The sequence below is a fragment of the Xenopus laevis genome, chromosome 3L, assembly GCF_017654675.1.
Source record: "Xenopus laevis strain J_2021 chromosome 3L, Xenopus_laevis_v10.1, whole genome shotgun sequence".
Taxonomy (NCBI): Eukaryota; Metazoa; Chordata; class Amphibia; order Anura; family Pipidae; genus Xenopus; species Xenopus laevis.
This window is the reverse complement of record NC_054375.1, coordinates 85011783-85155961: the sequence shown is the minus strand read 5'-3', so window position 1 is coordinate 85155961 and position 144179 is coordinate 85011783. Positions and strand designations below refer to the sequence as shown.

General features: G+C 36.7%; 1 protein-coding gene across 2 annotated transcripts; it reads left to right on the top strand.

The window, feature by feature from the left end:
- The first annotated feature begins 45846 nt into the window (after positions 1–45846).
- Positions 45847–133314, top strand: sema3c.L (semaphorin 3C L homeolog). 2 transcript variants are annotated; one of them, XM_041586545.1, is made up of 19 exons: positions 45847–46121; positions 54847–54890; positions 57842–57975; positions 92306–92466; positions 93701–93763; positions 94852–94971; positions 98732–98822; positions 101451–101570; positions 102210–102352; positions 106815–106929; positions 109082–109151; positions 113498–113642; positions 114235–114457; positions 119743–119831; positions 120813–120854; positions 123359–123516; positions 125427–125494; positions 130112–130242; positions 132665–133314. In XM_041586545.1, exons 3-19 carry the CDS (start codon positions 57879–57881, stop codon positions 133073–133075), a joined length of 2247 nt encoding a protein of 748 aa, XP_041442479.1. In that variant the 5' UTR covers positions 45847–46121; positions 54847–54890; positions 57842–57878; the 3' UTR covers positions 133076–133314. The 2 variants fall into 2 exon arrangements, with proteins under 2 accessions (XP_041442479.1, XP_018108189.1); XM_018252700.2 differs by lacking the exon at positions 45847–46121 and having other exon boundaries at positions 54449–54890.
- The last annotated feature ends 10865 nt before the right edge of the window (positions 133315–144179 follow it).

The following is a 144179-nucleotide window of genomic DNA, read 5'->3' as shown; positions in this document are numbered from 1 at the left end:
GATAGAGCATCTCTGTAGCACTCTCTACAGGGCCAAACGTCACCTCCAGGACTTCAATCAGATCACCCGAAGTAGCATCGGGGTGACCGACCATATAGGACTTAACAACATCCACGGCAGGGCTGCGAAGACTTTCAAGGATCTTCCTTCTCATAGTAGTCTCGGGCCCAGTCCAATCTCTCACGGACACAACAGTGGAGTCTCTCCAACACTCAAAGGACTCTTCACCTGAGGGTACAGGATTGGTACCTGAAAACACTTTAAGTCTCTTAAAATTACCATTCCAGGCTAGCTGTGTCAGTTGGTCAGTAAGTTGTCCCAGCGCGCTCACAATCTCTGGGGTATCCAGCCGGCCACCAGAACTATGGCGACTCCCCTTGGAGACCACGCTCTCACAGGATGGACATCTCTTTATGTGACTCTTTTCAGCTGGCGAATCAAACAACGTCTTGTTCAGTTGCACACTCTCCGGTGCCTTCACTGCATACTGGGTAGTAAGGGCATCACCCTGGGAAGTTAACTCATCTGCGTCATCAGACATATCAGGCAGAACAATCTTCCAGGGCCCTTCACTTTCAGCATCAATATCAGGGGGAACACGGTCACGATCTATCTCTCTGGGGCTGTCTATAAGAACATTCAACAGGACCCCGGCAGAATCCCGCCGTGACGCAGCCACCCTTGGGCGGTAAAAAATCTGTTCCCCATCCAGAACTTGATAAATAAATTCTTCCTTCACTCTGGGCACCATGGGCCCAACAGCGGCAACCTTTCGGGGGTTAAGTCCCAATGCAGTACACCATTGGCGAACACTTTGTGGAGTTTCAAAGGCAGACATATTTTCATCAAACATCCCCAGCTTCCCAGTCGACATCTCAGCAGTGCCTCCAATGTAACGCTATTTTGGTTACTGTCCCTTTAAATAATAGCTTCCTTGGCAATTCAGGGGCCCTGAGTCCCTTTTGCAAGTCGAAAAGTACTGGGAACTAGGAATCACAGCGCAGTGCCTCCACCTAGGGAGCACTGAGGAACTTACCTCAGAGGAATCCCCTAGGAAATAATAAACACACACTTTGCGGATAACAATATTTAACTTTATATAAACTGTAAAGTAGTAACTAATACACAAGTCACGCCTGTATGGGAATATAAGGGACACCACCTAAATCCCTATTAGGTTTTAACTATCTGTTCAAACACAGTTCTTATAGTATCACAGTCCCACTTGTCTGGAAGGGTTAAAAGCACACAGTTCAAATTGCAATGTCCCTTTCCCCAGAGCTCTTATTCCCCTGGTAGCGCTACCTTTCCCCAGAGTACCTTTTCCCTTGGAAAATAGCAGCTTCCCACGTAGCAGGCAAAATTACACAAGGCCTGTCTTCCTGTGGCAAATCCTCTCTTCAAGGGATTTACTCAGCGCTTTCTCTCAGAGGCAGATCACATTGGAATCACAAATAACTCTTCTCCAGAATCACTCTCACCAATGGCACTTTCCTCCTCTGAAGCTTTAGCAGCGTGGCAGGGTCAGACAGCCTCTTTCTGCACTCCTGCACACCTCACAGATCCAGCAGGGCCTACACACACAGCTTCACAGTCTGGCACACCCTCTCCTCCCAGGATGCACTGCGGTGTCCAGCCAATCAGGTCGCTCTCCAGCCTGTTACTGGGCTGAATGATGTCACAAACAGAAAAGCAGGGGAAGGATTTCTCTTCTCCCCTACAGTAAGTATAGCAGGGGTGCCCAGACTTTATTACCTTGGGATCTACTCTCGACACCTGGCCCCCATCAGGAAATCTACCTTGATAAAAATAGTGGGCTGTCTACAGCACAAGAACAAGTATGCCAAGCCCATAACATGGTTATAATTAGTATTAGTAAAAAAAGAAAAAAAAAGAAAATACATGTATCTATGCAATCACATACACACCCCCACCACTTTAATCTGAAACCTATAAGAAATGCCAGGAGGGTCTCACATCAAATAGACTTCAGAATTTCAGTGACCGTAGTGGAGGGCACTTCACCTAGCAGTGAAACTTGTAGGCAATATCAATGACAGCATTCAGAAACCCCAGCACAGAACTCTGCACTTCCTAAAGTGCTCACATCTCCAGCCCCTTTCCACTCATTGAAGTTAACTATGCACTGACACTCATAGTAAATGCACATGGAGCTGGAAAAGAAACTGTGGATCAGGCCCGGACTGGCCATTTGTGAATACGGGCAAATGCCCGTTGGGCCGCTGCCCATGCCGTGTAAATGGGCCGCATTGACAGTGTGCGACTGTGCGATCTCTTGTGCGCAGGGCCCTTGCGCTTGGATGAAGAGAGAAATGTCATTTTGCAGGACCTGCACTAACATTTCCTACCAGTAGAGGGCGCGCAGCAGAAGTGAGCCGGAAACTGAAGAGCTGCACGGGGAAAACTTTGCAGTGCTTTTCAAACGCTCCAATGAAGGGATGAAGGGAAGGATGGAATTTTCTGCTGCTGTTCTGCATTTCCCCCCCTTGCCCCCCCCTCCAACTGTACAGAGAAAGGGCAGGTAAGAACAACTACTACCTGCTACTTAAAGTGATACTGACATGAATAAAAAAAAAAAAAAAATATATATATATATATATATATATATATATATATATATATCTATGTATAATACTGTTCATCTAAAGTTATAGGTCATGTACATTTTGAAATCTGCACTGTGTGTGAGTTAGCTGTCTATTAATCTTATAAATGTTGCCTTATATGTTAGAAAAAAGTGTTTTTAGTTTATTTTTTGGAAAGAATTCTTCATTTGCGCCTGTGTAGTAACAAATTACAAGCAGTCTCGTGTCCTACAGATATATGTGTAGCAATAGCGATATGGAGCACACAGTGGTTAGGAGGAATTAAAACATTCTTTATTAGATATCCTTTAAAATCATCAGTACATTATGTGGATATGACTTCTCCCCCACACTTGACGCGTTTCGTGGCGTTTCGCCACTTCCTCAGATGCTTAGGTCTATGCTTATGCCTGTGCTTCTGAGGAAGTGGCAAGACGCCATGAAACGCGTCAACTCTGTTATGTCATAATACTGATAATATCACTGCACAGTTTAATTATTCACAGCAGTCTTGCCCTGCTTTATGGCAGCTGAGATTCTAACTATCTATGTGCAGTTTTCTATGCAGGACATGGCAGGCTTCGGGCATCTGTTCACAGGTTTTTATCTAATATTCCCCTGTATAATTGTGTCCAAGGAATGGATTAAAAAAACTTGCTCCCAATAAAGACTAATTATATCTTAGTTTGGCTCAAACTACTGTTTTATTATTACAGAGAAAATTAAATCTTTTAAACATTTGGATTGTTTGCATATAATGGAGTCTATGGGAGACGGCCTTTCCTAATTTGGAGCTTTCTGAAAAATGGGTTTCCAGATAACCAATCCAATACCTGAAGTGGGCTGCTTTGATTTTTTTTGCCAGGGCTGCTTTTTTCTCCCAGTCCGGCCCTGCTGTGGATTATAGCTGAACAATCCATGGTAAAAATATGATTGTATTAGCATTTCTTCCTGCCTGTTCTGTACAGCAATCCATAGCAGTAACTTAAATTTTTCCGGCTGTGTCTCTCCAGCAAAATTTTCCATGAGTGTAACACCACAAAGGATATATATCCCACAGTGGTGTAACTAGAGTTTGTGGGGCCCCCCTGCAGAGAATCTTTCACACACACCCCCCGGCGAGGAACATTCGGTGCCGGGGACAAGTTGTGGGGAGAGTAAGAGGGGAAGCAATAGGAGACAGACAGACACAGTACTGGAGCTAAGCAGCCGTCTGACCCTCAGTCTTCACTTCTGTCACCATCGGAGGAACAGATAAAAAGGGACAGGTCTAGCAGTGGCATAAAGAAGGCTCCAGTAGGTCTTTCCAGCTGACGTGAGGTCACCCATTCCAATTACAAGAAAATATATTCGGAAGGGTTTTTTTTTTTACAGTGAGAGCTGTGAAGATGTGGAATTCTCTCCCTGAATCAGTTGTACAGGCTGATACATTAGATAGCTTTAAGAAGAGGTTGGATGGCTTTTTAGCAAGTGAGGGAATACAGGATTAAGGGAAATAGCTCATAGTACAAGTTGATCCAGGAACTAGTACAATTGCCATTTTGGCGTCAGAAAGGAATTTTTCCCCCTCTGAGGCAAATTGGAGAGGTTTCGGATGGGTTTTTTTTGCCTTCCTCTCGATCAACTAGCAGTTAGGCAGGTTAAAAAAAAGAGTCAAAAGGTTGAACTTGATGGACGTGTGTCTTTTTTCAAGCTAACTTACTATGTCACTATGTCACATTACTATGCATTTATTATGCAAAGTACTTTGCAGTTGTTAACCTAATCCAATAGTTACCTAAACTGAAAAAACATAAAATGCATTGTTTTCAAACAACTAAAATATATATATATAGACAATTTACTGCATAAAGTGGGGCCAATTGCAGGCTGTGTCCAATTAAGTGAAGGTTGAATTTTATACATAAAAATGTGAAAATGGTGTTAAAAAACACCAGAATAACTGAGCTATTTTTCACAATAAGCTTAATTTATAAATATATTGCAAGTGCAGTGAAAAAATCCTGATGGGCCCCAGTCCCCTCACAGGCTTATCCAGGGCCGGATTTACATAGTGGGTGCCCCTAGGCCCACTGCTGAAAACCCCTGTCCCCTCCCTTTTATTCACTCAAATTTTCATCTGGACTGGAGCAATGGATATTGACACACAGGGAAATTTAAAAAATGAGCGCATAACCTGTGTTTTCGAACCTATGTGGGTGTGCCTGGGTAGCATATTGCAGTTATACCTAAAAGAAATCCAAGTATCTTCTCTAATTTTAATGCACCTCATCCTGCTTCCTTGGTCTCTACGCACCTGACTTCCATCTCCTTCTCTGTTCTCCCTCACCACTGCTTACATGATTTCCCGCAGTTTATTTGTGCCCATCCTCCCTGCTCCTTTTGCATTCTCTGTAACCTCTCCACCTCCCTTCCTCTTTCCCTCATCCATATTCTATTCATCATATCTTTTGTTTACCTTGACTCTCCCACAACACTTTTTTCCTTTTTGCTCCAAGTGCTTGGCTTCTGAAGGAGTTCCCTGGGAAATGCAGATTAGAGTATCGAGGGTGCTGACATTAGCTAGACATGCTGTTGCATGATTATGAACAGACTTGTTTTATGGATGATTAGCAATCAGCTTGGTTTCATGGTATGCAGTGACTTTCAGAGGATGCTGGAAGTTCAGGACTTCTGGACAGGGGAGAAGTTAATACCATGTGAAACCTGGAACACCTGTGACCCTAAAAATGGCACCCAGTTGTGAAGTAGCACAGGTGACTGTTAAGTGTCAGTAAAGCTCAGCCAGCAAGTGAAAAGTTGCCGAATAATTTTGCCAAACATTATTAAAAATGAATCTCTTAATATTTCCATAAGATGAATACAAAATGAGAAATGTATATATTTAAAACGGTAAATACGGTTTAGCAGACTATTTTAAAATGTGATTTCTCTAACATAATATGTCTATATATCTATTAGAAAAGATGTTTCCACACACTTCAGTATCCAGTTTCAGTTCAGTTATTAACTGATAACAAAGATAAGGATTAACATTATAGACACCAACCAGCATTGCAAATTAGTATTCAGCCCAAATCTTACATAGGCTGGACTTCGGGATGCCCCAAACCACAGATGTGGGCCTCTTGTGCCAGCAGCATAGTCCAAGAACATCCACATCACAGCTTAACAATTTTAATTTCAAGTTCCCAGAACACATTTGTAATGTGCAACATATCACATTTATGGTCACTGTACTTTTATTTTTGGACTTTTTTATTTCAGTTTTGCTCTTCCCTTTGGGAATTTAGTCAAAAAGTTAACATAATAAAAAGATGCATGGGAAATAAGCAAATTCCTGATATCTATCAGTTAACTGAATTAACTGATCAGTTAGAAAACTCTGTTGGCATTCTATTGATAGATATAGTATACAGCTCTGTAATAGCTGGAACTCAATTGCACTACTGTAATGAGATTTCAGTAAAAATATAATACTTAAGACTTTAAAACTAAATTTAAGTTCATGCAATAAAGATGTAGACATCCCTCTGACTTTGCTAGAACTTTTTGTAAGAGAGAGAGAGAGAGAGAGAGAGAGAGAAAGAGAGAATTCTTCTAGCCTGCAAAATATGGGAGCTGATGTCACAGAAAAAAGTTTCACAAATCGGCATCATCTGTTTTGGAATTGTACTTTCAGATTAGTCTATACAGGCATACAATGTGGTACAGTCTACTCTTATTTCTAGGAGCTCAGAATGGGGTGTGGAAGGCCCACTGGCCCAGTCCGACCCTGTGTTCCAGGTTATATTCATATGGTGGTCAGTGAGGTAACTATAGAGGAAGCAGAACCCATTGTCGCAGGGAGCCTGAAAGGGTGCGTTATAGGTAACCCATGATACATACAAAATTGCAGGTAACCTACAATTTTGGGTGGGTGTGGTTTACAGGCAGCCCAGAACAATTAATCTTGCAGGGGGGCAGGCCCACTTAATGCTTAATGTATACAGTCGAATGAACATTGGGGAACCCCTCTTAATTCTTTGGTGTTTTGTTTATCATCGGTTGAGCTTTCAAGTAGCAACTTCCTTTTCATATATAACATGCCTTATGGAAACAGTAGTATTTCAGCAGTGACATAAAGTTTATTGGATAAACACAAAATATGCAATATGCATCATAACAAATAAGTTGCATAAATGTGGGCACCCCAATAGAGATATTACATCAATATGCCTCCTATGACCTTTGATGAGTGTCTGGATTCTGGATGGCAGTATGTATGACCATTTGTCAAATGGTCAGTTCAATTCAGTTAAATTTGATGGCTGCCGAGCATGGACAGCCTGCTTCAAATCATCCCATATATTTTCCATTATATTCAAGTCAGGGTACTGTGACAGCCATTCTAGAATATTGTACTTCTCCCTCTGCATAAATGGCTTTCTAGATTTCCAATTTATTTTTAATTGTTTGATACCATGAACTCACTTTAAAATTATAACTACAGCACTAGCACCTTATTTAATTCATATAAGAACCATGAACTTTTAGATTATTCATCAATTGTGTGTAGATACATTTTGTTGAAGGTCACAGCACCTAATTTATAGCGCTTAAGCACTTTAATCATAATTATTTGTATTAACACAATCGATTGAAATACCATTAATTGTATGTTGGTGCTAAATTGATTGAGAACTAAGCATATGTTTATAATAGCACTAAGCACTGATATAATTAGATCTCAATTCATTTTAGTAAGGTAGTGTGGGGTTTTTACTGCTTTCTCTTGTTTTTAGATTTCCAATTGTGTTTAGGGTCATTGTCTTGTTGGAATGTCCCTGTGTAAATTCAACTTTGTGACTGATGCTTGAACATTATCCTGAAGAATTTGTTGATATTGGGTTGAATTCATCCGACCCTCGACTTTACCAAGGGCCACAGTCCCTGAACTAACCACACAGCCCCACAGCATGATGGAACCTCCACCAAACTTGACAGTAGGTAGCAGGTGTTTTTCTTGGAATGTGGTGTTCTTCTTCCACCATGCAAAGCACTTTTTGTTATGAACACATTTTTGTCTCATCGGCCCAAAGCACTTTGTTCCAAAATGACTGTGGCTTGTCTAAATGATCTTATGCATACAACAAGTGACTTTGTTTGTGTTTGCATGAATGCAGAAAGGGCTTCTTTCTCATCACCCTGCCATACAGATGTTCTTTGTGCAAATTGCACTGAATTGTAGAACAATTTACAGCTACACTATCTGCAGAAAAATGTTCTTGCAGGTCTTTGGAGGTGATCTTTGGGTGATCTTTGGGTTGTCTGTAACCTTTCTCACAATTCTCCGCATATGCCGCTCCTGTATTTTTCTTGGCCTGCCAGACCTGGGTTTTACAGCAACTGTGCCTGTGGCCTTCCATTTCCTGATTAAATTCCTTACAGTTGAAACTAACAGTTTAAACCTCTGAGATAGCTTTTTGTAGCCTTCCCCTAAACCATGCAAATGGCCCCTTTAAATACCTTTTCTCATGATTAAACATGTGCCAGTGAAGTTCAAGTCTTAATGAGCTAACCCAACCAATTTGGTGTTGCCAGTAATCAGTATTGAGCAAATACATGCATTCAAATTAAAAAAATTACAAGGGTCCCCAAATTTTTGCACAGCCAGTTTTTCACATTTGATTTAATTTCATACAGAATACTGCTACTAAAAAATCTTTGTTCAGTAAACACCCGAGTACCCAGATGTTCACGGAAAATGAAAGACCTACCACTGTTATCTTTTTTGTTGAAAGTAGAGTAAATTATTATGCAGGCTGAGAGGGGTTCTTAAACCTTTCCATATGACTGTATATGATTTAAGTACAAACACAGCTTTCCTGACATTTAGATGGCAAGATCACCTGGGTTATTGACTAAAGTGGCAGAAGTAGTAAACCCCCAAATAAAATTTTGGTTAATAAATGCAAATTTAACTCTAAACAAATGAACATTACTTACATATTTTCAAGTTATTTGTAGATGTAATCTCTATTCAAAGCAGAATCTAGTTGTCATTTGCTGATGGTGGTTCTCAGTAGTTGTATTCTAAAACCATTTAGCAGCAGTAAGCTCCCTTCCAGCCATGACCAATTCCCACAATGCCTTACACACTGCTCCATATACACAGCTGTAAACCATTGCAATTTTTAAAAGGAGTCTGCTTGGGGTGGAGATATTTACAGATGTTAGACTTTCCCATACATTACATATTATAATATGTATTAAATAAGTAATAACATGTTAGGAACCACAGATAGGAGAATATACCTATCTTGGGCATTAGCCTCCTTGTACCTTACTGCCTAAGTAATCTGTGTTTATATAGCTGAGTTGCTAAGTAATGAAGGCATAGCTCTATAACTTGGTATAATGTGCTTTGACAATCTGCTGCATGCTTATGAGCTGCTAGTGATAGGATATTATTCTCAGTTGACACTGTTCTTTTATTAAGATAACTAGACAACTCCTGGGCCAAAGTGTTGCTATGCAACCCCTTTATATTATCTCACAAGCTTGCATGCCAGTCATCTAGAACACATGTGTGGACCTGCTATGTCTGGGAATATGTCTAATCCCAGTAGTTTTTGCACTGCTTGCACGGATATTTTTATGCATAATATTGCCTATGGGCGTCATTTCCGTGGCGAAACAAGGCAAAAAAATTCACCCATCCCTATTGGATATCAGATGGCATTTGATCAATGATTTTATACACAGTATGGTATAAGGGCCCCTAGAAATAGCTAAGGCAGGTTGTGATCACATAGCAAAAAACAATGGAGGCCTGTGAAACACCAAGCAAAATCCATTTTAGGGAAGCTTGGGAAAACAAAGCAAGCAGAAAAAAGTAAATATTCAGATTTTAATATTTTCATAAATGTTTCAAATAATCAGCTGCATAGGTAAAATGAAACAAAAAGACAGTGGCATTATAAGGAAACTAATCACAATTTTTTGCAAATATATATATATACAGTATTTATAAATATAAGCAACTTTCAAACATACATTTATATAAAAAAAAATAATGACCTGAATTATTTGTAAATGTAATTGCAACTGAAAGCAGCTTTTATTTATCCTGTTCTGCACTGCTGGCTATGACTTTTGAAACAACATGTTCAAAGCAAGCTCTCCTCTGCCAAGACTCCAATTTCCATCCGTTGGCTTGTGCTATATTGTTTTAAGAAACAGAACCAGCAGATCAGAGAAGAGACAAGTACTGCTTTCAGTAGTAATTAATGCACATTAGAAAGTTGCTTTGAATTACATTTACTTTTATTATGCAAAAAATTGGATGTGTTCCCCTTTAAACTCTTGTCTGCTGCTGTTTTGGTGGGGGTTGTTGTTTTTATTGATATCCAATCTTTCTTGCTGCTGTCAATGCTGTCTACATTTGTGACAACATATTTGTAAACTTACAAAGAAAAACTTTCTTTTGTCACTTTTGCAGCTGTGCTTATTTAGTATGCCCTGCTCAATTATTTCAAAACATTGTTTTCAACACTTTTTTGTATGTTATACTTACTGCTTCTCAGTGTTAAGTACACTTTTCAACAACTGCAAAGCTGGTGTGTAGTTAGAGAAAGTATAACCGGTGAGCCATCTGGTAATATGAATCCCATTTGTAAATGTTTTAATCATTCATTGCTGAACTATGTAATGAGATATGTAATGCATATAAAATATATTTATCAAAGCAATTATCAATTTATTTCTGCAATTATTTTTAGAATATATGATACACTTTTAAAAAGAAAGTGTCACTGGGAATATTTTGGTCCTCAGCACAAATTAGATTCATTTATCTATAATTAAATACAGCTGTACTTTTTTTATTAGGTGCATATCTAGTTCATAGTGGTGAAAGACATTGAAGGGTCTGTGTATGGCAACAATTTGGATCCTCTTGTTCTTTAGCCTATGAGAAAATACCACAAGTGCCATCACATTCAAGCCAATCCTATCTAGATTTGCTGGGCCCAAGTGCAATTGCACTTACGTGTTGCCCTAATAACTGAATATTACACATATGAATACAGAGAGAGGGCAAATAGAACATTTCAAGACAAATTCAATAATACTAGAAGTGTCACTGATCTAGACAAAATCACTGCTCACTCTAAAACGCAAATGATTGATCAGCTGCCATTGCCTAGCCTCATGTTTTAGTAGTATAAGTAGTATATTGTTTGCAAGTACAAACATTTTCAAAAACAGGGTTTATAAATATAGTCATGATCGTATAATGCTTTTATAATGTGTCTTGAAGGTCCACCCCTACAAAGGCACAATGGTGGAGGGTCAGCCTATGGTATAGAACCAGTTGCATGGTAAGGAGATCATGAAAAAACAACCAGGAAAGGAAGAGGCAAATAGTTAGGACCACTCTCTACCATGTTCTTTGCAGCTTAGTGATTTTATAATGACTGTGTTTATGAATAAATACAGTATGCCATTGTAAAACAAATCAATTAATTATTGTTAGAAATTCCCGCTAACATAAGAGGGATAATTTACGGCAAGTGCAGGTTGCAAAGTGCTATTTTGGATGCAAATCGCTATGTTTTTACCCATGGTGCAGCAATCTCCCCCATTTTTCCAGTGTAATTGTGGCCACTCAGGGAGTTGTGCTCACTGCAGTTGGGTCAAAACAAATGTGTAGTAGCAAATCAGGTACAAGTTGAGGCTAAGTGGAGACTGCATCACATCTGCTCCTTGGGACTAAATACAGTGCCAATAAGTACAGTTGTGTGTAACTTAGCAGAAAAGACAGGGCAAAACAGTTTTATATTGCCTTGAAATTATAGAAATCAAGCTCCTTGGTAAATAACAAACATTAAAATTGTTACTGAATTTATTGTAAAAGTGGTAGAATGAAAACATTGTAGATAAAAGATGATAACATTATGGGGTTTATTTACTAAGGATCGATTTGGGGGTTCCACCAAAACGTTTTTGGATTGATTTTCTTCATAATTCAAATTTTTGGGTTAAAAAAAAGTTTTTTTTAAAAAAAAATCAAATTTTTCAAGATTTATTATACCCAACAATGGAAATAGCTAGAATCCGAAAATACACCATCTAAAACCTGTCACAGTCATGTAGGCATCAATGGCAGAGGTCCTGTGAACCATTTGAAGATGTTAATAACTTTCATGATGTTTGAGATTTTTTCTGAGGGTTTTGCCCAAAAACTTGATCAATTCGAGCAATTAGAGTTTTCTGGTTGTTAACCTCGAATTCCCTTATTCAAGCTTTTTGAATTCAAGTTTTTTTTTTAAATTAGAATCCATTCGAGTTTTCATTCTGGAATGCAATATCTACTATATCAAGGATATTTTAGATTTTGCCTTAACGAGACATTCTTCAACATAGTCATGATGATCTAGCATGATCCTACTTGCTTTTCTTTTCACAGCCAAAACACCCATTGAGAATATATTTGTGTTAACATGTGGGCAAACTCTCTAACAAAGTATTGTTTTTAGCTATTTACTTTTGTGTTAATACCGTTCTGCATTATTGTTTCTGTGTTGTTTTTAAACAAATACCTGGTTAATGAGGCATAGTGGCGATGAAATTCAGGGAAGTAGGAAAAAAGTAAAAATAAAAATGGGACATTTAAAGAAAATGTTCTAACAATAAGAAACTAAGATTTAAAAAAGTAATAGTTATGGTATGTTTGGCAAGGGAATAAAAATGTGTTCTAATAAATAATCTGCCATTCTGCCATCTATTACTGATATACCATGACCATTTGTCCACAGAACACTCGTACCTTGCCAAAGGAGGAAAGACTATATCTACTGACTGTCTTGGAGCACTGGAGTCCTTGGCTAGATTCTAACCTGTGCATCTGTAAGGAGTTTTTATGTTCACCGTGTTCCTGTATGGGTTTCCCCTGGGTACTTCCATTTCCTCTCAACATTCTAAAAACAAATAGGCAGGTCAATTGTCTCCTGATAAAACTGACCTGGTGTGTAAATGTGATAGGGAACATAGATTGTAAGCTCCATTGGGACATGGACTAATGTGACTAATGATCAGTCTCTGTAAAGCACTACATAAATGTGTCAGCACTATATAAATATAGGATTATAATAATAAGCAAACATATGAAAATGATTCTTGTTTGTAGGTACATGGTGTAAGTATTAGCCAAGTATGCATTGTCAAAGAGTATAAAGTCAAAAATATGTGCAAAGAGCATGAGTTTCATTTTCATTGTTCCTTAAATGGACCCCTTCTTGGACTCCAGAGACAATTTAAGTATATGGTGAGCTTAGAAAAACTGTCATTGCCTTCACTTTTTTTTCATTGCTGCCAAAACTTTTGTTTGGCTTCATTGGCCCTTCACTGGGGCTATTATAAAGTTAGTATAAAACCTATTTATTTTAGTTTAGTCAGAAGGCTCAAAACAGGGAAATCATTCGATTTTTTCTATTTAGTTATAATTCAAGGTGATGGACAACTAGTGTTGTCATTTTGGAAATATAAATAAAGTTAGATGGTGGAACAAAAATGTGTTTATTTACAATTATTGATTGGTCAAATTTTCTTAAAGAAATAATATTTTAGTTTGTTGATATATATTTAGTACACTCTGTTATTTCAGAGTATAGAATAAGCTAGCACCCAGTGGGGGTTAACTAAAGTTGTGTTAAGATGAATTTGCAGTAAAATATTAGTGTGAACCAGAAAATCCTTAAACTACAACTTTATGATTGCTTGAATGCCACTGTTTACAAGTTTCTAAGTTCGAAAAAGTTATTATAAAAAAGTTAAGTAAAAAAAAAAAATAAGTAAACACTAAAAATAGGAAACAATTATTTTTTGGGGTTTAGATCCCTTTAATATAGAGGTTAGTTAGAAATGATTCCAAATTATACCAACAGAGCAGCCCTTATAGCTCAACTGTCCCCTTATACACCAAAAAAAATATCAGAAAAAAATATTATCTCAGAGCTCTAACCAAAAATTCTTATATCTTTACAGAGTTGTGCATTATGCCTTTGATAACAGTTGCTGGCAGATATGTTTAGATATCTGGGGGATCAATTATTATTATTGTTCACAAGTGCACATAATTGTGCCAATTACCTTGCCAGTCCTTTGCTGAGTAGCTGTGCTATGAAGCACCTTGCATATGGATTGGCCATCTATAGTATACAGAGCATGGCACTTAATATTAGTATTTGTGTATATTTATATGTATTTATTGCAATGTCTGACCTCCCTATTTGTTAATATACAGTAACTGTATTATAAAAATGTACATACAACACTGTTTATACAAGTTAAGACATTACTTAAGATATATGTTTATATTAAAAGTGTAGTCTCCTGACAAAAGCAATGGTCTCACAGACTGATCCTCCCCGCTGTAGTTTTTGTGGGAGAGAGATCTCCAAAACCAAAGCACATTTTCAAGGCATAACACCACCATGTAATTGATATCAATGGATAGCAATATCAGAATGTGCTACAATCAGATATTGGACCAGATTCAATTCTGTGAGACATTATCTCATGGTTTATTACTTGAAAAGTCATGGACGAGATTCAATTAGAGGAGACAAAACTTTTCACCTAATTCAGATCCAGTTTTTTCCCATAGACTTCAACATGTTTTCGCTTGATAAACCGTGAGATAAGTTTTTCTTTATTGAATTGCATCCATAGCTTTTTCTCCCTAAATTGAATCTGGCCCATTGTTGGGGATCATCATTTGGGTAATTCTGAAAATGAGATACAGAAATCAATGCAAAAATAATTTTCTGTAAGCCACATTCCTACAGCATACATAATATGCATAGAATGTTAACTAAATAAAGCTTATAAAGTCACTGTATTGAATTAAAAGAAATGATGGAATATATAAAATATTATTAAAAAACTTTCAAAAAACCTTTAATATGCAATAATGTGAGAGTATTACTGTTATACTTTCTGTCCTGTAGCAATCACTGTTTATTTTATTAGCTCTAGAAAACAGATATGCATACCCAGTCCCACAGTTTACATTTCACTTAAACATTATTTTTTCAGATTATGCCGTTTAAAATTGCTTGCATGTACCGATGAGCTGTAAGAGGAACAACTGCAGCATTAGCTGTTGCAGATCTTTGCCAAAAAAACACTGAAGTTAACAGGTGCTCAGTCTTTAAGATTCTCAGCTGGTTTTGGATTACAGCCATTCTGGCTACTTCTTCTAACTAACCAAAAGCACTCTAGTGATAAGTGCAGAAATCTGTAGTTCCAGAGACTGCATCTGTTTATTTATATAACCAGGATCCTTAACCCCTAAAATTCATTATTAACAGCAATCTGCACTTTATGCTTTTATTATATTGGCTCTTGCATCACTTTGCTTTTTGAAATTTAAAAAAAAAATTAAATTTAAAAAATTAAAATTTATAAAACATTAATTTGCAGAACCTGGCATCCCAAAACATCACAATATTGTTTGTATTTTGTATATTGATGCATACTGATGTGACACAACAGAAGCGATCACTTAACTCCATAGTTAACAGCTTTATGTCTGTACCTGCAACATGGACAAAATTACACATTCGCGTCTATTTATGAAGTGGTTCATTGAATACTGATTACTTTTACGCTGCTTTTTGACATATATTTCCATTCACATATTTATTAAATTATTCAGGAAGGGCAGTTATATAATTCTGGGGTTGAATAACCTTAGACTATGTCTTTCTTTCATGGACACTGCATCATATTTTCTCCATACCAAATACTTAACTAGCACAGAAAGGAAAAAACATTTTAACTTATAAAGGACAAGTTATTGCTTGATCCCTCTTATAGCTCAAGCACAGTGGAATAGCCAGTATGATTTATGTAGTTCATATACTTCCAGGCCTTCTTCATAACTAAGTGAGTGGGGGGGGGGTTGTGCACTTTGAACTCCCTTCCCCCCACTACATGTACAATCAGGTAGCATTATACACCCTATATCACTAGGTTAATAGAAAAAAGGAAAGTTGTGCTCACCACTAAAAACATGCTCAATTATAAATAATTCAAATCTTTTGCTCAAAAACCTATTTAAATGCCCCATTTTATGCAAAACAATGGTGTATAATGGCTTGCTGTGAAGCACTTTGAGCCCCATGGAAGATAAACATTAAGGGGCAGATTTATAAAAGGTCGAGGTGAATTTTCGAATTCAAAAAATTCTAATTTCGAGCTATTTTTTGTGTACTTCGACTAGGGTATAATCCAAATTTGATTTGAATTTGAAACAATTTAGAAAATTCGTATATCCAAATTTATCATCTACAGTCTCTTTAAAAATACGACTTCGACCATTCACCATCTAAAACCTGCCAAATTGCTCTTTTAGCCTATGGGGGACATCCTAGAACCTATTTGGAGTTAACTTGGTGAACTTTTAAAAATCGAAGTTCTTTTTGGGATAAACTTCCATTCAAATTTGATCAAATGCTATATTACTTTGATTCCTACGATTCAAATTCACCCAAATACGGACCTATTCGTTTGAAAACTGACCTATTCAGCAAAAGAAAATTCGAAATTCAACCCCTAATAAATATGCCCAATTAATCCCTTTTTTTTTTAATTCGCTCAAATTTCCTCCAACCGCTTATATCACTAGGTCTGGGATCCAAAAAGTTTTCCTCACTCCCTATTGCTTGGGGATACTTAGCAAATATGTGTAGGCACCCTACTAGAATGTGAAATAAGGACGCACAGATGGGACCCAGGTCATCTATATCCTAAAGGGACTGGAGGGTTCCTAGGCTGTCCCAAAATGTGTATTTAAAAAACATTGTTAACCTGTTAGGAGACACTTTCATCATTATAAGCAAAACCTCTTTTTGCCCCCAAAACAAAATTCTGTAGGCACAGAACAAATAAAAAATCATAAGCTCATTGACTTGTTTGGTGGTGACCCTTAAATGTTTTAGTTGTGTAGGAAGCTACATCTTGTAGCCAAGACCATGGAAGACTGTTCCATGGTGGGTGGCCTTCCTGCTTAGCATATAACAATCCTCCCTTGTAAGCTGATTTTTATCATCAGTTATAAAGAAATTAGTTCCTCATAACTGACAATCATTATTTTCCAAATTCACAGCATGGTTTAATCAACATATCATATTTACTTGACCACAGACTGCTGTGCATCACACAAGGAAACTACTATTCTGTCAAGAATTCCCTGATTTATAACCAGAGAGTCAGGGACCTGGTGCATACTGGCTGCTGCTCCTCCAGGTTGAGCTACAGGTGGTCCCATGACCTCAATTCAGCTGCTGGCAACAGCCTTATTTTAAGGGGCTATTTAAGCCTGCCTCTTCCAACAACCTGTGCTTGATCATTAGTCCTTCTGTTTTGTCCAAGCCATCTGAGTTCCGAGTTCCTGTCGTGTAAGTCAGTTTCTGATGTGCCCTTGTTTCCTTTGGTTCTGATTTCCTGGTTGTGACCTTGGCCTGTTATCTAGATTCCTAATTGTTTGGTGCTTGCCCTGACCCTGTGCCTGTGTTTTGCTTGTTGCCTACCTAGAGTGTGTGCCGGAACCTGGACTTTGCCATTCTGTCTGCTCCTTTACACTTCTTCTAAAATATCCGTGGTTCATTCAAAACCAGTTTGTGTCATGCAAGTGGTTACACAGCACATAAGCTCCTTATAAACAGCGTTTCTGACATATCTACCATAAAGCACAATTGTTTACAGCTTTCCTTTGTATAATGCAATTCCTTTTGTAGGGCACTGCTATGCAGTTCTCAATCAGTTCAAATACAATTTTCAAAATTATAATCAAAACATAAAGAAAGAAAAAGAGGCACATGGTTGTGATGTGTATCTCATGATGAAAGTGGATTCCAAAAATCGTATTTTCAGCTCTAAATGAAGCTACTGGTGTTTTGTGGATACAGAGAGTTTTTAGTTTTACAGTAGTAGCGACGAAGAAATTCAAGAAGCAATGCTGTTGCAACCGGTGTACCCTTAGTACCTCCAAACTTTTTATAGTGCACTATACCACTGAGGAAGGGAGCGTCAGGCTCCTGGAACGTTTGGAGATACTAAGGGTACACCGGTTGTAACAGCATCGCTTCTTCAATTTCTTCGTCTCTACTATTGTTACATCACGCTGGGTCACGTGATTGGAAGAAAGCAGGGCTGCAAGCTGACGAGTTTTTGTAACGTATCGTGAGTGTATTTGAACTTTTTCATATTTTAGTTTTAAAGTGACTTTATGTGGGGAAGAATTTCACATTGATTCGTTTTAAATGATTGAGCAACGTAGAAAGACACAATATTATTTTTTTCCAGTTATTATGTCAAATTACATATATTACTTACATTTAGCTAGGTATCCTTAAGAGTTCTAAATAAAGCATATATAGTTATACTAACTGAATCTTGAAAGATATGTCTGTTTTAAATCAGCATTTCCTGCCGGCAGGATAAATGTGTAGCACTGTATGCTATTCAACTTTTATAAGTGTTCATATACATTAGAAGTTTATATTTAAAACTTGAGCATGGGTGAATGAATAATGTAAATACACAAATGGTTGTAATGCTCAGAAGTATAGTAGTTTAAGTACTTAAATGTGGCACTGTACTATACACACAGTTTATATATTAACTTTGTATTTGTGTTATGCAACAAGAGGAAATATACTGTATATTAACTAAAGCCTACACAAGAGCAGTAATGACGTAGTTTGCTTTTAGTACAAGCTGGATAATAAAATGAGAAGACAGAGAAAAAAGTGCCTGGACAAGATGTATGTGAATATAGATTTAACAATGCTACATTATTCCTATTTAGCTCAGCATATTCCAGTTTATCAGCTTATTAATATTAGTATTGCTATTCATATTGTCTTTGTAAGTAATTATATATATATATATATATATATATATATATATATATATATATATATATATATATATATATATATATATATATATATATATATATATATATATATATATACTTTTATAGTATAGATTTGAAGTTGTTAGGATTATAGCAGTATCATAGAATACCAAAATGTAACACCATGATACTGGCCTGAGAATCCCTTATGAACCCCTATTGTTAAGGAAGGATCTTGGGGCCAATGTAATGGTGGGACATTTAAAGATATGTTGGAAGGGGGTGTGCCAGGTGGGGGTGGGGGGCAGAGCAGTGAAATATGCAATAGTCAAAATATTTGAATTCTACCATGTGAGCAATTGGCCTTACATGTAAGCCTGAGGTAAAGACAACAGTTGGGGACTTGAGGCACTTGGTATTATCTTTAACCTACTGCCTTATTTTAGGGTAAAATGTGAAACTAGAATCATAAGCCTTTTGTAACGGAAAACAGAGAAAATGTTAATTTGCAAACTAAGAGAGGCAGAAACGCCCATTTATTTGGTTTATGCTGAACACTGTATATTGACCCTTTCAATCAAATGTTTTACTCATATTAGAACTACAAGTGTCAAATTAAGATACACATGCTGTACTACTAAAAGCCAGTCACTTCTACAGACACATTAATAAACTCAATTGACCAGGGTGGGTTTTCCAAAAGTAGCATTGTGCTTTTTACCCTAACTCCCAATCCTCTTGCTTGATACATCTTGATCCAGTGAGCTTTGTGTGTTTTTTTATATAGTGCACATGCTCTTTGAACTGATCATGATATTGGTCTAACATGGCGTGCTGAATAGTACATCCAATCACAGGCTGGAGGTTTGGCAGGGGTATTGGAAACTGGTTGCACAGATAGATGTGATGACAATAGCACCCATCCCTCATTTTAATTCATTACACACTTGTGCCCTTCAGTTATGGGAAACCATGTGCAGACACTTAGGGGGTTATTTGCTAAAACTCAAATTAATCAAATTTTTTATGAAAACAAAGTGACCAAACTCCCTTCCACAATTGAACTCATTTATCAGAGCAAAAAACGAGCATTAGTTCGTACTGTACAATTGACGCTCCGAAAACTCAACTTCATGAAATTGTTGATGCTAAAACTCAACTTTTTCAGATTATCAGACAAAAACCCTGACTTTGGGCCAGATTAAATTCAATGAGAAAAAGGTTTATCACATGAAAACTCATGGACTATATTAAATTTGAGATGCAATTCAATTCAGAAAAACTTATCTCATGAAAACTCTATTGAAGTTTGTGGGAAAAAACTGGAACTGAATTTAGAGCGTTCACGTGATAAACCATGAGATAACTTTTTCTCACTGAATTGAATCTGCCCATTTATCAGATTATCCAGGGCAGATCACAATGTCAAGAAACAACTTCAGGGACATCTGCCATTAACTTGTTCTACATGACTTTGACAGGTTTGAGATGGAGTATTTTCAGATTCGGATTTTTAGCAGCTTTGGGGTACAATACATTTCTAAAAAATTGAGTTTTCTCTTCAACCAGAACAGTTTGAGTTATAATTAATGGGCCCCATAGTTGTCAAACAACAGTCCTGCAGTGGCGTAAAAAAGCTTTTTTTTTCTTGCCACTACTAACACTCAAAGCCAGAATGGTATGGTTAATAGGGTGTTCTGGATAAGACGAGTTGGACAAAATTTTCTTCATTGCATTTGAAATAACCTGAAATTAGGTTGTGAGGTTATTTGCAAATATTGTATTTCACAAAAAAAAAAAAAAAAAAAATATATATATATATATATATATATATATATACTGTATATATAAATACATATATTCCATGATGATATGGAAGCAGTATACTAGCTGCTTTCATAACATTTTCTGCCTGCAGACGCACAGACAAAGGTTATAGTCTTTAATTTTATTAGCGAAGAAATACGAAGCACATTCTTTTCCAAGGGAATCACCCTTTGTGAGTTTATCATTGCTCAGTATTGTTAGAACTGTAAAGCCTTGTAAGGAGTTTGAACAGCAAACTTAATCTGTGTGCATAAAACCCCTTTCTAGGATTTAATGCTTTCATGGAAACTTCAGGCATCTGGTAACATTACTACTATAATTATATGCCTTAGACCAGGACTGTTCAACTGGCGGATGCACCCCACTACCCCCCCTTGTGTGCCCCCCCCACATGAAAGTCTGCCTGCTGTGACTGCTTACGATGTGTACGTTTTAAAAGGTATCAGTACTGAAATTAACTGGCCCCTGCATTGTTTACATCTCAAATTCAAAGTGTACCCTCCTGCATTGCTCACACCTGTAACACCCAGTAGTGTTCACACCTCAGACCCAGACAGAAATTGCCCACATTATTCACCTGTTCACCCTCAAACTGTTGGAGGGGCACCAGCATTGTGTTACTGTATGTATCATACCTCTGTTACCGCTGCAGAGCGCTGATCACAGCATTCTTGGAGTCTGGTAAGTTAATATCAATGTATCGGCTTTATTTTGCGCTTTTTAAAATTACAAAGGAGCTGATACATTGCGAGACCTGCGGCTTAGCAGGAGCTGGCGTGCATGGGAAGCGCTCCGCCATTGCCACATCACCTTTTCGTTTGTTACTGTATGTAGCACAGAACTAACTGTTCATCTTAAAATGGTCCTGGGTTTCTTGTCTCCTGCTCTGTTCTGCCTTCCCTCTGCTCCCTGTGTGTGCCATACTCTGCCTGTCCTATGCTCTCTGTCTGTGTCATACTGTTCCTGCCCTATCTCTCTGTCTGTGCCATACTCTGCCTGCCCTATGCTTCCTGTGTGTGCCATACTCTGACTGCCATATGCTCCCTGGGTGTGCCATATGCTATCTACCATTTAGACCTGATTATATTACTGTAACCCCTGTTTGTTCTACCAATTTATTGTTCTGTTGTACAGTGCAATGAACATAAGTAGTGCTACAGTATATGAATAAAAATATACATACATAGCAACGAAGATGAAGATGAGATAAAGACATACATCAGTTGAGCTAATACAAAATGTATTTAGAAAGATGTACAACTACATTTTATCCTTATCGCAGAATGTCAATCAGATATTTGGATCCGTAATCTTAGAAGTCTTTGGCAGTTAAAACTTATGTTTCACTATAACATACTGCTGGTAGCAGGTAGGTACCCAGCAGGTAGCATTTACTGTTTGAAAGTAAATCAGAGTATTTGCAGTAGCTTACAACAACTGAAACAAATGTCTCTCTTCTTGCTATATCTACATTGCAAAGGCAAGCCTTATTAGCAGTTGTACACAGTGAGTCTGGAGTTGTATTTGTGGCCAGATTCAGGCCCGGATTTGTGGCGAGTCCACATAGGCCCGGGCCTAGGGCGGCACATTTTTGGGGGTGGCCCAGCCGCTCTGTGGGGAGCCTGTGCTCCCCAGTGCTCCGGCGCTCGCACGCTGGTGCTTTTGCGCTAGGATCGCACATAACGCACGGCCTAGGGGCGCCCGCCCAGCAAATCCGGCGCTGGCCAGATTGTGATAAAAACATGCTCTGCTTCGTTGGTGTCTGTTATCATTCAATAAATAACATTTGAATTTCAGCAATGTGGAAATCAACCTATTCATTTAATTTGCTGTCTCTACTAATTTGGGATGAGATGAGTGTGCTCAAGTGGTTTCAGGAATTTATATTTTGTGTTATACAGAGGGTGATGAGCCTGGTGATATTGCTGTTAGTGGAATAATTAGTAGACTCACTACTGCATAGAGTACATCAGTACTTTTTTAGATTGTAAGCTCTTTTGGACAGGGGCTTCTTTACCTCATTTAATGGTTATTGGTTGTTTTTTGTCCAAGTATTAGGAGAGATAGTGTGCTTTTATGTCTTATGTAGATAAAATAACTAGCTCATTATACCAAGGGGGATGAACAATGGCTAGATATCATCTTTTCCCCCTCAATTGTTTGTAGTTTTTTTTTAGAATTGTAACCTTTAAAATGTATCATTAACATCTGAAAATCAAAATGTCCATTCTTTGCTTTACTGTGTGCTGAGCCCTTAACCATGGGTACAAACACTTTTTCAGTATGTTGCTTTTATTACTATTGTTGTTAATGTAATTTTGAAGTGCCAGCATATTCTGTGTATTGTACAATAGGACAAGAAATACAGGAGATAAGAGGGCCCTTGCTCAGTAGAGCTTACAATCTTCTTTTATGTTTTTCGCTAGAGTTGTGTATTGCAGTATTTGAGCAATGGATAAAAAATGGGCTTGTGTGTAACCATGTATCAGGGAAAATACCCACTGCCGCCAAACATATCTTTGCCCACAGTATATGCTTTACAATTTCTGATATTTGAATAAAGAAAGAACTTGTAGAACTATGTACAGTACATATTTATACAGTTATACAATCAAACTATTGGTGTGAAGTTCTGCAATCCTTAATACAAGTGATTGTGAGATATATAACTTTTAACAAAACATTTTTTTAAAATATAAATGTAAAATGTGTGCATTTATACCATATGTTTGTATTTTCGAGTGTATCATTTATTGAGCCTTTAACTTTACAGGTAGAGAAAGATTCCAATGTAAATCCTACTATTGATAGGTCCAAAAGGTCTGCATTAGAACAAAAGACTTGAGTATTACTTTGTATCAGGCTTAATGCCATGGCAAAAGGCCAAGGATCAAGTATTGCAAAGAATATCACATAAAAATTTCTTACAAAAAAGATAACTTTGTAACAAGGTCCAGAATGCATAACCTTAAACCAGAAAAGACTACGCCATCTGGAGGATTATGGATTACTCATTGTGAAAGAAAATGTGAATGCATAGAAACCCTTTTTAGGCACAGGGACAGTGTAATCACAAGGAAAACTCTTATTAAGTGGGATTCTGCTGCAATGTAAAGGTGAAGGAGACAAGAAACACAAAATCAAATGCTCTTTGTGGCAGCACAGTATTTCTGAGCACCCCTAGCAGATTACCTATACTGTATATACTGAAAACACTTAAAAATACAATTCCAGTACTTTTCAAATAGTGGAACACCATTTTTATCCCAAAAATATAGAAACAGTGATTTTTTTAAGAACTTCTAGATCCTATGGAAGTAATTCAATGTGTTGTGTAAACAAAATAAGCAAGTAGACTATCTACCAACATTTTAGATCATGCTGCCTTTACATTGAAAATGATATGAAGAAGGGGCAACATTTCGTGACCCACTGTGACTTCCAAGAAGTCCTGAATTATATGTGATCCAAATGAAATCAAGTCTGTTAAGCATGAGACAAAACTTCACCAGATTAATGCATGGTGCCCCAATGTATCATAAGTAATACCAGATTATAAGAATTATAGGCAGCAGATATAAGGCAATCAGCAAATGTTCTATGATTATCAATACACTATACAGAAATAGAAGAATATATGTCAATATAACCAGTGTCAGGAAACTCCTCACGTAAACACCATAAGTAATAAAACAAAGCTTACACTGGTCCAAGCTATTATCAATATTTTATGAATTTTAACTGTGAAATATTTAGTGAGTGCTGAGCAGTTAAACTACCACAGTAAAATAAGACACAGTACATACTGGAAGGAGAAAAAAACAAACGCAAAAAAATTCTTAATATGAAATACATTTAGGTGGTTACTAGTAAATGTTGTTCTGCTGATAAAAGCTGGGTACAAAAAGGACATTGCATTAAGAAGCAAAATTGGATTACTATGAACTTTCCCAGTGTTCACTGCTGAGCGATGGCATATCAAAGCAGAGCTGCAGTAATCTTTTGAGGTAGGAGAAAGCAATCAATATTGTCTGAGTTTAGAAAAATGCCTGTGGACGTCCCGTAGTGCTAATTAAATTGCAGGCGATGGGCTAAAACCTCCAACATTTTTTCCAGCCAGTACTCCATACTCACACATATTAATGAAATGGTTGGCTCCTTGGGGCCATCATCACTTTCTATAATGCCTTTTAATGTCAGTTTCACAAAGGTTCACACAATGAATTCAGCCTCACTATTTTAACAAACTCAAACTGTAAGGCTGCTCTTATATAGAGGTCTACAGCAGTGGTGGGAAGGCAGCACAAGCTAGGTTGATATTTGGTCTTCAACACTCTATTTGCTTTTTCTAAGAAATTCTTGGTTTTGGCAGTCAAATACAGCCATGTGTCTTGTTTCACAGGGAAAAGGCACAAATAAAATCTGAAAGAAACATCTAAACCAATCAGATAGGAATCCTCCCTCCCCAGGTCTATCTAAGAAGCTGTCCAGTCAATGTGTTTGGAAGCCTTTTTTCCAACAAGGTAGAGCTATTGCAGAGCTAAAAACAGCTTAACTGAAATCTACTTTTGCCTTGTTTTGCAACATATTTTATAAAATGTCTGCATTTTGCTAATTTTGTGGCAAAACCAGTGGGGCCAGTTTTGCTCATGAATACATGTTTATCCCATATTTTAACATCTTTGTTAGCTGAGGGGTCATTGACCAACTGTTAGACCTCAACTGTGACTGTTAAACTGCTAAATCAAAGGCTAAGCAAGTAAAAGTGGAAGAGATCAAAGGTTGGATGAACTGTTTAACATAATATTATTTGTACTAAAAGAGGAGGTTAAGAAGCTTAAAAAAATTAAATAACATTTTGCATTGCTACTGGTCACTGGGCCAAATCACAGGTAACAAAATCATAAGAAAAAAATCATAACAAAATGGGGGGCATAACCGACATCCTCCCCTTTCCCCCAGTCCAATGACCGAAAGACCCAAAATTAGAAATTAAAAACAATATATATATATAGTAGTTTATATTTTACATTGCAGTTGCATATATAGAGCTTAATTCACTTCTATTCTTTTTTTTAATTATAAGACTGTGACTAACCCTTGCCTGTGCATGTGTGAAAGAAAAACTATTATATGGAGCAAGCTTATAAATGTGTCTAGACAGCCAAACCGTATGTCTAACCAAATACAAGCATTTTGCAATTCTTCGTTATAGTGCCCTTAAACAATCCACATTAAAGGCTCTCTAACCAGACACCTTCAGTCAATGCATTCCTTATGTTTAACCAAGGATCTTGACATTTGGCAAACAAGAAAAGTGTTCACAAAGCAATTTAAACAATTTAAAAATTGCAGAGCTCTATATCATAGACTTGCTCAGGCTGGGGTTTGCAACAGTTTAGGACGGTATTTTTACATCCTGTGTGATTAAGAATGATATATTGAAAGCTTTCCTGTGCTAAATGTGACTTTTAAAAATACAAAGTTATATATTGGGTTCTCTATTTAATTGTAATAGTATAAATTGCAGGCCAATGATCATTTGGAAGGGGAATAATTTGAATATAGCCCCTTTCTCCCTTGGGACATAATGTGCTTACAGCTATTAAAGTAGGAGCACTAAATATGCCAGGACACCAGTTAATCACATATGCACCAACAATTTCATACATAAATGTTTATTTCAAATTGATTTGTATTTAGTTAATATCTTGTGAGATGAGGATCAATTAATGTGGAGAACCAAACTATTGTGTATCTCACTACAGTTGTAGGGTAGGGTTCAGTCAGCACCCCTTTGTACCCTTGTGTCAAAGAGTGGAAGCTGTTGCAAGAATTTAAAAATTACTTTTATTACAGTTGACTGATGATGATGGGATCATCAGAGATGAAAATTGGATGTATGATATAGCCTTTAGAGTATTTATTTAATCTTGTTGAAATGAACCTCAGTGGTTCCCTGAGTTCCCAAAGTCTGAAACAAGTGCTGTTCTATGTTCTAACCAAGTGTTAATTGGGAGTGGCAATGCACTCAATTTTTATTGGTATCCTTAAACCAGTATTAGATATCACAGATGTTAGTTAATTTATACCTTGAATAACTTCCAGGCTGCTACAATAGAGTTTTTCTCAGCTTCTGTGAAAAATAGTAAAAAGTAATAATATAACACTTTATCTTACCCTGTTTATTTATTGTGTTTCCTTTTGTAATACACTGAGCAATGTCTGCTTCATTGTTTATAGTATAACTGAATAGCTCAACAGTCAAACAGATTTTCCGACTTTCTACCACATCCAATACAAACACAACAATAGTATTTATTGTGGAAGACTCAAAAGAAAAAATGATGTTTTACAGACTCAGGAATAGGCATGTGCTAATAAAATAAAACAAACAGCGATCCTGAACTCAATAATCTTTAAGGCTTCTCTAAAATGTTTACTTTCACTTTTTGGGAGATGATTATATTATCCAAATAAAGCTATTAGAAAATATACTTAGCTTGTACATTTTTCAAAGTGCAAATACGTGAATCCCACCCAATTTTATTTTACTGCTTAAGTTAGAGCTACAAAATGTCAGATCAGCATGTGAAATGATACATGTGCCAAAGACACATATTCTCATAGAGAAGATTCTATTAAACCCTGGCTTATAGCATTATAAAAGAACCCTTTGTGTGTGGTCACAGAGTGAACAGAGTGTTTGTTCCAGGAATGGAATTCAGATGTAGAAGATTAGATAATTATGATAGTCAATTTTAGAACAAGTGGTAACTAACAAGACTTTTTGATAATATAATATTTTTTTTGTCTGTGAAAGAAAGAAAAATTGAGTTAACTCCATATATGTTCGTCCCTAAGATTTTTCAGTCACAAAAAGAGGGTGCTTTCTTACATTGCTGTACTTACTGTCTGATCTCTTGCAGGTATAAAGTACAGGTATTGGATCCCTTATGCAGAAAGCTTCAAATTACGGGAAGGCCATCTTGATCCTAACTAAACTGCATTAATTGGTGTTAAAGCAAGCCTACTGTTTTTTGTTTTTTTTTATTATTTCAAAATGTTTTTTAGCAGATGTAAGGTATGGTGATCCAAATTATATAAACATCTCTTGTCCACATACATTCCTTATAATAGATGACTTTTTACTTCTTCACACCTTTGCATGCAGCATCTTGCACAATAATAAGTGCATTAGTGCTAGATGCAAGAAAGCACAGGCTTTATGTGCAGCATTTATGCACATATGCACACAATTTAGGACCTATAATTGTTCCTTGTGAATTGATACAATATTAACTTTATTTTGCTTTGAATGGTTAATGCAACAGTTTCTAACAGTAAAGCCCTAAGCTTTGCCAGCAATTCAGTCATCAGTTTTGTATACAATTTTAAAAAATTGGTTTATGACCTTTGACAAGGAAAATCCTATCTAGTGGTACTGTTAAAATCTAGTCATAGGTTTCATACACTGGCACTTCATTGCTTGTTAATATTATCTTTGGAGAAGCATTTCTCAGCTAATGTATTGGTCCATAAGACTCCACCACCCCCACTGTGTCTTTTTATGAGGATAGATCTGCAAGACCAGAACACAGGCACAGCATAAAACCACCATAAAGGGCTGAGTTTGGGAGTGCTACAAATAAATTCCTATCCATTTTTCTAGGTTTTGTTCTGGTGACTCGTATGAGCAACACTGTAACACAGTACTGTATGTTGCTGCCTTATTCTTCAAGCAAATGTCTGAGCAGAAAACAGTACTTCAGAAGCATTATGATGGACACTGCTAAAATCCCTTTTGGCAACCTACATGCATGATAATATTAGAGACACTATTTCTGAAATAACCTTTGCTGGATACATGAGCCAGTGGTTATAATCTAGCCCCCTCATCCTGTAAAAAAAAAAAAAGAATGCATTGCTCTAGGTGCCCTGGTCAGTGCCAAATGTATATAATTTATACTGTTGCATGCATTTTTATTGCAATAGTTCTATAAATATTTTTTAGTAGTACAAAGTCCCCATTTGTTCAATTCAGTTTTAATCCAGCAAAAGGTACATATAATTGACATTTTTAGATACATACGGTAAATACAATATTTGTTGGCTACATGTTCTTGCTTTTTGTACTGCATTTTACAAAAACTCAGTTCTACATCATGCTCGCTTAATTTATCTTTAAAATAACATTTGTTTTACCTATTAAGCGTCACTGATAATTCAATCTACAGTGCTCACGCAGAAATACCAGGATGCCAAAGCGATAGATTCAATTGAGCCTTGTGGAAAAAAAAGTGATGCCTAGCAATGGATGGTATTGGAAATTTTTGCTGCAGTTGGAAATGAATGTTGTCTAATTATAAACATAACATTGTGTATATACTTTACTTTTGTACATTTTTTTCAAAAATGTTTCATTAGGTGGTCAATATTTGTATTTTTGCAACATATGGAAATTTTATACAATTTTAAACAACAAATCAGTGATAATAAAAATATATCAAACCCTAAAAACATCACATAAAATTAGATTTTTCTTATTTGAGGGCTCAATACACACCTATAACCTTGGACCTTTAAAAAGATAATTCATGCTTTTTGTAAATAGTTTGTATTAGCTGCATGATCTTTTCTTCAATTATAAATAAAAACACTTCCTACATATGGTGTCTATAAAACAATGCTTAAATGCATGTTGTTTGAGTCTATAGTTTAAATAAGATTGTGAAATAAAATAATACATAATAAAAACATATATTCAAAAACAACAAATGTACAAAGGACACAATACTATGAGAAATAATTGCATATATATATTATGTATCAGGCCCTGGGGTTCTCAGATTTATTACGACTGGTTGGACATTGCATCCTGATATATGGCCCTTTTCCCACCCTCAGTTGTAATCTCAGCCTTCCTGATTTGCCATGGGACTCTTTGTCTAAATATAGAGCTGTAAACAATGGTTAACAAAAAAATATATACAGTACTATGCCTGGAGTTTTTTTTAACATTACAGAACTTTTATTCATACTGAGGTGAGTTTATATGACTACTTGATATTCACATTCTTCAGTAGAATTCCTTTCTAATGGAGTTATTCAGATTTGCTATTACTATGTTTTGGAACAGAATGCCATTTTAAGGGCCACAATACCCTAGAATTTATGCTTAATATAATATAATACCAATGCCTATTTCTAGTGTCAAGGTATCTTTAAGTTAGGCAATGAGTAAATTTAGTGGGTTGTAATAGCGAGAACATCTTCACATACCAATCCTGGAAGTTAGTCAATAAAGATACACACAATTGACATATTAATGCAAGCACAAATTACACTAAGGGGCCAATTCATTAACTTCGAGTGAAGGATTCGAAGTAAAAAAACTTTGAATTTCGAAGTGTTTTTTGGGCTACTTCGACCATTGAATGGGCTACTTCGACCTTCGACTACGACTTCGACTCGAAGGATTCAAACTAAAAATCGTTCGACTATTCGACCATTCAATAGTCGAAGTACTGTCTCTTTAAGAAAAAACTTCGACCCCCCTAGTTCGCCACCTAAAAGCTACCAAAGACAATGTTAGCCTATGGGCAAGGTCCCCATAGGCTTGGCTATCTTTTTTTGGTCGAAGGATAATCCTTCGATCATTGGATTAGAATCCTTCGAATCGTTCGATTCGAAGGATTTAATCGCTCGATCGAACGATTATTCCTTCGATCGCAGTTTTTGCGCAAAATCCTTCGACTTCGATATTCGAAGGATTTTCATTCCCAGTTGAATATCGAGGGTTAATTAACCCTCGATATTCGACCCTTGATGCATCTGCCCCTAACTCACTCTATGACTAAAACAGTAACTACAGCCCTAAATATGCTTCCAGAATTGTGGTCGGTACAGGGAAATATCTGTGCTGTGAATTCAACCACAAATGTTTTTTCTCAAAAGAGCAAACAGATTTTTTAATATTTAATTTTGAAATCTGACATGGGGCTAGACATATTGTCAGTTTTCCAGCTGCCGCAAGTCATGTGACTTGTGCTCTGATAAACGTTAGTCACTCTTTATTGCTGTACTGCAAGCTGGAGTGCAATCACCCCCTCCCTCCCCAGCAGCCTAAAAAAAGAACAATGGGAAGGTAAGGTAAGGTAAGGTAGATAGCAGCTCCCTAACACAAGATAACAGCTCCCTGGTAGATCTAAGAACAGCACTCAGTAGTAAAATCCAGGTCCCACTGTGACACATTCAGTTACACTGAGTAGGAGAAACAACAGCCTGCCAGACAGCAGTTCCATCCTAAAGAGGTGGCTCTTTCTGAAAGCACATGACCAGGCAAAATGACCTAAGATACAGACCAATATTACAACAAAAAAAATAATATACTTGGTTGGTTCAGGAATGAGATTTTTTATTGTAGAGTGAATTATTTGCAGTGTAAACAGTGTAATTTAGAAATAAAAACTACACCATAAAAATCAAGACAGTATGCCTTTAAGAAGTTTGTAATCACATTCTTGATTTTATAGTGGGAATAATTTTCTACTTTGCTAATAATTTACAGGAAGTTTCCTGGTAATTTTGAAGTCTAACAAACAAAAAAGCCTCAAATACTTGGTGGAAGGATTAACTGGAAATATTTTTAAGTGGAAAATATACACCCCTTTTTAAATTAACTTAATCAGTTGAGCTTTTGTAGAAAAGGTGCACAAAAACTCTCCAAACTTCCAAAAATATATAGATGTATTTTTACACAGACATACCTGATTTGACAGATTGAAAGGAAGCATGTTACTCATAAGAACCCCTTTCCTTCCTTCCCTTAATCTGACATAAATTGTTCATTGCACCCCCCCATTACCTTGTTCCATTGTGAAGTGATGTATTCCCTGTGTTTTTTATAGTCAGTGTGCTTTTCATAGATTCTGTGTGTGATAGCATTAAATAAAAATTCTATTTTGAGGTGAAATAACTACTGGAACAACATTTATTGGAAGAATACTCTTCTGTTATATACTACTATTGAACTTAATCCCCTCATTCTTCAGATGTGTAACTGTGGCGAAAGAAGGCAATTTTGAAACAGTGGCTTACATAGTCATGGTCAAAGGGATAGAGATCGAACTGACTCTGGAGAGTCAGAAACATCTTGTAAGTCATTTAATATAAAAGTCAAATGATTAATACTGTAATAGGATCCTATTACAGTAACCCAGATGGGTTTATGTCTCGCAACATTTACAAATAGTAAATATTCTGTAATTACATGTTGGTTATGGCTTTTCCTAAACAGTTTGTTTCTTTTTTTTTTTTTCCTTTGTAATCCTTTGGCTTTAGATATAATACTCTGCTGAACCCTCCAACAGTGAGGATTTATGTGGTTAACTAAGGACACTAAATCATTTATCTTTACTTGCAGATGTGCTGTCGTCTATCTTCAAACCAAAAATGAACCCTTTTATTTGCTTCTGCATCATATTCCTTTGTTTGTAGTTTTTTCCTTATATTGTAGAAAACCACATGAGTGTTGTGCATCCTTTGTATGTGTTTTTACTTGTGGAGCTGGTAAATGGTTAGGAGCAGGAGGCCCAGCCATTGTCCTGGCATTCTGGTGGGCCAGTGCTACACTGAACCAGGATCTCAGTACCTTTGTTTTCTAAAGCATGCTCTTCATTTTTAAATAACCCTCTCCTCTTGAGACTATGTTCATACAACAGCTCATATTACATTATCTTCAATGATGGGTTTACTCTATCTTTTTTTTTTGTCAGTCCTGCATGCTGGAATCAGATGATCTTTTTTCTTCCAGTTTTCTGTGATTGTTTCTTAGGTTTAAGACTTCTTAGGTTTAAGACTTAAAGAATCTTAAAGAATCTAAATCATTCTTAAATACAAATCAAGGTATCCTATCAAAGAATGAATCATAGATTTTAGAAGCATAGATGTATATCTTTACCAAGCTCTAGTAAAATTGCTACATCTGTTCGATCTTCAGGAACAGATGGTGATATATTCTCTTTAGGGTGAAAATGTCCCCATCTGTTTAAAAAACCTACTCAGGTAGATTAATTGGTGTTCTTCTAGAAATCAATCTGGAAACATTTTAGTTTAATACACATCTCATTTTAAAAGGGATTTTTACTTATCTAAATGTTAAACATTGAATGGCAATGTTTGGTGTACCCTAATAGTTGCTAAATTCAAATCCCAGTATCCTCCTGTTTTTTTCTATGTATCCCCCACTACCAGGTTGCCTTCATTATGGCTCTACTTGGAGAAAAATGAGGATTGGGAGGTTTTGAAAGCATATCCCATAGGTATCCTCATAAAATAACAAAAGAGATATTATGCAAAATCCTTTATAAAATATACAAATTTGACACTTCATAATCTAAGTGCCAATCTAAAATTGACCTAATAAACATGTGGCAGCGAAAGTAATCCTTGTTGTGTGGTATACATACAGTCACTTGAGCCAAACAGCAATAATTTGCGCCTCCCCAGCTGTTGCTAACAAATATAGAAACAGCTGGAGAAGAAGGGTTGGAGATCACATTAATACAGATAAACTGTCATTCTTTGAAATAAATAATAAACTATAAATTATAGCAACTAAGCGTAAATAATATTCACCTATATTCTTATAGTTCACCTCTTATTTTGATAATTTCACATATTAATTTCTAAATCCCATATTGCATTCTGGGATGGTTTTGATTTTATTTCTCCTCATATTATCTCACAAACTTATACAAAGTAATGCTTTGCCTTAGCAGCAAGCAAGAAATCATGTAACGCTTATTCCCCACAATCACATAGCACATATAGCCTATTGTCATTGTTAAATTCCTGCTGTTGTCTGACTGAACTGGTATTAGGTAAATAAACAATTTTTAAAAATAGTAAACTACTATGTGTAGTAGCTAAGTAAGTCTTTTTGAGCTAATGCTGAATTTCATGGACATGTATAATTTATGCCCAAATTAGTATTAATGTTTTTTGCTACTGTATATAGTTATATAGTTACATAGTTAAATTGGGTTGAAAAAAGACAAAGTCCATCAAGTCCAACCCCTCCAAATGAAAACCCAGCATCCATACACACACCCCTCCCTACTTTTAATTAAATTCTATATACCCATACCTATACTAACTATAGAGCTTAGTATCACAATAGCCTTTGATATTATGTCTGTCCAAAAAATCATCCAAGCCATTCTTAAAGGCATTAACTGAATCAGCCATCACAACATCACCCGGCAGTGCATTCCACAACCTCACTGTCCTGACTGTGAAGAACCCCCTAAGTTGCTTCAAATGAAAGTTCTTTTCTTCTAGTCTAAAGGGGTGGCCTCTGGTACGGTGATCCACTTTATGGGTAAAAAGGTCCCCTGCCATTTGTCTATAATGTCCTCTAATGTACTTGTAAAGTGTAATCATGTCCCCTCGCAAGCGTCTTTTTTCCAGAGAAAACAACCCCAACCTTGACAGTCTACCCTCATAATTTAAGTCTTCCGTCCCTCTAACCAATTTAGTTGCACGTCTCTGCACTCTCTCCAGCTCATTTATATCCCTCTTAAGGACTGGAGTCCAAAACTGAACTGCATACTCCAGATGAGGCCTTACCAGGGACCTATAAAGAGGCAAAATTATGTTTTCATCCCTTGAGTTAATGCCCTTTTTTATGCAAGACAGAACTTTATTTGCTTTAGTAGCCACAGAATGACACTGCCCAGAATTAGACAACTTGTTATCTACAAAGACCCCTAGATCCTTCTCATTTAAGGAAACTCCCAACACACTGCCATTTAGTATATAACTTGCATTTATATTATTTTTGCCAAAGTGCATAACCTTGCATTTATCAACATTGAACCTCATTTTCCAGTTTGCTGCCCAGTTTTCCAGTTTAGACAAATCACTCTGCAAAGTGGCAGCATCCTGCATGGATTCTATAGTTCTGCACAATTTAGTATCATCTGCAAAAATAGAAACAGTACTTTCAATGCCCACCTCCAGGTCATTAATAAACAAGTTGAAAAGCAAGGGACCTAGTACAGAGCCCTGCGGTACTCCACTAACAACACTGGTCCAATTAGAAAATGTTCCATTTACCACCACTCTTTGTAGTCTATCTTTTAGCCAGTTCTCTATCCAGGTACAAATACTAAGTTCCAGGCCAACATTCCTTAATTTAACCAGTAACCTTTTGTGTGGCACTGTATCAAATGCTTTAGCAAAGTCTAAGTAAATCACATCCACTGCCATCCCAGAATCGAGGTCTCTACTTACATTCTCATAAAAAGAAATTAAGTTAGTCTGGCAAGATCTATTACGCATAAAACCATGCTGGCACAAACTCATAGTATTATGATTTGCTATGAAGTCCAGTATCTTATCCTTTATTAACCCTTCGAAAAGCTTTCCTACCACTGACGTCAGACTAACTGGCCTATAGTTGAACATAGTATAACATCAGGCCAATATTAAAAGACTGGCCTATGGATAAGAACCCTGAAATTGACCCTGAACCCTGAATTTTATAATTCCATATGAACAAAAAACTAAATATGCACTGAATAATGTAACACTTTCATACTGCCTTCTGCCACTTGGTGTTATCCCCTTGGCATAGCCAGTAATCAATACAGCCAGCAGTTTCTTTGAGGGGACATCGCTAACCTTCTATTAGTTTTTTGTTTCCGATTCTTTTATTCTGAACTAATTAAATTGTAGTCATTTATGCAGGTTATAATCATGGCACTTTGCACTTTAGTAATTTTTTTTTCTATTGTACATAAATTGGTAAAGATTATGGGGCACATTTACTAAACTCGAGTGAAGGATTAAAATAAAAAATACTTTGAATTTCGAAGTATTTTTTTGCTACTTCGACCATCGAATTGGCTACTTCGACCTTTGACTACGACTTCAAATTGAACGATTCACACTAAAAATCGTTTGACTATTCGACCATTCAATAGCCGAAGTACTGTCTCTTTAAAAAAAACTTTGATCACCTACTTCGCCACCTAAAACCTACTGAGCACCAATGTTAGCCTATGGGGAAGGTCCCCTTAGGCTTTCCTAGCAATTTTTGATAGAAGGAAAATCGTTCGATCGATTAAAATCATTAGAATCGTTCGATTCGAAGGATTTAATTGTTCGATCGAACGATTTTTCCTTCGATCGTTCGATCGAACAAATTGCGGTAAATCCTTCAACTTCGATATTCGAAGTCGAAGGATTTAACTTTGATGGTCGAATATCGAGGGTTAATTAACCCTCGATATTCGACCCATAGTAAATGTGCCCCTACTAGTCACATTAAGGCAACTGACTTAATATATTCAGATACAGAACTTGAATGTAAAGGAGGCACTTGCTCTTCATTTGTTTATTTATTTAAATAAAAGACCTAAGGGGGTTTCTGGTTCTTTTGCTAATACAGCATTATAAATGTAATTCTTTCCTCACTGAATCTCAGGATTTTTAGATTAAAGGAATCAGAGAGTAATCCTTTCCTCCTATTGATATATTTTAAAATCCAAATGATAAATGAATAAGAAATAAATATAAAAAAATGGCTAATAAAAAATACAAGGGTTTATATGTAATGATTACATTCATTTCATTAAAAAATTCACTTTTTAATTGAATTATGTTATTATGTTATTTCTCATTAAGTTTAGTTAACTGCAATGTTGACATCTTTTTCTTTAGCATAACACATTTTCTTTCCTTACTCTGGAGAGGAAATAATTAATTTGTAAAGAAAACTATTTGTCCATTGAAGAAAGGGATTAAGGTGCTCATCACCTTTTGGAAAAACCTTGCTTTGTGTTTCTTGGGAAATACAGAAGAGACAGCATATAAAGGAGGTTGCACTGAATGCCATGCTCATTCACAAAATGAGCAGAATGTCATCAGAGCTTAATCTCATGCTTGGTTGAATATTGGCTCAATAGACAAGTTAGTGTCACATGCACTTACTGCTTTCCACTGATTACATTTCCATGATTAGTACTAAAAGAAATTCTGGCTCTTCATTGCTTTCAGTGAAGAATGTGGTCGAAAGACCTATGAATGAATGCACAGAAAAGTATTGATTTAGCTCTGTAAGTGCCAAAAAGAATAAGCCTTTGTTCTCTGGCATTTCATCAAATGCTGACAGTTTTTCAGGGCTCACATATACTGCAATGCATCTCACAAGTTTTTTCTTAGAAAGAGATGTCATCTGCTGGCTATTTTCCAAAGGACTGTATCTTATCCCTGGCAGTCAGTAAGCCACTCATGAAATAGGCAATACTCCTTTGTGTTCAACAAAAGCTCAGAATATGAGGCCAAATACAGCAAAAAAATAAATAGGTTTCAGGGCTAATGGAATTTAAAACAATATGGGGCCCATTTACTTACCTCGAGTGAAGGAATAGAATAAAAAAAACTTTGAATGTTTTTTTGGCTACTTCGACCATCGAATTGGCTTCTTCGACCTTCGACTACGACTTTGACTTCAAATCGAACAATTCGAACTAAAAATCTTTCGAATATTCGACCATTCGATAGTCGAAGTACTGTCTCTTTAAAAAAAACTTTGCAACCTAAAACCTACGAGGTGCCATGTTAGCCTATGGGGAAGGTCCCCATAGGCTTTCTAACAATTTTTAGGTCGAAGAAAAATCATTCGATCGATGGATTAAAATCCTTTGAATCGAACGATTCAAAGGATTTAATCATTTGATCGAACGATTTTTGGTTCAATCGAACTATTTGCAGTAAATCCTTCGACTTTGATGTCGAAGGATTTACATTCGGCAGTCAAATATCGAGGGTTAATTAACCCTCGATATTCGACCCTATATAAATCTGCCCCTAAATGTTGCATTGTTTAATATTTATATATTTGAACAAAAGTATTTATCAAATTGTTAGTAGGTTTACGTCTTTTGTATCTAATGGAGCTCAGAAGGGGTATTTAAAAGTGAGAGAACTTGCTTTGGATGTAGAATATATAAGATCCTAAGTATAAAATAGCACTGCAACTATTGAGCCACAAGGCGACAAGGGCGAGGAGGACTAGCAAATAGCCAGCCAGAGAACAATATGAACTCTTACAAGGCATATTGAGCCTTAAGGGTAAAAACCTGAGTTTTAATAGTTAAAGGGAGCCTTGCAATGCGCCTAAAGGACCACCCCCTAAACTGAAAGCTGTGGGGCACCATGAGGCAAAAAAGCTGGCCATAGGCATGCAGATATATCCTTATGTCCGATGAACAATTGCATGTTGCAATCTCCCGACCTACCACTAACCATTCAGATTAAATAAAGTAGTAAAAAGAAGAAATCAGATGACTTTCTAACTATTACTTCACAGACAGCAATCACACGAAAGTTATGTTCGACAAATAGTAGCGACAGTCACCTATTGATATCATTGATATCATCAGGCAATACACGCAGAGATATTATCATTAGCCAATATAAATCTTCTAACCTGTCTGATCGGCTAAACTACCGATTGACATGGCACGAAAAATGTTGGGATGATCCACACACAGTAAATCGCACAAAACAAAGATTCGTACAACTTTATCTTTGTATCTATGGCCATCTTAAGTCTTTATCACTTCAGGTGGCAGAATGATTGAGATTATGCCTGTCAGAACCATGCCGTTGGTATATTTGGAAAAATCTTCCTGTTATCAGGGCTTTTGTTGTTCAGTATAACTTTTTGTTTAAAAAACATTTCTGCTTTATATTTGACTTAACAATAGTAGAACAATGATATTTCCCTGACAAGTACATCCTATGCTGGACACACATGTAATAATGGTTAATCATTTGAGTGTGTGTGAACTATTGTCATATAATTTGGCCGAAGTGCAGTTGATCAAGCAAAAGAATAAATTGGGCAGAATATTTCATTAATATGAAAAAGCACAGTTTGCCTGTTGGTTGACTGACTAGATATCCTGTACATTGACTTTGTGTGACCAGCTGGACTCATGCTGCATACTTAAACCATAGGACGTAAAAGAGGTTCATATTAGATATTTATATCCAGCCTTAGGCAGGGTTTTATTATAATTTTACTCTATAAAGTGCTGTAGGGAACAATGGAACTATATAAATAATAATAATATGGATTCATGCAACATTGCTATCATCGAGTACAAGGTCCTGTTTTATTATTTAAAATCATTTTAAAAACAATATTAGATTTGTTTGGACTATATGGGAGCTGGCCTTCTCATAATTTGTAACAGGTTTCCCTATAAGGCAGTGATCCCCAACCAGTAGCTCGTGAGCAACATGTTGCTCTCCAACCCCTTGGATGTTGCTCCCAGTGGCCTCAAAGCAGGTGCTTATTTTTGAATTACAGACTTTGAGGCAAGTTTTGGTTGTATAAAAACCAGGTGCACTGCCAAACAGAGCCTTGGTGTTAGCTGACAATCCACATAGGAGCTACTTAATGGCCAATCACAGCCCTTATTTTGCACCCAGGAACATTTTTCATACTAGTGTTGCTCCCCAACTCCATATACTTCTGAATGTTGCTCACGGGTTCTAAAGGTTGGGGATCCCTGCTATAAGGGATCTTATACTTAAATATCTGTGAGCAACTACAATTGTCAATGCAAAATTGTAAATAAAGCCAATATATCATAGAGAAACTTGGAAAGGGTTACATATGTTTGTGCATGGAAACATAATACCCCCACAGATGCTTAATAACTACTGCATTGATCTAAAAGAGGATTACAGGTTCCTAAAATTGAAAATGGCAACAACACCCACCATTGATTTTCATTAGTAATCTAGTCCAGTTCTAACCACAATGAACCTAACAATACACGTATAACTTTTAAAAGTTGATTTTAACATGTGGCTGTATGTTTTTAATAAAGACTTAAGGACACAATAACACCAAAAAAATTAAACCGCTTTGCATACAATTATAAATACAAATACAAAGATTCTTAATCCTGTATGGGCAGAGAAAGCCAAGATTGACATTTGACCCTGGTTGTCACCACTTAAGAGCTAAATCCATTGTGTTCTAAATTGCTTCATTGCAGTCTTAAAATTAAGCTTTTGGGTTAAGTGGTATAGAGAAGATTCTTATTTTCTGAATATGCTATCTTGAATAAAATTATCACTTTAAGACTGAGTATTTGATACTAAACCAGATTCAAGTCGAAATCTTAATGGAAACAAATATATAGGCTAGGTTACAATTGTAATTTGGTACCTTGTCACAGTGTTTTTTTTACAAATTACATATGAATGTATCAGTGCAGATGCTATGAAAAATTCATAGCATCTGCTCCACCCCGAAGCCAAAGGCGGCTGCTAAAGGCAGAAGAATGGGCCGAGACCTTGGGATTTGTTCTGGGTTTGGATACTCTGCATTACAGATTGTTGGGACAGAACATGGATGCTGAAGGTGCAACCGCTTCTCCTACTACTACAGAAGTGATCCTGGCACTACTTCAGTGCCTTGGGGAGCAAGAATATAAACAGGACCAGATAGTTCAATGTCTGCAAAGACTGTCTGCATGGTTGGACACCATCCAGCAGCAACCAGTGGCTTCTATGTCAGCTCCAACCTCATCGGGCAGACTTCCATTTGAATCCTCTATTAACCCTATAGTGGAGCCCAAACTCCAGTTCCTGGAGAAGTTTGGGGTAACCGAAGAAGATTTTTAGTTTTTGGGAGGCGTGTAAACTCGATTTCAGTTTTCTTCCGCACTTCTTCCCTGCTGAGGAGTCGTGGGTTAATTTTGTGTTAACCTTGTTACAAGGGGAGCCCCAGATTTGGGCCTTTAGTTTGTCCCCTAGTAATCAAGCCCGTCTCTCTTTAGAAGACTTCTTTTAGACAATGGCCATCCCTTTACAATGATCCCGAGCACGCTGCCTCTGCTGATGCATCCATAGGAAATTTAAGGCAAGGCAAGAGGTGGGTTAAGGAGTGTTTTACTGAATTCCGCCGTTGGGCGGTGGAGACGTGCTGGAATGGTACAGCTCTTAGAAGTCAGTTCAGGGTAGATTTGGATGTGGCTATCAAATTTAGTCTTGTTAATTTCCCTATCCCGTTCTCCTTAGACTCGCTTATGCATCTGACTATTCAGATTGATAGGAGACATGTGGAGAGACACCTAGAGGAATTATCCTCGAATGCTCCCGATTAGGCTTTTAACCCTTCACTTTCCCCCTGAGGAGCCAATGCAATCAACCTGTTGTAGGCAGGCTAATGGGTTATGCCTATACTGTGGGGATAAGGGGCATCTCCGTAATACTTGTCTCAAGAGGCCGGAAAATGGCAAAGCCTAAACAGGTCTCGGGAGTCATGTTTGGGTAATGCCATTTCTACTCCCGAACAAGCCTTTGAATGAGCCTTTGAGAGAGCTTTAATTTTGGCTCCAGTGATCGTGCATCCGGATTCCAACCTACCTTTCTTGGTGGAGGTAGATGCCTCTGAGATTGGGGCTGGGTCTTGTCTCAACGCTATCCTGTTACCAGTTCACCCTTGTGCCTTCTTCTTCAAGAAATTTTCTCCTGCTGAGTTGAATATTGGTAACAGGGAATTACTAGCTATTAAGAGGGCTTTAAAAATCCACATAGATTTGTACATAGAATCCGCTAAACGTTGAAATCCTAGACAGGCCGGGTGTTCCCTGTTCTTTACCCGCTTCAATTTTGGTATAAATTACAGGCCTTGTGAAAATAATACTAAAGCGGAAACCTTTTCTAGAAGTTTTGTCTCCAGTCCTAAAAAAGGGTTTGTGCCCAATCCTATTGTGTCTAAGGAGGTGATTGTGGCAGCCCTGAGTCCAGATCTGTTTCTTCCTTGTCTAAAGCCCAGGATAATTCTGCATTTAATGTGCCCTCTGGTAAATTATTTGTTACAGAAAATCTCCTTGAGGCAGTTTTGTGGGAGACTCATGATTCCAAGGTGACTGGATATCCAGGTTGCAGTAAGACCTACTCCCTTCTGTCTCACACATTGTGGTGACTAACTTTGAGACAAGATGTTGATAGATATGTTGATTCTGTAAGGGAAACAACTCACCTACGCCATTCCTTGATGGCCAAGATGGTGGCACCCTGTCCTCCCCTGTCCTGGTCGCAGCACTGACGCCAGCTCCTTTTCGCCAGCCGATTGGAGGCCAGCGCCGGAATGGACACCAGTGTTTGAACGCCAGCGTTTAAAGTGCCAAAGGAGGCCTATTTAAAGGAGCCTAAAGTCTGCAACTTTGCCCAAATATAGGTTTCGCTTTGTGCATTCCTGGGTGTGATTCTAGTATTGTTATATTGATTCGTGTGTACCAACCTTTGCCTGTTTAACCGTTTTGACCCTATTCTGCCTGGATTGACCTCTTTGCCTGGACTCTGACCATTCTATTGCCAAACCCTTTTGTACCTTGAACTTTGTTTGTTGAACTGCCTCCTCCTTGGTCCACACTCCATACTGAGCCTTCGGGCCCTTACATATTCCTGTCCAGTGTGCCAATGTTCTAAACCTTCCAGATACTTACCTCAGGGGCTGCTGCAATCACTTCCTTTTCCTATGAAGCCATGGACTCAGATATACATGGATTTCATAGTGGAATACAGTCATTTGGGTGGTAGTACAGAGTGACTTTTTTACTCTATAAATACTCCACTGATGAAGGGGCGTTACACATTTACACTAAATAAACATGCAGTGGTACATTCTTTTCCATGTATCAATATTATTGGAGGTTGCCAATCCCTTGTTGAGTACTGAGAACAGGGCAGAAGCATAAAGACAGGATAGGGTGTGCAGGTAAGTATTTTGGAAAAAAGCTTTAGACCTATTTTACAAGTATTGTTGATCACAGGGTAAAACATACAATTTAACAAAAACTTAATAGTGCTCATTTACGACAGCAAGTTCAAGTGTGTAAAATGCAATTTCCAATATTTATTTACTCACAGTTTTAAATTTTTTTACACAATTCCACCAATGCATCGGATGGAAATACCATTAATATCAATAGGTAGACATGGGTAAAAAGCAATTATTTCCGTTTATTTCAGATGCCAATTCATATACTGATTTCATTTCAGATAGAGGTGCATCACTCATGTTGCAATAGAAAACTATTTACTTTTAAATGTAAACTTCCTAATACATTGGTTGGCAATCCCTTTGATAGTCCTTAAACAATATTTGCATTTGCCCCTCACAATTGCTTATTGCAGAGTAAAATCATAAATGTCAGGTTTTGTGATTAAATACAGGTTACAGTGGTGCAACTACCTCCATATTTTTTAAGAATGTCTTTCTGTATAATTACAGCAAAAGGAATTTACATTTCTAATTTTGGTCCATTTCAAGGAAATACTCATCCATATTGTGGTATTAACTATAGCATTTTTGTTTGTTTAAATATAATTGTAGTGCATACAGCCGTAACCAGTTTCGGGAATAACGTTTGCTTAAGACTGCTGGTAGTTTAATACTAAAAACATTGCTTTAGCACAGAAGTATTGCTTAGTGTAGACATAACAGAATGCATACAGTTTTCTGAATACACAGTGTTTGAACAGATGGGAAGAACCAAAATATTAAGTTTTAACAGTAATACCTAGGTTGTTTATGTTGGGTTCAATGTACATTTTTGCTTAATATCTCATTTCTTGGTATAACCAAAATACAAGAAGCACATTTTCTAAATTAGTGAGTACCTATCTGATGATCAATATCTGGTAATTCTCTAAATCACCTTTTCCTTGAACAATATGCATACACTTTATATTTTTAATCAACATAAAAATGTCATTAAAATGTCATTATCCTAGTCTTTATTGGTCTAGTATGAGGAAGTAACCACAGCGCACTTAAACAAATTGCCCAGCCAAAAATGAGATGTCTTCATTTATACAAGAAAACACATTTATTAATGATCTATCAAAACTTGTCTTCAATAGAAGTTGCTAGATGGACAAACGTTAAAAGGAAAGAGAAGAAAGAATAATACAGAATAGCCAATGTAATCATATAGGATGTTGAATATAACAAAGTAATTTAGGTAGATCCCTCAAGAAGGCTGTGCTTTTATGGGAGAAAAAAAGAAATAAAGGAAACTTACAGCTGAAATTATATTTAATTATATAACAAAAGCCTGATTTGCAGTTGCACCTTCCTGCATCAAAACAGGTGCCAATCAAAATGTTTAATCCCATAATTGTCCCACCTGTGTCTAAGCAAGGTTACGCCTAAATAATGACCTTTCATTTGCCCTGAGTACTAATACAGTGAGAGAGTGAACACAGTAGAACCTAAACAATATATAAATAATATGGTGCGAGATATACAGTATATATGTAAGGTGCTCGCCATAGTCAGTTCTTTTACCGGGGTGCCTGAGCTGAGAAACAGCAGCTGAAAAACAATGTAAACAATGCTGAAAAATTGTACTCACAGGATAAATCTTCCAATGATTTATTTTGGTTATTGTTACAGTCTCCCACAGAGACCATTGTTGGGAGTCAAACAGTGCAACAATGAGCAAAATATATCTATGTAATACTAATTCTATAGAATTCTGCCATTCTTCTGCATTATTTTTATAATATATATATATATATATATATATATATATATATATATATATATATATATATATATATATATATATACAGTCTGTTGAGTGAGCGCACTCTTACCGGATTTCAAACGAAGTGGGTGCGTTGGTCAAAGTATTCTTGTACACAGTAGTAAAAGGACCCGCACTCCAAGTTTTATGTGAAAACATAAAACTTGGAGTGCGGGTCCTTTTACTACTGTATATATATATACCGGTTTGATAAAGGTCCACAAGGGGTTAGTAAATAGATTAGTGATGGGCGAATTTCGCAAACCGGCAAATTTTTGTGAATTAACTCGCCGACAGCGAATCACGGGAATTCACTGCGTATTCGCGCCTGGCGAATAAATACGCCCATCACTATTTCAGATTAATTATTCTGCCCATTGTATTATCCATTTTGACAGTTCAAACTCTTTTTCATTATATATATATATATATATATATATATATATATATATATATATATATATATATATATATATATATATATATATATACTGTATATATAACTAATGTGTGGGTGTGCATATATATCAGTAACAATATAGAAAAGCAGATGGGAGTACATGGGCAAGCAGACAAAAGCCCATGTACAACACTAAAAATAGAATATGTGCCATTAGCCTAATTTTCTTTAGTGTGAAGTCACTCATGAAAATTTGTGGAGAATTTTGCAAGGTTCCTAAAATATTTAACAGTAAATTGACTTGAGAATTCTTGACAACTCTTGAGTTTCTAAATAAGTAAGTAAAAGATTTACATCAAACATGAGCTGATAGGCCCATTGGTTTGTATGGATCTTGGCAGCTCAGAGCTCTTTTGTCCAAAGAATATGTAAATACATTTGATGAATAAAACTTTAAAAAACATTTTTTTCATTTAGAATGAAATCATTTTTCAGCTCAACCTCAAAAATCAGCCCTAGACAGTTAAAATTGTGCAAGAAACTCTTGCATGTTGAACTTCTAAGTGGACCTAATTTAAATAAGTGGTTGGATTGTCCAGGTGAGTAATGCAGTTGCACAAAGGGGTCTATTTTTTTAACTTCTATAAGAAATAGCTTTAAGTAATTTAATTCTTTCTGTTCATCAGTGTAGTAAATCAGTATCTGTTTTGATTAGGTGTTATCTTCTGATAAACAAAAGACAAGGCATCTTAAGCTCCCCATAGACGCGACAATTCTTCTTAGCGATTTAAGGGAAGCCCGACCAATCCTTCGAAATTATCGTGCGGTTAGTGGGATTCGAACGATCGTACATTTTACGATTTTTCGGCCGACATCTGTCAGGAAATTGTTCGGCCAGGTCAAAAAATCTTTGTCGGTCCCAGTGCAATCTATCTATGTTTGCAGGGCCAAGCAGGCAGCTCCCCTTTGTTTTCCTGGCAAATTGGTCTTTTTAGTTGATGGTAAATTCGTACGATTGTTCTGAGAAGATCGTGGTCTCACAATCAGGATCTGATCTTTTAAAAATCTCAACATCTATGGCCAGCTTTAGTAATACATTTTTCTTTGATATAAGATTTTTCTATTTATTTTCATCTATTTACCATCTCACTAAGATGGAATATAAAATGCAATCTGATTGCTGTGGACCAGAATGATTAATCTTATAGCTACATTTATTATTGGTTTTTTTCATTACATACTGTATGTATTATTCTGGCCCTCATCTGGCTTTATTGGGCTTATCTTCAAGTATTATAATCCAGTATTCCAATCTGATTGCTAGGAATGAGACAATATAACCAGAGAAATTTCGAAATTGAGTGCTAGATGTAAATATAATATAACCATCTCAGAAAAACAAAAAGAAAGCCATTTGAAGTTTGTCCTGGGATATTATTATCTCGTTGGAGAAAGACTGGGTATGGTTTCAGGCGGAGCGGCAGGGCCAGAGCCGCGTGTGTAACTGGAAACCGACGTCTCTTTCTCCCCTGTCACACACTCGCCTACTTTCCATTCACTCCCAAGCTGAGGAGTCGGCGCGGGTTCGGGAAAGAGAGAGAGAAGAGCTGACAGACGCAATAGGAGTTTGTAAGAAAGGATTATTTCCCAAAGTCCCCTAACAGGCGGCACATGGGCTAATAAGAAAAGAGTTTGGGATTAGAAGGCTCTGCTGGAAGCATATAATCTTGGACGTGAAGCGGCAGGTTTTAATGGCTGAGCTTCTTAGCGATTTAAGGGAAGCCCGACCAATCCTTCGAAATTATCGTGCGGTTAGTGGGATTCGAACGATCGTACATTTTTGTCGGTCCCAGTGCAATCTATCTATGTTTGCAGGGCCAAGCAGGCAGCTCCCCTTTGTTTTCCTGGCAAATTGGTCTTTTTAGTTGATGGTAAATTCGTACGATTGTTCTGAGAAGATCGTGGTCTCACAATCAGGATCTGATCTTTTAAAAATCTCAACATCTATGGCCAGCTTTAGTAATACATTTTTCTTTGATATAAGATTTTTCTATTTATTTTCATCTATTTACCATCTCACTAAGATGGAATATAAAATGCAATCTGATTGCTGTGGACCAGAATGATTAATCTTATAGCTACATTTATTATTGGTTTTTTTCATTACATACTGTATGTATTATTCTGGCCCTCATCTGGCTTTATTGGGCTTATCTTCAAGTATTATAATCCAGTATTCCAATCTGATTGCTAGGAATGAGACAATATAACCAGAGAAATTCCGAAATTGAGTGCTAGATGTAAATATAATATAACCATCTCAGAAAAACAAAAAGAAAGCCATTTGAAGTTTGTCCTGGGATATTATTATCTCGTTGGAGAAAGACTGGGTATGAAAGCCATGGTAAATGTGATTTGATAATGAATGCTTGATATTGCTGGTTTAGATATTTTCACATTCTATTCTACTTAATATTTGAGCTGTATATAAATGGACTAAAAGGAATGTCCTAAGCCCTGTTTCTGTCTCTTTGTGACCACAGTCAACAGTGACATTATTATGAATCAGTCCTAACTGACTCTAGAGCTACAAAGAATCATAGATGGTAAAAACATTAAAGGGCTTGTTGAAAAAGAGGGACAAGAACTTGGCACCAATATTTCCCTAGTTTAAATCAAGGTGCTGAGAGAGAGCTGATTCTGTGAAACTTTTCTTACAGGGGAAACCCTGAACGCTCATACCTTTGAAGGAAGTCATAGAACACAGAACAATTGCAGGCCATTTGCAAGTTGCTACTGTTGCATAAAAGATCACTTACCAGGAGATTACTAGAGACATTAATTAATTAATTTGTCCTGCGTAACAAAGACTTTAGTTTTTTGGTCTGCAACAGGAAACTGTTTATACAAGACTGCATTACTAACTATGTTTAAAGGGGATGTTAAGTACACTGTTGTACACTGTAAATATTCTAAAACCATTTTCAATGGTCTTTATACTTATTTTTACAGAGCAAGATGCAGAATATAAAGAAACTGAGACTATGCATTAAGCAGGCTTAAGGTACAGTGATCACTATTAAGGAAACCCCCCTTATCTAGAATAACCGCAAGTAGAAAGCATAGATCCCATACCAGTATTTTGTTTGCTCTCTTTATATTTTATACCACCATCTAGTCATACATACAGTACTTGCAAAGATCCCTATTGGAAGTGTCATCTCTAGAAATATGTACTAATAGGTAACTTAATTGTCTGACACATAAGATGTTTAAGCAGAAGTGGTGTAAATAGAAATTAATGTTCCAAGTAGAAAAACTACCCTATGCTTGCCTCAAACCTTTTAGGATATGTCGGGAACTCTTATGATAGTGAGCATGACTCTGTGTATTCTATTGCTCATGCTACACTGTGACAGAGAGTTATATTGTGTTAGGCAGTGATTATATTATACCTTTTAATGACTATTTTAGTAGATTATAAAATGTGATCTTTCAGGACAACATAGACCCTGCTTCAGGCACGCATATTGTGCATGAAGCAGAGGCCTAATTGAACTGAAAGTTTGCATTTTATAATCTACCCTGTACTTTTCCACTTTGAGCCTGTTTTTGCAGACTTTATATTCCATTTATAAGCTCAAGTTGAATAATTTGTTAACCAACAAGCAGCTGCAATATCTATCTATCTATCTATCTATCTATCTATCTATCTATCTATCTATCTATCTATCTATCTATCTATCTATCTATCTATCTATCTATCTTTAAACCCTGCATAGTTCATACAGTTAAATACATACCCCACCATAAAGGTAGAGGGAATGGTGGTCCTCCATGGAATGCATCTAATGTGTCCCTTAAGGCATCTTCCTACTAGCACCCTGTACAGCAAATTCAGCTTGACTTATTGCATCCCTTGGTGAGTCCTGTGTATGCAGCATAAATCACCTAGCACACTGAAGAATTTCAGCGCTTTCCACTTGAACAATGAATAGAGCTTTGAGCTCACTCAAATGTGATATTTTTCTTCTGGCAGTCACAGGCCTGTGAATACAAGGAATAACCAAATAACCATTTCTGTGTAAATAAATAGGATGACTTTATCTTTTTTGTGAATTTAACATTTTACCCCTGTACATTGCAGATCTCTATAAAATATATCACATAAACATCCATAGGTGAAAAAATATTTTCTATATTTTATTTTATATAAAGCTATTTACAGGTATGGGATCCATTAGCCGGAAACCCGTTATCCAGAAAGCTCGGAATTATGGAAAGGCTGTCTCCTATAGGACTCCATTTTATTCAAATAATGAAATTTTTTTAAAAATGATTTCCTTTTTCTCTGTTATAATAAAACAGTACCTTGTACTTGATCCTAACTAAGATATAATTGATCCTTATTGAAAGCAGAACCAGCCTATAGGGTTTATTTAATGTTTACATGATTTTTAAGATATGAAGATCCAAGTTAAGAAAAGATCCATTATCCGGAAAACCCCAGGTCCCAAGCATTCTGGATAATACGTCCCATACCTGTAGTATGTGCCATTGAAAAATGCAATACAGTTATGCAATCTGTTATACAGAAAGCTCCAAATTCCAGGTAGACCATCTCCCATAAACTCAATTTTAATTAAATAATCCACATTTTTAAAGATGATTTATTTATTTTTCCTCTGTAATAATAAAACAGTACATTGTTCTTAATCCCTAACTAAGATATAATTAATCAGTATTGGATGCAAAACAACCTTATTGGGTTTAACTAATATTTAAATATTTTCTAGTGGACTGAAGATATGGTGATCCAAATTACAGAAAGATCACTTATCTGTAATACCTCCAGTTGCCATGCATTCTGGATAACAGATTCCATGCCTGTTTCTACCACCTAAAAAACAGTTGTTGGAAGTACTAAAGTCCACTTTTTGCACAGTGATCACACACAAACCATGGGCATGGATACATATCAGCAAATAATACACCCACACATCTTTTGTTATAATCAGAACCTGCATTATTTCCTGTGTTCAGTTTGGCATCACACAGAACATTACAAAATGGTGGCTCACGGTAGAATATATAAATAGTCAGTATTTGCTGCTATGTACATGTAGGGACCTATAGGATATTCTATCCCTATAGAGTTAATCCCCTACCGTTTGTATGTAGTTCTCTTTTCCCTTGTTATTGGGCCAAGCCCTTGTAACTGGTAAAGTGTAACACCCACACCTATTGGACAAAGAGTGTAATGACACTCCCCTGCCTCACTGCTATATAGTGTGTGCAGGGAGTGTCCTCTTCCTCTTTGGCTCCTGGTGCTGCTGCTAGGTGAATCTCCATTGAGCCTGGGATCACCATAGGCCCCAGTAAAGCCTTTACCCTAAAGGGACCTGACACCTTTAGTGCTAAGTCGGGGACCAGGTAAACCCCGTGAACGAGGACCAGCTAAAATAGTAAGATACTGTTATAGTTCTCTCTAGGAGAGAAAGACAGAGAGGTGTAGCAGAAAGAGCAGCTGTCGCTCCAACGAGGATTGTAGTAGGGAGTAGCTTCCCACAAGGCCTGTTTGCCTTTAGAGCAGGGAACTCAGTTGTTAGGGCAGTAGGTGAGCAAAGGACTACCTGACCCCTACCTGATTGATCCCGATCCCCTCACTGTGCAACGTCGGTTGAACTGGGATTTGATGTACACCTATCTGCAATATCCTTTGGGAGTCGCATCTGTTTGACTGTGAACCTCTACTGTCCAAAGTGATTCCATCTGCTGTGTCCTCAGAACTGTTGTAAGTAAACCTGTGGTCATTTGCCTTTGGCATAATAAATCTGCTCCTGTTTAACCTTTTTAAGAACCTCCTGGCGTCCATTCTTCTATTTGCACTTATATGCCTGTGAGTTGTAGTTCAACTATAGTTTAAAGGGGAAGCTTCCATTTGGCGAAGGCTCTGCCCTGGGTGAATGATTCGCATTGTAACCCATGCTCACTATCTAGCTGGTCACCCTTAACTCCTAATTGGCAGATTAGGCCAGAAAAGCGTTACATTTTGGCGCCCAACGTGGGGCCCCGCCCCTAAATCCAGGCTATTTTTGTATTTTTGTGATTTAGTGTTTTTGTGCACTGTCGCTTTAAATTTTCGTGACAGGCGGCGGACCTGATTGGCAAAAGGCTGCCTGCACGTCTTTTTCTACTAAATTTGCTAGGTGTTTTTCCCCTGGTATCTCAGGGCCGTGGGTTCGGGCTTGGAGGTTCTATTCCCGATACACGAGCCTGCGCCATAGCTCAAGTCTCGCTAGCGCGAGATTTAGCTGGCGCCAATCTTTTTCCCGCGCAGTAATTGTTGGCGCGCTTTGGGAGTAAGGCGGTCCCTGACGTCACGTCCCGCCGCCATTTTGTACAGGAGTTTCCTAGAAGACGGATGCGTGTGCTACAGCTCCCTTCTACATTGGGATCAAACCTTAGCGGCTGCTACAGGCTTATGCCCTACAACTCCTCTACATCTCAGCGGTACCAGCTACCTTACCGCTTCTCATTTCAGCGAACCGGAGGATTTCTACACCGCTCCTGGTTCAAGGTGCTGCACCATCACGGACCACGGCTGTGGCCCATCCACGTGCAGACCTTCCGGACTTCACTACTGACTGCCCTGCGGCTGCGGGCATAGTGGAGGACTATTCTACATTCTTCATTCCGGTAAAACCCTTTTCAGTTATTATGGCTGACCATTCCTGGGAGGGTTGGGCGGATGCGGAGGAGAACCTATCTGGGGCTCCGCTGTTCTCGGATGAGGACATAGAAGATGTAGACTTTGGCCTTAGATATATTTGGGCCGGGACATATGGAGAAAAACTAAATGTCCACTATAACCGGATAGTTGTTCCCTATTGCGGGCACTGTACCCGTGAACTATCCACAGAGACCTGTAATTTCCACTCATCGTGCCCCCATTGTTTTCACGAGTGCTGGTTAGGTCCCTATGTACTTTATGCTGATCCTAAAAAGGGCATAAAGACAAAATCCATCGCTACAGACACAGATGGATTGTCTTCAGTGTCAGGAGACTCTGCTCCTGCACCTGTTCCCGCATATCCTCTTCACTTCTCCTCAGGGTGTCCACCCAGCAAGCAAAGCCTGATCGTTCCTATAAAAGCTTTGTCTATTTCACATGGAGTAGGCGCTAGTGGGGATGCAGCCACAAAGAGTGAGGAAACACGTGTTCCACCCAGAGGGAGGGGGAGTACTATGCGCAGGAACCCTGATATTGTACCTAGGCCTATCACTCCTAGGCCGGCCACACCCAAGCCTGCCATGCCTAGGCCTGCTACTCCAAAGCCAACCACTGCACCAAAGGATGAGGCTTCATCCACAGTGGTTCCATCAGAGCATTCCAGTTCTCAGCAGCCTGTTGCCTGCTTGTCAACACCCTTGCTTTCTCCAGAGGCACAAGGTTTCTGGGTCGCTCAGGGAAGGGCCGACCCCAAGAAGGCACGCACAGTTTCACGGGTGCAACGCATCATCAATGCCCGTGTGCGTGACCGTTGGGGATATCCAATGCCCTATGCACCTGAGTGGGTTTATGACGAAGTAGAGAAGAATTTGGAAGAATGGCTTTATGGAGAACTTTTAAAGAAAACAGATGTGGGACCCAAGGGATTGTTTCAAAGCGATCCACAGAAGCGGCAGCGTGACATGGTCTTCCTCTGTGACACCCTCAGCGAATGGTGGTATGGGCGTACCATCTTAAAGCACCATGTTAAAAGTTGTGGGAAGTTTCAAGAGGACCGCTTCTTCAGTTTGTCAACCACTCTGCCTAATGGAGGGAAGGTAGATAAGCCTCACCCTTCTTACTATCTATCCTATGAACATACCCTGGAAAAGTATGGGATGATTTCTTAAGCTGTCCACAGTGGATCCGGCTGGACCCTGTGTGTTGTAACTTTTCAGTATGCCTCTAAGAGTGAGAATTCCTCTTAGAGATGATTTGTTTACACTTGAGGACGTCGTTTGATTGCCCCAAGTTTTGGGCCTTCTTCATTGTTCTTCAAGATTGATGCCCCAAGTTTTGGGCCTTCTTCATTGTTTTGTTCACTCATTGTTCCATTTCTGGACTTCTGAACATTGTCTGGAACTTGTAAATAGTTGGGTTCATGAGACAAAGACTGCTGAGCCCCCACCCAAAACTCTTCTACCTCTAACTACTCGCTGAGTAGCACCTTTATTCTTCACCTTACTACTCCCCAAGTGGCTCTCAGTGACTTTGTACACTTGGGTAGGGGGGGGGTGTGATATGGAATAAAGCTTTTGGGTATGGTGGGGTCATGTAACTCAACTGCAATAAAAATGAGTGTTCATGTGTGAAAAGAAATCTATGCTAATTTTTCTTTTCAGCCAAGCCTGTGCCTGGACCTCCTGATACGCTATGGATGGTTCAAGTATCGTAAGTTAAGTGCCTGAGTGTTCCTATAAGGACCTCATGAATGTAATAAAGTTATGCAACTGAAGTTATTTGCACTGAAACTTATCCAATACAGTATTGCACTTTTGCTCTTTACTGTTCTTTTCTCCACAGTACCCATTGTTACCAGGTATTCCTCAGGAGAGGATACCGGAAGAGTGATGTTCAATGGTATTGTTGGTTTGCACTTTTATATTCACTTTGTTACTATTGTGTCTATATCATTTCACCATTGTCGGGACGAAATGGATTTTTCCCCCGGGTGTATGTAGGGACCTATAGGATATTCTATCCCTATAGAGTTAATCCCCTACCGTTTGTATGTAGTTCTCTTTTCCCTTGTTATTGGGCCAAGCCCTTGTAACTGGTAAAGTGTAACACCCACACCTATTGGACAAAGAGTGTAATGACACTCCCCTGCCTCACTGCTATATAGTGTGTGCAGGGAGTGTCCTCTTCCTCTTTGGCTCCTGGTGCTGCTGCTAGGTGAATCTCCATTGAGCCTGGGATCACCATAGGCCCCAGTAAAGCCTTTACCCTAAAGGGACCTGACACCTTTAGTGCTAAGTCGGGGACCAGGTAAACCCCGTGAACGAGGACCAGCTAAAATAGTAAGATACTGTTATAGTTCTCTCTAGGAGAGAAAGACAGAGAGGTGTAGCAGAAAGAGCAGCTGTCGCTCCAACGAGGATTGTAGTAGGGAGTAGCTTCCCACAAGGCCTGTTTGCCTTTAGAGCAGGGAACTCAGTTGTTAGGGCAGTAGGTGAGCAAAGGACTACCTGACCCCTACCTGATTGATCCCGATCCCCTCACTGTGCAACGTCGGTTGAACTGGGATTTGATGTACACCTATCTGCAATATCCTTTGGGAGTCGCATCTGTTTGACTGTGAACCTCTACTGTCCAAAGTGATTCCATCTGCTGTGTCCTCAGAACTGTTGTAAGTAAACCTGTGGTCATTTGCCTTTGGCATAATAAATCTGCTCCTGTTTAACCTTTTTAAGAACCTCCTGGCGTCCATTCTTCTATTTGCACTTATATGCCTGTGAGTTGTAGTTCAACTATAGTTTAAAGGGGAAGCTTCCATTTGGCGAAGGCTCTGCCCTGGGTGAAGATTCGCATTGTAACCCATGCTCACTATCTAGCTGGTCACCCTTAACTCCTAATTGGCAGATTAGGCCAGAAAAGCGTTACATACATGTCAATATTGTTCTGAAGGTATAGTTTTCTTTAAAGAAATAATATTTAAAGGCCACAATTGAGGCGTGACGTACTTGTAGTGGCACTACCATAGCTGAAGTTGCAACTTTAATTGAATAAGTGGGAGTAAATGGCTGCATAAATTCAAAATGAAAGTCAATGTTATAAATCTTTGTACATTGATAGAATAATTACAGGGTTGACATTTCTCCCTCAATCCCTCTAAGCCGCCTGACATTTATTTGCCCCCAAATCAATATTTTGAGGAGTGGAGTGTTCCAGACAACATAGAGAGCGCTTTTATGAGTACATTCCATTGCAAGAGAAGTGTTTTTTCTGTGGGTGAGCTGCAGCTACTGTACTTGGAAGTATTGCCCTTGTTGCTGAGTGTGTGTCAGGGCACTGCTGGCGGCTGGCTGGGTGTGGCTGATACATTATGTAGGAGCTTGAGGCTTGTTTGCTGAGGCTGCTGCTCTGTTCTTGGCTCAGTCTGTGTGTGTCTGTGTGTGTGTGTGAGAGGAGGCTTTTGGTTTCAGGCGGAGCGGCAGGGCCAGAGCCGCGTGTGTAACTGGAAACCGACGTCTCTTTCTCCCCTGTCACACACTCGCCTACTTTCCATTCACTCCCAAGCTGAGGAGTCGGCGCGGGTTCGGGAAAGAGAGAGAGAAGAGCTGACAGACGCAATAGGAGTTTGTAAGAAAGGATTATTTCCCAAAGTCCCCTAACAGGCGGCACATGGGCTAATAAGAAAAGAGTTTGGGATTAGAAGGCTCTGCTGGAAGCATATAATCTTGGACGTGAAGCGGCAGGTTTTAATGGCTGAGCTCTCGTGATTCCTTCCTTCCAAACTTGGGTAAGCTATTTATTTAACAACGTGCATTGTGCAACGCTGACATTTCCAAGGGCACTTTGCCTATTCGGAGTCTTAAAGAAATAGCCAGCGCTTCCAGCACCTCCAGCAATGCAGCTGTTTTGTGTCTGTCTGGGCTCTGCTGACACCTGCATCGCGCTGCACCCACACAGCTACAAAATCGCACAGAGCCGCGGCTCTTGTGTCCAGGGGCGAAGGTTTCCTCTAGGGAGCTCAAAGCACTCATCCTGCGCCCTAACACTAAACACAGTCATTATAGTTTTAATCCACTCCTTTAGTGGCAGGAAAAAGTGCAGAAGAGGAGGTTTAAGACAATATCCAGCACGTGGTTATAGTGCAGATTGGCCACTTTAGATATGTGTAGAATTGGGGAATATATTATAGCACACCAGATGGTGTTCTGGGCAGGGAAAAGCTGTCAGACTATACTGATCCCTTCTGCCATCCAAAGTGATACATTTATTATAATTATTATAGAAAGCTTCATGCACAGCCCACTTCTTTATCAGATTGAAATCCTACTATCTATACACTACACTTGGATGCTGCATGCCAAGGAAAAAAGTAGTGTTATAGTGCAGTTTATTGTCTGAATGTCAGAGGCTAATTCCATACTATGAATCAACTCATTAGATTTGGCTAGAACCAGTGGCGTAACTAGATGTTGCTGGGCCCCACAGCAAATTAATTCTAGGGCCCCAACATATCCAGTGTTTGTCCTGTTTTAACAATATATGTTGAAATTGCTCATCAATGAGAGCCTCATGGGGCCCCCTGTACCTCCTGGGCCCCCCTGCAGCCGCAGGGTCTGCTTCCTCTGTAGTTACGCCCCTGGCTAGAACTCAATAAACCCCCCCCCAACAGACTATAAGTATATAAGTAGTGGACTGTCTTAATTGTGAAAACATCTATGTGTGGGGTGATGCATTATGTGTGAGTTTATATAAGATTATCATTCCATACACCATATTTATGGGCAGCGCTTTGCCAAGATTATCATTCCCTACCCCATTACAGGCTAAGGTTCCCATTTCAGACAAGGGTCAGTTATATTAGGAGTCATTTAACCTGCTTGTATGTTTTGTAAGTGTGGAAAGAAATAAGAGAACCCAGGAGGAAACCCACGCAGATCATTCCCAGGTCAGAACTGAACTTAGGACCCCCAGCACTGCAAGCCAGCAGTGCTAACCAGAGAGCTGGATTGAAGTTATATGCTTGAACTTCCTCACCTATTTAGTGGAGATGGCCCACCAGCAGTTGTAAAAATTAAACTTTCAACTAAAGGGCTGTTTTTACAAGTAGTGCTATGAATAAATATACATTCATGCTAGTAATGTGTAAGTTGACCCGAAACCCAGGTTGAAATTTGGAGTACCATTGCATTTTTGGTTGAGTGAAGGTCAGACTAGGCAACTGCATTCCTTGGTTCCCAAAGATTCCATGTCTTGCAGCCAAAGATGCACACAGAAGAGGCTTATGGAAAGGGAAGCTAGAGGTATGGGTTGGGTGCAGATCCTACAATGGCAATGCTTTGCAAGTTAGGATTTTACGGATTAGGGACAGGTTGGGTTGAGTTCTTCCTGACTCACACACATCACTAAAGCATACATTAATACAACTTCTAGCAGGGTTTGGGGACTTTTACCGTTGCTGTTATAGTGTCACTGATGTAAGGTGTACAGGCTTTAAAGTGGACCTGTCACTCAGACACAAAAAAATCTGTATAATAAAAGTCCTTTTCAAATTAAACATGAAATCCAATTTCTATTTTTTATTAAAGCATTCATAGCTGTTGTAAACTCATTTAAAAATCTCAGCTGTCAATCAAATATTGTCTGCCCCTTCTCTATGCCCTGGGCATAGAGGCGGGGCACCCTAGATGTCACTGCTCTCCCCACATTCCCCCGTTCTCTTTACCATTTAAGTGTGTAGCCAGGGCATGGGGTTGGACATCAGGTCTCCCATTCTGGTGCACAAACAAGATTCTGAGATGATTCAAGGCTTGTCTTAATAACAGTGTCCACAAAATGGCTCCTGCCTGCTTGCTATAATTATGAATTAGCAGACTGAAAGAAACAAGATTCAAATAATTTAAATAGTGTAATTAAAGTTGATTTTGCTTGACTAATGTGATAAAATAGGTTTTTGAATAATTTTTTTTGGGTGACGGGTCCCCTTTAATGCATTAAATGATGGGAAATACAATTTATTCGTTGTAGCGAATACAGTAATGTCTTCAATAAAAACAGTTGCCACTGTATAGTTTACCCTTAGTTTTCCCAGTAGTTTATGGGTAAAAGGGATGGAATGTCTTGTGTTAGTTTTTCTTTCCTTTGCATAGAATGTGATGGTACACCAGGTGAATGTTAATCTTACAGCCTCTAAATCATGTTTGCTCTGAATTGATCTTCAGTTTGTTTAGCTAGCTGCAGCATATTGATGAGAACTAGGCTTATATTCTGTTTGAAGAGAAATCGGCAAGATGTTATCACAGCTGAGACAATTTTGAGGAGAGGCTTCTGCTCAAAGAGGTGCCTTTGCTCTCTGAGATGGAATCATAAACAAGATTGTCTGTGAGCTGTGCCTGTTTATTATTCACTGTTATTCTGTACAAAATAGTAGAGGTAATGCCGGTAATTTCCAATGCCCTGGTGCTTGCCATTTCGTGCTTATGAAATGAAAAATACTGAAAGACTCTCTGTCTGTGCTCTTATCCTCCTTTTGATTTATAGTGGAAGGCAGCCACAAGAGAGTGAGTTAATCATTTACTTAGCATGAACATTTCAAGTCTTGGCTTGTTGCCTAACCATTGCTCTAGATACTCATTCCAGCAGCAGGTGGAGTTGTCATGTGCACCATATAACTAATATACAGTGCCCTACAGGAAACCTGGTGTTTTATAATTGATACCAAAATTATTGTTTTTCCAACAGGTTTCGTCATCTGGATAAATAAAAACATTTCACCAAAATGGCAGTTACAACCATCGAAGTGCTGATTGGCCTGGTATTATGTTCAGCCTGTGTTACAGGAATGCCACAAGCAAGAGTTTTTCTGACATTCAGTGGTAAGAGATTTCCTCCAACAGAGTTCAGTGAACTGGGTACAAACACTTAGCATTCATTATACAGGTATTGAATCTATCAGGAAACCCATTATCCAGAAACCTCTTTATTATGGAAAGGCCATATCCCATAGACTCCATTTTATCCAAATTTTTAAAAATTAATTCCTTTTTCTCTTTACTAATAAAACAGTACCTTGAACTTAACATATAACTAATCCTTATTGACAAAACCAGCCTATTGGGCTTATTTAATGTTTACATGATTTTCAAGTAGACTTAAGGTATGAAGATCCAAATTACAGAAAGATCCATTATCCGGAAAACCCAAGGTCCCTAGCATTCTGGATAACATGTCTCATAACTGCAATAACCCAATACAGAGAAAGTTTAGTTTTGTTTGTTTTGATTACACCTAAATTATGTTATGGATAGCAGTTCAAATGTATTTGTCAACAAACCCTGCTTATATTACAATTCTTGTTATTTAGGGTGATGTTCTACAACATTTTGGATGCAACTTTAAAGTGTCATATATGGATATATACATTTTAATTTCAGCTAATTAAATTCACTAAGGAAAAAAATATTTATAAATGAACTGCCAACTCCATCTGTCATCACACGACATGATTTAGAGTGATATTGAATGTCAAGTATGTACCAATGTTTATGACCAGTCAAAAGTTGGCATAGCAGTGTTTTCTTAAATATTTCTGAGTTATTGTTAAGTCAATGTACATTGTTCTGAAATATTGGAGTGGTTCACAAATTCATATAAGTGGCACTCTAAAATGTTATATAATGTTATGCTAAAAAAATGTACAGAACTCAGAACTGACAAAACTAGAGCTAGGGTATTGTAAATATGTTCTTTTTATGCCCTTTTTTGGCAGTAATCTTCTTTTTTCCAATAACTTATTTTTGAGGCATTGACAGGAATAGCTTCCACCTAGGCTTGGTTAGGCCATGATTATACGTTTAGCTTCTTTTAAGAAAACTGGAAGGCTTGATTGAAAAACATTTTATTGATGGCCCTTGCAGTGTCTCATCTGACAATTATGTGCCTACAGTGCAGGTACCAAAACTACCAATATAATTTCAAACAATATATGTTAATGACAATATGTCAGTATTTTACTGTTTTACTGTTTAGCAGAAAATTGCTTAGAACTACAATTTCTGTCATTAGCCAAAAGATTAGTTTTGAGTTTTATCCCACTTAATCCATAAGGAAGGCAAGGTTTTTTGCCCCACCTAAGGAATATTCATTTGAACTTCTATGTCAAGCTGACAAAAGCCTACCAAAATACAAATTTGTGAGCAAATATATAACCAATGATAATTTTGCAGGTATTTCCATAGCATTGCACATATATATAGCCTCCTACTTTATAGATATAGCCAATAATGCTTGGAAGTTGTGTATATGAAATGGCTAAAAAATTAATTCTTAACAATGCCTCTTATAACTCACTGATAAAAATGCTTGTGCCAGCAAATGTTCTTTCCAGAAACGCATACGTACTCGGTGTAACTGCCAGAATGTGAGTTTTATGGTTTTTACCCTTGTGTATAAGAGCAGGGAACATGTTACTAGCATAATTATGCCCACTGTTATATATCAGTTGTTAAAGTTTCTTATGAAATATGATGTAACTTTTATGAAGTAACATAGAAACTGCACACTACGGAGATTGGATAGGTAGAGAAATACAGACAGGGGTAAGGCAGAATTCATGATTGTGGACTGAGTGGCACACAATGACACCAGCATAAAAATAAGCACCAATGTCACACTGTGACATTAAGACTTGCAGTGGGCATGCATATGCAGGTGGGACCAGGAGCCAGTGGTGTGCATTACAGATATAGATTGAATGTACAGGTATAATCGTCCTATGGATAGCCAGAAAGTGCATCTACTGTGGGCCCACAGCATTAGAGAGGCCCCATCGGGAGAAACAAAGATAAAAGTACATATCAAAATTTGCAACAGTTATTAGATATTATATATACATCATTGATGTTCGATCTTCCACCGAGCTGTTGTGATGGACTCCAAGCATTGGATGTTGGGAGTTGTACATAAATTACAGCTAGAAGACTGCATAATTTACATCCCTGTTTTTTTGTTTTCTTTTGTTTTACCCCTTAGTTGGAGGACCCAAACTTCTTTTGTTTTTGCCCTGTACTTATTAAGTCATAAGAACATTACTGCGTAGCTAAGACTGTACCTTATACTAATGTAATTTGATGTCAATATTTACTGATTAAAATCTACAGACATATGTTATGCCTGTCAAGGCCTATTTATGATTTATATTTTAATACAAACTTTTATCTGATCATCCAGTTATTGCTTAAAGGTCTCTAAGCTACAGTTCGTGTAATTTGTGCGCATTTTAGCCTTCCGAACTCCCTTTGGAGAATACATTTACATTTAGTAGCATTGCCTACTATAACATGAGGAGAAAATAATGGCATTGATTATTATTTGAGGTGCTTGATTAATTACGCCATTTTGTCTGCGAAGCAAGAACAGTCTTAGATTCAGAACAAAAGGCTAGCTAGATAGACAGTAAAAACTAAGGATATGCTACATTCCTTGCTGTGTTATAAAAAATATTTATTTTGGAATGCTTGGCGTATCAGTGCTATGTGGTGTTTCATAAAATAACAATGGACATTTGTATAAAGATATAATGTTGATATGTAACCTAAGAATATTTGTTTTGTGCTAGGTGGCAACATTTTTAGCAAATCTGCCAAAGAATAGACAGGCAATTGTATTATAGTTAAAGAACTTGAACATATTTACTCTTTGAATTATTTTCATTAAACAATCCTTGACCAATGGTGGTTTGTGGCGTTTACACTGCCGTGATTTCTCCATGCTAGAAAGTGTTGCCAGAATGGACAAAATCATTTCCAAGTCCTATGGAGAATCTGATCAAAAAAGATTTTTTGTAGATACATCCGAATTTGTTTAAAATTGCTTTCTATTACAAGCAAAGGAAATTCCTGACCTTATGGGAAATGTGAGTAATTATAGACATTTTAAAGTATATGTTTTAGGCCGGTGGTAAATGAGGTGTTTTGAGTGTCGTGGTGCTTAAGGGAGAAAGAAAGTTTAAAATCACTGGGGGGGTGGGGGATGCCGAATGTTAAGTACACCCCAGTAATTGTAATGTCTTACCTAATATCTCAGAATGGTGCTTCTGTTAGCAGAAAACTGTACTGGTCCCGGCTACTTCAGTATGAGCATTATGGAGCAATCATCCAATTGCAGTCAAAGCTCTCTTACCTGTCTACAGTCTCTTCTTGTTCTTGACAAGAGGAAATACTATGCCTGTGGCTGGTGCTGAGCAATCCCTGTTTGATAATGGGGATTAGGAAACAGATATTGAAACAGTTGTATTTTTGCCTATATAAATTCCCTGCACTTCAGTTTGGTGTTGCAGTTTATAAATATTTTGTAAACCACTGTGTTGGAATTCTATATCATGAAAGCAGAGGATGTGTACCTTAAATCTGTCTTCACTATTGTCCTGCTGTGAAATTGTTGATATACCTTCAGATGCACAGGAGGATGTGTAGTGTACAAAATGATCTGTCATACTTATTTATGCTCTCTTTTTGATCCACTTGTATTGTTGATTGGAAATCCTGAACTCATGAACTGTCTTTGGATCAAGGGGAGAGAATTGAGAGCCCCTGCTCTTTGGGGGTTCAATCTCTTATATTTCCTGTGACTTGGCCCTGGATTTGTTCCACATTCTTATGCACATGAAACTATCTGTGCATCTGCAAGAAGCTAGAAGGGGTGAGAATCTCAGGAGATGTAGGACCTAGCATGTGTCAAGGGTAATTTACCATTAGTTAACATACTTTACTGCTATTATTATATTTTTTATTGAAAATAGCCATTAAGTACCGCATTTAAAATGCTTTTGAAGCAACCCACTAACAATTGTTTTGATGATGTATTATACTCTTTGAATAAGAAACCCAAACCAGACATTAATTATTTATCTCATGGCATCCTGTCAATGTGGGCTTGTGTTTGCATGTGTTTTAATAGACTAGCACAATTAGCAGAATTTAGTATAATGATTTATGCTAATTATACTCTCACAGCACCCCCCTCTGTTTATACGTTAACATTATTTTACCCTGTAAAGTGTGAAAGGAATTTCTTTACACCTGTAAAGTATTTAATGCTAGATTCATAGTTAACTTTGTCTGAATGAGAAAATCTTTACCTGGGAAATCAGGTTAATCTCTAACGATTACACCTATATTTTACCTTATCATCATTTATACATTTATAATAATAATCTGTTTGATGTATGTGTGGCATGCCACCTTTTATGATGTCTTCACTTTATATCTGATTAAAAAGGTAAAAGGTTAAATTTTTTATTTAAATATTTTATAATAGCTTATTTTTTCCTGGGGTTTCCTGTATCTGTTCTTTTTATGACCAGCATGGTATGATCGTAGGTCATTAGGAATGATATATTTACCTTTATTTTGTGTTTGTATTTTTTGAGGTGCTGCACTGGTGTTTTGCTGGTGTCAAAAGAAACAAATTTTGCTTGGCTCATAAAGGTATTCATTTTGGATCAGTCACACTTAGGGGCACATTTACTGTGGGTCGAATATCGAGGATTAATTAACCCTCGATATTCGACCATCGAAGTTAAATCCTTCGTCTTCGAATATCGAAGTCGATGGATTTACCGCAATTAGTTCGATCGAACGATCAAAGGAAAAATAGTTCGATTGAACGATTAAATCCTTCGAATCGAAGGATTTTAATCCATCGATCGAACGTTTTTCCTTCGATCAGAAATTACTTAGAAAGCCTATGGGGAAAGTCCCCATAGGCTAACATTGGTGCTCGGTAGGTTTTAGGTGGCAAGTAGGTGGTCAAAGTTTTTTTTAAAGAGACAGTACTTCGACTATCGAATGGTGGAATAGTCTAACGATTTTTAGTTTGAATCGTTCGATTCAAAGTCGTAGTCTAAGGTCGAAGTAGTCGAAATTCAAAGTATTTTTCATTCTAATCCTTCACTCGAGCTAAGTAAATGTGCCCCTTACTGTACATGTGAGACATATTGAATTACTCAAAATGTATAATGAATATCTGAGTAGACACTGAAACGTATGTCCCTACTTGAGAACCCATTAGCTCTGAGCCTGAAGCCTCTACTTTACAAGCTACATTTATGGTGATTTGAACTGAGGCATAGGTATAAAGTATGGTTTTCTGGACATTTGGTAAAAATTGCATCCCTTTAGTGGTGATCTTTAGTGGTGAGTCTGTGATGTTCATTGCTAATAAAACTGAAGTCAACACCTTATTATAGTACCCTTATTGTAGTAGCACTATAGAATGTTGAAAGAATTAGCATATTTTTTTCCACAACTTGTTTGTCATTGAGTGTTTCCCAGTGTTTAAACTGAGGGTTTGACATTTTTAGGAGAAAACGCATAAAAAAACTTGCTATAATTCAGATATTGACACATTTTTCACTTACTGTGCAACTTCTGTTTGCAAGCTATGTTTATAGAATGCAAGGATGCTTAGTGTTTGTCTTACTTCTAGTAGATAGGGTATGGATTCTGCTTGGGCATGGACAGTTATTTTTTTAAATTTACAAGTTTACACAGTAAATCTCTTTAAATGGTAACCAAACATGAAAGATAAGGCAGAATGTTACTTCAAAAGAGACAGGAACACAGACACAATGGAAAAAGAAAACCAAAGAGAAGCCAGACAGAGAGCACCAGAGAAGTAAAGAAGAGGTCATAAAAAAAGTAGACATGAGAAAGAAACATTATAACTAAATGATTTCAAATGACCAGTAACAAACAATGTAACATACTTTATATACATTTGTAGATCATGCAGCAACATTTTTTTGCAGAAGCAAATTTTTATTCTAGAGGAATATATATATATATATAATCATTTCAGTGTGAAACGATCTATAAATAATTACTTATCTACCACCAATTAAACTGAAGCTAAAGCAAAAAATTAAAATGTTTTAATGCAGGTATAGGCTAATGTCAGCTGTGAAGCTTTCCAGCTTGGTGTATTTCAATTGGCTGGAAAGTACCCTTTATTGCATTTACTCAAATGGCTGAAACATGCTGGGCTAAAAAGATTCTCATCTGAGATTAACTGTTAAATGTACTTAAAGCATGGTGTTTTAGTAATGAGTTGTGCTATGTCATAGCCCTAATGAATTTGGTAATGTAAATAAAATGGCACATGCTTAGATTGTGTGCCTGTGGTTACCTGAACCTCATGTTGCAGCGAGGCCTTTATTGATCTGATGGACATCATGTACTTGAACTTGTCAAACTCCTTGGCTTAGGAATTTAATGTGATACATTCTGTGATCTTTAACCCACAACTGTAAGGAATGGGAATGAAGGGCCCCTGAGAACAAGTTAGGAGTAGAAGAAAGGTAAACCTCTAAAATCTTGATAGTTCATAAAAAGGTCTTTTCAACAGTTGTTTTACAGTATGTTAGGTACTGATGGAGCACTGACTGCCCAACTGATTTCTCAGATTAGCCAGCTCTCCACCTGCAATCTAACAAATGACATCAATTACATATTATTTGTAATTATGACCATTTGTATACAGCATGTTCCAGTATGTTAAATGCACAGAAGAAGTATTATTGTAGATGATTTACAAGGACACACATGTCCTTGCTCCCCCAACATATAGTGCAGTAGAGGGCAAAGCTATGATGCAAAATACTTACTGCTGTTGATACATTGTTTCAGGCTGAACAAAGCCCTTTGGCAATTTTGCATTTTTATATTTATATGTCCTCTCTTTTTTTCTTTAATTTTGTTTGTCCTACTTGTTCTCTCTACTGGATATATAGGACCAACAGAAATGTTCATAGTTTGTAGCATTCTCTGTGAAAACATTGCTTGAATGTACACCATTATTCAACATGAATGATTCCAAATAAATAATACATGGTTAACAATTGGCCGAGCTGATGTAGCTGAGTGGAAAAGAATATACTGTATGTTGCCCACTACGCCTAAATTATACTAGCAGTATGAAAACCTACAGTATTTTGGATTAACAAAATTTTTGTTACTGTTCTGAAGATTAACACATTTTTAATTTTTCTCCAGCACCCAGCTCACTTTATGTTAAAGGACAAGTAAAGTGTAACTATGAAGTAGGCTAGAAATGTTGTACATTATGTTCTGGTCTTCTTTACCAGCCCTAGGCAACCACAGCCCTTTAGCAGTGAAGCTCTGTGCTTCCGCTGATACACCTAGAAGCTCCCTATCTTTTTATAGCTGATTTACTACACATGCTCTGTGCTGCTGTCCGTTAATTGAGCTTAGGGACCAACTTACTGTATACTGTAGTTATAGAATATAAAATTCATGAAACAAGTCTTAATATTATAACTTCAGATTCATATTATATTTTAGCTCAGAAACCAGTGTAATTTGTTTCAAAACATAATAATCAGCCCTGTAGTATCAGCTTTTATGACAGACAAACCTTATTGTCTGCTTTATGATTTGTGAAGACTCCTAAGCTTAGCTTCTCAGCAGCTGCCCTAAGTACACTGAACATGACTGACACTCCTAAGAGAATCTGAAATAGTGCCCCCTCTGTAGGGGTGAATCATTACTGTCATAGAGGTACCTTTAGGCTGGTGCAGTACGTTCAGACTATTAAATATGCTATCCATATTCATTTTTAGAGTATTTCATTCCATGCCTATACACTGTATATACTGAAAATGTGTATCTGTTAGTGAGGGTAGCCAGAAATTGGGATCGCAGCCCTGTAGTCAGTGAGTTATCTGGTTTACACTGGTTAGGTGTAGGATTTGCAAATGCTGATTACATTAACAATGATTTATCAATATATAATCTTGTTGATGGTAGATGGATTCAGGAAAGGGAAAATGTGATACTGAATCACTGTTCAGTGAGTAAGATCTGGGTTGCACTGCCAATACACTACTTTATAAACGTCATCTAGTGAGAGAAAGAGGAAAACACAATTCAAGAATTTAATATGGTTGCTTCCTTCATGACTTTGTCTAGCAAAAAGCATTACATATATAACCAAAATGCAAGCAAGTAGCCCCCTTAATTTTGTTGTCATGGTGTTGGATTTACACTTTCCTTATTCCCTATAATAACAAATAAAAAACAAACATATACAAAAGCATTATAGAAGTGATACCTGTATTGGCTAACAATAAAACTACATTACAAGCTTTTGAAGCACCAAGGCCCCTTCGTCAGGTAAAATACAATGAAAGCTGCAAAGCAGAGTGCCGGAAAACCTTAATATTGCCAGCATTAATTTTATTTTAACGTTTTCCAAAACGTTTTCCAAAATTTTAACTGGTTACAGACACTGGTCCAATTGCCATCTTGTAATACTTAAAGAAGAACTAAATCTTAACTAAAGAAGTAGTCTAGAAATGCTGTACATTATGTTTTGAGCTTCAGTAGTAGCCCAAGGCAACCACAACCTTTAGTAGGAAAGATCTGTGTCTCTGAAGATGCCCCAGTAGCTTTCCATCTTCTTTTTTGCTGATTCACTGCACATTTTCTGTACTGATGTCAGTTATTGAGTTTAGGGACTGAGTCAAAATATACAGTACACATAAAATATAAATGTCACAATATAAGGCTGATTAATAATTGATAGAGATAATAACTACATGGTAGCTCAGAAACCAGTGCAACTAGCATTCTAGCAACTAGAATGTAATAATCAGCCTTGTAGCATCAGCTTATATTACAGGCCAACCTCATTTTCTGCTTGATAATTTGTGACAACCGCTGAGCTTAGTTTATCAACAACTGCTCAGAGCACACTGAGCATGTGACTGTCTCAGCCACTTTCCAAGATGGTCACCCCCCAAGTTTGAAGTCCTGGATCATTGCTGCTATTTGAGAAGCTAAAACTTAATGCTGGTGCAATAAGTTCAGTTTATAAAATATGGCATTTTAGCCATTTTCATTTTTATGGTTTAGTTCTTTAAAGAAAACGTTCCCCTCTCTGAGACAAACTGAAGATGCTTCAGATGGGGTTGTTTGCCTTCCTTTGGATTGGATAGCAGTTAGGCAGGTTTTATATATGTTTGAACTCAATGGACGTGTTTCCAATGAAGGAAGAAAGTCCTTCCTGACCTTAAGAGGTAATAGGACAGTCCCTGGGTCAGCTTTGTACTAAGAAGCCATCCAACCCCTTTTTGAAACTGTATAATGTACAGTATGTGCTAGCACAACTGACTCAGGTAGAGAATTCCGCAGCTTTCCAGCTCTCACTGTAAAAAAACATTTCCGAATATTAAAATGGAACCATCTTTCTTCTAACGCCAGTGCATGCTGGAAAGGCCTTCTAGTAAATAAAGTATTAGAGAGTTTATTATACAGTCCCTTAGATGTTTCCCCTTAAACACCTCTTGTCCAGCATAAACAGCCTCAGCTTGGCAAGTCTTTCTTCATAACCGAGACTTTCCATACCCTTTAACAGCTTAGTTACCCTTCAACAGTTCAGTAATATACCATTTGAGCACAATGTGAACTATTGTTAAAGTAATGTATTTAGTTTAGAAGACTTACATGTCAGGTGCTCAGAACTCCTCCTTGTAAACAGGCATACCTCCGCTCGTGCTGGATCCTCTGCTAGCTGGTCTCCTCTCCAGTCAAATGCAATTAAACTCAAAAGGTAATGTAGTTCAACTTTATTGCATTAAAACTTATTAGGACTTGTTAGCACTGGTATATTTAGGCTGTGGGCTGTTTCTTACTCCTTTTGACATAGATTTTCCTTTAAATTTATGTTAAATATACCACCATGGTCTGAGCCACTGCCTCTCAAGACAAAACAGAATCAAATGCCTTTTATGTAAATGGCACTTTTACTACCTTGGTACTAAAAATGCCTGTGGTTGGATTAACAATAATAGTGACAATGAGGGTTAGTTGAGTCACTGTAATATAAACTATTTAACAAATCAACCTTTAATGTACCAAAAACAAAAAAGATCATAGCACATGGGATATATTCTCTGCTGGCTTCTCTCAGCCTTGAGGGGAAGCATCCATCTCCTGCCAATGATCCGGTAATTAGTTTTAATGGAATCTTTGGTTTTCTGGTAGAAATCTGCCACTTTCTATAGTAATTGAAATAGTTTCCTAGTAAGTAACTGAATGGTATCCTAGTAAACTGCAGGCTCTCCGTGAGATTGTTGAGTAGTTGTATACCCAGCACTTAAATTTGGAGGCCCACTCAGCCCATTCTGTATGATGTGCCGCTTACAGAAAAAATAGATAAGTGGTAGCTGGCAGTGTTCTGACTAAACCAGCTTTCGTCCTGAGAATACAAACACAGATTGTGAACAAGAATGGAAACATCTGTGATGGCAGTAAATGTTTATTAGAAGCAGATTTGTGTCACTGGATGCATCATATTATCTTTAATATAATTAACAGGCTCAGTGAACTTAAAATCATCATATTGCTGCACAGACTATTGTAGATCATATCCCATGTTTCTAATGCTTCTAGGAAATCATAATTGCAGGATTCTTCATTCACTTTCCATACTGAAACCTTGACCAGTGATCAGAAAAGAGTAAAGGATGGTTCATATGAGACAGTCACCAGATGTCCATTTCTTGTGGTCATTGCATTAGCTTTTTTAATATTTTTTTGTTATCGGTCTGTCATCTGTAGTTATAATATAATAATAATTGAATTGCGCTTTATTCTGAAATACCTGTTAACATCCTCTATCCTCACTTCTAGATCTACAATTTGTAATTTATCTTTAATTTATTATTTATATTTTCTTCAAAAAAAAAAAACAACAACCCAGTCTTGCTTTATGGTAGGTTTCTATTTAAACTGTCCTGCAGTCTGACATAGCCCCACTGACATGCATTCTGGTCCCAACCACTTGCTGCTCAATATGGCCAATGAAACTTCTATCCCCCCCCAAAAAAAAACTCATGACATCACTCTAGAACTTTTGTCACTATAAGATAGTGGTGTCACTCTTGGTGCAGATTGAGCAGGAAGAGCAACATTATCATTATATCCATGCATAATTGCACAAAATTATTCACATTGTTGCTTGTTTACACCAGTGTTTTATGTGTGTGTTTTATATGCTGTGAATTTGATTCATATGGAGTATATTGTATTTTCATCTGGGGAGTGTGCCATCATTCAGGTTCTTTTGATAGTTGTATACTGTGTTTATTGTCTTGTATAAGTGGTATATTTATAATAAATAGTGTTATTTAAAGGTGTGTATATTTTTTGCATAGCACTGCCTCTATAAGTGCAAAATAGATTTAAAAAAATAACGTTTGAAAACGTTTGCTTTTGTCAGCTGTTTTTCCTAGATTATTTTTGCAGGTGTCTTAATATTTGTATAATATGATGTTCTTTTGTAGCAATCAATAACACATTCTGTCACAAGAAAAATGCTACAGATTTTCATTAACAGAATAACCGCATTTTTAACATACATTTTAACTTGTTTCTTTGCTTTGCTCAAGCCATCTGCTATATTGTCCGTGTGCCAGCAGTGAAGATTGCCAGCAGGGTGGGACAGAAGCTGATTGCACAAAACATAATGTAATTCCTTGGCTGTTCTCACAGATAATGATACTAGTTGTTTTATTTCCCCTGGTTCACAGGCAAGGAATTCCAAATGTCCTTTCCATTCCAAGGACCTTCCCATCTGCTCAGACTTAACGTTATTGTATATTCACTGAACAACACCAAATTCCTAAGTACTCTACAAACTGCAGTCAAGTTATTTAGGCAAGTTATGTACCACTCCTGACATGTATTTAAGGTCTTCAATTAAGAATATTCTGTTTGATGTATACCATTCTTAGACGGTATAGGCGTAGGACCAAAGTGCATCTGACAAACTTAAATAGGGCTAAAGTTGTAGACCCTGTTATAAAAAATACTCCTTCTTTTAGAAGCTAGACATGTCATGCTTGAGTAAAGATGAATGTGCACAGGAGATATAAGCTAGCGAATTGGCACCTTCAGATCGAGTTGGCAGCTAATCTGCTCATGTATAGGCCCTCCCTGATTGCCTCTTTGACACAGATCTTGCTAAAAATCAAGCAGGTTTGAAAATCTAAAGGGGAGGACAGCATCAGTGCATTAATGCAGTTCTCTCTTGTTATGACCCTCTGTAGTTGCTTGTTATGATCTGATTACTTGATCAAGAGCCAAACAAGCATATGAGCCAAATTTGGCCACTTACTTACATGGTGCTCCTCCTATGGGATTTCTAAACCTGTACCATAGATGTGTGCCCAATTTGCAAGTGCATGTCCCATCCCTGATTGCCTCTCTGTGGGTGAGGACCACATAGGTGTGTTGATGCAGTCCTCTCACGACACGCCTGCATAGGCTCCCATTATGATACGATTGTTGACCTGGGGATCAAATGATTTGGCCCAGCAAGTAGGTGGCCTAATCAGGCAAAAGCCAACTACTGAGAAGGTCTCTGTATAAACAAACCCCTCCCTTCCCCCAACTAAAGCTGTGATGCTTTCTGTTAATTAGAAGCTCATTATAAGGAGGTCCTCTCAAGGGGCTTTTGTGCTCAAAAAGCCAAAAGTAAAATGGAATGCTAAGTTTGATTTCAGATTGCAAAACCCCCCAAAAAAAGATAGGTTTTTAATAATTAAAACAGGCAATAAGTATTTTTAGCCTATTCATTGAACTAATGTTGAAAAAGTATACTGCCTCTTTAAGCCTGACTTACCTACAGTAAATGCATTTTTCCACAATGCCATAAGGAGAGCTGCAGCGTTTATACATTTGCATTTGTTTTGTCACTATTACTTCTTTATATAACAGCCTTTAAACTTACTCAAAGCCTCTGCAGGACATTTACAATGAATAACACCCAAGGCTGGCTGAACATAGACTAACATGTATTTTGCTGTAGATGTGAGTGGAACAGTACACATTATTGTCTATAAACTAGAAGATTCATAATGAGGATGTAGAGAAAGTCTATCTGCAGTGTCCATGTGTATTTCTAGCCATTCACACATCTGGAAAAACAGAGACAACAGTCATATTCATTTCAACTTCTCACTGCAAGTATTTCCTCTTTTCAAAGACCACCTGCAGACCATACGTACTTTCTTGTGCTCAGGACACAAGAGTACTGATATGTAAAGGAAAATCTAGTTGTGACAACAAAATAAATAGCAATGGTCCCTTTGGGTTATGAAGATAATTCTTGTAAAACTCACAGCTATCTGCAGTTGGTTCTCTCAGTTGGTTAGCTTGTCCACAGCTGTGGGAGTGTCTGCTGATGCCACACTGTGCGTGTTTACACATATATACACTAATTCCTTACCTTATTCACAAGAACTTTTATATACTCTTATCATTAAGAGCCATGGCAAATGGGGTGTTTTTACCACTGTTGTAAATAAGCAAAAACTAGTGTTGTTGTTGTTATAGCCTGTTTACACCACATGGCCTGAGGGCCTCTCTCAAAACCACTATTACTTCACTGTTGCAAAAAAATATTATTTGCTGGCATACTGTAGGTGGTGAATGAAGATTTACCAAGTCTTAAACTCCCCAAAAAGAGAAAAATGTATATATTATTTATGTATGGCACTTAATGCAGTGTTTGTTAACTTTCAAAGTGATTTTAATATATTGGGCATTTTGACATTATAACCACAACTAAACATTAATAAATCAGAAGGTATTAGAATTGCTACCTGGCCTGTATGGTACTTGTCTGCCTTGTAAAAATAAAACTGGTTCTGGGACCTCTTATCTAGAATGCTTGGGACCTGGAGTTTTCCATAATTTGCATAACCATACAAAAAAGTCTGATAAAAATCATTTAGCACTTTAATTAAACCCAACAGGATTGTTTTGCTTTCCAATTAATTATATCTTAATTGGGATCAAGTACAAGATACTGTTTTATTATTACAACATAAAAGGATTTTGTTTTTACATTTGATTTATGTTATTAAAATATAATCCATTGGGGGAATGTTAAATGTTGTGCAGTGTATGTAACAAAACTTTGTGATTTCAAATCATATTTTGTGACACAATATTTATCGAAATTCCAGAGCATGTGTTGAGAACCCTAACCTTTGCTTAGCAATGTAATATTTGCCAGCAAATTATTTCACATTGCAAACAGTGCTAAACATCTGCCATTTTAAACATTTCTTGCTATTTTTAATTACATTCCCCCTTATGAGAGACAACCTTCTTGAAATTCAGAACTTTCTGCATAATGAATAGACTAATAATAGATAAATACAGTTAAGCATTTTAATTTGCTTTTCTTAATGGCCACTTATTCATTACCTGGGTAAAGAAATAACAATTTTGCTCAGTATTCTCCTATCATTATAAATGTAAAAATTTGAAGATGATTCAAATGAACAAATAGTAAATGAATATTTACATTTCTATCATCTACACATCCTTCATTTTACTGTCCATAATGGGCCAGGTAAAATTGAATCTTTATTATTATAACTAAATGCAACCTGATTCTATATTAGCCTACAGACCTAAATGATTTCCATTCTTTGATTATAACATTTATGGGTCTATTCTTTTCTCTATTACTTTCTCTGTGTCCTATGCACTTCCTTGCACCATCCTTGCTTGATTACTGTATAAGTCAACTAAAATGATTGCAAACTACAAAAACTTTACAGGGAAAATGTGATAATGCCTTTTGTACTTAATCGGGTTTTGCTTGTTTTGATTTATTGAGTGAGATTTACTATTCCAAGACAGGCTCTGTCAGGCCTGAATGAAATATTTTGTTTTAACTCTCTTAAGTGAAAGTAACAGAAGTTCAGTAAAAGGTTTCCAAGATTTGAAGCCTTTTCATTTACTAAACACTCTTCATCTGCAAAGACCCTTGGAAGGAAAATGTGACTTGGCATACCCAAAGTAGCACAGGCATAGATTAAATGATACAGTGGAGCACATTAAAAGGAGAGTATTCAGATTTCACTACTACTAAGGTGTCACTGGGTGCCTGCCTGACCTAAGCATCCCACATGAGATCATTGAATTCTAACAGTCTGCTGTAAGTGTCTCTGTAAGTAAGAGTGACAGCTCATTTGATGAACTGCTCAACAAGATTTTCCAGAGATGATGAAAAAAAGTACTCTACACGAAAATATGTGTTTGGCAGGTGAAGTGAAAGGAATGTTAACACAAAGATTCATTTAAGTACAGTATCTGTTTTGAGGCTTACCCCCTGGAACCAAGGATTTTTCAATTACTAACTTTAATTCAATGGAAATTGTAGGCATATTGAATGCCTACAACCATTTGTTTTTACACCTTTTATTATTATTTATTAATAACATGTATTTGTAGGGACCTATAGGATATCCTATCCCTATAGAGTTAATCCCCTACCTTTCCTATGTAGTTCTCTTATCTTTTGTTATTGGGCAAAGCCCTTGCAACAGTTTAAGTGTAACCACTTCACCTATTGGACAAAGAGTGTAATGACACTCCCCTGCCACACTGCTATATAGTGCTCTGCAGGGAGTGGCCTCTTCCTCTTTGGCTCCTGGTGCTGCTGCTAGGTGACCGCCATTGAGCCTGAGATCACCATAGGCCCCAGTAAGTAATTTACCCCAAAGGGACCTGACACCTTTGGTGCTTAAGTCGGGGACCAGGTAACCCTGTGAACGAGGAACAGCTAGTATAGTAAGCTCCTGTAATAGACTCTCTAGGAGAGTGAGACAGAGAGGCTTAGCAGAAAGAGCAGTTGTTGCTCCAACAAGGATTGTAGAAGGAAGTAGCTTTCCCACAAGGCCTGTTTGCCTTTAGAGCAGGGAACTCAGTGATAGGCATCTAGGTTAGCAAAGGACTACCTATACCCTACCTGATCAATCCCGATCCCCTCACTGGCAACGTCGGTTAACTGGGAATTGATGAACACCTATCTGCTAATACCTAAAGGAGTCGCTTCTGTCTGACTGTGATCATTACTATGTCCCAAGTGATTTCATCTGCTGTATGCTTGTGAGTAAACCTGATGTCATTTGCCTCTGGCATAATAAATCTGTTCACCTGTTTTACTATCCAAGAACCTCCTGGCGTCCAATTCATCTATTTTTGCACTAATTAGCCTGTGGGTTGTAGTTTTACAACATCTTAAAGGGGAAGCTTCCATTTGGCGAAGGCTCTGCCCTGGGTGTAGATTCGCAATGTAACCCATGCTCGCTTCCTAGCTGGACACCCTTAACTCCTAATTGGCAGTATAGCCCAAGAAAGCGTTACATTTTTACAATATATATATATAGAGAGAGAGAGAGAGAGAGAGAGAGAGAAAGGCACTGGACTGGGCCAAAACGTTAATCCTATGCTGTGTTATTTTCAATAAAACCTTTTTCATATTTTTAAGCCCTGAGAGTGCTGATCTTCTTGGGGTAAGGGTTTGCCAATTAGTATCAGGTAGTATCAGGAAGAGGGTATCTTTATCTGTTAAGAGAAAGTGAGGCATCATGGCAATTTTACCTTTGGATAAAAAGTAAAAAGTTGTGTACGCGGTGTTGATATAATTAAATAAGGAGAGCGTGCTCAGCAGTGTTAATGAGTATGTTATCAGGTGCAATAATAATGGGGGAGCAGAACCAAGTTTAGGTGAAAATGTCATTAGCTTCAATTTGAGATGGTGGTATACTGGTGATTCATCCAGAAAGAGATTGCTAGGAGGCAGTTAAAAATCAGAGTCTGAATTCAGAGATAAGTGAAGGGATGAATACTGTATATATCATGGATATCATTAAAAGACAAGGAAACCCCTAAATCTAAAACCTGACCATCCTGCTAAAGAAAAACATGGAATCGCCACTAGGTGCAGTCTGTTAGTAATTTAGGGGTTCCTATGTGTCAGTGCTTGGACTTGTGTGTAATTTATAAGAGCTGTTGCAATACAGCATGTTGCAAAGAAGCATGTATGGACATAAGTATTTTTCACAGTAGCAATACTGTGCAGTCAGTGTTCCTTGCATTTTCACTTGCACGTGTGCATTTTAATAGATTTTCCGTTTTAGGGAAATTGTTAAATTGCTGTCAGTCTATGAGCTCGAAGATGAGTGGTACATTTACCCCACTGTGCAGGGATGTGTCTAATATTTGTGTTCAGTCTTCTATACACACATTTTTACATTTACTTTAGTGTGATAGCATATGGGTACTTTGCCTCCTGTGGGAAATTTCATCTCCTGCCAAAGACAAATACCTTCATACACTGGAAAGAATGTCGATCTCCACTTGTAGAACATCAATTGCACCAAGTTGCCTTCAGCTAACAAAGGTTGTATTGTCATTAAAGATGTAGTACATGTCTCAAAACAGAAATACAAAAATAAGTTTAGGTTAATAGGGAATAAAATGCATCAATCCTGTTTTCAAGCCATTTCTTCTAATTTGTACAAGACAAGTCTTAGCATCAACATATAATGGTAAATGCTACTAGTTTCATCTTCATAGTGTCACTCATACCCTAAAAGATCCAACCAGCAGGTAAAGGGTTACAAACTACATAGTTAGAAAATGCTAAAAAAAATCCAAGTTTGGCAGACAATCAATGGCAGTGAGGCTGCAAGGATGCTATAAGTGATGGTTTGGTTAATTGTGCTATTCTAAAAAAAATACAAGAAAACTTCAGCATAAAAGAGATGGCAGCTTGGAGAGACCTAGTTATAGGACTTTTGGCGGACTGTGTAGTGTTAGATGGGTGTCTGGCTTTATGAAATGAACCAGAGTTGTAATTGAAAAATATCCATGAAACCTAAGAACAATGTCTGCCTGAATTGTCAATTACTGTAGGTCAGGTTTGATGGACAGAATGCAAATTAGAGATAGATAATTGTGTGAATTTAGTTTCTTGGTGAAAATAAAGTGATAGTCTATTTCTCTTTGAAGCCACATTATATTTCTCAGCGAATATTGAATAAACTGGGAGAATTCTGATATAAAGAAAACTACCATTTTCAGAAATGCCTGACAAAATCTCCCCTTCACATACGACCATATAACACTGAACGACCAGTCATGGAGATGTCAGTATGAAACATAACAACATTTGCACTTTAATCCTCCACCATCTTCTGCCACATCAGATCCTGTTTCTAGCTCCTGGACAGGCATTGCCAACCAAGAGGAGGGGATTTAAAAAAAAAAAAAAAAAATTATATATATATATATATACACACAATACAAACAAAAAATATAATTATATGTTAATATAGTCTGAAAGTAAAAGGGAAATTTAATGCAATTATTAGAAAAATATAGAAAAAGCTTGCAGTTCACAAAATGTATCTACATTTAAATTTTCACACCACAGTACATGGTTACCTGAGCCCTATGGTCAATTAACTCATTATCTAGTTCTGTATAAGTGCTAATGTTTATAGAGGAAAGATGTTTTGTTCCAGATTTTAAAATAGCCATGTTATACAATTGTGTTTTAAAAACCTGTATTTCTTAATATATGTGCATACATATACAAGTGTTAAAACATTAGTTACTGTATATACTGTACTATTAGTTATTAGAAATTGGGTGTGTTTTGGCACATTTCACAAAATCTTATTTGCTGTTTCAGTAACCAAAGGTTGCAACACTGCAGGTGAGCACTTTTCCTTTATATAGTGGCGACAAATACAGAGATCTGTAACTTGACATTAACAGTACAACACTAGGATTTAGTCATTCTGAAAAATTTCCTGGCACCGTTTAAATAAAGAATGACTTTCTTTACACTTGTTCCTTGCTGAGAATTCATCTTATAAAGGCCATAGTAACAATTGCACTCTTAATCTAATAGATCAAAGGCAACAGTCTGAACAGCACAACAATATAAATGCGTTACCCATTTATTAGCTCCTTTTTGAAGCCTTTGTACATTTTGAGCACTGAAACTTTTTAATACGGAATAAACTACAATAAGCATCATTATTAACGAGTCTTAGGGTCATGTCAAAGCAAGGTTGCACTTTCTAGTAATGATGCCCTAACAGCCATTTGAGTGTCCAGCTGTGTAGGAAATCCTTTACTGTCAGCACATTTGTCTTGCAACAGTTTATATTCATCTGTCACTAAAACATTAACCCTTTGACTAATTAGATTTCCAGCTTAATGTTTCCGTGCCCTATAACTTTTTAAATATTGCAATCATAACAAAACCACTGTCGCAATTATCATTCACGGCACATATTTTTCTTGGAGCATTTCTTCCTTAGTATTACAATTGTATTTCAGTGTGTTCATTGTTTAAAAATCCCTGATAGTGGTTCTGCATGGTAAGCCAACCTTGCGGTATAGAATTTCACCTTTGAAACTGAAGTTCAAAGACAGAACAAAATGCCAAGAGAAATTAATCTAATGGTATCAAGCTGGTTTTTAATTAAACTTATAGATATCAGAAGACATAAAGACTGGTTTATTTTAATTTATAAGGTATCAGACATAAAAGGCATTGTGTAAGAACTGAGCTTTGCTGAAAAAAAAAGAAACTTTGAACATTTGTTTGTGGCCTGTCTGTGTTTTTGAGGGCAGGTAAGTACCGGTATATTTACATGACATCAGATATTGATGGGGGAAGGAACACCATTATGTCTAAAATTATATAAATAGTTATGCACTAGAATGGCTTGCTACTTAAATGTTGATATGTTTTCTGTTTAAAGCTAATTTGTGTGAGAAAATTTGTGTTTTTATGATGTAGGTCATACATTGACTCCAGTTCTTTTTGAATCGTCAGATTACTGACCAATGCATACAACCAAAATAGTGGCATTCCTGATGGTATCTACAGTAGTCATAATGGACCATCATGTTGTAGATCAATCACTGGTCCATGGGCTAATTAGCCTACATCTTCCTGTCTATGGCTAACTCAAGGCCTATGGCATGCACTGCATTACTCTGGTGGAAAAATAGTGCTTCACCATCCCAATGCTTCATATATGTGCCCATTGATAGGACTTGAATCCACCAGTCAGAACACAAAGAGAGCTAATTAGAGCTAGAAAATATTGATGTGTTCATTTTGCAATCCTGCCAATGTTATTTTGTTTATTTATATTGATGGAGAAAATGCAATGGGTGCTATTAGCCAAAGTAGTAGGTTAGTGAGGGCACAGTTGTATGTAAGAGTATGTCTGTGAATCTACTCCATGTTTGGTTCTTGCATCTTGCATCTAATTAACTATCTAATTATCTACTTTGTAAGGATCAAACATGGTGAAGATTTAGTTTCCAAGTTTGCCCTGTGAGTTCATGAAATAATAATAATAAAAAAAAAGGGGTAGTTTGCCTTTCTAACTTTAATATGTTATAGCAGGGATCCCCAACCTTTTGAACCCATGAGCAACATTCAGAAGTAAAAGGAGTTAGGGAGCAACACAAGCATGATAAATGTTCTTGGGGTCCCAAATAAGTGCTGTGATTGGCCATTTGGTAGCCCCTATGTGGATTGTCAACCTACATTGAGGCTCTCTTTGGCAGTGCACTTGGTTTTTATACAACTAAAACTTGCCTCCATGCCAGGAATTCAAAAATAAGCAGCTGCTTTGAGGCCACTGGGAGCAACATCCAAGGGATTGGAGAGCAACATGTTGCTCACGAGCTACTGGTTGGGGATCACTGTGTTATAGAATGGCTAATGCTAATTCCTAGCAACCAGATTGTATGTTTAAATGTGATCTTTAATTTAGTCCTTTATAATACAGAGTAACATGTTGTACAGTACATTGCCTGATGGTTTCAAGAGAATTTTTTTTATATGAATAATATAGGTTTAGCAGTTCCATTTACTGTATTATTAGACCTTAAAAGAAACTCTGGGCTCACCCATGAGTTAAAGGAAAATTATACCACCCAACAATGTAGGTCTCTATAAAAATACATTGCATAAAACAGCTTATATGTAAAACCCTGCTTCATGTAAATAAACTACTTTCATAATGATATACTTTTTAGTAGTATGTGCCATTGAGTAATCCAAAATGGAAAATTGCAACAAAAATAAGGGTTGCCCCCTGGGATCCTAGGATCCCTGGTACACACACATAACTAGGTCACATGAGCCAATTAACAGACAAGGTTCTGTGTTTTACTCCCACTTCTTCCTATCATAAAATCGTGGCTAAAGGGAAAATATGTAAAAGGGCAATATTTCTTTAATATGCTGCTTAATATGAATATAAACTATCTGTTGCTCAAGTATTCATTTTGGAGGTAAAGTTTTCCTTTAATGTTGAACACATTTAGATTCCTTAGTTAACAATTAACTGTGATGGCTTTATTTTAGTTTCTGTTGGATTAATACAGGTTGGCAGTTTTTTTTGGCTACTTCGACCATCGAATTGGATACTTCGACCTTCGACTACGACTTCAAATCGAACGATTCAAACTAAAAATCGTTCGTCTATTCGATAGTTTCGAAGTACTGTCTCTTTAAAAAAAACTTTGAGTACCTACTTCGCCACCTAAAACCTACCGAGCACCAATGTTAGCCTATGGGGGACCTTCCCCATAGGCTTTCTAAGTAATTTCTGATCGAAGGATTAAAATCCTTTGAATAGTTTGATTGAAGGACCTAACGATTTTTCCTTCTATCGTTCGATCGAACTAAATGCGGTAAATCCTTCGACTTCGATATTCGAAGTCGAAGGATTTTACTTCGATGGTCGAATATCGAGGGATAATTAACCCTCGATATTCGACCCATAGTAAATGTGCCCCTAATAGTTTCACGTGTAAGAATAAACACCTACAACATAGATCCAAATTACTACAATAACACCTTTTGTTATTTTAAAAGCATTTTGATATCTGTGAGACAATTTTGCTAACTGTATACTTCTATTATATTTTGTGTGAGATCCTCAGGCCAGTTTTAGGGACAATCCATTCTTTGGTTTCAATTACTACCATAGCTTTTAATTTAATTAAAATGTGTTTCAACAATGCATTTATTGCTTGAGGGTGGACAAATTGTTTGCCAATAAAGGATTATTATCTTAGAGTTTTAAGATTCAACAACATTTTTGTAAGTATTTTCACAGATGAATATTAAGGAGAAGAAATCATGTTTTCTTTTTATTTAACTTGCACTTAGATTAGGCAGAGTACTTCATGGCTAGATTTGATGGGAACTGGGCAAATAGTTTGGGCTTTGATGTAGATGCATTGGAATGCCCTTGGGAGCTGGCCAGCTGCCATTACATGCCCTCTTGATTGTGTTGTTAGAATAACTGAAGAGTAAAGTGTAGCTTTCCCAGTGTTATTTAATAAGAAAGATAAACACAATAGAAAAAAATGATCCAAACAACCTTGATTGTACTCACACTTGAACTTATTGAGTATGTTGAGCTTCTATTCATGTGAGTAATAATTTGTGAGACCACTGACTTTTAAAATTGTAAAGATAGATAAATTAGAATTTCAGTACCATGTTAACAGTTCCCTAAAGAGATGGAAGAGAAAGCATTTCCTTCTATTTGCAGTGTGATGGAATAGTAACATTTTTGGTGGTACCTCGAAAGAAAAAATGTCACCAATGACTGGAAAGAACTGTATTTAGAGTTTATCGTCCATTAAATGGTTGTATAATCTTTTTTATGTACTGCCTATAAACATAAATATTTTTTCATAAATATATATTTATATGGAATGCATTTAAAGAAAAGCTAAAACCTTAAAAATTATTAGCCTAGAAATTATATGTGGACAGGTCATAATAGGACCAGCTCTGAAATACAGCATCCCTAGGACAGGAATGTATCCTGGATACTTTTTTTTTTTTTGTTGGTGGCAAGTGTGTTACCTGTGCTCCGAGGACTTGCACATGCTTTTTAACTCTGTGTTTCTGTTTGTGATTACTGGTCTCCATTAAATGAACATTTCTGTATACAGAAATAAATTCATAAGCCATACCACATGTGTATTTTATTTGAAAGCCATAAAGTAACTTTATATTCTGGAGGGCTGATAAATATTTGTGCAATTGGGGATTTATGTTAAAGGGGCAGAATACTTCCATGTTCAAAATACGGTTGAATAAACAAGGCTTGTGCAAAACTTTTTTTTGCCTATTGTTTTTATCACACAAAAATCTATGGTTTTGTTATTTTTTGAGTTAAACAGAACAAATATGGATGTTTATATATGGCCCTTGTGAGGTAGACAACTAAACAGGGCAAACAGGGAACTCCATAGTTGGTCCTTGTGAGGTATATAATAAGATTACCAGGGCACATATAATCTCCCTGTAATGGCTACTGTTAACAAAACAGTCACAACAAAAGAGGAAGGGTTGTAGATTTCTCTAGTATTGCAGTGTCTGATAAGTACACTATTGTTGATATATCCATTGAGTATTTATTATGCTTTATTTATGCATACATATTGCACTGTGCTTTACAGAGATTATAATTCATTCACATCAGTCCAGTGGTGCTTCCATTCACACATTTTATAGTCAATTTTATCAGGAATCAATTAACCTGCCTGTATGTCTTTGGAGTGTGGAATTAAACCATTATTGCAATAGCTGGAATGGAACCTATAACCCCAGCGCTGCAAGGCAGCAAATGCTCCCCACTGTGCCACTATAGTAATAATAAATAACTTCTTTATTTATTAAAGGTGATATCCATTTATATTCACAAATCTTTTTCATTCTCCTGTATCTAATTGTATTTTCATGTGTTCAATAATAGAGAGACTACAGTTTTTGTGAACTGTTGACCCAAAAGAATATGTCTTGGTCATCATTGAGTCACAGCATGTTGGTTGTTCAGTTCTAGACCATTGGTTCTACATCCTACACATCTTTCATTGCTCAGATCTTTCTGTGAACAAATTAACCCCCCTTCGAGGTCAGAAATATCAAATCTGTTTTTGTTGAATACTTATTTTTTTTTTATAAAAGTGCTCTTTTAGCTATGGTAGACCTTGAATAAGGTGATTTTTTCCTTCATTGCAGTCTGTTCAAAGGGTGTTTGTAATGAATTTGTATTGTAATGAATTTGTATTGAATTTGAAATGAACTGTATTGCCAGACTCACGGGACCTTATTTATTTCTCATTTATTAGTAGTTACAGCTTTGATAGTGCAGATTGAAGTGCCCTCATCCACATGAAATGTTCCTTCTGGTAAAAACCTGTGCCATTGTGACCACCTGTGTGATTGCTTTAGCTTTTCTGAGTGTTGGTCCTGGTTGTCATTAATATGTCTTTCTTCGACTGAACATTTTCCATAATTATCACAATGTTTATGTCCAATGTCCTATAATGTTTTATTGCTGTGCTCCCATCTCTGTATTTTCCACTGAATGATGCAAAGTCACTTATCCTACTTGCAAAGCAGCTAGGATTCTGATAATTGGTGTCTCATAAAGAAATGTAATAAAAGTTTATAACTAATGTTTGTGAAATGTCAACTTTTACGTGAACATTATTTATTATGTGTATATTTAAAGTTTTGCCAACCTGTTCTTCCTGTAGAAATATTTAATACTTTGTGCCAGTGCACAATGTATGTAATAAAATATTACATTTCTCCATTAGCATTTTATCAGGAGAAATAACATGCCTTACTTGATTTTACTTGGGTTGGGGCGAGAAGTGTACATTTTCAGTGAGCATTATTTTTTGTTTTATAATAACTAAAAGAATATATCACATTTTGAAATTGAATTTGCTTTCAAGTCTTACATCCAAGCAATATAAAGATTACATATGACTCAGTTGGCAAATGTTTACAGGTACAGACAAGTACAGACAAGTACAAACACTTATGGCTAAATGAAAATGAGACATTATATGCCGGTGGGGGGGGGGGGTGCTGATTTGCTTTATTCTTCTACAAGGTCATTGTGCATTGACGGGCTCAGTATTGGCCTGTGGCTCTCAAACATCAAGTAAACAAGTAAAGTAAACAAGTAAATAATGCCTTCTGATTTGTTGTTTAAGGGTAAGGTCACACTGAGCGTTTTGGTGAGATTTAGTCGCCTGGCGACTAATCACCTCGTCTTTGCGGTGACCAATATCCCCAAACGCCTTCCCTCACTCTGCGCTGGCTAAAATGAAAAATTGCCGGCGCTAATCACATGCGGCAATTCGTTTTCCGAAGTTGCCTCACGAGGAAACTTTGGGCGAGTTCGGAAAATGAATTGTCGCGTGTGATTAGCGCCGGTGATTTTTCATTTTAGCCAGCACAGAGTGAGGGAAGGACAAGACAAGGCGATTAGTCCCCAGGAGACTAAATCTCCCATAAACGCTCCGTGTGACCTTACCCTAAATGAGTAGGAAAGGTACAGAGGCATTTTATTGCCAATAGATTAGCTGCAATAGTGCAAGCTAGAATGCTATATTTACTCTGTACAATGTTTTACCATACCTGAATAAAAAGCTCTAGACGCTCTCTGTTTGTTTAGGATATCAGCTGCAGTATTAGCTTGGTGTGACATCACTTCCTGCCTGAGTCTCTCTCTGCTCACTTATAGCTCTGGGCTCAGATTACAACAGAGAAGGGGGGGGGGGAAGAGACGCAAACTGAGCATGCTCACATCTGGGACAAGGAGGTTTAAGCTGAAGGCAGGAATTCTGATACAGAAGCCCATGTGTACACAATACAAGGAAAGAAATGCAGTGTTTCTTATGACATGACCCAGAGCAGCACTACTTTGAGGGTTTACTGGTATATTAGGTGGACCTGCTTATTGTGAGTAGTGTTGGTTAATACTGTAACTATAATCACATAATTTTAACAATGTTATTTTGTAAGTTTTTGTGTTAGGAACCCAAAGAAAATCCAGTTGCATTTCCCCCCAGCCTATAGTTAACAATCAAATGTTTACTTTTCCACAGATATTAATTAAAGTAGTAAAATAGTGTATTAAAGCTTCTGGTCAATATATTATGTACTATAATCCACCAACAGTTTCTGGATCGACAATTATTGACACTAACTCATTAAAGCAAAAATTAGGAATCTGTCATTGGGTTATTCATATAGCTACAATATATGGGATAATGTAATAAAAGTCACAAAGGGCCTTATGGAATATACCCCATGGTTCTAAAATAACTTATTTTACTGTTACTTACTGTAGGCTCTCTTTTATCTAGTATGACACCTATGGCTTTATGAAGGAAAAATCACCAAACAAATTAAATTGTTTGTATGATAAAGTAGGTAGGAACTTAACAGTGGTTTTGCAGTAGAATACTTGGATTTTGCCAATACTTTTGATATGGCTCAACTGTAACATATATTTTAGCATTCTAAAACTGTATGTTGGTTTTGGTAATGCTTTTTGAAAACTGGCTAAAGGTTTCTGTATAGAGGGGTGGTTGCCAATGGTATAGTCTCTGCTTGGAGTGGAGTTCTTAGTAGGGTGCTGCAGAGATCTGTCTTGGGTCCACCTTTATGTAATTTTACTAAGGGCTGTGCTTTGCAAGTAATGTGCCAGTGTTTGCAGATGACACAAAACTGTCTAGGCCAATTAATTTCTTACAGAACGTGTTATCCTTGCAGAGGGATCAGTACAAACTTAATCTGATGGCAGATGAGATTCAGCGTTGTAAGTATAATGCAAGTTTGCAAAATTATGCAAGCCACTTATACCCATAATAGAACCGAGTTAAACAAATACTTGATGGAGATAGACCTAGAAGTACTTTTGGAGGTCATCAGAGCCAGCAAAGTTTTGTTCTGAATTTAAAGGGGTATAGATTCACAGAAGGAGAGCATAACCCTAGCCTTGTTACAAAGCACAAGATAGACCCTTTTAGAATATGCAAATATGAGGGAAGGTTGGCCAAGTTAGGATTGATATAAACCATCAGAGATGGCATAGGCTTCCACCTCAGGAGTCCAGACACCCACCCCAGCGGCCCTCTCGCCACTGTCGTGAGGTCCTTTATGGACACTGCAACCCCTTCCTCCCTGTGTGTACCTTGTAGTCTCATTGGAACTGTGGTTGGGAGAGGGGGTCAAGGGAGAGCACAGATGGTTCAGGTAGGTCTGGGTCAGCAGGCCCCACAAAGGCAGCCAGGGTTCACTGGGTTTTTTCCTGGTGTCCCGTCGGCCCAGTCTGATCCTACTACTCTACAGTAGTATTTATTTGCAATCATCAATATGAAGATATAGTTTCTTATAAAATTAACTTTGACACCATAGACAACATTATTAGTCACTAAACAATGACAGCTGGGCTAGTATGAGCTGTGAACAGCTGTATCTGCAATGAGGGCATTTCTGCATTTGCAACATATTATTGCTGCCGACTAAGAAAAAGTGAAATGATCTAAGGGCTCTATGAACAGAACAGCTGTTGCGAAGAGACTTTGGCATTCTTATAAATTCATTTTTTAAATATTAGCAATAGATATAAAGAAATTAAACAATGGTAAATTGAAAACATTTTCATTTTTAAGTAAAACAGTTCAGAATAAATATGTCAAGATTTAATGACAGAACAACAATTAATAAGGTTTGAGGCAATGTTTAATAACAGTACAAGCCTGTTTGAACCCCAGAAATTACAGCTACATTCAGGGCGGTGGCTCCAAGTTCCACAGTGTCAGTGTCAGGTAATTTAACTTGCTGGCCAGACAAACACAATGGTGCTAGGTGCAACTATGCAGAACTGCAAGGCATGTGTTTGGTTGCAAGAACCATTAATGAATGGTGTCAGTATGTGCAACATTTGTATTCATTTTAGTACAACCACGATTGCAGATGCATCTATAAATTATAGTTTCATAATAGCCTCTGAAATACATTTAATAGGAGTAGATTGGGCATGAAAATAAACAAGCTTCAGTAAAACATTATTGTAATGGCGTCCACAGGAACATTACAAGTTTGTCACTTCTACTGAAATAGCCTCACGCCATGATCTTCCTCTCACAACAGGGTACTGGTTATGACTTCATCTGTTCCCTATTTAATTTTGGGGGTTTGGGGAGCCTTGTTTATGCACTGGCAATATGTTAGTTTTGTCTCATCAAAAGCTAATTTGCAGAAAAAATTGAATACTCTGTATAGTGATCTAGAGTAGCTGTCATGCCAGGAGGTGCATCAGTCAATACTAGGGATGCACCGAATCCACTATTTTGGATTCAGCTGAATCCCCGAATCCATCTTGGAAGATTCGGCCTAATACTAAACCAATTTGATGTAGTTATTCAATTCTCCATAGTAACTTGCAATAGTTATTATTTATAAGGGTAGTAGCAAATAATAGTACAGACAGAAACATTACATTTGGTCCAAAGGTGTATAGTTTTACTATAAAAAGTATACTAGTCATGAATGTGGCTTTTAAAGTTAGAATGAATTACAGGAAGACATAATGACTGTTTCCTTTCACATCTAATGATATCCTTCTCTTCGCCGTGCCTTATAATTTAGAATCAAGTGGGTGGCAACTAATACCTAAAAACGTTTTTTATTTAAACCTGTTACGGAAATTCAGAATGACAGACTGTCACTTCATATCTGCCAACTGCTAAAGCCTAACTGCTAAAAGAAGAAAACTCTTTTGTGCCAGCTTTATATAAAGGGAGATTTATTTTTCTTGATAGAGATGAATTTGTTGGGGTATTAGCCTAACCACAGAAGCTAGGTTTATTACATATTTATTGGCATAGAGTTGCAATCAGTTATACATGCCTTTAAGGCATGACCTTAAAAATATTATTTGCTTAACTGTGCCTAGTTAAGGCTAGTTATGACATATGTGAAGCTGTCTATCCATCATCCTTTACACCAAGTAATATATTCATTTACACTGATTAATATATACATGAAACATTTTCCCACCTTTAGAAATCGTATCAATTGTTTCAACATTTAATTAAAATATCATAATTTTGCCAATTATTTAAGGATGTAAGTGTGGTGCAACTGATTATGTCATCTAATTAAAAAATATGGTTTGGTTCAAAAGAGTCCCCCACCAAAATCTCTGTGTATTTCATTATCTTATGTAAAGATCAATGTTTCTCAGTTTGTTGTTTTGTTTTGATGTGTTCAGACAAGATATTACCAAATGCAACACATTTCTCAGGGAACTTCCTCTCACCCAAGAAAGGGTTTACAACTATTTTGTGACCCCACTTGCAATGGCACTGTGTATTTTGGTCCCCATGTTATTCATGTGGACACTGAAGGCAACAAATCTTTTCAGGGATCTGATAGAAGGTCACCTAATACTTTTGTCACAAACCATACCCCCCAACATTCAACTCCCTGCCATTCAACAGCACTCTGCAGGGCACAACCAAATGCAAGCACTGAGGTGCAAGGTGCTGAACTTCAATCTGCCAAGTGTTTACCCACAAATCATAGGCATGCCAAATGATCAATGAGAGCACCATTACATACTATCAAATACACAGCAGAGCATTGGAATATATGTGCTGAATGGCAGTCTGCCATCCATTTACCCCAAAATCAGTTATGCCATAAATGGCCAATGAGACTGAGCCATTAACCATTGGGATATAATTTATTGGTTGTCTGAGGACAGTGTGTCTGGTATAGGTTTGGAAAATATTACCCACATAGCTAGCTAAAAATAAAAGTTTAACACTTTTAGTACCATTGAACTTCTATTATGGCAGTATAAAAAGCCATAGTTTATAGACTTCAGCCCAATGTGGGACTGGGCTGGCGGGACACCAGGTAAAAACCTGGTAGGCCCTGCTGACCCAGACTCACACGTTTCTGATACCCAGAGCTGTCCCCTGAACGCCCCCTCGGCCCAATTGTGGCTGAAACTAGAGAACTGGTATGCACATTTTTGAAAAATGTTAAAATATAGAAAGCAACTGAAAAAATCTGGACTATTTAGAAATGGTAAATTTTTCAGAATAACTTTAACTGAACATTTATAGGAAATAAACACAACATTCACATTTTGCATGTTAAAATGTGCTAGTAGGTTATACCTGATGAACACACTAGCAGCATTTAGGAAACTGCTGTTTTGTGTGTAATGCTCAGTTCGTATAGTAAGCATCAAGGAATTGAAAGGACTGTAAAATATTAATACAAACCCAATGAATTATTCCTTAAACAATGTTATCAACCCTCTAATCAAACTAGAAAGGGAAACTGTCCTTTCAAAATAAGTCTGCTTGTTGTTGGTTACAGAAATTATTTGATATTTGCAATTGGACTTAAATCCACGGCTCGGTTTTCTGTTTTGATTTTCTTCTATCTTCGTGTCACTGAGGGTTTATATATATATATATATATATATATATATACATATATATATATATATATATATATATATGTAGAGTAGGAACTGAAGATCGCACTCACAGGTCTTATGTACGAAAAGGATCAATTTATTCAGTGAACAGTCGCTGACGTTTCGGCTGATACGACAGCCTTTCTCAGAGAAAGGCTGTCGTATCAGCCAAAACGTCAGCGACTGTTCACTGAATAAATTGATCCTTTTCGTACATAAGACCTGTGAGTGCGATCTTCAGTTCCTACTCTACATCCACTTTCTACAAGGACTGCACCCAGGCATCATTTATGTCATTTTCGTGAGTGCTGGCTTCTTCTCCTCACTATATATATATATATATATGTGTATATATATATTTTTTTCTTGTATATGTATGTATGTATATTTTTATTTATAAAGCGCTCCTTGAGGGCAAAGCACTGTACAGCAAAACAATAAATTAGTAGTAGCAAACAAGGGGTCATTGGAATAAAAAGTAACAATAAGTGCATTATTAGAAATACAATTCACATAAATATAAAATATAATTACAATACAGATTAAGTGCTCAGTGTCAAGGAAACAAAAGGCTAGAGGACCCTACCCCGTAGGGCTTACAGTCTAAATGGGAGGGTAACATACAGACACAATTCAGAGGGGTATTAAGGTTCTGTGGGTTACAGTTTGTTACACTGTTATATAAGTGCCAGTTCAGGTGTTATCCAGGTGCTCCCAGAGGTAGTCTTTGAGTTTTGTTTTAAAAACATTGAGGGAGGATTCTCTCCTGAGAGATTCAGGAATGGCATTCCAAATATAAGGAGTCGCAAGAGAGAAGGGTTTGATACGGGAAACCGCAGTAGTAGTGGGGGGTACAACCAAGCGGTTGCTCTGAGAGGAGCGGAGGTTTCGGGCAGGAACATATAGAGAGACAAGAGATGAGATGTAGTTAGGTGCAGAGGAATGAAGGGCTTTGAAGGTTATGAGGAGGAGTTTATAAGTTATTCTTTGTTTTATAGGAAGCCATGATAAGAACTTCAGCAGGGGGGGGGGGCTGTACCCTTTTGGATGAGAGGAGGATAATTCTTGCAGCAGTGTTTAATAGAGACTGTAGCGAGGAGAGATGGGAGTTAGGGAGGCCAGTTAGTATATATATTTGTATTCTTTTATCCAGTCTTTACACATGGCATGTTACCAAGGGACACACAGGAATGTGCTGCCACTGAAATACTGGCTCTGTTTGCACTAGATCTATAAATATTTACCTATAGCATGATTAGAAGTAAGATTTAACGCAAAGCTATATAAATATTACATATGGAATGTCATATGCATGTTCTGTAACATACACTTAAAGGAAAAGTGGGTGGAGTGAACTGAAACTGACATATTTTAAGACAATTGCCAGATCTCCACCTTTAAGGGCAATAATTATGACAAACACTGAAATACCAGCTTTAGTTTGCATTTTCTCATTGAAGAAAATGTATTTGTAGCCCTTTTATTCTCTCTCTCTCTCTCTCTCTCTCTCTCTCTCTCTCTCTCTCTCTCTCTCTCTCTCTCTCTCTCTCGACATGTGTGACAAACCGCATGTGCAATATTGGATACTGATGGAGACTCAGGAGTGCAGGAGACTCACCATAATAAAGGAATGGGATAAAGAGGTGCCACATAGGGAATTGTAGGGTTGCTGTCTCTTCAAACGTAGCCATATGGCATAGCCTATAACTAAATTATTTTTTCTTGGAACAGTCCTGGGTTTCCACAAGAAAATCTGGGATTGCAGTTTGTATGACCAAACTGGAAATGTCAATTCATATCTTCTTAAGTGTATATTTTACTCTGCAAGTGTATTAACCAGACTTGACATTACTGACACTTCCCTGAAAAGACTTATGTGTAAATATTTCAATCCCCCTGTTGAAAAGTTTATTAATGATCCTAGAAAGTGAAAACTCAGATCTATGGCCACATCTGGCAGAGAAGCAACAGCAAAACACTAGTAGGGAAGACTTAATCCCTCACAGCTGTTAAGTGGATGCAAATTCAAGACTGTGGTTACTAAATAAATTTAAATGCTGAGCATTACTGGGAACTCCTCACTAGCAAAAGGAAAGAATTAGGCAAAGGAAAGTGAGTGTTTAGCCACAGAAGAGAGTTGGACCATATGTTTAGAAATGTTATCATTATTGTTTGTTTTTGGTTAATAAATTCCATTTTCTTCTATTAAAGGTCACATTATTCAAGACCTAAACTTGTGAGATTTAAACATAATGACCAAATGATTTTTCTCTCTGCATTAGTAACTAAATTGTAACTGCTAATGTATACCTGCCCATGTGGTAAACTGTATTTGCACATTGTTGTTTGGTGTGTTTGTGCATTCCTAATTTTGCAAGTTCATCTGCAGGATCATATAGTCTCAAACTGCTCCAAGAACTGAAATCATAAAGTGTAATCACAATATTTGAATTTGAATGTTATTAAAAAGCATCCTCCTCCCCTAATTGTACTGGGTCACATAAATAAAAAACATTCAGATCCCATACAAAATTTGCACAGGAAATAAAAGTGGTCCTGTCCATTACCATCTAAAAGGAAAAGGGGACATATGGCTGTGGGCAAAGTAGCCAATTATAAATACCTTTTAGATTGCAAGCTGTTGTGAGCTGGGCCATCTGATCCTATATTAATTCTGTAACAATTGTTTGATAAATTACTGTAAGACCCCTGTTTGTTACTTAGGTTAATGGATATCTTTGTGTACCTTGCTGGCGCTATATATTAATAAAGGATGATGGCAATATATTGGGCTGACATTCATAAAAGGCCCTGGTGTTTCAAGTACACAGAGGTTCAAACAGCCCTCCACAATAGTGTCTGTCTATAGCAGTTCCTCTGGAATTTAAGAGAATCTACAGACTGCATGGGAATAAGAAATTTTCTTTATATATTAAATTTAAAATTCTGCACTTGATTCAATATTAAAGTAAATCTTGACTATCCTCCTTCCTCTCAGGGAGCTTTTTAATATAAATTAAATTTAATAAAATTTTTACATGGACACAAATATCAGCCTTCCTATATTATTATTTTCTTCCATATTAATACCATTGGCATAAAGCATATTTTTTTAACATAGCTGGACTGCTTTTTTTTACATGAGTATGTGGTGGCAGTCTGTTTGGAGGTCATATTAATAAGATTTATTAACCTCCTAGCTGGGGCAAGCAGATTCCTGATTCCATCATCATTGGACTGCAGAACTATAATACATATACATATATATACAGCTGGAAAGGGATAGGTTATTCCATATTGTGAGGCCTAACGTGGGCCTATCTTGAAGAGATACCAGCACTATTCATAATCCAACCAAGTCCTCGGTGCTTCCCAATTCATCAAATAACCAAAATACCAGAGGCACTCACGGGCATATTAGCATGTGAATTTATTGAAGCTTAATATATCCCACCATATTAACATGTTTCGGTTCTCCTTGAACCGCTGTCAGGATACTGACGATGGTTCAAGGAGAACCGAAACGCTTTGATGTGGGGGTTATATGAAGCTTCAATAAATGCGCATGCTTATGTCTGTCAGTGCCTCCGCTAATTTTGCCTATATACGTATATATATATATATATATATATATATATATATATATATATATATATATATATATATATATATATATATATATATATATATATATATATATATATATATATATATATACTGTATGCATATATATTATATATATAATATATATATATATATATATATATATATATATATATATATATATATATATATATATATATATATATATATATATATATATATATATATTAAAGCAAAGCCAGTTATGTGCAGTTCAAACGTCCTCATAGTGAAGTCACTAGTTCCAATAATGAGTCCAATCAAGAAAACAAGTAACAAGTAACTAATTTTGTTTGTTTTTTTTACAGAACTTCAAGAAACTAAAACCTCTGAATACTACAGTATATCCCATAGCCCATTGGATTACAGGATTTTATTCATGGATGAGGATCAAGACAGAATCTATGTTGGCAGCAAAGATCATATTTTGTCTTTGAATATTAACAATATAAGCCACGATCCTCTAAGTGTAAGTTTCTATAATTCTCACATAACATATAAATACTGTACATGAAAAATAATAGCAAAAAAACTATGTTTCACCCTACTGATTAAATTTGTGAGAAAGGGATATAGTTATACTTTTATGAAAAGTATAAGAAAGAACTAGTGCATTTGTGGATCTCCTTTTTTAATAAACTATAGTGACAAAGAAGTCCATCTAAATCTCATTTGATTGCTGTATTGCCATATTAACAGGGCAATGTCCATAGAGGCAGCAGACCTCTGGGGCTTTGGAGCACACAACACGCCCAGTGGATTCCTGACTGATATATATAGAATATTATTATATGAGTTTCCAAATCAGGTCTTCATCTGCTATGTTTGTGTGGGCCAAGAATAATTTGCTATGGACCCACTAAATTATAGGTATAGTACTTTATATCTGTAAATGATAAATAAAATGATAAATGTATGTTTGCAGAACATTTATTGCAGGACATGTATTTATTAAAGCTTACACATATTATAATACATGCCATTCTGTTAAAAATGCAATGCACAATGATGGAGAGCTCAACCTAATCCCAAAATTAACACTTAAAGTGCAGGGTGCTTTGAATTGCATTAGGGTCAGTAGAGTAATTGCCAAAAAATCCGGATGCACACCTTTTTGTTAAAGTTGTATCAAAAGTGGTTTATTAAGCCCATATACATCACAAAAGGGCTACGTTTCGGACCCTTCCGGGCCTTTTATCAAGCCTGTTAAAATACAGCACCAAGCCCACAGATGTTCTATTTAATATTTATTGTTGAGAGTCTGCTTCCTATTAGCAAAGTGCTTCCTATTGCTGCTGTGACTGAAGTGTCAGCTTTTCCCATGCTTTTTTGTGACAAATGTATAATTATCATTTCTAACATAAGGAGCAACTTACTGTCAGATTTCAGAAGGAAGGGAAACTTAATCACTAGTGTTAGGCTCTCCCAAGCTTATGAAAGTGTGAAAGAAGCACATATTGTGTAACCTCACAAGGGATGCGTTACAATTGTTTTCCAAGTGCATAATAGTAGCATATGGAATGTGAATCTGTATATTACATGAGCTTGTGAAAAAAAAATAAACCCTCTTCATGGAATAAAAAGCTTTTTCAACATATTTTGTTCATAAAAAGTATACACTTTCTGTAAACTCATATCAATGCATCTGCCGATTTACAAATCTTATAAAAATATTTATATGCGAGTTTTTTATTTTTCTGTAGGTTTTCTGGCCTGCTTCAGCTAGCAAAGTTGAAGAGTGCAAGATGGCTGGCAAAGATCCCACAGTAAGTCAGTGAGGAAAATACTTGTCTTGTGAGTCAGGTTAAAGTCTAAGGAACCAAACGAAAATATGAATTGGAGCTGTTGGCTGCAGAATCATAGCTGCACATTTTAACACACTGTTACAAAAAAACCTGCTTATATGTCTGACCCAGCTCTGACTTTTAGCAACCAAAGACTGCAAATGGATACCCTGGTGTGCTACATAGTTTCACTTTATATCATCGTCATGAAAAGTAAAATCTTCAACCTTCCCTTATTGATTTGCCTTTCCTGCCATAATGTTTGTATTCAGTGATCTGGAGCCCCAAAATGCAGTGTCAAAATGAGTCACGTATTACTATTATTTTTATTAATCTTGGTCATTAGATTAGTCCATTCATGTTTCAGCTTCAATATATATAACTAGTTTATAGGAGTCATATTATGTCAGGCTCATAATTTTTTATAATATCCCCTCTTTCTTTAAATGTATTATGCCCCAGAAAAAAGTAATAATGTTTTACATTAAAAATGTTATTATATCAAAGCTGCAGAGAGATCCTCTGCTCAGTGTCTAAGCTGAAATGAGAGAAGGTGTGTCCTTTTATTTTCACACAAGAAGTAGTCATAGCTGTGAGTGACAAGCAAAACTCTGCTTTGGAAGCTTAGGTCCCTCCTCTTTTTGCTCTCATCCTGATCAAACTGTGCTCCTGTAATTCTCATCCCAGTTTTACTGTTTCCCCAAATCAACTATTAGATCTCATTCCCAGCAATTGTGACTGAGAAAAACAGTCTCTATTAGCAGTAGCTCTTAAAGACTAAGATGGCAATGGTGTTGCCTTCCTGCTACCAGCAACAACTCCCCTCAGCCTTAGATTGAGCAAATTGTCATTTTCTCTCACTTTGAGGGCTGCCGCCTGTATAAAACTGTTGGCATGATGCCATGCTGCCTGTTTTGATAAAAGCAGGATCATGTATAATGAATGGAAATGACTGGCCACACACCATTATTAAAACTAAAAGAAAATGTTTTTACATTTGTATATATATCTATATATAAAATACTAAATATCAGTTGGTTTATTGTTACTTTAATTTTTTTATTTTTTAGCATGGCTGTGGAAACTTTGTGCGTGTAATTCAGAATTTCAACCGAACACATTTGTATGTATGTGGCAGTGGCGCATTCAGCCCTGTTTGTACATATATCAATAGAGGCCGTAGGTCTGAGGTACAGTAAGTGCTGATTTTCATTTTTAAGTACTATTTATATACTGATTTGTATTATTTTTAAATCTTTTCAATCATTTCATACTAAATTATTTTCTTATGGTTTTACACTGAATATTACTGTTTTAGTGATCATCTCTGAGAAAACAGTGATGTCTTTGTAGCTGGTGGTGTACATACGTGCAATTTTATACAAAGATTAACATTGTCCTGGGAAAAACTTGGTGATTTATTTCACTGGGGGGTACTTGATGACTTACAATATCCTTATCTTTTACAATTTTTCATTTTATATAATGGTTTGCATAACAATATCATCATTTAAACAAAGTGATACTGATTGGTTACTGTAAAAATCCATTGATTCGTGTATAACTAGAGTTGCTGTAAAAAAACCTTTCTGGTCCACAAAGCTGCCCCCAGCCCAATGGAACCTGCTTGTCAGGTTGGTTTTCTGTCTGTCATTCTGGACTTGTTTTGCATAATTAAATAGTTAATAAATAAATAAATAAAAATAAATAATGAAAATAATTCTCCATCCTATGAAAGGAAGGCACCACCTCTATCTCCCAGCATGACCGATGCAACTGCAGAGTCTTTAACCATGTTGGAGTGTCAGCTCAGGTTAGTATAGCTGAGCTGGGAGCAGCTTGTTTTGGCCAGAAAGATGTTGGTGCCCCAATCTTGGGTAATACAAAAATGCCCACATACTTTGTATGACACTACCTGATCATTGCTTGCTTTGCTTTTTTTTTTTCACCCTGAAACTTAATTTTTGTTTTGCAGTAAAAGTAAATATAACCATGCTGGCAGGGACAATGGATAATATTATTAAAAGCCATAAACTCATATGATTAGCAAAGAAGAAGCCTTTAGAAGACAGAAATTTGTTTGCTAAGATTTGTGCAGGAATGTTAATTGGAATGGAAGAAAGGTCAGCTTAGCCTTACTCGTTTCGTGTTACATACACTTATTCAGGCCTATCACTAAGTGTGTGTAACATGAAATGCGTAAGGCTACGCTGATTTGATAATAAATATAAATAAATATTTTAATAAATATTTTACTTATTCTACTGCCTGGTGGAAGATTGCATTTTTAAGTTCCTGCTCTACACACACTGTATCTGGTTTGAACCACTGCAGACAATCTCAAACCTTTTATTGTTAAACATTATTCCTGTTGGCAACAGGGTCACAGATATGATATAGCAATATGGCTAAAAATATGATTTGATACAGTCTTTAACTTAAACATACTGTTTTACTGCAATTTAAGTCAGTGGAAGGGGGACATTTGTATTGTATGTTAGCTTTTGGAGTTTATATAACGTGTGCCATATGGTAAAAGGTATAAGCAAAACTAGAACACTTTTGGGAGCAACACATCTGGCAGTCTAGGAAAGCACAATTCATTTTTTTCAGGTGGAAGAAATTTGATTTAAATATTACTGGGGAACTATATTATGTAATTAAGGTACATTTAGCTTAAGGTGTATTGGAATTTTAGATAATATACCTTCAAAGGTTAAATGTTAATCTCATTACTAACATGCAATAATATAGTTTGCCTATACAGGATATCTTCAGGAAATAATAATACAGGATATATACAATTTCCATTTGACTTTAAATCTTCTTTCATAATCATATCAGAATGAGATATATCCAGTAGTACATATTACTTTACAATACAATGAATAAAAGTGGGAGTTCATCTTAAAATTTACTTTAAGTACACCATAGACAGTGGTATTCTTAGACAAACTACAGATACTTTTTTATGTAGTTTTAAGATATTTTTTAGGCAGGTAGTTTTTAACTAGTGTTTTTATTTTGCAATTGCCTTCTTCGCCAAGAGAACTGAGATTGTTTCACTGATTCTGACAGCCAAGCTTAGTTTAAATTATTGACTGAAATATGAAATGGATAGGGCCATAATTGAAAATATGTGAAATTATTATAATAGTGATTTACCTTGGGATAAATCTTCTTCCATGATGGAGCAATAAGATAGAAGCCCACAAAGCGCCCCTGGAACAGGTGAAGCAGAGAGGGGCGTGACTGAGGGACGAGTAAGCCTATGGTGGGAGTTGGTGCTTGGCATTATGGGGATTGTAGGAATGTTGGGCTTAAGCCATAAATAGAATGGGTGAGAGGCGGGAAGCCAGTCTTACCTTGGGAACAGCAGGAGGAGCATCGTTTCCCGCCCGCCCGATAAGGAGGGTTGGGAGTTGAGTCGCAGTGGCGTAGTGGGGCTCCCCTAATGGGTAGCCGAGAGGGCGTTGTAGTGTTAAGCTGAGAGGGACCTGGGGCTAGGCTTGGGCACAGCAGGCATGGAAGGAAGGGATGGAGGTTTAGCCTTAGGTTGGAGAACAGGGTTGGTTAACAGGAATACTGTAAGTTATTACAAGTTATTGTGAAATGTTATATACAGCCTTCGATGGCTATTATTTTACAGATGTCAACACATTATTCATTTGGTTATATGCAGCCTTTAGTGGCTAATGTTTTATGCATGTTAACAGGCTACTCAATGTGGTGATAATAATGAGATTTGTTTGGTGGTTATTTTAATTAAGCTTAAATAAGGTTAAGAAATAAAATAAGCTGCGGCCTTTTTCACCCATAATTATTGTCTGGAGTATTCTTGGGAGTAGGGGTGTTGGGGACCGACATCGAGTCATACGTAAGTCAAGCATTTTTAATTAAAAAAAAAAATCTTAAATCCTAAAATGCAAATTGTATCTCGGCTTAAAAATGCCTAGATCATGTCAAAATTTAATTCTAAGATGAATATCCCTCTCTTCCTGTGTAAAGGGAAAGTAAACCTCTCTCAAATATCTGATTTTAGCCCAAGCACAAAGGCCCCCAGCCTCTTCCCAAGCTGTATCACCCACATGTACCCCACTTAGCTGTTGCCCATTGTGCATCCAGAAATGCAGAGCTGTAGATCACTTCTGTTTCAGCCTTGTCTTTGTCAATAGCAAGCAAAAACGTGCTCACTATGCCAATGCCAAGACCCAAGGCTGGGAATAGAAGTGATGTGACCAAAGATGGAGTGCAGCAACCCACCACACAGTGGTTGAGGAGAGGCTGTGCTGTGGAGCTGAAGGTAGAATCTCCAGGGGGCAAATTTACTTACCTGCAAAAATTCTCCAGCGCTGGCTTCGCGCACATCGCAACACTTCGCCAGGCTTAAATTCGCCTGGACAATGCTAATTCATGAAGATCCGAAGTTGCTCATACGGTACCGAATGTGTGCGAAGTTGCGCTAGCGAAAATATGATCAGCAGTTCGAAGTTACTCTAGTGTTGGCTAATGTGCATACGGCGTGCAGTTAAAGTACAATGGCATTTTTTTGGGACTTAGAAAAAATGTAGACAATTTCACAAACTCCTATCTACTTTATTGCACTTCGCCTGGTCTGAGGTGGTGAAGGCAAGTTTGGCGATAGAGGTAACTTTCAGTAAAAACAAAAACTTTGCGTAGTAACGCTCTTTCGTAGAGCAAAAATACGCCTGGCATTAGAGTGCGAGGTTACGCTAGAGTCTATCTCATTCGCTAGCGTTATTTCGCCAGCACCCGTTAGTAAATCGGGGAAGTGCCGAAATGACGTCACGCCGTTGAATTTTCGCCAACGTTCGCCACTTCGCCCTTTAGTAAATTTGCCCCTAGGAGTTGCTTCCTCTTTTATTAAGCAATATATTTGTTTAAAACTGCTGCATTCTAAATTCTCATAGCATTTGTTCTATCTGATAGGATCGTATTTTTGCAATTGATTACAAGAATGAATCGGGCAAAGGACGCTGCTCTTTTAACCCCAAAGTGAACACCGTTTCAGTTATGATTAGTAAGTATAACATTTAAAAACCATGTTTCTAAATAATTTAATTTGTAAAATGATCAGTCTACATTCAGATAGCTTCCAATTGCATCAGAAACAAACATAATCCATTAACCTTTCTCAGTTTAGGAAACTTCATTTATCTTAATTGCTTATCTTAATTTGATTTTTTTATGAGTGGCATCTAATATACTTATTACTCTGAATTTGTTTCTCTGAAAGATTTGGTGTTTATGAAATTTCATTATAGATTCTACTGCCCTGTAGGGCAAGAGTTCCATTCCATATCAACAATGCATCTCTCATGTAAAGTTGACCAAGCTTAAACCTGAAACACTGTTTTGCTGTTCACCAATCTCTTTAACGTTTCCTAATATGGCCACCCAAATTGTGGGCCAAACCAGGCTGATCTCAGGCCAAACAACTGGATCATTATGAAATATTATTCCTTTGTTCACAACTTTGTGTCCTAATAAGTGTGTGAAGCACCATTTTAAACTCAATTTTGTTTGTGGCTCTTATCTTTCCTTCCTAGTGGAGATTAGGGAAATTAGCTGTGCACACACGAGGAAAGATTTTTATGAATGCTCAAGAGTATGGGTTTCAGCAAAATGATTGCAGAAGCTGTACTGGAACATCATAAATCTGCCTCTGTTAGTGAAGTATTGGCTCATTTATTTAAGAATTATTTAATGTCTTAACATGTTTGCTCATCTCTTTTGACATTGCATTAGAAAAGTGTAGATTAACCAAATTATAGAGCATATTTGCTGTTTTTAAAAAGGGCTCAATTTTCTGTTTTGTTTGATTCAACACTTGAAGACTCAATTATTTTTTGTGTCTGTTTGGACAAGTTATTGTGGTCTCGTCATTTTGGCCTGTACAACACCACCAGCAATGCTTTGTTAGGGTTTGGAAGCCTTCCAAAATAAACCTATACGGAGAAACTGTGTAGCCTCACAATGCTAAATTTTTCTGCAATCCCCTTCCTCAAGAATTTTCATTGCATCATGAGGTAGTGCTTTGGGGCACACCCCTCCCTCAAGCAGAAAAATGCTTGCGGAAGGGGAGTGCCCCAAAATGTTATATCATGATGCCATAAACACACATAAGATGACCATTTTGGACCAAGGTCCAATGACCACATGTTCTGTGCAGGCCTATCTAGAGAGGACTGCATCATAATCTGATATTGGTTCTGGACCCCTGCATGGGCTAATAAGCTGTCAGTCATAGGAAAGAGTGGGCCAGCAGGCAGTACTGTGCATAGATGGCCAGCCTCACACCCATAATGTACAGAACACACTGTACCTGAGTATTCAGATCTGTTCACGTGGATTGGAGCAGTTGATTTTATTTTTCTTTTATAGAATTATGTTCTTCTTCCACATAGAGAGTTAGTTGTCATCTTTATGGCAAAATTAACTTAAAATGCATACATTGCACTGTCCAAAGCAGTTTCGGGGCTCCAAAAAAACCCACCAAAATATCTTGGAGGTTCAAATCGTAACTGAACACAGTCCAGATGTAAATCAGTGACTGGGAAGCCAGGGTTCAGCACAAATGATGGTGCTATTCTGTTGACCATAAAAAATTAAATATAGATAGCAATATATAGACTTCAACTGATATATTCCATAGTCTTGTTCTCATTAAATTAATAAGCTTAATAGATGACATTACTTACTAAGAAAATAGTTTCCATTTAACAGAAGGTCACTTCTTCAATAACAGAGGATAGCAAGCAGTTACATTTAACAAGATTTATATTGATTAAACAAAACTGTTGCAACGGCTTGTCACTTCAAATTCATGTTATTTTATTATGAAAGGAAATCTGACAAACTCCCTTCCATGATTTTAACTCATTTATCAATAATTTTTCTCCGAAAAAATCGGAGTGAAAAATCAACACAACAAAGTCAAGCGTTAATCCAAATCATACGATTGACTCTCTAAATACTTGATTTTATTGAGATTTCGTTGCAAAACCTCAAATGTTTTGGAGTATCCAGTGCAGATCACAATGTCAAAGAACAACTTCAGTGACATCTGCCGTTGACTTCTACACAAAGTATATTTTCGGATGATAAATCTCTAAAATTTGAGGGGTTTTTCTCTACCAAAAATTCGAGTTTTCCCTCTAAAATCAATCCATACTTCTAATTTACAAAGTACCTTAACATGGTAATTTTAAAAGTAGGGTTTCGGCCAGGATTCGGGCTTTTTCAGCAGGATTCGGATTCGGCCGAATCCTTCTGTCCGGCCGAATCCGAATCCTAATTTGTGTATGCAAATTTGTGGCAGAGAGGGAAATTGCGTGACTTTTTGTCACAAAACAAGGAAGTAAAAAATGTTTTCCCCGTCCCACCCCTAATTTGCATATGCAAATCAGGATTCGGTTCGGTATTCGGCTGAATCCTTTGTGAAGGATTCGGGGGTTCGACCGAATCCGAAATAGTGGATTTGGTGCATCCCTATTTAAAAGTATGTTACCATATCTACATTTTAATATAGGAATACAGTGAATAGGGATTGATAGATTAACAAATTGAAATCTTAGTTTATGGCAACGTTTGTCCACAATGTAAAGCAAGTGATGGCTTCAGTCATTTTTCTTCCTCTTTTCAACAGATGAAGAGTTATTTTCTGGAATGTATATAGACTTCATGGGCACTGACTCTGCCATATTCCGAAGTCTCACAAAACGTAATGCAGTCAGAACAGATCAACACAACTCAAAATGGCTGAGTGGTGAGTCTTTCAACATTTCTGCTCATCTTAATAAATGTGATAGTATTCTGTATTGCACTGTAACTGCAGCTTATTTGCAATTCAGCAATAAAATGGCATAATGGCAAAAATTATGTAGGGTTTGTGTAATTTGACTTGATTTTTCAACTCAAGTGTGTATGAGAGGGTAATTTAGATGAAGTGATTTAATTTGCCTGCTGTGAGCAATATAATCAAAATAAGGATGAAATTAATAGAATGGTGCTGGATCAATTTCTGTATCAGTGCCTCTGTAGAGTTTCAGACAATTCTACATCATCAAAAGTCCGATACATAGTTTATTAGATGTGGCTAATATCACAAAGAGTAGATTAAGTTTTGGTTGCTCAGGCAGTTTTGGGTACATGCAGGTCAGGTTTAAAAAAATAGATAAAATCCGAAATATCTCTTTCTCCCTTGCTTGATAATGAATGACATTGAGGAGTAAATTGTTAGTGTTGTTCCCTAAAATGAAATCATTTACATTTCCTGGCAGTGCTTTTTTGAATTTCTGTCTGACAATAGTGATCTGTACTCCTTGTGTGTATGTATTGATATACAGACATTTGTTTAAGATCACTGTAGATTGTAATTAAGGCTGTTCATATTTTATTTAATCAGAGCCAATCTTTGTGGATGCACAGCTACTTCCAGATGGAACAGATCCTAATGACGCAAAGGTTTATTTCTTCTTGAAGGAGCGACTGACTGATAACACTGGGAGCACGAAGCAAATACATTCCATGATAGCAAGAGTCTGCCCTGTAAGATGTCTTTATTCATTTATAACAGACTGTCTATAATCTAATAAAATCTAATAATTATAGTAAGTCTGTTCTGTGTAAGTACATTTCCTGTGCCTGTTGAGTAAGGGAATGGAAGACATAAACTAATAAACAGGTTCCTGACTGCTATGTGTGCATTTCAGATATGAGTCAGATTTATACTCATGTTATTTCTATAAATAAATTCTATTATTATGGTGGTCTATGCTCATTCAATAAACCAGAGGCATGGATAAAAAAAATAGTAACATTATCCTTTTTAGAATATAATGGATTAATGACCTTGTCATGCCAGAGCAGTATTGCGTTAGCATTGTAAAGGGTTAACACCGGAGACATTTGGTTTTGGGTTCACAAAGAGACCCTTAATTAGACATTTCCACGGGGAGGCTATGCAAAGTGTATCTATATCTGCTAAAGTAACAACAATTACTGAGCGAAGATAATTGGCTATATTCAAGGGTGTCGCTACTTCAATTACCATAATATAAAACAAGAAACTCAATAGGACTTCATCCCCCCGAAAGCCAGGTAATAAGAAATTTAATTGGTAGTATTGAATATAATTAAAATGGCGCTGTTTATTAGTCAACCATGCCAACACATACATATTAAAAACACATTAAAACCCTAAGACTCCTGTTAGATGAGGGGCCCCTCACTCCTGTGACACAAGCAATTATATAACAAAGTAATAATGTTATCACAATATTGTAAATAATAAATGCTGTTTGTATTAAACTAAAAGGTCCGCCAAAAATTAGTACAATGTCCACAAAATATTGTCACTCCTATTTGTGAGCTTGATATACTGTATGTATACTGAAAAGATTTCAAGGAGAGATACATCAGCTGCAGACTAATTATGTATGCACCATTGTGATTAAGCTTGCTTCCTCAACGATGAGTCTTCATTATAAGTCACTCAGTATGCGCCTGGGGAGAGACTATTGCTGAAATACTTCTGTTCACAGGATCAGAGAGGGGCCCCTTCTTCCACAGGGGCCTTCACGTCTCAACAGCCGTTTTGCTGTCTCTTGACAAAGCTACGCTGAGAAGCGAAATGGCTGTTGAGAAGTGAAGGCCTCTGTGGAAGAAGGGGCCCCTCTCTGATCCTGTGAACAGAAGTCTCCCAGCAATAGTCTATCAGCAGGCACATATTGAGTGAATCTGAGAGATATGCTGTTCGTTGGATGTAGGTCTTAACGGAAGTTACAGCGGTGTATTGAACAGTTGGCATTTGATATCAAGTTTATCTATATCACATGGTGGATAAATATTGGCATTATGTGTAATGATCTTATTCAACCTACTGTTAAGCATTGAACTATAACTCACACTCTAGAAAATGTTTGCACCTAAGGATACAAGCAACACACTGATCTTACACTGAAGTAATTAGAATATTAATATAAGCGCCATAATGGGATTTTTTTTTAGAAATAGGAGACCAATATTCGTATACAAGACATCTGTGACTTATATTTAACACTCATCCTTGAGGAAGCAAGCTTAATCACAATGGTGCATAAATAATTAGTCTGCAGCTGATGTATGTCTCCTTGAAATCTTTTCAGTATACATTAGTGATGGGCGAATTTATTTGCCAGGCATGGATTCATGGCGAATTTTCGCATTTTGTCACCGGCGAAACTGCTGCGAAAAATTTGTCAAAGTATGTTAGCGTTTGTACATTTTAATGTAGGGGTACAGTGAACAGGGATTGATAGATTAAGAAGTTGAAATCTTAGTAAATGGCAACATTTGTCCACAATGTAAAGCAAGTAATGGTTTCAGTCATTTTTCTTCGTCTTTTCAATAGATGAAGAGTTATTTTCTGGAATGTATATAGACTTCATTGGTACTGACTAGGGCATATTCCGAAGTCTTACAAAACTTGTTATCTACAAAAACCCCAAGATCCTTCTCATTTAAGAAAACTCCCAACACACTTTAGTGTATAACCTGCATTTATATTATTTTTGCCAAAGTGCATAACCTTGCATTTATCAACATTGAACCTCATTTTCCAGTTTGCTGCCCAGTTTTCCAACCTAGACAAATCACTCTGCAAAGTGGCAGCATCCTGCATGGAACCTATAGTTATGCACAATTTAGTATCATCTGCAAAAATAGATATGTATGTGTTGGCATGTTTGACTAATAAAAACATCACCATTTTAATTATATTCAATACTACCAATTTAGTATCTTATTACCTGGCTTTTGGGAGATGAAGTCCTATTGAGTTCGGAGTCACACCATTTGGGCAAGGAAGCCTGTCCAGTCAATTCTTTTGATCAGTTGATCAACAAGGAAGCTGCTGGGGGGAATTTATAAGAAAATGTATTGATTATATGCTCTGTCATAGGATTCACATTTTCATAACTCACATATTGGTTATGAGGAGGTCACATGCTTCCTAATGGTACCAAATAGGGCCAGCCTATACCCACCAGTTAGGAGGGATGGTTCCTGGTGAATGGGAACATCCCAGAACATCCTCATGTTTGGTACCATTCTGATTGCCCACTTATGGATCACCCCATGCTCCTGTTTTCATTATAATATTAGGTGCTGGCAAGTCCCAATATTATATTGCAGAAAACTGGCATAAAACCCACAACCACTTACAGGGGGTCATTAATCCTGCCACTCCTACCTCATGTATAAGGTAATGAGGGAGGGTTGGGGAGATTTAACCATGACAGCTCATACTTTGGGGACTCACCTTTGTGTGAGTATATGCCCTGGTTTCCAACTCTTGTCTCAGGAGGATACAAATAAATTCTAGCATGGCATGTAAATAGGGGTTCTTATTGTTTTATTCCTTTTTATTTTACCTACTGTTTGGGGCTCATTTACTTAGGGTCGAATATCGAGGGTTAATTAACCCTCGATATTCAACCATCAAAGTAAAATCCTTCGACTTCGAATATGGAAGTCGAAGGCTTTACGTATTAACTTCCCCATAGACTAACATTGATGCTTGGTAGGTTTTAGGTCGAATAGTCGACCGATTTTTAGTTCAAATCGTTCAATTCGAAGGCAGAAGTAGCCAATTCGATGGTCGAAGTAGCCAAAAAAATACTTCGAAATTCGAAGTATTTTTTATTCTATTCCTTCACTCGAGCTAAGTAAATGTGCCCCACTGTATTTCTGTATTTTATGTATGTCTTTTTGGTAACAACCTTTCTTTATGAATGCACTGTTTTCTTCTGTAATATTAAATATATATTTTTTGGAAGTTTTGTCCTCGTGCGCTAAAGAACTCATCTCCCATATGAAAGTTTGTGTCTTAGTGTATTAACTCTGTATGTGTGGAAAGGGAAAGTGACTTATTTACTGTATATGCTAAATAACTAGTACGGCTAGCAGGAAAGTGTATTTGAATGTAAACTAACCCTTTGGCTGCTGGAGTGCTTGTTGAACTAGTAGGATCTTACCCTGACTATCTATTGTAGGAGAAAGTGATGCATTGGTGTATATTGAGTTATTACCTGTTATAGAGAGCAGGGGAATAGTCAAATTATCGCCTGTTAATGATAGATGTTGGAAGTGAATGACTTTTCTGGGTGTTGCTATGTTTTGGGTTGTCTGATGTTAGTCTAACCTACATATAAGTTGACTGAGTGTAACCCCTTATAGCCAAACCCAAAAGTGTTGTTTGGCTGAGAGTGTTGTTTTCATGATAACTTTGAAGCATTGAAACATGAACTTTTATCAAATACATTTATAGTAGAAAAATTGCACTGTAGTTGTTTTAACGTTAAATTTAAATTTCCTGTATTGCTTAGCATTTACTAAGGGAGTCATATTACTGCTGTATATCTAGACTATTATTTTACATGAACGCAGTCTTAGTATACTTTATGTATTCTGAAGGAGAAGGCAAAGCAATTAACTTGAACTTTATTCAGAGTATACTGAGTGTGCATACCCAAGCATCTCATGTTACTCATGTGGCAGCTGAATATGGCTTTTAGGCAATTTCTCTTTTAAATAAAATGTTAATAATTTTAATAAAAACTAGACTTCAAATGTTTGCTTTAAAATGGCTCTGCAAGTGGTAAACTGCTGGTGTGCTTCAAACGTAATCAGTCCATTTGATTTGCCTGAAGCTCTCACTAGCACCACAGCTGTTATTCAGTTGCTCAGTAAATGAATACTCTAGGTATTACTTTCACCATCTATTAATGTACTTAAATGATGTGGGCAAAACATAACCTCAATGATAGTAATGTAGAAGATCAATTCAGCTGCGGTGGTCACTTTGTGACCCCTTAATAAAGCTGTTTGGGGAAGCACAGGGATGCAATTTCAACTGCATCTGTTGGTTGGCTTGCTTCTTCTGGAAGCACTACGATAATTTTATCCTCCATAATAACAGTATCTGAAATATTCAGTCTAATATCAGCTATGGGGTTTTCTTTTTTTTCAGAATGATATTGGTGGACAAAGAAGCCTTGTTAACAAGTGGACTACATTTTTGAAGGCTAGACTGGTATGCTCAGTGATGGATGATGATGGAACAGAGACTTATTTTGATGAATTAGGTACGGCCGTTTAACAGGTTAAAGCAAACCAGAATCTCACTAATTCAATTAAATAAGGTTGAGATTGCTATTTCAGATTACATTACTTTGGGATAATCAGTATGTTACCTGATAGCTCCTATTTTCTGTTAAAAATGCACATAGGACCTATAGCTGATGCAATGGAGAACTCACAGAAGAGGTAGTATTTAACATTCTGAAGTGTAGTCTTAAACTAAGTGCACAACCTTGACTACTGTCCCCATAGGAGTCCACAGGTGTTTACATCAGGCTGAAAAACACTGCAATGTTATTCAGTGCTCTGGTGTGTCCCACTGGCTTTATACTTTTCATAGGGTGAAGACACACAGAGCTACAAGTAGCAGATTGTTGTTGCGGCTACAAAAATAGACAATGCTGATAATTTACTTATAATCTTTAAGTAAAGTACTTATAGTCTACATGTATTTTAACAGAGGCAATTCTCAGTATTGTCTATGGCAGGATATTTTCTGGTGTTTTGTAGCAGTGACAAGTTGCTTTTACTAATAGATCTTGGTGTCTTGAACAAGTGAGTAGTTGCTTACTTTTTACATATGGATGCCTCTCCATACCTGTCCAGTTCCACAGCTAACCAAACTGCCCTCAGACTAGTCACCTTAACTCAGTGTGTGAGTTTATAGCAGTAATTCCCTTAGCAATGCCCTGATTGCAGGATTAATCAGTTGCTCTACAGAAAACAGTTTGTGTTGCAGTGGTGTAACTAGATGTTACTGGGCCCCACAGCAAAATAATTTTAGGGACCTCAAATCCAAAGGTTGTCCTGTTTTATCAACATATATTAAAATTGCTCATTAATTTGGGCCTCATGGACTCCCTATACCTCCTGGGCCCCACTGCAGCTGCAGGGGCTGCTTCTTCTGTAATTACACCCCTGCTGTATTGCTTTTGAACTGTTCAGGTGTGCCTGAGGCACTTACATAATGCTGTAAATGCTGAACAGTAATCCATCATGTATTTTAAGTACCTCATGACTGCACCTGTATGTAGTAAACATGCGTAAAATAAATGTTTGTGCACGTTGAATTTGGAATTCAACTTTAACACTCATCCCAGATGTAGTGGTTTCTTCTTCTGTGGTACCAAGTTCTATTGATGCCCAAGGTCCTGCCCCCACCACTGGCAGTTTAGCGTTTTAAGCTTTATAATGTACATGGGGTGTGGGGTGGATTAGGCTCATATGGCATCTTTTAGCTTGCGTTCCTGTCTTATGCAAAAAAAACCCTCTTATGTCTAATAATCATCACCAGATACAGTAGATAACACATTCCCGTATAAGCACTTCTTCTCAAGTCTAAACAATCCACATTTGGTCAACCTTTTATGATAATTGATACCTTTCATAACTTTTTACCAGCTTAGTGACTTTTCTTTACGACTTTCTCTATTGAATTAATATCCCATGTAAGCACTGACGTTTGCTCTTGATATTCTTGATGAGTAATATCCACTTTTCTTTGCTGAGGAGAGAATAATACATAGACTGATCACTGAGGCCTATTCAATAAACATTATATTGTATGGCTCTGACACTAAGGGGGTTATTTATCAAAGCTCGAGTTTTAGAGGTTTGTTAGGTTTTTTATACCTCGAATGAACTCACAACTTGAATTTTTTCTAATTTAAGAAAAAACTAATGGAAAAAATTGGAATCAGTGAATTGAGGGTTAAAAACCAAAACTGTTTTCTGCAGGAAAAAAACAGAATTGCTCAAATTAATCGAGTTTTTGAGTGAAACCCATCAAAAAAAAAACCTGAACATCATGAAGGCCATTAACACCTTCAAATGGTTCAAGGGACCTCTGACATGCCTTTGACAGGTTTTAGCTGAGGAATTTTCAGATTTAAGCTATTTTTCTTACAAAAATCTTTTTTTTTATAACAGAAAATTTGACTTATTTTTTTACTTAAAACTATCCTTAATAAACTAGAATTTTTCAGGAAAACAGAACTCAACCTATGATAAATCTGCCCCTAAAACACGTTTTGAACTAATTTTGTGAACCAGCACTTTCAGCTAAGATCAGCTTGCACTTATTTATATACTCATTTAAATATAAATTGTTGATCTTTTCCTTTTTAAAAATGTTAAACTATATTTTCTGTTATGCAGAGGATGTTTTTCTAATGGAAACAGACAATCCTAGGACTACACTTGTGTATGGAATTTTCACAACATCAAGGTACTCAATATTTTAACAATTTGCATAAATGCATTATATATATATATATATATATATATATATATATATATATATATATATATATATATATATATATATATATATATATATATATATATATATATGGGGCAATCATAAAAAGTAAAAAGTGTCACCAATTTATTGATACATATAGAAATATATATATATATATATATATATATATATATATATCTATATTTGATTGCCACTGAATGTCTTCTGGTTTATCTGGTATAATATACTGTGCCTAAAATTGCCATTTTATTCTTATATAACTGTATATATTTATATACAGTATATAGCTGTATAACATTTAACAATTAGTCAAGCTGTATGCAAGGATTTGAAAATGCTAGTTTCAGGTATGTTTCTGTTGCACACACCACAGTGCTCCTTTTCTTTACATATTTATTTCACAGTTATACAATATATGGATATTACGGTTTCAAATTCAAAACAGTGTGACTAGACAACAGTAAACACTTAAGTGCAGCTAGATCATTTTAAGGATCTGAAGTTCCTTTTCAGGAAAGGCTTTTAGAAGTATTTAAAAGGTGAATAGAATAAAGAATGCAGTGGCAAGTTATGATAGGAAAATGATTGGAAACAATACACAATTATTAGATGCAATTGTTGCATTTAAAAACAAAATAAAAGCACCAGTAAAGGTGGTTTAGAAGTTATTTCTTAAGGAGGGTTTTGCAAGATACTTTTATTCAAAAGGGAAACTCATATGACGCAATACATGGCATTCCCTAAATGGGTGTATCATGGCAATGCAGAAAATATTTTAACTATGTTAAAAATGAAGTAACGATTCTAGAAGATGATATGGGCTGGGCGTAGTTGGCATTTGGAAGCTAATGCAAACACTCTCTGTTGTATTATATTTATATAACACATGTAGATATGTGGTATGTATACATGTGTGTATATTTATATATACAACTTTTTTATTGGAAACACCTTAGACACAGAGGGCATTTCTCATAGGAGCGATATGTTTTTTAATCCTATCTCTATTTTTACATCCATTCAAGAGACTTTTGTCTCTTGAATAAGTTTGGTGGTGACCTTAAAATGTTTTAGTTTTGTAGGAAGCTACATATTGTAAGCCAAGACTGTTCCATGGAAGACTGTTCCATGGTGGGTGGCCTTCCTGCTTAGCATATAGCAGTCCTCCCTTATAAGCTGATTTTTTTTCTAGTTAAGAGATTTATCCCTTTCCAAAAGCTCAGTTTTCTTTGGCAGTTATTATTGCTCTACTGATTTATACATTTCTTAAAACATTATTTTCTTAGAACGTTCATTAGAATGCATTATAATAATTTGGCATCATATTATTATTAATTTTTTTTAAATCATAAAATGTATCCAGTCTGTATAAATGTACATTTTATACACATATTCTACTTGAAAGTCACATTGAGGCTGTCTATTAACATTTTCTTTACTCTATACATTTTTGCTTGAAAAACAGAGTGTGTGTTAGCCAGTATGGTAATAGAGAGGACAATGTCATCTTATTTTCAAATGGACTTGGGTGGAAGGATGCCACAGCAATCCAAAGCAACACATAATAATTCAAAATATTTTTAATTACTACCAAGAGGTATACATAAATCCCCCACCCCAGAGCAGCAATCTAACATGCCTGATTTAAAGAAAACTTCTTGAAAAGGGTAGATAGAATATAGTTCCTACAAGCGTATTTTGCTCTATGGGCTTTATCTGTTGAAGAGAATTATCAGCACCATTTCACAGTTATAAAATTATGTTTATTTGGAGAATAATTGACCAAAGCTTAACAAAGATAAATAGAAAGTCTTTAGTAAAAGAAAAAGACCTGAGTGTTAGGAAGTCTGGACCAGTTGGTAGCCAGTAGGTAGGATTTCCTTTTGCTATGTAAACCTTGGAACATGTGGATTTAATCTTAAGAGATTTGTCTCTGAATGAAACAAGTGAAATGGTGAAAAGTGAACACTTTGAAAATGGGTGACTATTTAGGGTTTTTGTACAGCGGTTGTAATATTGCCAAGAAAAAGTATGGATGAAACAGAAGGTTTAACATTTGAACTAATGTATGAGTTTAATAAAAATAGTCTATATGTTTCTTTGTAGTTAAAATTAATGGTAATAAAGAAGGGTAGCAAATTTAGGCAGTTATAATTTCTTATAGACGTTAATGGGCAATGTAATAAAAGTCTTATTTACCCACATTTAGTTACCTATAGCAACCAATCAGCTGACCGGTGAATGGGACCAAATGGTTGCTATGGATTACTAACAACATTTATTACAGTAACCAATTAGGGGCTTCTTAAACAGGAGAAGATTTAGCAAAACTTGGAAACCCTTCATAAATATCTCTCAGCACATCTTGTGTGCTCATTGCATAGGTTTTTTTCACAGAGTTTTCTCAGGCTTTAATGAAAAATAATTTGAGATTTCTTAGGAACTATTTCATTCTTGTTTTTATTGGAATTATAGAAAGGTTTCCATACAAACACACTGTTTTTGGTTTGAATGTATCTCAACATTTTTGCTCCTGATATTTATTTGTGGAAAAAACCTTTTTTGGAATGATGCAAGAATCAGTATTTGAAAAATCTCAGTGTGAGGGAAAAAAACCTACATTTGCTACATTTTAGCGTCAACCCTAAGGGGCAAATTTATCAAGGTTGAAGTGAAAATCCGAATTTTTTAAATCGAGTTTTCAAGTTTTTTTGAGAAATTCAACTAGGGAATAGTTAAAATCTGATTTGAGTTTTTAAAAATATTCAAATTCGATTTTCGAAATTTATCATGTACGGGCCCTTTAAAAATTGAAATGAAACTATTCGCCACCTTAAAGGACCAGTAACATAATCTTTTTTTTTTTTTTTTTTTTAAATTGTTTCTTTTTATGAAAAAAAAAAACACCAAGGGGCACATTTATCAAGGGTCGAATGTCGAGGGTTAATTAACCCTCAAATTCGACCTTCAAGTTAAATCCTTCAAATTCGAATATCGAATTCGAAGGATTTAGCGCAAATGCTTCGATCGAACGATCAAACGATTCGAACGATTTTAAGCGATCGATCGAAGGATTTTTATTCAATCAAAAAAATGTTAGAAAAGTGCTGGGGAAGGTCCCCAAAGTGAGTGTAATGCCAAATGAGTGTAATGCCACCTTAAATGTAGACTATATAGTAGTGTGTATAGTAGACATTTCCTTGACAAAGCAAAATACCTTGTTTTTTGTCAATTTTATAACACTCAAAATAAAGCTGGACATTTTGTGCTAAAGACATTTTTTTAAATTGAAAGTATTTTATTATTTTTAAAGCTGAGGCACACATTTCAGAAATGTAAATTACAATACTAATAAATGGATGTAAAGTGTTTTTATATTTCAGTGTTGACTGGTGCATTAACAAATACTGTATAAAAAATAGCAGGGGTATTAGAATGAAAAATCATAATATTGGAGTATGATTGTTATGCGCTACGGTTTGCAGGAGTAAAGTGCAGACATAAGAATGCATTACTTAATTTTTCTATCACAAAATTAAAGCAAAGTAAGTACCACAGTCCACAGTACTGTTCAACATTTTCTGGAATTATAAAACACCATGAGACATAAATTATACAGCACCATTAAAGTCTTTGTGGAATGCAGTACATTTAAAAACAAAAAAACTCAAACTTCCCTGAATATTCAGTCTTACAGTGGAGTGGATTGTTTGCTTTCAATAAAAAAAATAGTTTTTCTTGCACCTGAAAACCTGATTTATAATGCTTTAAATTTAGCTACAATCTTCTATATTAAGATAAATATTTGCAACAATTTGCATCTATGTGTTATCTGGTGTAAACTAAGGCCTTATATACATAAACCCATACACCATCTACAGATTAGTCCACCCTATCCTTGTCATACCTCCCAACTGTCCCGTTTTTAGAGGGACAGTCCCTCTTTTGACAGCTCAACCCGCAGTTCCTCGTTTGTACTGGAAAGTCCAGTTTTTCTCTGCAATGAACAGCCAGAAAAAGAAACACAGTTTCTAACTTAATTGGCTTTTTGCAGACAGCCCAGAACAGCCACAGCTACAGATAAGATACTTTTGTAACAATTTCGAGATAAGCAAATAAATAAGTGTAACAATATAAGAAAACAGGTCCTTTGGGAAAAGAAAGAATCACATCTTAAAGGGCAATTCACCTTCATTAGCAAAACTGTAATAACCGAAAAAAAACACAAATATGTTCAAACTTTCATAACCTGCCAAATGTTGCAGTATTTTGATTCAAATGTTCTCTAATATATATTTTTATGTATTCAGTTCTGTATTTAAAGGATCTGCAGTTTGTGTTTACCACATGTCAGATATCCAAACTGTATTTAATGGACCATTTGCACACAAAGAGGGTCCAAATCACCAACTGATTCCATACCAGGGTAGAATTCCATACCCAAGGCCTGGTACGGTAAGTTACAGAAATATTTTTGTGTTTTTGCAAATGTTTAGCAGTGTTTTATGAAGCAGGCTTTAGAATCTCTTGCTCAACAATACAATTAACACAATGCTTACTATTTCTCATCACATTCTGAACTGATTCAGGTTATTAGTAGTGATGGGCGAATTTATTCGGCATGCGTAAATTCGCTGTGAATTCCTGCGATTCGCCGCCGGTGAATAAATTCGCAAAACCGCCGCAAAAATGTGCGCCGGCGTCCAAAATAACGGACACCGTTTCGTGAATTTTTTCGCAATTTCCCAGGAAATTCGCTAATTTTTCACCAAAGCGAAACACCCCAAATTCGCCCATCACTAGTTATTAGAGCTTAGCCTTGCTTGTTAAACCTAACAGTTCTGAGTTCTTAAAATAGTTGTTTCAATAAGTAGAAACTTAAGGTAACCAAAGGTCATTTGCATCATAATGTTAAAATATTATATTTCCTGTTTAGTTTGAAGAAGACCAGTTTAAATTAAATTTAAATTAAATTTTTTTTTTAAAAAAAAAAAGTAAAATTTTAAAAAGTTTAAAATTAAAAATTCTGTTTTTGTGCTTGTTTTAGTGTCCCGGAGGTGCATTCACCCCAAATATGAGATCAACTAAAGAGTTTCCAGATGATGTTGTAACCTTTATAAGGAATCACCCTCTTATGTTTAACTCTATCTATCCAACACTTAAGACGCCGCTTCTTATAAGGACAGGAACTGACTACAAGTTTACTAAAATAGTTGTAGACAGAGTTAATGCAGCAGATGGGAAATACCATGTCTTATTCCTTGGAACAGGTAAGAAGAGAAATAAGGAAGAAATAAGATATGCTGTATTACTATTGTAGGTATATTTCTTGGTATAATTTTTTAAGGAACAACACAGCTATACCAAACAGTTGGGGTTTTCCCATAGGGACTTGAATATGTATATCATTTGTGCAATGAAAATTTACTTTAATTTACTATATGTATATTATATATTTTTGCAGATGAACAGGATTTGTTGGATACAGCAGTTAGTTATAGGCAGAAATTGTATTGTATGTTGTTAATTTGTCTACCATACTTATGACCAGATATTATGACCATATACTTATACAGGTATGGGATCTGTCATCCACAATGCTCGGGACCTGGGGTATTCCGGATAATGGATCTTTCCGTAATTTGGATCCTCATGCCTTAAAGGAGAAGGAAAGCTACCAAGGCAGTTTATTGCCAATAGATTAGCCACAATAGTGCAAACTGTAACACTATATTTATTCTGCAGAACGCTTTACCATAACTGAGTAAACATATCTAGAAGCCCTCTCTGTTTTTTTAGGATAGCAGCTGCCATATTACCCTTGCAGTGACATCACTTCCTGTCACAGTCTCTCCCTGCTCACTCATAGCTCTGGGCTTAGATTACAGCAGGGAGGGGAGGAGGGGAGAGGGAGAGAGGAGCAAACTGAGCATGCTCAAGCCCCAGTCCTGGAGGTTTAAGCTGAAGGCAGGAAGTCTGATACAGAAGCCCATGTGTAAACAATAGAAGAAAATAAATGCTGTGTTTCTTTTGACAGAGGACTCAGAGCAGCATTACTTTGAGGGTTTACTGGTGTATTTATATAGACCTTTCTGATAAAGCTTACTTACTTTTAGCCTGGAGTCTATGGGAGATGGCCTTTTAATAATTCAGAACTTTCTGGATTACAGGTTTCCGAATACAAGATCCTGTGCCAGTTGTATGGTTGTTGGTTGCTTACTGCAGTGCTTACTATTTGTGTTAATTTAGCCATAAAAGTGCAAGTTATATTGTTGAGAAATTATTCCCTGTAATCTATTGGGGCTTCCCTTAACTTTATAATTATTGAGTAATTCTAACATAGGGAAGAAGGGAGGGGAAACAGTGGATACAATGGTATGTCAATATAATATTGCAAAAACAGACATTTGATCAAGGGAAGATTCTATAAAAGCATTCAGAGGTATCATGAAGGTATCAAGACACATTTATACAGACATAGGCAGACAGTATTTAGGTTGTCCAACCTATTAGCCCATAAGAGAAAAAACAAAAAATTAAATACATACATTTATACATTTTACCATCTTTACAGAATTTAGTGATGTGAAATTATCTGCATGAGTCACATGTTTGTCTTATACACATCTGCTAACAGTGTGCAAAATATGAATTCCGTTCCCAAAAATGGATATGTACTTTTTAATACATCAGAGAACTGAAACTTCTGTGAAGTGCTGCCATCTCCTTGATCTTTCTTATACCGCATTGCATTATAATCTGCAAATTATTTTCTGTTTAAATCAGCATATAAACAGCTGTGTGTTTATAATCAAAATACACTGTACTGTTAGAATATAGAATAAAAAAGGCAAAGTAAATACGTTAATCCACATCTATAATAAAAGGCACAATCTTTGGCCAGGTGCAGTAATACATAGCATAATAAGATATATGTTTTAATGTAGGTGACCAGCAAATGCTTATTGGTTGATATAGGCGATTAGACCAGTAGCAGACTTTGCGCATTAAATTATATTTGCCCATTAGGTGGTTATATAATTAAAATTTGCTATTGGCATACCCCTGGTTCCAGCACTGAACACCAGTAGTAACCATACAGTTGGTAGAATTTATTGGTCACCTGTTTAAAGGCAAAAATGTTATTGGTTGTTATGGGTTACTGAGCCTGCGCAAATTTAGCTCCTTTTATTACATATGGAGTTAAATGTTTGAATGGTATCTTATAATTTGAACCAATACATGAGTTCTTTAGCACTGTTCCATAAAAAATAAGCTTTTTTAGACCTTGAACAAATTCATAACTTGAATGGTCTCTAAATTAAGAATCAGTGTGTTCGGGGTTAAGAACCAGAAAAATGGAGTTGATTGAGTTTTTGGCGAAAAAAAACTTGAACTGATCGAGTTTTCAAGCAAAACCCTCCAAAAAATAATTGAACCAAAACAAAATAGATTCTTGACTCAAAAATAACCTCAAAAACTTTTTTTGTGGAAAACACAACTCAAACCTTAATAAATATGCCCCTAAATGTTTTCAATATCTAAAGGTCTCATTACTTTCCAAATTGTTTTGGGTTAATTTCAATTTAAGGATATCGCTCAACCTAACGGGTATTTTAATTATATCATGTAAATGGGGCAATAGATTTTAGGAGAATTTTTTCTGAATAGGGTGCGTTAGTAGTCATTGACATATTTTCTGATTATATTGCACACTTCTAAGCACCCAAGTTTTAACAGTATATAAAACAAAAAAAAAACAATATTTTGTGTGTTAACAATGTTACCTATTATTATAAAAGCAAATAATTTACCTGGAGGTCTGAAATTGTATTATGTCCTATATGAGTACCTTAGTGCTGAATCTGCTGCAGGAGTATGCAGTTTACTGAAGTAATATTTTAGCACAGTGTGTGACCTCTGACTTGTTTGTCAGTCATTAAACCATAGTTTCAAAAATATCTAGGAAATCATATATATTTGCCCAATTATTACTCTACTGTAATATACTCCAAATTATGTTAATGCTGGGCTTTCAGGTGTATCTATAAGAGTAAATGAGAATTCTCCCAAAATCTCACCTTCCTAGTTTGAGAACTACTGCTCTAGAGGCTTTTGCAATGTATTGCAGAGACTAGAGGAATGTTCAGCGACTTGCTAGCACAAGCATGTGTGCAACGTATTGCAGAGCTAAAATGACATAAGATTGTCAAAACCCACTGGCAACTCTTAAAGGAATTGTTCAGTGTAAAAATAAAAACTGGGTAAATAGATAGGCTGTGCAAAATAAAAAATGTTTCTAATATAGTTAGTTAGCCAAAAATGTAATGTATAAAGGCTGGAGTGACTGTGGTGTGTAACATAATAGCCAGAACACTTCCTGCTTTTCAGCTCTCTTGGTTTACACTGACAAGTCACCCTGGTTACCAGGCAGAAACCAATAAGAGACTTGAGGGGGGGGCACATGGGTCATATCTGTTGCTTTTGAATCTGAGCTGAATGCTGAGGCTTAATTGCAAACTCACTGAACAGATATGTACCATGTGGCCCCCCTTCAAGTCACTGACTAGCTCAGAGTTATAGAGCTGAAAAGCAGGAAGTAGTGTTCTGGCTATTATGTTCGACATCCAGTCACTCCAGCCTTGATACATTACATTTTTGGCAAACTAACTATATTAGAAACATTTTTTATTTTGCACAGCCTATCTATTTACACAGTTTTTATTTTCACATTGAACTGTTCCTTTTAGTGCCACTATTACTTAATTTGCCTTTAAAGTCTTCATATGTGGGGTCTTAACCTTGAAAACATGGCAGTTGTTTGGTTGAGGCACGTTGTAATATTTTTGTCTTAATTAGATATGCTCTTTTAATGAGAAGGAAAGTAACTTGCCACTTAGGGGTGTCAAATGTTAGGCACCACCAAGTGATTGTCTTTACTTATCTGACACCCCAGGCTGGTGCTCCTATTAGCAGAAAAATCTGTCCTTTTCCTGCTTCTTCTTTCTTCTCATGGCTGTGCATGTGCAGTAGAACAAAAAAGCCAAACTTCAACTAAAAAGCAGACTTTTGTGTTCTACTGTGCATGCGTCTGCCCCGGTAAATTTGAAGAGTGAAGAAGCAGGAAGCGGATCGCTCGTGGTGCTCGCTGGGAGAACTCCTGGCTGGTGCAGTTTTCTGCTGATAGGAGCACTAGCCTGAGGTGTCCAGAAATTGGCAAATTACTATCCTTCTCCTTTAGTTTAGAGCTTCCACAAAGCTGTTATCAAATACATATACAGATTTTCTCTTAAAATGTTTTTCTTATTTTTCTTAAATAATGAATCTACAGTGCTGGAATACAAAGGATAGTGCAACAGAAGTAGATTCTAGAATACTTGGCACTTTAATAAAGGCTACTACTGTATCTATTTCTATTTCATAAGGAAGCAATGTGTTCTTTTGTGTTTTTTATTTTTTTACAGTGAGTTTTTTTGTATTTAAAGTAACCATTCTGGGGATGCTGTGTTAGAAAGTTATAAATGTGTGCTTAAACTCAGAATCTAGCAGACTGAAACAATTGCTAAATATTATTCTATTACAAGGTATGAGTAATTTCTTCCAGTGGAATTTCTGATAATTGCTTGGAAGGATTCTGTGTACCGGTAGTTGTAGAGGATAGCGTAGAGCTGAACTGGACATCTGGTGCCAATTAGAAATGTCCTTTAATGCAGTAACACTTTCTATAGTTGAGATGTTGCCAGAACTGTCTGTCACTACCTGTGGCCTGTCTAGTACCTAGTGTGGAAAAGTTAATCTTGTGCCAGCTGTACTGCACAGACTTCTATTTTAAACCCTACTTGTTTCAAGGCCAAGATAAAGATATGTTCTTTGCCTCTGTTCTTTAGTAGCTCACATACATTTTTTTAGTATTACATTTGTACTAAAAATGTGTTTTTTTTAATTTACTTGTTGGAAGACAAAATACTTTATTGGCAAATGGGTTTAGCCACGTATTCTTATAGCAGATTAATCACTCTGATGATTATACACATACTGTATAGACAGAATTGTACTTGCATTGTCTGGAGGCCTTTTTTATATACTACAACAGAACAACTATAATGTGCAACTGAACAGCTGCCATTAGCCTCACTTTTATCTGCAAGCAGTTACCCTTAATCTGTTGAGGGAAAATTAGCCTATCGAAGTCCAACCAAAACAAAACAAAATAGCCATTGTACATCAGATAAATCTGTCTTTTTTCTTACATATCCCTATATGACGGTATTCAATAATCAAACAATTATTTACTTTACCTTAAATGTTGTTTTGTGTAGTGCAAATCTAGCCAAGTAATTCACAAACCTAGGTGAGTTACCCACAGACAGCCCGCACGGTCAGGGAATCTGCAACTTTATGCCCAAACATGACCGCTTTGCGGGTAACCAACCCAATGCAGGACTCATGCATTGTACTTGCTGTTATGTCATCTTGTGGCCAATGTGATAAACTTGCTAACAGCAATTAAAATGTGAATTACTGTATCTTTTAAAATCTTACATTTACTTTTTAGACAAAGGAACTGTTCAGAAGGTTGTTGTTGTTCCTGCTAATGGTTCAGCAAGTGGGGAACTCATCCTGGAAGAAATGGAAGTTTTTAAGGTTTGTTATTATTTCCTAATATTAAATGCATGTTTATATAGATCTAACAGGTTGGCTGCTGAGAAAAGAGAGAGCTATGGTTAACTTGTATCTAACACTGAACCTTACAAATAAAAATGCTTCAAAAGTGTGCTGTTTTAAAACAAGCTTCGTGCTCATTTCTCAGGAAGATGTCATGACTGTATTTTACTAAAAGGTAATCTAGTCTAAACTAACAAATATGAGGAAATAGTGGCTGTCTAGTAACATTCCATTAATAAATGTCCCACATACAGTAAGTAATATGGTATTTCTTGACTGGTATGTGGCCGTTCAGCTTGTCTTTCACTAGAGAGTAATCCATCTGACATCAGAATAAAGTGATTCCATTTTAGCAGATAGTAATTAAAATGAATAAACCTGAAAAACGAATATGGCTAGAAATGCCATATTTTCTATTTCTATCCTACTTCTTTGTGAAGCTCTCAATAGACAACTTATGGAATCTGTGTAGAGTTTAGTGTTTTATAGCAACGATTTTAAAAGGTCCAAGCTGTAAGGGACATATTTTGAGTAGAACTAAGATGTACTTTCCTGATAACATGCATGTCCTCTCAAACCTGGCCCACGTGGCCAGTTCAGTGGTAGGCAAGGAATACTGATGACTTCTCATAGGTAAAAATAGATCCTGACAACCAGCTTTCCAACACACAGTACTGTTGGTAACTGTAGTTGCTTTGATGGATGTAATTATTATTTCTTTGCATTTATGAACACAATATGCCACTGACTATGTGATAAATGTCCCAAACAAACTGTCAACGTTTTGTTTATTTAACTTGATCTTAGACTGTCTAAATGGTATAGATTGAATGTCATATCTCCAGTATGCTTTAAATGCAAAGAAGTGAGTTATGTTATTCAACATAAATATTTAATACACAAAGTAAGAAATTGTTTTGAATTTTTAAGGTTTTCATTCAAAGCTCTTTTGAATTTTAGAGTCATGCTCCTATAACCTCTATGAAGATTTCTTCAAAAAAGGTAAATTTAGCTCTTTTTTAGGATGAATGTAAGTAACTGATATATTTATGTTGTATCATTGGTATATTTACATTTTTTTTGAAAAGTGCAAGAATGTGAGGACCTACCTTACAGTGAGAAAGTAATTTGTAATCTACTACTGGCTGCCTTTGTATACCATAAACAAGTGTTGCATATGTTTAATTTTGCAGTTTTCCTTAAAGGAACAGTAACATTAAAAAATGAAGGTGTTTTAAAGTAATATATAATGCAGTGTTGCCCTGCATTGGTAAAACTCTTGAGTTTGCTTCACAAACACTAATATTGTTTATATAAATAAGCTGCTGTGTAACAATGGGGGCAGCCATTGAAAGCAGAAAAAAGCAAAGATCAGTTTTACCAGTGCAGGGCAACAGTACATGATATTTTCATTACTTTAAAACACTTTCATTTTTCGGTGTTAATGTTCCTTTGAATCAACAATGATTTCTCTAACATATTCCTACATTTAATTTCTATCATAAAATACCCCTAGGATATAAATTTTTTCAATATTCTTACTAGTTTATTTTTCCCTGTAGGCTACTGTTTCCCCAGATGTCAGAGGTTTCTCAGATAGAGAAGCCTCTTTCTGTTTGCTGTCAGTGGACTGTATTCAGCTCTGACAGACAGGGGACTTTCCTGTATATGGCTGATGTCACACACAGTGCTTTCTCTACCAACAAATGGCATAGAAATCCTGTTTAAGTTCTCTTGTAAAAAATAAAACCATTGTATTGTACATAGTTTTTGTGTTATCTGCAAAGTAAACATGTGTCTTATATCCCAATTTCAACTTCAGTTGCTGCCTCAATGGCTCCATAATAACATATTATTTCAATGAATACAAATATAATTCACTTGGGGTGCCTATTGTATGGAAAAATTTGTGAAGGATCTCTACAGCACTGGATGATTGTTAAAACATGTATCTTTATTTATCCACATTAAAAGACATGCAGCATGCTCTGACTGACACGTTTCGGGTGTTTCCGCCCTTAATCACAGGCTTGATTGCCTACTATATTGCCCACCCCCACAAATTTGCTTTCCATTGTCCTTTTAGGTAGATGTACACGATTTAGTATGATCTGCCAATTCAGACTTTCATGACCAAAGTGTTCCGTTTTAGACTCTGTATGGGATCCATGAGTGGTCATACTGCACAGAAACTCTGCATGATCCAATTGTTGGTCTGATGACTATGTGGTCATATAAGCAAATTTTGTTCTCATGCTGACCTGGCTAAATAAGTGTATATAATTTGGCCCGGCTTATAAATATGCTCCCTTAAATACTGTATCTTATTAGTCATCTGATGAGCTGTGCTATCTATTTGCATCCAATTAAAGCACAGCTGAGACCTGTTTTAGCACAGCTGCAATTTATTCACGGGTTTTAAAAACTCTATGCTTTCAAAGCATTATTGACCAAGAGCTCATTATACAACAACAATATTGATAGTTTGCATTTTTTTTTTTGTTTGTTTGACATTTCTGGCCTAGACATTTCAGATTCATGATGTTGATTTTTGAGTTCCATTAACCGTTTCATTTCTAGTTTAATTTCCTTCTTTGTGCAGAGACATGCAACTAAACTGGTAAAAGGAATTGAGGATTTAAACTACGAGGGTCGATTTTCATGGTTAGGGAAGTTTTATCTGGGAAAAAACACCCTTGCAAGGAGACATGATTACATGAACATTATACAGCTGTCGGAGACTGACCATGGCATGGGTCCTGTGTAGCTGTTCTTGTTATGTTTCAACTACTATTATTTATTTAGAATGCACATAACATGATGTACACAAAATATCTGTTACTGTTGAAAAAGACAGAGTGAAATATGTGCAGTTTATTAGGTAACTGTGTCACGATTCTCTGCCTACACATGATTCTGTTCTGTCTAGCCATGCTTTAGACTGAATTAAAAGCCCACATTTTATCTCTGAATCAACCATCTCTGCATGTTGGCACTCTCTGAAAATCTTAGCAGTAGATACATTAATACTTTAACTCTTTATGCTAGGAATCATAGAATCTATTTCCTGACATGAGAGTAGCAGTGCTTTTTAGGTTGTGTGCTTCCATGTTTGAATTTGATCTGTGCTGCAAGTCATGTTATCTATCAACACAGAAACTTTGCAGTAGTAATACATTTTATTGTTTTCTAGGGATGTACTAAATATAGGATTTGGGTCCAAATTCATCTCAATCCCAGCATTTAAGCAGGATTCAGATTTAATCACATTTGAATTTGAAGTGTTAATGCAGGTTTAATCTGAAACCATTAAATTGTTCTCAAATTTGATTATATTAGGATTCTGTGTTTGGCTGAATCCAAAAATGATGGATTTGTTGCATACTTATTTTCAGTTGATCCATCATGATTTAAAACAGTTGAAACAAAACCAATTAAAAGATACAAATATTTTTGGTTATAAAATCAATATCTAACAGCTAATCTGTATTGTGTTTGCTTTACAGCAACAACTTTATGTAAGCTCAGAAGAAGGCATTACCCAATTGTCTTTACATCGCTGCCACATTTATGGTACTGCCTGTGCTGACTGTTGCCTTGCCAGGGACCCATATTGTGCCTGGGATGGAAAGTTTTGTTCCAGATTTTATCCATCAGGAAAAAGGTAGGATAATAAATGGTTGTTGGTGTCCACTATAGACAGTAACAGCTTATTATATTATGCATAGTGAATAATAAGAACATAACAATATCACTTTATTATATTGGGGGTTATTTAGTCGAGTGTTAGAGTTTTCTTTACCCTTAATGAACTTGAATTATCTCTGAACTCAAATGGTATCTAATTCAAGAAAAAACTCAAAAGGCAAAAACCTGAATGTGCGAGTTCAAGTCCCCCAACCTGTAGACACGAATTGATTGAATTTTCTGCGAAAAAAACTCAAACATGAAACATCAAGCAGGCTGTTAACCTTTTTAATAAATCTGCCACTAAGTATCATTTAAGGGTATGTTTTGCAGGATATTCATGGCTGTAGAAAAAAGTATGTTTCTGATGTTTACAGGTAAACAAGATAGAACTGCGCCCGACCCCCCAATCTCTGATGTCACAAAGGGGGTTCCATGGGTTTTGGGCTGACTCTCAGATTGCAAACACAAAAATAGGCAATAGGCCCTGGTGCAATGGCACCCCAGCACCCTTGGTAGTAACATTCTCGGGGGCCGTGGGCTGAGCTGAATTTATGTAGCAGAAAAAGGACAAATGTTTTTTCACTGGAGCGGCAAATGTACATGTTCGGATCTACACAGAAAGACTTAGACAGAGGCCTTTTACAAAGACAAATGTAGCCTGGGAAACATGTTTTGGATACAGGGATAGCACCTTGGCAGACAGAGTTTACTAGAAAAATAAACATGTTCAGAAGTTGTAGGGCTAATTTATGATCAGTTGGTGCTAAAATATGTGCACAATTGCACCCAATAAAATGGCATTCATAAATGTACATCTATATGCACTTATCTACACCAGTTCTATGTACCAGTTTACAAGTTGCACCTTATTGGTAAATCCAGTGCAATACACAGCATGCTGCAGGATCCTGGTACCAAACACCTGCCTTGACCGTGGTATGTCAACATGGTATTAAATACAGGTCTCTGTCTTTTGCCCTCAGTTGAAAGATATGTAAGGGTACACCCATGTACAGACAACTTATTGCCCCTTTACTTGCAGTTGCATCTTGTCGCAATCATTTCCTGAAGAACTAACAATGTGGATATATGATCTTGGGCACATACACGTAAATTATAGCAGGCGTGAGCATGCACACAGACGGACTCCCAATACAAGGGCTACTTAACTTGTTTACCAAACAGGCCCTGCTTTTTACATTGCACTTCTATAATATATATCATATAGATATAGTTGTGAAACAGAATCTGTAACCAGTTTAATGAACTGAAAATATTTTAATAACTTTACTATACTGTAATCTTGTTAGTTGAACCTAAAATATTTAAATATATTTTTATTGCAGTAAAATCATTTTAATGCTGTCATCCTTTTGCCTACTGGAATGTACACCTTTCTCACTCTTTTTCACAATCTTGCATGTTTTGTTTTTAAATAATTTATTGCATATTACCTTTTGCTATCACCTTGTTTTCTGCCTTCCACATGTATGGATGTACGGATGCTGGGTTTTCATTTGGAGGGGTTGAACTTGATGGACTTTGTCTTTTTTCAACCCGATTTAACTATATAACTATGTAACTTCTAGTTTGCCTTATTCACTTTCTCTCATGCTTTCTGTTGAATGTCTTCATTTTCCCATTTTCCATCCCTCTTCTCCCTTCTCGCTCCCTTATGGCCACTCTGCAGTTAAATTTCATTTTCTGATATCTTTTCCCTTTACACATATCCATTTGATATCACTTGGTGTCTTGTTTTTCACTTCAATGAGAGAAGCAGGAGTAATGTGTGACATATACATTTGGAGGAAAAGAGGAGTTTCAAAGAGATTCTAAAATTCTAATTAATGACATTTTCTTTTTAATTTACACCAAAATTCATAGGAGAAGTCGAAGACAAGATGTGAAGCATGGAAACCCAGTTACCCAGTGTCGTGGATTTAATTTAAAAGGTATGGTATCATATCCAAAAATGTCAGGAAACTATCTACCCCAGAAGTGGGGTTTGTTGATGTCCTATTTAACATTGCACTCCGTAGATTGCATTCATTTATTTTAACTATTTAACCTTTAAAATGCATGCAGCACTAAATGCTGGACTCCACTGCACCCATCAAACCCATTAATCCCATATTCCAGTTTTCTGATATATATATATATATATATATATATATATATATATATATATATATATATATATATATATATATATCTCCATCCATCCATCCATCCATCCATCCAAAGAAGATCAGCTCTCTCAGGGCTTAAAAATATGAAAAAGGTTTTATTGAAAATAACACAGCATAGGACTGGTTGGAGATAGATAGATAGATAGATAGATACATTCCAGTTTTCTGAGAATATATATATTAAGACTACCAGATTTAGCCTTGAATGTAATAGTTATGTCACATGTATGTTTTTGAACTGTTAAATTATATTTGGCTCTGGCAATAAAAGTATTTGTATCCTCAGAATTCCAGTAAGGAGTTTTAAGTTACACTAGTAGAAACTTTATGGGGATGCTAAAAGTTTGCATGCATGAGAGAGTATAGATATTTCCTGCTGTAAGAACATGTCAGGGAACTAGAATATCAAGGGGGTCCTTAATTTACAGAAGTAGTGCATTTAAATTCAGTGAAATGCACTTCAGACACAGGGCAAATAGTAGAAAGCCAGTGAATAAGCCAAAGTTAGAAAATACATGATGGGATGGCAAGAGTATATATTAGGCATCAAGGGGCACATTACCAAGAACTGAGAGCAACATACTTTAGCTTTTATTGTTTTTTAAATTTTTGTGATGCCAGATTATAAATTAGTTCTGCATGATTCACTTAATAAGGCAGATGTAAACTCTATGCCATTACTAATTAATATACTTTGTTAGCATTATTACTCCATTTAGATAAAAGAAATGAAACAGCTGCGCAAATGTGATTTATTTTGCCTGGCTGCAGGGTAATAATTGGTAGTTTTAATCATCTGAGGTATGGCACTTAAATCACCTACATCATACTTAAGTGTTTATTCTTGATTTTCCAGACCTGCTATGGGAAGGAATTTTGGTGCATTTTGTCACCACAACAAAATATGGGCAACAAAATTCCCATCTCTCATTGCCTTAATAGTAATCCTTGCAGCTGAAAGAAATACATAAATAAACTTTAATTATAGCACAGTGCTAAAACAAGCAAAACATTATCAGAGTTAAAGGGGATGTCCTTGCAAGTAATTCCAGAATATAGTATTTAAAAATATTCAATGGTCTTTTGTAAAGGGAATTGCTATTTATGGGCGTAACTACAGAGGAAGCAGACCCTGCTGTAGGGGGGGGGATTTATAGGGGGCCACATGAGACCCTATTTAACAAGCAATTTCAACATATATTGGTAAAACAGGACAACTGCTGGATATATCTAATATAGGTAAATCTAAAACAACTGGACTTGCTGAGTAATCATTGAAGACGTTTCACTACTCATCCGAGCAGCTTCTTCAGTTCAACTGACTGGTGTGGGAAGTTCTCGACATATAAACTCTTCCACTAATCCAATCACAATGGCCCATTGTAACTCTTCAAAGAGGTGACATCTGAAATTTACAGAGCTGTCGATTCTGTGTAGTTACTGTAATAGAATTACTCAGCAAGTCCAGTTGAAAATCTTCATAGTCTAACTGCTGGATATGTTTCTACTTTCTTTACACCCTGCTGAAAGTAATCAAACCTACCATTCTTTATGGCAGAGGTTGAAAGGGCAAGTATAGCCTGAAGATGAATATGGCTAGCAATGCTGTATTTTTTAAAATTAATTTACCATACCAGCAGCAGAGGTTCAGAAGCACTGTAATTAAACAATGCTGGTCTTTACAGTTGTCCACAGGGGTTCCCCATCTTGGTTACCGGTTAGCCATGCTTTCAATGTCATTGACACTGCACATTGTTTGTGTCCTCTCGGTAGTTGTTAAGAACCTAAGCCCTGGGGTTGTCAAAAAACTTCAAGAAACTTCAATCATACAAGCTGATGCTAGGTTTTTCAATTCTGAAGTAGAATGTATTGGTTTCTGAGATGTCATGTAATGTGAATTTACTATAAAGAAACCTTGTATTGTCACTATTATATTCTAAATATACAGTATATTTAGATATACCATTTCTATTATATATTGAGTCAGTAACCAAGCAACTGAAAGCATGTGTCGTCATCATCAGAAGAGCTAATGGGGAACTAAAGAGGAATTTTCAGATTTTTACAGCTTAAGGGCTGTGGTCAGTGTGGGCTGGTAAAGAATTCTGAGACAATATTTGTAGCATTTCTAACCCATGTCTTTGTAAAGGAAAGCCCTGGAGTTATAAACGCAGAGGCTGCATGACAAGTGATCCGAATGACCAGCAGCCAGATTACACTGGTTTAAATTTAAAGATTGGCAGAATCAGATGTAGCTGTGATTGGGTTAAAATGAATGAGTTATGGCAGGAAAAAGCAGCGGGGGGGGGGCGAGAAAGACAGGGATATGATGTCAGGGGAAGAAGCAGTTCATTTCCTTATCTTCTGAGCAGGTCCTTCTTTTTTTGCATATTTTGTTAAATGTCAGGAGCTTCTCTTCTTTATGTTCTCATATTATCTATTAATAACTGGATGTGGATGTATTCCTGCATATACTGTTATATTGTGGTTTCAGTACTGTTATACAAAATAAACAATGTTATTATTCATGTTAAATGAATGTCAAATGCTTGATCCATTAGGGTCAGGAAGGATTGTTTTCCCTCTTGAGGCATATTTGGCAGTGTCTTCAGGCTGGGTTTTTTGCATACAGTGAATATATGATAATGTATTTTATGTTTTATTTGTCACAGCAGCAGTAGGACCTTGCCAGAGTACTGCACAGGTAAATTTAGAAGAGGGAAAAAGGAGGTTCTCTCCTGTGACTGCACAGTGGGTTGATTGATACAGACGCTACTACTACTTGTGCTAGGTGACAGCCTGCTTGGATTTCCTATCATCGACACACTCCAGGGCTGCTGACCTTCTCTCATGGTGGGAGATGCAGCTCCTGCTTGTAGCAGAGTTTGGGGCCATTCTCTCTGTAGGTAGAGGCAGCCTAATACTGCAAGCTGGCAAGGTCCTATTTATTTGATAAAATGTTAATAAATGCTGTGGCCATTTTACACCATTTCTGGCTACTGGTGTTTCATTATGGTATGTAACAATGGTGTTCAATGGGAAGGCTGAAGGCAAGGGTCAGTTGAGGAGTCCCCTTGTCATGCTTTTAGAATCAGAGAAGCTTGTATCTGTAAGGCTGATTTTTATTTACGGCACTTCTCCTGGTGTTCATTGATAACTTGTTTTGCCAAAATCTTGTTTCAAACCCCAAACTTTAATATGAAGCTGATCTGATTTTTGATGTTATAATAATATCTTCATTGCTGGGACAGTTTTCCTCTAGATACTGGAACTTTGTAGTTGTGCCTCCATCTAGCCCAGTCAAGTTATTCTTCTCGTCTCTCAGCAAAATGACTTTGTACAGAGCTTGCTTTGTGTATGGGGGTATTATGAATACCTTATGCATTTGGCAGGTAGTTATCCTGGCATTCACTAAACTAGGATCGCATCTGTTAGTCAGCTAGATGTAAATTCCTGTATGATCCTTCACATTAGTGAACCCATTTTCACTTTTCCAGTGTCATAAATTTTTACACCTCTCATGCCAGCAACCTGGCATTGAATATGATGATGAAGTATTTATGTATGGCTGCTCACCAATAACAAAGGCTATGGTTTCCATGAATTGTATTTGTGCTGATGTTATTGTTAAAACTAAAGGCATGCAATGAAGAAAGGGCTGTCCAGATAATTATGACCACATAAGTATTCCAATAAGTTTGGCTGTATAGGGTATCTTGCAAATTGGCCCATGTGCCAGCTTAAAAAGCATTTTAACATGGCAATAAGACAATTATTGCGGTTTAGATATTTTAAAAAAACAAATAGATATATAGTGAGAATAATGTGTATTATTGAATCATATTATGTCAAGTGCTAGTTGTACTGATAAATACAATGATCAAGACAAACCAATAATAATTCATTGAAATGTATTACAGCAGAATACTATATAGAAATCATTGGAACATTTGTGTAGATCAGCGTGGTGTCATGACTTTGTTCCAGATTTTCTTCTGTTGATTTTTAATATGTGCTTTTGTGATTTAACAGCTAGAACTACTTTCAGGTTCAGTATAAGAGTGATATATAAGGTTACACATTTATAGCTTGCCCAGTAATGTTTTGGAATAAGAACAAATAATCCCTCAGACCACATAGTCTTAACATGCTGCGGAAATTCCTATAACCAATATCCTTGGCATTTTACTTTATATTTAATTTTTCCAGGCTCCATTCATCACTTAGTAACAGTTGATTTTGTAATCATGGGTTCTCTAGCTAATGATGGCTTTAAACATATGATGGTGCTTCCTCAACATATGTACCGTGTAGATGCATGTACAGTATGTATATGATGCCTTGCTAGACATTTCAACATCCATTTTTTTTCCTATTTAGGATATAGGAACACTGCAGAAATGATTCAGTATGGGGTTAGAAACAATACAACTTTCCTGGAGTGCATTGCTAAGTCTCCACAGGCTTCTGTCAAGTGGCTGCTGCAGAAAGATAATGATCGGAGGAAAGAGGTGAGTTGTAGCACCAAATTCACTTCAAATTCACATGTTTATATACAGGCAACAATGTTTCTTATGTTTTGTATCTTGAAGCTCTGCAAGTATATGATATATAAATGTTTTTTAGCAGACAAGGTTCTGTACGGAAATCCAAATTACCGAAAGATCCCTTATCCAGAAAACCCCAGGTCCTGAGTATTCTGGATAACAGGTCCCATACTTGGATTACATATCTCCACACACAATATACCAAAAAGCTTCCAAGTTACATATCAATAAGATGAATTAAAAAAATGCCATTCTTATTTAGGGCATTTTATCCTGTTCTGCTTCATGTAGAGAAATACAATAGTAAATTAGGTTAGAGTTTTTATACACAGAGGCGTAACTAGAGGGGGGCAGGCCCTGGCGCGGGACGTGCAGCCGGGCCCCGCCCCCTCCGTACGGCCAGAAACGGACGCAAAACTGAGTGGTGCGCGAGCTGCCGGGGGGCACTGAGGGGGTGCGGGCCCTGGCCCGCTCGCACCCCCTGCTCTCCCGGTAGTTCCGCCACTGCTTATACAGTTAGGCTGCTTCTATGCAGAAAGAGGAGCAAATAGTATTGTTTCATTCAGCTATAGCAGTGCTGTATCAGATGTATGCTGAAAGCTTCACAAATTGATGGAAAAAGTAACTAATAGTTGTCATGTTTAAAACACACTGGGAGTTTTTAATTAGGAACTGCTAAACATTCAAACGTTTGCGAATTGAATCACAGTGTTGTTTATTCCTATTTTAGCAACATTTTAAAATGAGGATACACTTAATCTGTAAATAATCATTTATCATACAATTTCTGGGACATTAAAGGGCACCCAGCGCAGTACAGGCTGAAAGACACTTGTACAAGTCTCCGTTAAAAGCAAAAGAAAACAACTGCCGGATGATATCATTACAGTCGGCTTTGAAGATCTTTGTTCGTCAGTTGGAAACCCATTTGTATGAGCCAGATGTTAATAAAATGATGTCAGTCTGTGCTAGCAGCCAGTGCACTTGAAGCCAAAAAAAGCTCTTGAGTCTGTTCTTTACGTCAGGTGCTGGTGTCATTAGAGTTCACTTTCTAAAATTGACGCAGAAGGAAATTTCACATCATTTTGCCTTTATTGTAAATTAGTACTCATTACACTGGTCTATTTCTTTAAAAAAGAAATGATATGGGGTTCATTAAGTGAATGCTTTACATTGGCTTAGGGCTTGAAGAAGCATCCAGTTTACATTTAGTGCACTCAATTCATAACTAGATAAAGCCCTACCAAGTATATTGCGGTTCTCATATGCTACTTACTAATTCAACAGACAGAAATGTTTAGCTTCTCCTTGTACCTGATTGATTTGCAGTTTTTGGCAGCTCCTTAAACTGCTTACAAAAGCATATGGATATCTGACAAATGCCTCACTACAATCACATATGTAAGCCTAAAAATAAAGTGTCTGAGATCTGGTTTATTAATTTCTGTATTTGGCTTTCCTTATCCATTTGCCTTTGTGAGGATAATCATATTTTGTAGTTATATTGGCATGATTGCATTTTTTTTGTTTAATACTTTTATTGCCCCAGATACCTTATTTCCTTTCTTCTAAAATATATTTTTGAAACAAAGACCCTCCTTGTTAATGATTCTAAACATTTTGGAATTGCAGACTGTTCCAGCTTGCCTTAAATCATCAACTATACTTTCTGCCTAGACAATACCAGCATCGTCTGGAAATGAGACCTCAGAGTGCCAAATGTTAGATCAAACTCAAATGTACTTTGCAGAAAAAGATCTAAAGTTCATTCTAAGATTCAGAACGTGCCAGATAAAAGCCATACTTGATAAAGCCTTGTGTCAGAAATAAAAGCACAATGGTGCCTTTGTTTAGGTCAGTCTACAATGCATAAAATATATGGCTGTGCTCTTTTCAGTACTTATAAATTATATTGTTATTCTGCTTTATACAGTATTCTCATTCTCTATTAAAGGAGTTTTCTTTATGTGATACAGAATTGTTAATTTGCAGTTTGTTTATTAAAAGTATTGGTTCAGTTGAGAACATTCTGCAGACTTTTTTCACTGAGGATTATGTTGCGAATTTGAAACAAATAAGCAGTTTTTTAAGGTAGTAGAAAATTTGTAACTTTTCAAGCAACCTTTTCTCCACCACAGATTCTAGACACCTAAACTTTGCACCTTTTTATTGTACTATGTGCTGTCATTTTTGGAAATGATGGCATTTTTTAGAATGAAGTGCTGTTTGTTTTTTTGCTTTGTATGAGTAACACATTTAGGAGTGTTGTCTGTCTTTGATTTTTTTTTACAGTATCCACTGTGGATATTTGTTTTTCAGGGTAATAATGGTGGTACTTGGGAAAGTAGGGACTGGTTCTTAATCTCTTATTCCTTATCAATTACAGGTGAAATTAAATGAAAGGATCATTGCTACTGGTCAAGGACTCCTTATTCGCTCTGTCCAGGAAATGGATGAAGGTCTCTATCATTGTGTTGCTACAGAAAACACCTTCAAGCAGACAATAGCGAAGGTTAATTTGAAAGTTCTAGAGCCAGAGCTAGTCACGTTCATGACTGACAAGTCTCAGTGGCTTTGGGCCAGCACTTTGAGTGGAATGCAGTTCCATCCAAAAGATCTCACAGGTGCATTTAGTCATTCGGAAATGCAAATAATTAACCAGTACTGCAAAGAGAGTCGGCAGAAAACACGTCAAGAAGCAGAAAGTCAGAAAATGAGAGGGGACTATAGCAAGTTAAAGGTTCTTTTGAACACCAGAAAAAGTAGAAATCGAAGAAATCATTTCCCTGGATCATAGGCCTGCAAGTTTCCCTGTTTATGGCGATACTATATTTTTGTTCTTTACAACTGTTGTAAGTGAAAATACTTAAACTATGGGATATTTATAAGCACAACATCTATTGAATAAACATCTCAGACTGTCCTTTTAACACCTACAGTAATTTGCATGGCCCTAAAGCATCCAACGCCATACCGATTCCTTAACCTTATTTATTAGATTGCATTTCAGGTAGAAAATAAAGTGAATTTTCAGTATTTTTGTCTGAATGCACACTTATGGTCTTTGTTTTGTTTACAGATCTAACTGTAAATCATAGGGTTCAGCCGTTGCATTGGGGTTGTTTAGAAACCAGTCATTTGTTAAACAAAAATAAGAAAGTAACATCAAAATTGCTGTCATAAATTATATTACCATTATTTGAGTAACATTTTGTCTAGGTTGGTACATTATTAAATGGATTGGAATGAATAGCAATGTTGGAATCTGGCAAGCACTACTGGTTATCAGTTGGCTGGAACATGGCTGAAAATATGGCTGTTAAGTTAAGCACCTGGTTGAAATTAAGGGGCAGATTTATCATGGGTCAAATTTTGAGTTGATGGGAGTTATTTCAAACTCCACCAAATTACTCCAAACTGTTACTTGGAGGTCCCCCATAGGCTAAAACAGCAATTCGGCAGGTTTTTTTAAAGAGACAGTTCATGATAAATTTCGATATTTAAAATGATTTTTTTTCAAATTCGAATTTGGACTATTCCCTAGTCGAAGTACACTAAAATAACCTCGAAATTCAAATATAAAAATGAGATTTTCCAATTCGACCCTTGATAAATCTGTAAAGTGTGAGGATCTAGAAAGTTTTTTTTCATAGTCTTAACCATTTTTAATCTGTAGAATTTACCAAAGTATATTATTTATGGCATAATTTTATAAAACATAAATGTATTATTTGTTCTCAAACTGTGCTCACAGCACCATTATTTGACTTAATGCATCTTACCTTTTTATACATTTCACTATATACAGTAGTGTTGCTTTTGTGTAGCAAAGGCAGTATTTCAAAGGGAGCAATATGTGTTTTGTTTTGGGATGTAACACCTTTCCCTCTCACTCACCATTTCTATTCACATATTTGTGAAAAGAAAAAAACAGAAGTGCAGTGCAGGACCAGCAGCTGGTAGGCAAATAATCAGTAAGCCAATCAGTGCGGCTCAGCGAGCTGCTTCTATGTAGAAGATATTCACATTTTAAGAACCACTGATTAAACCAAGACCACAGTGCATCCACCTATTTTAAAATCATACTAAAATAATGCAATTTGTGGGGGTTCTGTTTCATAAAATTTCAAAGTCATAATGTGTATTTGATAGATGGGGTAGACTTTAATCGTGACTTTGGTGCACATAACATACAATTCAAATGTGCCAGATGCTTCAATTAAACTTTATCCATTTGTTCATAAAATATCCAAATCCTATAACATACTCATTTTAATGCACTGTCTTTGTTTTCATATATCCAGCTTTTCTACTTAAGTATTTTTTTTTACAGAACCCAAGTTACCTTCATGCACAAATAAAATACACTGTGTCTATATTCTAATGCCAGTTGAACTGAAAAGTCCTGGCTTTTAGTTGCTACATAGTGGAGCAGACCTGCTGGCTTTCTGAGTAATATTTTTAGAATCTTTATATTAAATCATCTTGTAGCTAACTCAGCCCTAGGGGCTCTACAAAGTCTTTAAAGTTTTTTTCCAAATGTTAACATTGAACGTACACTAATCAAATACAGTGCCGACACAGTGTGACGGTGCATGAATAATATCTCCCTGGCTATCAATGCATACCGCTTCTGTATAAATGAACTGTAGCAGCTGCTAATGTTGTATACAGTAGACTATAAACACAGACCATGTATGTTCATGCTGCACTTGGGAAACAAATTACTGTAGATTTGTTCAGAGTATGAATGTTGATTAGACTTTTATATTTTGCTGACTTTATGCACACATTTTTACAAATGTATACACTGAAAGCATTTAGCAGCAATATTTCATCGAACCTCTTCTATACTTCATACTTAATGCACTATGATGGCATTTGTAGACATAACAGAAGCGTAATGGTTATAGCTGTGTGTGTTCAATATGTCCACCAGCCTGTTTTAATATGACTACAGCATTCATTCTAGTAATACAATGGGGATTTATATTGTTTTTCCTTTTCTGAAACCTATTTTGGTTCATTGGATCCATATGAGTTTGATTTTGAAAATTTTTGGATCTACAGTTTTGAACTGGGACAAATTTGATTGATAGTGATGGTAGAACCAACCAATCTAACTGCCATCTATAGATGCAAACTATATAATATAACTATAAATTGAACAGAAGGGGCAAAACCCCTGTTTTAATCACATTCTGGCTACATCAGCTTTATTGGGTAAAATGATGCTTTCATAAATGACCTTTAGCTACTAATGTAGATTTTTGTATTGAACTGGATTTAGGATAAGTTAATACCTGTAAAGCACAAATTGTCTGTGCATCCAGTTCTAATGTAAGATGCAAGCTATCGCTAAACCTTTTTAAAGGAGAACTAAAGCATAACTAAAGAAGTAGGCTAGACATATTGTACATTGTGTTTTGGGATTCTGTACCAACCCAAGGCAACCACATCCCTTTAGCAGTAAAGATCTGTGCCTCTAAAGATGCCCCAGTAGCTCCTCATCTTCTTTCTGCTGATTACCTGAATAAAAAATTTTTTACTTCCTTGTTTTGTGACAAAAAGTCACGAGATTTCCCTCCCTGCCTCTAATTTGCATATGCAAATACCCGGCAGAAAGATTAGCCCGAACTGAATCCTGGATTCGGTGCATCCCTAATTTTTAGGGTTTAGTTCTCCTTTAAAAAAATGCCAATTTGCTAAGCAAATTTATATCTTCGTTACTTTCTGTGATCTAATGATATTTGCTATTCTTGGCAATTCCCAAAAAGTCTGTATAAAGAATTAGTACACCGGACAGTAACAACTGGGTTAAGGAGTGAGTTTAAAAGGAGCTACTATAAAGTTTATTTATTTGTATTTATTCAGTATTTCTTCTACAGGTACTCAAAATAAAATATGTTACATGTATGTATGTTTGGGACCTGGTGTATTCCATAGTCTGGAACACCATCTTAAGTCTACTAAAAAAATAAACAAATCCAATAATGTTTCTTAATAATCAGTTTTGCCACCAATATAAACATATACAGCTTAGTTACTATCAAGTACAAGATACCATTTAATTATTACAGAGAAAAAGGAAATCGTTAAAAAAAAATATTTGGTTATAATGGGCTCTATGGGAGATGGCCTCCCCGTAATTTGTAGCTTCATGGAAATTCGATTTTGAGATAAGAGATCCTATACCAGAATATTCTACAAATGATACTGTGGGTTATTTTTATCACAGTGTATGGTTGGCAGGTTTGTAAGATTTGTAAAAGAGTTTAACATCATTAAACCCTGCCATTGTCATGCTGAATTCAGTTTAATGGCCGTGTATAATTCTATTACCATCCATTTCTATGTGCTCATATTTAGCCTTTCCTCTTGCCCAACAGGCTATGCCCTGTATGCTGAACAATTGCCTTAATATTGAGTGGGAACTGTTAGAAGTTTGTCATGGGAAATTTTGGTACTGTAATAGCTCTGCTCAATATTTCGACATATATTTAGACAAATATCCTTTGCATATTTGCCTTGATATGTATCAGAAAACACTGTCACATCACATTACACTTTGACGTGTGATATCCACTTTAATGTTCGTAATGCAGGTGTCATTTCTTTTATATTATGTAGAAATGTTAGGCACCCCAAGTGATTGTATTGACTTACCTGAAACCCTGGGCCAGTGCTCCTATCAGCAGAAAACTACACCGGCCCGGGGTTATACCAGTGAGTACCGCAGAGCGATCCTCTTCCTTCTCCTTCTTTCTTCAAATTTCCTGGGGCAGATGCATGCGCAGTAGAACGAAAACCGAACTTTAACTAAAAAGTCGGCTATTTCGTTCAACTGTGCATGCATCTGCCCGGGAAATTTGAAGAAAGAAAGGAAGACGGAAGTGGATCGCTCTGTGGTGCTCACTGGTATAACCCCAGGCCAGCGCAGTTTTCTGCTGATACAGTTTCCGGTACAGTTTTCTGCTTATAGAAGCACTGGCCCAGGGTGTCAGGTAAGTAAATACAATCACTTGGGTGCCTAACATTTGGCACCCCCAAGTGCACCAAGCCTTTCTTTCTCCTTTAAAATTGGAGTAATAATTAAAATATATATTTGACTGATGCAAACATTTGCATTACAATCAATAGCTTATTTACATTGTATTTGTCACCTTAACAGCAGTTTTTTAAGATTTCTTCATTATGAGACCCACAAGGCATATTTTTTATTTGATGGCAAGTGTCATTTCCTCTAGAAAAAGGGGGAAAAGAAGCACACCATACTTCAGCTTCTGCCTTCAAAGCATTTTATTGCAGCAGAGATGTGGCACAAGCTTTCAGGGCCAACTCCTTCCTCAGGTGCATTACACACTTAGTGAACACATAGCATTAACTACGCTTCAACCCCATGTGATTGGCCATTTTTTCAGTTAACCAATTGGGACTTCCATGCTGATTAATGATGGACATGTTTGGAACTTTGTATAAATTGCTGGTGAAGGGTTAACTGAAAAAATGAGAAAGGAGGCACCGCTTGCACACCCTGGCCTACCAGCCCGATCGCCTGGTGCACGGTGATGGAGGGATTGGCACCCTCTTAGTACAATACAAGGAAATATTCACTGGCACTCGAAGGTAGGTGCAAGCAGGGTCAAGCCCTTGCGTTTTTATTAAGCAGAAAGGTGCTGCATTGCAATGGCCAGTCACATGGGGTTGAAGGGTAGTTAATGCTATGTGTTCACTAAGTGTGTAATGCACCTAAGGAAGGGGTTGTCCCTGAAATCTTGTGCCACATCTCTGCTGCAATAAAATGCTTTGAAGGCAGAAGCCAAAGTATGGTGTGCTTCTTTTTCCCCTTTTTCAAGAGATTACTGCGTTGGTTTTAAAGCAGCCTGGGATTGAATGCACTCTATAAATGTATAAGTAAGTGGTGTGCCGAAGACAAACTGTTTGTGGACTATAAGTGTCATTTCCTCCCATCATCATCTGGCATCAATCCCTCTCATATCAACACTTATGCTTGCAAATACTTATTGCACTGACTCACAGGCTCCATTGAAGGCCGTAGCTCCACATTAATTGTTGTTCTAAAGAACACTGTGCACCGTGTCTTTATACTAAATCTGCTCATAGATTTTATGCTAAACCAGTCATTGCACAGGTACATGGCTTTGTAGATGGATTAGCATTAAAATGTTTACTATTCTCTATGCCAAATACTACACAGACATTCACCCAGTGCATATTCATGGTATTCTTATATTTTGGCCATAGACTGTTTCTCTTGTTTGTTGGAGAAACGTAACTTTTGTTTTAATAAATGTGTAAAATACATTGAATTTGTTGCTATTATAACTTAGAATGTAATAAAAATAGGGTTTTTTGCTATTTAATTTGTTTTTCTTGTGATTTTATAAACAAAAGACTTTGTAAATATCTATATATATTATTGTTTTAATAAATGAAACTATTTCCATTGAGAATAGTACAGCTAACACATATTTATCCTGCTATTTTATGTTGTTTATGTTGTATGTTTTAAATTTGTTGGCATTGATTCAGAAGCATTTGGTGCATATTTTAATGGACAGCTCGATGAAACTGTTGTTACAGTGAATATTCTCTTTAAAGACCAATGAGTCAGTGGGACAAGGTATTTAACTATGATAACATTTACTCGCTTAGACAAATTGTTTCATAACCGTCTGACTTTTCTAAGGCACACTTCTTATTTTGTTATGTTGAATTTGTTCTATCACTTCTGTTTCTGATTTCATTAGTCTTTTGAAATAAAAGATGTTAGAAAAGCTAATAGTGACATGTTTTTAAAGAGAGTTTGCTGGAAGCAATTTACACCATTGGAAATGTTCCTTGTATTAAAAAACAATACATAATTTTTTGCCTTTTATTGAATGTCTTCACTGAACAAGTCAACCACATTGTGTGTAGGAGTTTTCTGGGTTTTCTGCCTTTTAGTGTTAAAATAGAAGCTAGCTCTGTTCTGCTAAAGTACGTCACTAATAGGAATTTGTAATCTGTGAGTGTACCCTATAAGTGTTGTTTTTCTCTTAAAATGGCATTAAAGTACACCATACATTGTATCCTGCATATTTATAAAACTGTATAGTGATTTTATGTGTATGACTAACCTAGAATAAAATTGACTTTTTCCACCATGTTTTTTAGAATTTGACCGATTGGTACATATTTATCAGAGGGTGATCAGAGGTGACCACAGTCCAACAGAGGGACATTCTGCAACTCTCAATTCATTTCTATGGGACTTTCAGGGGCATATTGATACATTGGTTAACATGAGAGTACACCCTTTAATAAATAGACTCCAAATATCGCATACAAATGAGTAGAGAGCAGAGAGGAAGAACTTCTATCTGGAGGACTGCAGTGACCTATGTTTCCCCTTTCAGAAATATTCTTCATTGACATGATGGAAAACACCCTGTTTGAGGTAGGGCAAAATATTGGCAAGAATTGTGGAATTACACTGCCCTAAAAAGCCATAAGTAATGAAAGTCATACATACCTTTTATTCAGTCTACCAATAGGCTCTGCAAGTCAATAGCTTTAATATCAGTTATCAGCAGGGCCGCCATCAGGGGGGGGACAAGTGGCCCGGGCCTGAAGAGGGGAACGGCAGTGCTGCATTTTTGAAAGAGCCGGGCCCCCCTTAAGAGCGCCCGAGCCGTGCGCCCATTTCGCAGGTTGCGGAAGTGCCGAACAGCCGAAGCTGAAGTGGCTAAAAGACCCAAAGTCACGAAAACATCTGAAATTGAAGTCCTGAAGTGGCAAAAAAACCCAAATTCATGAAAACAGCCGAAATTAAAGTCCTGAAGCGGCGAAAAGACCCGAAGTCACGAAAGGAGGCGAAGTTGAAGTACTGAAGCCTTGAGTTCAATTCTACTGTGGTTTTTTTTATCCCCTGGCCACCAATGTATTATTTTAATATTCTATAGGCCCCTGCCACCAATGTTTTTTTAGGGGCTCCAATTTTTTTGTAGCTTGTAAGGGGGGTCAACATTTTTTGGGGCCCCAATTTTTTTTAACTTATAAGGGGGCCCTGACCATCAATAGCTTTTTATAACTTGTGTGTGGGAGGTGGTTACTTTTTTATCACTGATGTGGCCTTTTAACTGTGATGTGGAGTGGTCGGGATATGGGGTGGGGCTTGGTCGTCAGTGTGGGGCCCAGGGGCCCCAAAAATTTTGTTGTACGGGGCCACGTGATTTCTAATTGGGGGGGTTATCAGCAAGCAGGAACACTAAACACTGTTGTTGAGAAGATGTGAAGTACATTATGCCCCACTATTCATACCTTACGTCTACTAGAAAATCATGTAAACATTAAATAAACCCAATAGACTGGGTTTGCTTCCAATAAGGATTAATTATATCTTAGTTGGGATCAAGTACAAGGTACTAGTTTATTATTACAGAGAAAAAGGAAATCATTTTTTAAAAATTTGGATTATTTGGATAAAATGGCATCTATGGGAGACGGCCTTTCCATTATTTGGAGCTTTCTGGATAACGGGTTTCCGGATTATGGGTCCAATACCTGTACTTTATAGTATAGCCATGGGCCTGTTGTATTTGTATATGTTATTTCTATAAAATATGTAAATAAATGAATGTGGCAGCATAGTTGAAGTTATCAGAGCAACAGAATGGACATTGAATATGATAATGATCACCGTTAAACTCCAATCAAGGTAAGAGACGCTTAATTCTATTGAATCCTGCTATTAGTTACATTCATTATTATTTTGACACTAATTAGAAAGCTGCACATTTCCCATATAATGCCTGTATGAGGGTTTCTGTAACATCCAGAGTGAGCAAGCCAGTTCAACTTTCAGATAACATTTTCATGAGATTTCTATATTGCTTTATTACAAAGAATTCACAGAAATATTTCTGACCTAGCAAAATGATGTATCTGTTTATGCTGCTTTTAGGCTAGAGAAAACATGGTGTATTGAGGGTTTGCAAGGGAGTAGAATGCACAAAAGGCCGTCCATATGGTTTTGTCACTGGCCTTGCTGTATAGAGAACCTTATGGTGAAGATGTAATAATGATTTATAAAAGATGTTTTATTATTTTACTATTTTAGCATGATCTCATAGAAAGAATAGAATGGAAGCTAATTTTAGTTCCAAAGCTTCCTTTTCTAAAGACATCTATCCGCTACTAACTAGTATTCTTTTAACTATAACAAAGCCAAGGAGAAACCTGAGCTCTTTTGTTAAACAAAAATAGAAGGACAATTATGCACCAGAGGAAGCACAGACCAATACACCAATACAAATCATAGTAGGCGGATTCCAAGAAGCCTGAATTGAAACAAGTAAACAATGAGTAGTTAGGTAATGCCAAACCAACAAGCAGTTGACAGCCTCCTACCAGTATAACCACTAACCACATTTGAGCATTGCATCCGCCCAAATTACTGTTCTCGTCTTGGAATAAACTTCATTCCTTTCCTGATATATAATTTTTTCACCCTAGGGTTTTACATTCCATTTATGATTTGGGTTCAAAAATTGACCCAAACCTCACAATGATTTGAATTTGGAAATGGCAAGAAGATGGTGTATGATAAAACATTCAGCTTTCACAATGGAAATCTTGTTTATTTTAAAAACTCTCCTTAAAGTTCTATTATGTGATGCCAAAATAATTTCATATTTAACCACATTGATGAGTCATTTTAAAGTTATAGCTAACAAAATGCTATCTGTGGCTTGCACATTATCTTTCATATCTTCAGCCTGATGTCATCCTACTACAGCGCGTAAACCTTCATAGTAACAGAAAATAAAATGTTCTTATCTTTGCAGATTTTTTTCTAATCATCTGTTATCAACCCCTTTTATCAGATAAATTGGAATGCATTGGAGAAATAAAAATGTGTTGCTGGATATATTGGTCAGTAATGCTTTCAACTAAATTAACTCTTTCTGGCTACTGACATACAGAACACACAGCACTGCCCCAGATATACAATAACATGCATACTGTTACTGTAACCTTTTTTTTTTGCTCCTTAATGTTTTTTTTTTGCTCCTAAAATGCACTGTATTACAAATGATTGTCGGTTAAAGTGAGTTTTATTGTACTTGAGTTATACTTAAAGGAATTCTTCAGTGTAAAAATAAAAACTGAATAGATCGGCTGTTCAAAATAAAACATGTTTCTAATATAGTTAGTTAGCCAAAAATGTAATGTATAAAGGCTGGAGTGACTGGATGTCTAACATAATAGTCAGACCACAACTTCCTGCTTTTCAGCTCTATAACTCTGAGTTAGTCAGTGACTTGAAGGGGGGCCACATGGTACATTTCTGTTCAGTGAGTTTGCAATTGATCCTCAGCATTCAGCTCAGATTCAAAAGCAACAAATATGACCCATGTGGCCCCTCCTCAAGTCTCTGATTGGTTACTGCCTGTGGAAAGCAAGAGAGCTAAAAAGCAGGTAGTGTTCTGGCTATTATGTTAGATATCCAGTCACTCCAGCCTTTATACATTACATTTTTGGCTAACTAACTATATTAGAAACATGTTTTATTTTGCACAGCCTATCTATTTACCAAGTTTTTATTTTTATACTGAACATTTCCTTGCTTGCTAGCTTGCTTGTTCATCAGAATAATCACAAGGGTACATTTATTAACAATTTTGGACTGAATCTTGGAAATTGCAACAAACAATTGCAGCTGTATCTATTTTCACAATCATGTTTTTCAAATCAGATTTATTTTACAAAATTTCAAAACCAAAAATGATACCTAAAACTGCCCGTGTCACTCCAAAATGCAGTTGGATTCAGCATTTAAGCCAGTTGATAATCTATTTTTACACCAGCCATAATTTCTTAGCTTGCTTGAAAAAATTGTAAAACATGCAGAGTGAGCCACTTTCAGACACAGGTTGGTTAAAGGGGATATCTACCCAAACACTGTTGTTTAGTAGCTTTCCACCATAAATCCATTACAAAGTGTAAGTGGTATACAGTATTAAGTTGTTTTTAGATGTAACTGATATTAAAAGCCATTATATATCTGGTTCTTGATGTTCTCTGTAAGTGGTGCTGTATAAGACTGGAGAAGTTTGAAGGTAAAGTTGCAACACAAAGAGCTGCCATGTAATGTGCAGGATTCTGTAAATTTTAGAACAGTGAAACCACCTGCTGCAAGAACAGTGATAACTGAGGGTTCCTATTTGAACATGTGGTGGTAGCAATTATCATTAAAATTCCGCAGATTGACACATCACATTCCTAAACTATCCCTGCCTGACAGCACCATTCAAAACATTGGGAACATGCAGGAGGCAGGGAAGGACCACCATGATTCTAACTGAGAGGAATAGAGCAGTGGGATGGTACCATAATAACACTAAACATGGCTTCAGAGCTGTGTCTGCATTGTTGATGAGTTCATTTCATTGAATAGATTCAGAATTCATACAAATAATGGTGGTTTGGGACATGTAAACACAGATAGCATGTATCAAATGAGGCTTCAGATGCAAAATAGCAAGCAGAATATTTACTTTTTACAAATTCTGATTTTCAGTGAACTATAAATATTCATGCAAAAATTTAATTTGTAAATGACATGTAAACGAGCATCAACAACAGGAGAGGAAATGCACCTTGTAAGCATCAGGAACTACAGTAGGTGAAAGTATCCATTCATTGACATTAGTATAGCTATTGGTATGTATTGTTTCTTTAAGGGAGTGTATACAGTAGATAGGTCTGTATAAGTATCTGCCATAAACCCATTGCAATCATTCTAAATATTTGCTTTAATTGTTTTAATTACAGGTGGCTGAACAAAGCTGATCACTGGTTGGTTGCAACGGGCTACTGCCCTAGTGGCAATTTGC

What these genes read in the sequence shown, in the direction of transcription:
- sema3c.L (XM_041586545.1), top strand. Translation starts at nt 57,879, where the DNA reads ATGGCAGTTACAACCATCGAAGTGCTGATTGGCCTGGTATTATGTTCA. An exon ending in GACTTATTTTGATGAATTAG is followed by an intron (nt 106,930 to 109,081) that starts GTACGGCCGTTT and finishes TCTGTTATGCAG; the next exon opens with AGGATGTTTTTCTAATGGAA. An exon ending in CATACCCAAGGCCTGGTACG is followed by an intron (nt 113,643 to 114,234) that starts GTAAGTTACAGA and finishes TGCTTGTTTTAG; the next exon opens with TGTCCCGGAGGTGCATTCAC.